General features: G+C 41.0%; 7 protein-coding genes across 12 annotated transcripts; 1 reads left to right on the top strand and 6 right to left on the bottom strand.

The window, feature by feature from the left end:
* Positions 1-1,769: 1,769 nt before the first annotated feature.
* LOC311037365 (galectin-3-binding protein A-like) lies at positions 1,770-10,945 on the bottom strand (the record flags this gene model as incomplete). The annotated part of the gene is made up of 5 exons (XM_084046491.1): positions 1,770-2,874; positions 3,615-3,909; positions 5,348-5,479; positions 6,463-6,672; positions 10,771-10,945. 5 exons carry the CDS (start codon positions 10,943-10,945, stop codon positions 1,770-1,772), a joined length of 1,917 nt encoding a protein of 638 aa, XP_083902617.1.
* A 5,885-nt stretch (positions 10,946-16,830) lies between these two features.
* LOC311038166 (galectin-3-binding protein B-like) lies at positions 16,831-26,253 on the bottom strand. 2 transcript variants are annotated; one of them, XM_084047535.1, is made up of 9 exons: positions 26,181-26,249; positions 23,647-23,732; positions 23,233-23,424; positions 22,987-23,121; positions 21,447-21,482; positions 20,544-20,735; positions 19,513-19,644; positions 19,059-19,338; positions 16,831-18,659 (listed from the first exon to the last, which is right to left on the bottom strand). In XM_084047535.1, exons 2-9 carry the CDS (start codon positions 23,705-23,707, stop codon positions 17,639-17,641), a joined length of 2,049 nt encoding a protein of 682 aa, XP_083903661.1. In that variant the 5' UTR covers positions 23,708-23,732; positions 26,181-26,249; the 3' UTR covers positions 16,831-17,638. The 2 variants fall into 2 exon arrangements, with proteins under 2 accessions (XP_083903661.1, XP_083903662.1); XM_084047536.1 differs by lacking the exons at positions 19,513-19,644; positions 20,544-20,735; positions 21,447-21,482 and having other exon boundaries at positions 26,181-26,253.
* Positions 26,254-32,300: 6,047 nt separating this feature from the next.
* On the bottom strand, positions 32,301-35,852 carry LOC311038174 (E3 ubiquitin-protein ligase TRIM35-like; the record flags this gene model as incomplete). Its single annotated transcript, XM_084047551.1, has 6 exons — positions 35,196-35,852; positions 33,775-33,870; positions 33,231-33,461; positions 33,112-33,134; positions 32,904-33,028; positions 32,301-32,779 (listed from the first exon to the last, which is right to left on the bottom strand). Exons 1-6 carry the CDS (start codon positions 35,589-35,591, stop codon positions 32,301-32,303), a joined length of 1,350 nt encoding a protein of 449 aa, XP_083903677.1. The 5' UTR covers positions 35,592-35,852.
* A 1,053-nt stretch (positions 35,853-36,905) lies between these two features.
* LOC311038173 (E3 ubiquitin-protein ligase TRIM35-like) lies at positions 36,906-45,063 on the bottom strand. 4 transcript variants are annotated; one of them, XM_084047549.1, is made up of 6 exons: positions 44,653-45,063; positions 39,504-39,599; positions 38,737-38,967; positions 38,599-38,621; positions 37,879-38,003; positions 36,906-37,754 (listed from the first exon to the last, which is right to left on the bottom strand). In XM_084047549.1, the coding sequence occupies exons 1-6, from the start codon at positions 45,055-45,057 to the stop codon at positions 37,282-37,284; spliced, it is 1,353 nt and encodes a 450-aa protein (XP_083903675.1). In that variant the 5' UTR covers positions 45,058-45,063; the 3' UTR covers positions 36,906-37,281. The 4 variants fall into 4 exon arrangements, with proteins under 4 accessions (XP_083903675.1, XP_083903673.1, XP_083903676.1 ...); XM_084047547.1 differs by lacking the exons at positions 36,906-37,754; positions 37,879-38,003; positions 38,599-38,621; positions 38,737-38,967; positions 39,504-39,599 and adding exons at positions 41,957-42,937; positions 43,451-43,575; positions 43,664-43,686; positions 43,799-44,029; positions 44,469-44,564; XM_084047550.1 differs by lacking the exons at positions 36,906-37,754; positions 37,879-38,003; positions 38,599-38,621; positions 38,737-38,967; positions 39,504-39,599 and adding exons at positions 41,957-42,937; positions 43,451-43,575; positions 43,664-43,686; positions 43,799-44,029; positions 44,469-44,564 and having other exon boundaries at positions 44,725-45,063.
* A 28,081-nt stretch (positions 45,064-73,144) lies between these two features.
* On the bottom strand, positions 73,145-105,374 carry mfhas1 (multifunctional ROCO family signaling regulator 1). The gene is made up of 3 exons (XM_084047522.1): positions 101,957-105,374; positions 76,148-76,602; positions 73,145-75,338 (listed from the first exon to the last, which is right to left on the bottom strand). Exons 1-2 carry the CDS (start codon positions 104,928-104,930, stop codon positions 76,472-76,474), a joined length of 3,105 nt encoding a protein of 1,034 aa, XP_083903648.1. The 5' UTR covers positions 104,931-105,374; the 3' UTR covers positions 73,145-75,338; positions 76,148-76,471.
* A 6,066-nt stretch (positions 105,375-111,440) lies between these two features.
* On the bottom strand, positions 111,441-121,986 carry hdhd2 (haloacid dehalogenase-like hydrolase domain containing 2). Of its 2 annotated transcripts, none has more exons than XM_084047575.1 (9): positions 121,946-121,986; positions 119,814-119,922; positions 119,377-119,479; positions 118,282-118,387; positions 116,442-116,526; positions 115,521-115,686; positions 114,370-114,420; positions 113,899-113,962; positions 111,441-112,869 (listed from the first exon to the last, which is right to left on the bottom strand). In XM_084047575.1, exons 2-9 carry the CDS (start codon positions 119,912-119,914, stop codon positions 112,766-112,768), a joined length of 780 nt encoding a protein of 259 aa, XP_083903701.1. In that variant the 5' UTR covers positions 119,915-119,922; positions 121,946-121,986; the 3' UTR covers positions 111,441-112,765. The 2 variants fall into 2 exon arrangements, with proteins under 2 accessions (XP_083903701.1, XP_083903702.1); XM_084047576.1 differs by having other exon boundaries at positions 111,441-111,974.
* Positions 121,987-128,004: 6,018 nt separating this feature from the next.
* On the top strand, positions 128,005-130,697 carry LOC311037364 (uncharacterized protein; the record flags this gene model as incomplete). Its single annotated transcript, XM_084046490.1, has 5 exons — positions 128,005-128,196; positions 128,562-128,876; positions 129,630-129,662; positions 130,025-130,124; positions 130,490-130,697. Exons 1-5 carry the CDS (start codon positions 128,118-128,120, stop codon positions 130,695-130,697), a joined length of 735 nt encoding a protein of 244 aa, XP_083902616.1. The 5' UTR covers positions 128,005-128,117.
* Between the last annotated feature and the right edge of the window lie 13,482 nt (positions 130,698-144,179).

The following is a 144,179-nucleotide window of genomic DNA, read 5'->3' as shown; positions in this document are numbered from 1 at the left end:
GCTCAAGTAATGTTATGGAGCAGCACCATCTTGTGGACAACCTTTGTTCTGCATCCAGCTCAGTGCCGTTTTAAGGGTCAAATGTAGTATGGGGACATGATCTGTCCTGGAACTGTTACAGTTAATAGGCTATAGTAACTTGTATAATCCAAAAGGGTCTAAAACTAACTATGGTTGATTTCTGTCTGTTCTTCTGTAAAGGAATATACAATTAATTATTGTTCTTTATTTAAAACATGTTGGCCTGTCTGTCCCCAGCCAAATTGGACCTATGTATTTCTCCGTTTTGTCCTGCTAAAAACTGTTATTTAGGAAAGAAATACTATGGATCACAAGAGACTTTCATAAATATATTTGACAAATAAATTGTATTTTAAAACTGTCCTGTCACATGCACATAAAACACTCCTCCAAAAGTCTGCAATGTGCCTTTAAAGCTGTGACTTAGAGGAAGTGACATCATTTGACCAAGATGACACTACAGGACACTGATCAAAGGTCAGTTCTGTCATTATATTCATTAAAAGCTTGTTTTTGCTTTTCTTTTCTTATTTCCGGAGGACAAGCTAAAGTGTCAGGTCCCGTTCAAGCCAAAATATCCCAGAAAAGGATGAAATTATTGCAAATCCAAAATGTGTCAAAAAAGGTTACTGACATTCCTTGCTAACAGGTTTAGTCATGTGCTCAACCACGAGGTAAACAATGCAGTTAAAATGGCCGACCGTCAGGCCATGTCACTATAGTGATGGCAGTCTGACACTGAATCTTCGGTAGGCCTACACGCTTAAAACTCAAAACTACATTTGCATAGAACCACTGCTTCGATGCTGCGGAACAAATCACGTGACGAATGACGTCCGAAGCAGCAACTGGTTCATTTCCTCAAACTGGTTTGAGTTGCCACGGATCGGCTGCTGCAAAGATAATAGTGACCACAGAACTGAAGCACTGCAACTGAAGCGTCAAGTAATTGACCTATTTTTGAAACAATATTGGTTAGTTCAGTGGTTCATAAAAGCTTCATTTGCCCATCACTACCTGTCACACCAGGACCCTCTCTCTCCCTGTGACAGGGATGTCAGGCCCTGTCCCAGGGATGTCAGACCCGGTCACAGGGCCTTACAAATGAATGGCATTGTTCCTTTTTATTACCTTTATTTTGATATAATGCCATACATGCCAGAGTAAACATTATTTAGATTAAATGAGGTAAAATGCCTATAAAAGTCCTTTAATTTAAACATATAGTCATTAAATGGTAGCGAATATAATTTGCCGTCCCAGCTCCCACATCAAGTTTATTGTGAGTTCAAGACAGTCTTTGAGATGATAAAACTCATATGCATGAGAGGTCTATTGAGAGATTGCAAGGGGCCTGATGTGACAGGGCCTAAATATGGCATATGCATTGAATGTAACAAAAACAAAAATCTGTAAGCATGTTCTACATTTTCTACATTTTTATTCAGTATGCATGCATGATATGATGACGATACAACAGCTGATTAGAACATTGCTGGCCCACAATAACCTACCTGGCCTGGTACTCCGAGGAGCACCTTTTCTATTTTTTTTCTGAAATCATTTTTATTTCGAAAATGTCTGAAAAATATTGATATATATATAATATTTAAATGTAGGAATTGTAAGGAAAAATAATTACATTTACTTGCGACCAATACAAATGTGTCCCGACCCATTTTTGGGTCGGGACCATAGTTGGGTTCAGTTGCTCTATAATAGCCAACTGAACGGTCGTTCAAATAACTTCATTCTTCATCCTCAAACAGTCCAGTCTCCGCCTGCCCCTCGACTGGCTCCTCAGTGAAGGCGGGATAGGGATCCTCCTCAGGGAAGGGACCCACCTCAGTGACGGAATCCTCCTCAGTGACGTTGACCCCTGCTGTGTACTTGGGCCGAACAACCACCTGGTAGACGAGTGATCCGGAGTTACATGGGTAAGAGGAGCTCCTGGTATCTGGGATGACGGCCATATCTTTGTTGTTGAAATCCTGAACGTGGAACACATACCGCCCTGCGCAACGTAGCACCAACTTGTTCTCAAAAACAACTCCCCGGGACAAGTTACAATCGCTTCTTTTTGATAGCCCTGCTGCCAGGCAAGAAACACATTCCTTACTTTGAAAGACCAACCCTGTGGACCAGCTCACGTCTCCGTACATGGGCGTACTGAAGGAGCCGTCGAGCCTTTCGTGGCGCGTGTGATTCCGAAAGAAGAACTTACGTCTCCTATAGTCCTGGGCTTCCTGGGAGTCGAACGTGAAGCTCCACGGCTTGCCGGTGTAGATTCTGGGCGTGTACGCTATCCCCTGGTCTACGAGCCCACTGCGCAGTTGCCCAAAACGCAGGGCGCTGAATTGAAAACCCAGCAACCTTCCAGCCTCGTAGCGGGGATTCCGGAGGACGTACAGATCTTCGGCGGAGATCATAGGGAAGCGGACGTGTTTCAAAAGGCCAAACGGATCCCCGGTGACGTTTCCGCTCACACGGCCGGCCTCCCAGCTCTCCACACTGCGAAGAACGTAAGACTCACTGGGAACCACGAGATCCGAGCGGGACAGCAAAGCCTCGACGGTTTCCAGGGGAACGCTGGTCCAGGTCGGGGATTTGACGAGCTCCTCAAAGTTCCAAGCCAAGTAGCGGAGACAGGCGCGCTGCATTTCCACGTTAACTGTGCGGACAGAGTATTCATACAGAGATACCTGGGTCTGGAAAGTGGGGTCTTGAGGAAGGACCGAGGAGTAACGTTTTTCTGTCTCCTCCTGAAGCCCCCCGAGTCCCCAGTCAGACGCCATGTTGTGAATGCACTGGAGAGACGACGAGGTGAAGTTGATCTGCCGTGTGTACAGGTACCTGCAACACACAGTACAATCAGCTATGGTTTATATACAGCAAGCAAGGGATACTCAATGGGGAGCAGGTCATTATTGAGAAATAAACCCAGACACGGTGATATAGACTTTATAGACTATAGGTCTTTGTCACCCTGAAGGGGTTTATTTCTCAATAATGCCCTGCTCCCCATTGATTATTACACAAACTACTAAATATAGAAATGTATACATTGACCCAAACGTAGCAACAAAGCGAAGGATTTCATTGCTTACGGTAATAAAAGTATTCCATTACTTCATACCAGGTGCGTACAGTGCAACTCGTTGCCTCGGAAAACAACGGGAAGTGTCGATAAAAAAGTGTTGGTTACTGTTATTGTCTATTTCTCGCTTCAAATGTTTTCCAGAATATTCTTGAGAGCAATGTTTAGCTGTAAATGACATGATGTGCGTTTGTTTACATGGCTGCCATGTTGGATGAATTAATGAATTACTAATTGATTTATTTAAGTGAATTGTTATTATTTTTAACAATTATTTATTTGATAATATTTATACATTTATTATTTTTTAACGAATTATTATTATAATTAATAATTGATATATTTAAATTTGATTTAATTCAATGAATTAATAATTGATTAAAATCTTAGTGTTTTGCCAATTATCAGGGGGTCCACTTGCAATATCTCCACACCCCACCAGTGGGCGCCGACCCACAGGTTGGGAATGGCTGTTGTAGCTAGTGTGCCTTTGTACCTGACAAAGCTGGTGACATAGTGGCTGCAGTTAGACGTGACATTGATCCTGAGGTCAGTCAGTGAGCCGTTCAGGAAGGATACCTCCGGGTCCAGCGTGAGAATCAGCTTATGGACACAAATGCTCTCCGCCGGGTCGCCGTCCACTTGCATGCTGATGTTGAGGTCACAGTCACGGCCGCTGTCAAACAGCGCCCCCAGGAGTTCAAGAACGTCGGTGCCGCGGTTCACCGCATGCATGGTACTCTCGCTGTTCACGTTTTCTGGATCTTCTTCTGGATTTTCATGAAGGGGAACTGGGAACACATTGGTGGCAGATAAAAGGATTACAGCTTAGGCATTGGCACTGGGTGAAAAATGGGTTACAAAATCGTGGGATTAAAAAAAAAGAAAAGCAAGACGGTCCATCTCCGCTTTACTTCAAGTATCTGTGTGACGTGGGCAGGTGCCCCCGCCTCTTTAGGAGACTAGAAATAAATCATTAGTCTATTAATTCCAATGGGAGAAGTGAACGTGAACAGGTTCTGAACCATTCTTTATCCCAATGGTCACTGAACTAAATATTGGACCCATTCTTCACAAGCCACACAATCTTCACAACTAACACTAAAATGGCTTTTTTTCAGAGAGACAAATCAGGAGAAAATCTTCCTTGTTATTGATCTTTCTCTGTCCTACTAACACAGTGATTCACAAACCTTTTAGCTCGAGACCCAAAAGAGAAATTTGACGTTTGCCCGGGACCCAAACTAGTCAAAATGGCTGATCTACAAGCCATCTGCTATTTCAGTCAGACAACTCTTGGATTGGATTAGAATATATATATATATTTATTGAGCAAGCTTGAGCATAGACATAGAAAGCATAAGAAGCATAGTTTGGCGTCAGGGCTCTGAATCCATTCACTCCCTGTAAAATAACATTTTTAATAAATGTTACATGCCAAATAGCATTTACAGGGAATGAATAAAGACCCCCACGGGGATCTAGAAACAGAGCCTGCAGGTGGATGCCGGGGAGGCGGTGGGATGAGACTATTCATGGTTAGCAGTGTACGCAGGCAAGCGAAGGCAGCCGATAGCCTACAGCAGGATCTCGGCAGCGGCGCAGCAGCAGTGACGGCACGTCAGCGCAGCAAGACGGGTGCAATACGTTAGTCCGACAGCGCATTCCTCCGACAGCGCAGTGCTCCGACATTAAACAGTAAACCCGAACCAAACCCGCACCCTAACCCTAACCGCACGCGGATGCCACATAGTCGGAGAAAAGGTCTGTCGGATTAACGCATGCCTCCCCAGCAAGACAGCGCAACCAGAAAGAACAGGTAGGCAGAGCAGTACTTATAACCCACCGACCAGGAGAAAAGTGCATGTGACTAGTCACCTGATCGGTTGGCCCAATCCCTTGAGCCTGGCCTGAACTATAGCTCCGTAAACTGCGCCTCATTTTTACTACTTCTAAAAAAAAACAAAAAACTTTGTTTTGGTAGACGGGGATGTTTTGGGGCAACCAAAACAAACCGTGAATGAATTTGCCAAAGCACAACGAGTGGGCAATGTGTTTCTGCAGGTAAACACCACCACACTGCTCCAGTGGCTGATGACTGCTGGTATAAACGGAAATGATGGGTAAAACATGTATATATTGTTCTTACAGTAAGTAAACATGGGGGAAAGTTACATAAACTATGCCTTTATCATCTTTGTTTAGATATTATCCAGAGACATATCTCACCTGGATTACAGACCACACCAGCATCCTCTGAGTGGCTACAGTCGTTGACCCCCCAGCCACGGGAGTCACACTCGGATAGGTCCCTTTCGTCACCACGGCATTTTAAATCATCCAACCAGATTTGACCAGAACCTTAGCCAGGGAACATCGTCCAATGAGAGTTATTTGAATGATAATCAGCCCATGCATTATATACTGTAGTGGTTCTCAAACCTTGTCATGTACAGGACACAAAACACAAATTAATATTTGTTTTGCCACAGACTCCCATTTGAAAAGGTTTTGTACCAGGGACCCTTAAACAAAATTTGTATAGTTAATTACATTTAAAAAAATTATATATATATATATATATATATATATATATATATATATATATATATATATATATATATATATATTCAAAATGTTTTTTGGAAAAAGCAGATCTAGTAGCTCACAACGCGAGTGAACTTGTAAATTGCTACGTTCACTATTTTGATGCCGATACATTTGTACATTCAATACAGTAACATTTCAAATACATGACCTTTTCTTGGAACAGAGTTGTTTCTTACGTATAAATGACCACTTTTACCCCATTTTCCTCTTCATATAATTGGTCTTCACTAATGGTCATTGGTACCATATGTGTCTACTCACTCTCAGAGGAGGACTGTGGACAGTTCAGGAACCTGCCCTCATCATCATCGGTGGGCAGGTTTGGTCATTTCAAACACGATGCATTGTTTCATTATTTTATTCATGTGAGAACAATGGCTTCTATATTAGCATTCTAACTTTCCAGGAAGAAAGTTATATTTTTTTAAGCCTGCCGTTTCTATTAGCTTGGATTCCCCATTGATGATGTCATTCTCTTCTTAGCTTAAATAAACCTCTGTGGTCCTGGGGCTTGTGAGACACAGATTGAGCAGAAAAAAATTGTACCTTATATTATAATATAATGAGCATTAGTGAGGACCAATTATAGCCTATATGACGATAGGTTGAACATGGGTGAATAGTGCTCCTTTAAGTACAACAAGTCTGACAGTGCTTCTTCCACCACCCACAGTAAAAGGTTACATTTAGTGACAGTAAAAGGTGACTTTTAGTGAAAAACAGAATGAATGTACCTCTACCATACACAGCGTCTGCCAGGTCTGCTGCGTTTCTGACGGCAGACACGGCGCCAGAGAAGTTGAGATATCGACAGACGACGTGTGCTTCGTTAATATCCCATTGATCATCGCACACCGTCCCCCACTTCCCATCATGATAGACCTCCACGCGACCCTCATTAGGAGACGGACCCCCAACCAGCCTCATGTGTCTATCCTGGAACCCTGGAAGAGGCATAAAAACACAACCAAACAGTGATGGACACGTGGTACCTATAAGTACATTTACTTCAGCACTGTACTCAAGAATGCAGAGTAGTAGAATGTAGAGTAGACTGGCTCAAGACAAGAAAAGGGTTTAAATTAGCTCACATTAATATCTGCAGCCTGAGAAATAAAATCAATGATGGATCAGAATTATTACCGCTGGGTATACAGGTATTAGCATTATCAGAAACCCACTTGGATGATACTTTTAATGATGAGGTACTGGGTATTCAGGGGTATAATATTTTTAGAGGGGACAGGAATAGATATGGAGGGGGGGGGGGGTAGCAGTGTATGTACAGAATCATATTCCAGTCAAATTAAGACCTGATCTAATGGCTGTAGATATTGAAGTGATTTGGCTGCAAATGAATTGACCACATGTAAAAACCCCTGCTTATAGGATGTGTATATAGACCACCAAGTGCAAATATGGATTATCTTAATCAACTTTGTTTTATGTTAGATAAAGTATGTGATCTTGGTCATGAAATGTATTTTTTAGGTGGTACAAATATTGACTAGAACTCATCTAACTGCCCACTTAAAGAGAAGCTTCAATCAACTGCTATAACATGTCATTTAATTCAGATAGTGGAAAAACCAACAAGAGTGTGGACAAGGAGAGATGGTGGTAAAAGTGAAACATGAATTGATCATATATTCACAAACTGTAGTTATTTATGCTCTAAAGCATTATCCATACCAGTGGGGTGAACTGATCATAATTTAATTGTAGCTGTAAGAAAAGCAAAGGTGCCCAAATCAGGACCAAAAGTTGTTTATAAGAGATCAATGAAAACATGTAATGAAGATTATTTTTAGATGATTTACAGATGATATCAAAAACATATGTTGGAAGAAAGTATTGGACAAGGAAAATCCAGACGATGCACTTGAAGTCTTTAATACATTATTTTTACAAATTATTGAAAAACATGCTCCTATTAGAAAATTCTCAGTAAGAAATCTGAAAATCACCCTGGTTGGATAATGAATTAAGAGAAGCAATGAGATTGAGAGATGAAGCAAAACAAGCAGCGATCCTATCAAGTTTTGAGTCTGATTGGCAAATCTATAAGAAGCTACAAAATTATGTGACGGCTCAAAACAAAAAAAACAAAAAAAAAGTTTTACGAGAACAAAATAAAAAATGTGAAAAATGATAAAAAAGAAAATGTGGAATGTTGTAACTGACATGATGGGCAGAAAACCTAAATCTTGCCCATCTTATCTTGAAGTGGATGGAAAATATTTGACCAAGCCAGTTGACATTGCAAATTATTTTGATGATTATTCCTATTCTAAGATAAACTGTTTTAGGAGCAACATGCAAGTATAAATCCCTCAACTACATTAATTAAAAACTCGATGAATAATAAGAACTGTAAATTTAAACTAGCAAAAGTAACCGTTAATGAAGTCTGCTTAATAAATGTAAAGATAGACCACCAGGGGTTGACGATTTAGATGTTAAATTTCTTAGTTTGGTTGCTAATTTCATTGCTGTCCCTGTTTGTCATATTGTTAACTTGAGCATTGAGAAATGCATCTGTCCTCAGGCTTGGTGGAAAGATAGCTAAAATCATTCCACTTACAAAAAAATACAGCTGTACCATTTTCTGGTACAAACAGTCGCCCTATAAGCTTGTTACCAGCTTTAGGAAAGGTAATGGAGAGAATTATTTTTCAAGAAATACAACTTTATTTTGATGTAAATGGATTAAATACAGAATATCAGCATGCCTACAGGCCTGGTCACTCTACATGCACGGCCTTGACACAGATGACCGATAAGATTGGCAATGTGAGATTGATAATGGAAGATTGGTGGGGGCTGTTTTACTTGATTTTAGTGCAGCGTTTGATTTGATAGATCATCTGTTGTTACTGGATAAGCTTAAACAATATGGTTTCACTGTCACTGCATTAAATTGGATGAGTTACTTAAGTGACAGAAAGCAGACAGTTTTCTTTAATGGTAGTTTTTCAAAGGTCAGTCAGCTTAATTGTGGAGTCCCTCAGGGACGTTGTTTAGGACCACTATTGTTTTCAATTTTCATAAATGATCTTCCGTTAGTTCTACATAAATCTCAAATTTCAATGTATGCAGATGACTCGACCATATATGCTGCAGGAATGACCACAGATGAGATTAATAATATTTTGGAAAGTGAATTAAAGTTAGTAACAGAATGGGTAATGAGTAATAAACTTGTACTGAATGTTGGTAAGACAAAGTATATATTAATGGGATCAAAGTATCAGATGTTATCTGAACCAAAATTGAATTTGAATATAAACAACATTCCAATTGACCAGGTACAAGAGACAAAACTCTTAGGTATTACTTTCAACAACACTATCATGGTCCCATCATGTTAATAATACTGTGAGCAAAAAGGGAAGGGCTGTTTCAGTTACAAGAAGAATTTCTAAGGGACTGCCACCAGATGTCATTAGACAGGTCTTATACGCTTTAGTTCTGTCACAGCTTGATTGTTGTTTTGTTATTTGGTCTAGTGCCTCAATGATGGATATTAAGAAATTACAAGTTGTTCAAAATAAAGCTGCACGTTGTGCGTTAAATTGTTCCTATAGAACTAATGTAAAAGACATGCATGACAGTCTGAGATGGTTGTCTGTTAGTCAAAGGGCCACTTATTGTTTAGTAAATTTCATCAGAAACACAAAAGTTACACAATCTCCAGAAATATTATATAAAAGGTTATTAAAACATTGTGCTCATCATGAATATCAAACAAGACATGCAATTGAAGGAAGGTTGAATTTTCCCAAAGTTAAAACATCTGTTATACAGAAAACGTATAGAGCTATTGTAAGGTGGAATTCATTGCCGAGTTATATTGTTCAAGCTACTTGAACAATATATGACTTTATTATGGATGGGGGTCGGGATGGATGGGGGATGGGGATCCATAATAAAGTAAAGTAAAGTAAAGTATAGATGGAAATGATGGGTAAAACATGTATATATTGTTCTTACAGTAAGTAAACATGGGGGAAAGTTACATAAACTATGCCTTTACGCATCTTTGTTTAGATATTATCCAGAGACATATCTCACCTGGATTACAGACCACACCAGCATCCTCTGAGTGACTACAGTCTTCGACCCCCCAGCCAGGGGAGTCACACTCTGATAGGTCCCTTTCGTCACCACGGCATCTTAAATTATCCAACCAGATTTGACCAGAACCTTAGCCAGGGAACATCGTCCAATGAGAGTTATTTGAATGATAATCAGCCCATGCATTATATACTGTAGTGGTTCTATCAAACCTAGTCATGTACAGGACACAAAACACAAATTAATATATATATATATATATATATATATATATATATATATATATATATATATATGTATATGTATATGTATATGTATATGTATATATATATATATATATATATGTATATATTCAAAATGTTTTTTGGAAAAAGCAGATCTAGTAGCTCACAATGCAGGTGAGCTTGTAAATTGCTACGTTCACTATTTTGATGCCGATACTTTTGTACATTTAATCCAGTAACATTTCAAATACAGGACTTTTTCTTGTAACAGAGTTATTTCAATTCAGAAACCTGCCATCATCATCATCATCGATAGGCAGGTTTGGTCATTTCAAACACAATGCATTGTTTAATTGTTTTAGTCATGTGAGAACAATGGCTTCTATAGTAGCATTCTAACTTTCCAGGAAGAAAGTTATATATTTTTAAGCCTGCTGTTTCTATTAGCTTGGATTCCCCATTGATGATGTCATTGGAAGGTGGCTTTCTCTTCCTAGCTTAAATAAACCTCTGTGGTCCTGGGGGCTTGTGAGACACAGATCGAGCAGATTTTTTTTCTTTTAACCTGATATTATAATATAATGAGCATTAGTGAGGACCAATTATAGCCTATATGAAGATAGGTTGAAAATGGTTGAATAGTGCTCCTTTAAGTACAACAAGTCTGACAGTGCTTCTTCCACCACCTACCACCTATTTAGTGACAGTAAAAGGTGACTTTTAGTGAAAAACTGAATGTACCTCTACCATACGCAGCGTCTCTGACGGCAGACCCGGCACCAGCGAAGTTGAGATATCGACAGACGACGCGTGCTTCGTTAATATCCCAGTCATCATCGCACACCGTCCCCCACTTCCCATCATGATAGACCTCCACACGACCCTCATGAGAAGACTGACCCCCAACCAGCCTCATGTGTCCATCCTTGAACCCTGGAAGAGGCATAAAAACCCAACCAAACAGTGATGGACACGTGGTACCTACAAGTACATTTACTTCAGCACTGTACTCAAGAATGCAGAGTAGTAGAATGTAGAGTATAGACTGGCTCAAGACACTAGGATCCGCAGGTAAACTCGTGCAGGAATCAGTCTAAAAACAGTAAACTATCAAAACAACACTCTGTAGATTGCATCTGTTTAACATGCTATAAATGACATTAAGCAACATGAAGTCCTACCCACCACCATGAGAGAGGTCGACCAGGAGAAGGACACAGGAAATGAAGAAACACTCTCTTGACATTTTGGCGGCTTAGCAGAGGTTACGTCTGAAAAACACCAGGAAATCAACAGCAGTGGTTCTCAACCTTTTCAGGCCGCGACCCCCCCCCCCCCCCCCCCAAAATAAACGTATTTGAACTGGGGACATCCCCACCCTAACAAGCACTTGGAATGGTTGGAGTTGAGGCATTACATTTTCGGTTCCACTGATAAATATTGTGAAAACAGCAGATCTACAAGCTCTCAACGCCTCGATGTAGATCTGCTATTTTCAAAATGTTTGCCTATTTCTTATATTATTTGACAATTCGGCCAATGTTTGACCAGTTTTCACAATATAGTTTGTTGATTTTGACGCAATAATGGTCTTTTTCTTTTCTTTCTTTTCGAGGTATTAAAAAGGTCTTAAAAGTCCTTAAATTGTCACTGCACTGTCATCTGGGGACCACCCTGGGGGTCCCTGACCCACAGGTTGAAAAACCCCTGCATTACTGTAAGGACATGGTTAACCGTGTGTATTCTTTTCAGTGGTGGAAGAAGTACTAACTAGCTAGTGGTGGAAATCCTGGTGACGCGAGGTTACTAACTAAACTAGTGGTGGCTGGAAGAAGTAATAATGTATTCCTCGAGCCACTCCACTCCCCTCTTTGTCCTACACCATCGGTTCTCAAACATTGTCATATCGAGGACCCACAAATTAATATGTATATACACGTACATACATACACACACACACACACACACACACACACACACACACACACACACACACACACACACACACACACACACACACACACACACACACACACACACACACATGCAAGTCACCTTTATGCAACATAGAATCATGCCACCTATGAAACGGGGGCACACACATGCCCGTGTACACAAACACATATAACACACACACACACACACACACACACACACACACACACACACACACACACACACACACACACACACACACACACACACACACCACTGGACGTTGTACCAGGCCATGCATGTCATAGGGACACGATTACATATGGTCTCACACATACTGTACATGCACATGCATGTAATCTCATGTACTCTCATGCACGGGAACCAGTTACCTTGAACATACAGAACAAACAAGATCCAGGCCTCTCTGTTGGACCCTACAACTCAGAACGCACACACTCGACACACAGCATTCACTGAGGTGCATGTACATAGACACTCACTTTAATGTCCCTATAAAGGCAGAAAGAAGTTAAGAACCAAGCTACCCCTATTTACTATATATTGAGTAAATGGGTCTCAGAAATACATGAAGTGTAAAAGTTAATTTAAGAGTTTACTACAGGAAAGCAATCCCTATGTTAAATGATCTCATTTGCTTTATTCTCCTTCTTTTTCTTTCTACTTTCTTTATTTTTGTATTTGTATTATTATTTTCTTAGTTTGTAGCCTACCGGTATGTTAAAACATTTATACTACATGTATTGTACACAGAGTGTGTGTGTGTGTGTGTGTGTGTGTGTGTGTGTGTGTGTGTGTGTGTGTGTGTGTGTGTGTGTGTGTGTGTGTGTGTGTGTGTGTGTGTGTGTGTGTGTGTGTGTGTGTGTGTGTGTGTGTGTGTGTGTGTGTGTGTGTGTGTGTGCGCGCGTGCGCGTGTGTGTGTGTATATATATATATATATATATATATATATATATCACATTACAGTCATTTAGCAGACGCTTTTATCCAAAGCGACTTACAATAAGTGCATTCAACATAGGTAGGCAAGGAAACCACTAATCACCAGAAGTATTAAGTGCATTCTCTCCTAAAACAAGCAACTAAGAGTACACCTAGCGCTAAGGTAAAAGTGCAATTACTGCAATATATCAGCTACCTACTTTCTTGAACAGATGAGACTAATAGGAAAATCAAATGAGCAAGAACTAAAAAAAAAATGTATCAAATAAACACATTCCAATAAAACAAGAGCTCGTACAAGTAATTGACAACAAGTAGGCAAGGCTAAAGAATATATTAGCCTTGCTCATATATTTAAAAAATGCTATATATGTATAGCATATGTAAGCATAAAACATATATAAAAAGTTCAGCTTAAATTTGACTTTGTCTCAAAGATCACTAACTTGATAAATAATGTCATGTATGTTGTCAATACTCACATATCTCACCTGCAAAACCAAGTCTCTCCCTTTTAAACGAGTCCAGTTCAGATAGAAATCCTTCTGTAAATGTGATGCAGCCTCCTTATAACCGCTACCGACACAATGGACCAACGTACCGTACAAATTAAAGGGATAGTTCACCCCAAAACAGTTTTTCTATCAATTACTCACCCCATGCAGCCTTGAATTCATGGAGATGTTGTTTTTTTTTGTGTGTCACATTCCTGATCCAATATTCCAATATTTCTTTAACTCATTTAGACCTGGAAAGCCTATACGTCAGGCCTTTAAATCCGGGAAAGCATCTGTGTCATTTTACTTGTTACTACACATCGTTGCTGTCGGGCAGAAACCTCTTATATTTTAACATACTACAGTGTCACATGAAAGCATCGAAAGTAGCAGATCTACAACCGCGTTTCGAGCTTGTAGATCTGCTACTTCACATGGGGGGGGCCTACAACTGTGGTGCTTCCAAGTGATCCTTTTAAATACAGTTTGGTTAAGATGAGGTTGATGAAGTTGAGGGTCAAACGTGCCAATAGAAAAACAGCGCTTAATGACACAGTAAAAATATACCCTCCCCCTCATTATCATAACACAACAGGTGTGGGCATGAGGAGGAGGAGGGACCAGGACAGGTGGGTGGTGGTGGAGGAGGTGCTAAGGTGAGAACCAGGTATAATTAATGAACTGGCGGCGTGTCCACATAAAAACATAATTTTAACACTTTCTGTACACTTTTTGGAAAAAAATCTTCCTCCAAGTATAATCATAATACCTGATGATTATGTTTTAGGGGGGAGAAAAAACACTGAAAATAACGGTCTTTAACAGTTTGCAAAAAGGGCAGAAGTACAGTTACACAATAATTTCAATTTCAGTTTAGTTTTGATTAGTTTTTATGGCAGGTCACAACGCGTCTCAGCGCAACACATTATGAGCTTGTAGATCTGCTATATTGCTATGTTTTAAAGATTTTTAACAATGACTAAAACCAAGGACGTTTTCTGCATGATTTTAGTTAGTTTCAGTTGGTTTTATGAATACACAATGCAGTTTCAGTTATAGTTTTTTTTGTATTAACACATCGGGTGCCAGCGTTTTTTCATAACAACTTACCGTGGGTGCCAGCATTCTCCCATTGACTGCGCTTTGCTGTTTGTTGTTTCCACGTGCGTTACAAGCAAATCCACGCAAAAAAAAGCATCGATTCATGTTCTGCCATGAGCCTGGCTACAGGCTGGAACCATAACATTACCCTGCCGAGTTACAACGGGGGGGGAATCGCGCATCGCGCATGACCGTTTTTCCCCACAGGAAACAGATTCGGAGATATAGGCGTTTCAAAGTAGGAAATAGACAGGAACCGGATGGGGGGAAAAAAAGTGTTTCCGGTGAGCGATCTGGCACTTCCTTCGCAGGATTACAATGGGTGCTCCCAGAGCTGCTCTAGCCCCGCCCGCGCGGAGAAAAACGAAAAAAACAAAAAGACTGAAATCACGGTTCAGACCGTGTTCGGCACCGAAGCTTCGGAACCGCCACTATGTAAACACACGGTTCAGACCGTGTTTGGCACCCGATGTGTTAAAAGCCTTGTTTTTAATTTTTATTTCAGTTTCAGTTTTTTTTATTCTAGAATTCATTAGCTTGTTAACTATTAATAACTCTGCTGCCACTGTGTATAACTCTGTATGCACTGTCAAATACAGGGTGGATACATTACCGCACTGGCCTACATGGCCCAGGTCCAGGGGCCCAAGAGCTCAAGGGGCCCTAAGCCAGAGCCTTTGTGTGAATTGTCGCTGTTATTAACTTTGCATTTCTTGTCAAAAGGCCTTATTAGTAGTCATTCATGTCAATAACAGAGCCCCAACAGTTCTACTGAAAACCTGAAGGAATAGTCTAAATTAAAACATTCACCTTGTAAAGAAAGAAACCATCATCATACCTTTTTTGTGCATGTTTCTCAGAGTGTTGAACTATAGGCCTGACCACCTCCTGTCACCAGGCTGGCCTTGGACTTTTTCCCTTCCCTGTGTTTTTGTCTCCACCAGGCCGAAGGCATGGCGAGAGAGTATGTTTTACCCTCTGTCCGTCCGTGTGTGTGTCTGTGTGTTACCAGCTAATCTCTGGCACCGTTGGCCCGGTCGCTGCGAAACTGCGCACACACACTCCCTGGATGGCAATTCAGAACCTCTGCCTCAAATTTTTCACATGGGCCTGTTATAGCGCCACCTGGAGGCCGATTAGTGCAAAACCCATTTTTTAACATTACTCCAACAGATCTTATCCAAACGTCATGCAAATCGGTACACAGTATCTCTATAGTCATGTGATCAACACGGATCTGTCCGATTTCCCATATTCCATCCTGATTGGCTAAGGTTCGCTTCAAAAATTTGCAGGATTGGTCTGTTTTGAACAAAATGCCTCAAATCATGAACACCGCTTGGGATTTCCGTGAAATTTCACAAACACATTCCCACTTGGCCAAGGAAGAAATGCCACCCTTTTTCACATTGGCCTGTTATAGCGCCACCAGCAGGTCTAATTTAGCAAAACACATTTTTGGAACAAAATGCCTCAAATCATGAATGCAGTGTCCGATTGCCGTGAACGACCTAAGAATAAATGGCACAATTGGCCTATTATAGTGCCACCAGGAGGCCACAATAACGCATCTTAGGGCAGGATAGCAGTGGCGGCCATTTTCTGGTTCCACCGATCCAGACCCCATTCATTTTTCATGAAGAGATTTCATAGAGAAATATTTATATCAATAATTTTAAGCTTAGAATCAAGCCATCCAGGCTCCTTGTGAATCATGACCATACATTGATTGAAAACCGCTAAACAAAGGGTATTTATTAAATATAGTGTATCATTATAATTATGATTATTATTATGATTATTATTATTATTATTATTACCCTTATTATTTTCACAGAATAAAATGTTGTATGGTCATGATTCACCATGATCCTGGATGGCTTTGACTTTGATTTGTTCTCTCAGTATATAGGTTTGGATCAGGGACCTGCTCAAGTAATGTAATGTAGTATGGGAACATGACAGAGATGTACATGATCTGTCCTGGAACTGTAACTGTTACAGTTAATAGGCTATAGTAATTTATAATCCAAAAATGTCTAAAACTGACTAGATGGTTGATTTCTGTCAGTTCTTCTGTAAAGGAATATACTTAATAATTAATTAGGTTCTCATATATTTTTTTCTTCTTTATTTAAAACATGTTGGCCTGTCCTCAGCCAAATTAGTCTTTGAGATGATAAAACTCATCTGTTTCCTCATATTCATGAGAGGTCTATTGAGAGATTGCTAGGGGCCTGATGTGACAGGGCCTAAAATATTGCAAATGCATTCAATGTAACAAAAACAAAAATCTGTAAGCATGTTCTGACAGGACATTTTTATTCACTATGCATGCATAATATGATAAAGGATACAACAGCTGATTACAGCCAGGAGCTGCAGTGTATGATCACATGAGCCCAAGTAGCATACAACAGTACTGGTAAATGCAATATCACAATAACCATCAAAACCTAACAATGTAGTCTCTAGTTCCTTTCACAGCCACCCTTTATAGTGAACAATAAACTGCAGATATACTATCAAATATATTTGACCAATAACACGTAAACAGTTTATATACTTCATTGATCGAGGATCCATACAGCTTGCGGCTTGTAGATCAGCTATTTTCACTATTTCTTTCACTATATGTTTGTTTTAGTTTTTTTTTACAAAATCGGTACACATCATCCATAATAGTCATGTGATTAAGACTGATCTGTCCGATTTTTCATATTCCATCCTGATTGGCATTTAAAGTTTGCAGGAGTGGTTCGCTTTGACCATAATGCCTCAAATTATGAACGCAGCGAATCCACTCACCTCTATAATGATTGGATGCATTGCTGGCCCACAATAACCTATACCTGGCCTGGCGGAGACCTGTGCTCCGGAGAGCACTTTTTCTAGTTTTGTTTCTGAAATTCTTTTGAAAAATTACAGATTTATTTTGAAAATGTCTGAAAAATATTGATATATAAAAAAACGTTTTGAAATATATATATTTCTAAATGTAGGAATTGTTAGAAAAACTGTAACATTTACTTGCGACCCATAAGTTTGGGTCGGGAACATACTTTGGGTTCAGTTGCTCTATAATAGCCAACTGAACGGTCGTTCTAATAACTTCATTCTTCCTCCTCCTCAGTGAAGTGGATCCCTGCTGTGTACTTGGGCCGAACAACCACCTGGTAGACGAGTGATCCGGAGTTACATGGATAAGCGGAGCTCCTGGTATCTATGACGGCCATATCTTTGTTATTGAAGTCCTGAACGTGGAACACATACCGCCCTGCGCAACGTAGCACCAACTTGTTCTCAAAAACAAGTCGCCTTTTTGTGATTTCTGGGGACTGGTTACAATCGCTGCTTTTTGATAGGCTTGCTGCCAGGCAAGACTTCTTGCATTCCTTACTTTGAAAGACCAACTCTGTGGACCAGCTCACGTCTCCGTACATGGGCGTACTGAAGGAGCCGTCGAGCGTTTCGTGGCGCGTGTGATTCCGAAAGAAGAACTTACGTCTCCTATAGTCCTGGGCTTCCTGGGAGTCGAACGTGAAGCTCCACGGCTTGCCGGTGTAGATCCTGGGCGTGTACGATTTCCGCTGGTCTACGAGCCCACCGCGCAGTTGCCCAAAACGCAGGGCGCTGAACTGAAAACCCAGAAACCTTCCAGCCTCGTAGCGGGGATTCCGGAGGACGTACAGATCTTCGGCGGAGATCATAGGGAAGCGGACGTGTTTCAAAAGGTCAAACGGATCCCCGATGATGGGTCCGCTCACACGGCTGGCCTCCCATCTCTCCGTAGCGTCAACAACGTAAGACTCACTGGGAACCACGAGATCCGAGCGGGACAGCAGAGCCTTGACGATTTCCAGGGGAACGCTCGTCCAGGTCGGGGATTTGACGAGCTCCTCAAAGTTCCAAGCCAAGTAGCGGAGACAGGCGCGCTGCATTGCCACGTTAGCCGTGCGAACAGAGTATTCATACATAGATATCTGGGTCTGGAAAGTGGGGTCTTGAGGAAGGACCCAGGAAAAAAGCTGTCCTGTCTCCTCCTGAAGCCCCTTGATTCCCCAGTCAGACGCCATGTTGTGAATGCACTGGAGAGACGACGAGGTGACGTTGATCTGCCCTGTGTACAGGTACCTGCAACATACAGTACAATCAGCTATGGTTTATATACAGCAAGCAAGGGATAATCAATGGGGAGCAGGTCATTATTGAGAAATAAACCCAGACAAGGTGATATAGACTTTATAGACTATAGGTCTTTGTCACCCTGAAGGGGTTTATTTCTCAATAATGCCCTGCTTGATTGAATAATGCCCATTGATTATTACACAAACTACTTAATATAGAAATGTATACATTGACCCAAACGGATGTGGTTCGGACAGGCTTTCCGAACTATCACTCGGATGGGGGGGCATTTTGGGTGGGCAGTTTCAGAGCATATTTATTTGAATGATCAATCAATCGATAGTGTACCAGTGGGCGCCGACCCACAGGTAGGGAATGGCTGTTGTAGCTAATATTCTTTTGTACCTGACAAAGCTGGTGACATAGTGGCTGCAGTTAGACGTGACACTGATCTTGAGGTCAGTCAGTGAGCCTTTCAGGACAGATTCCTCCGGGTCCACGGTGAGAATCAGCTTATGGACACAAATGCTCTCCGCCGGGTCGCCGTCCACTTCCACGCTGATCTTGACGTCACAGTCACGGCCGCTGTCAAACAGCGCCCCCAGCTGTTCAAGAAGCTCTGTGCCGTGGTTCACTGCATGCGTGGTACTCTCAGTATTCACGTTCTCTGGATCTTCTTCTGGATCTACATGAAGTGGGAACACTTTGGTAGGTCCACCACACAGTGGCAGATAGAAGGAGACCAAACAAAATCCAACTTGCTTTCTTTTTAGATCAATGGTTTCCAACCTTTTCTGCGTCATGTTCATTCATGACGCAGAATGAACATGTTTAGATATGATCCAGAGACATGTCTCACCTGGATTACAGACCACACCAGCATCCTCTCCGTGACCACAGTTCTGGACGCCCCAGCCAGGGGAGTCACAGTGCGACAGGTCGCTTTCGTCACCACGGCAGCTTAAATCATCCAACCAGATTTGACCAGAACCTTAGCCAGGGAACATCGTCCAATGAGAGTTATTTAAATGAAAATCAATCATGCATTATACACTGTAGTGGTTCTATCAAACCTTGTCATGTACAGAACTAGCCGTGAAACATGACTGTTATACCATGACCGTCATGGAACTACTTGTTCCTGGTTTGCAATTTTTTTTACATTTACAACTGCCACATCTACATATACGTTCAGATTTCAAATATAGAATGCTTACCCCCAAGCCACGGATGTAACAAGTTGAAGTGCACCGGTCTAAGTACCCGTAAAAAACATTTTAATCCGATCGACGGCGATTTTCTATTTCGCGTAGTTGAAAGCATCTGAGAAAATGGCCGGCGATCGGATTAAAAAGCTTTTTATTGAACAATACGGAAGATACGGGTACTTAGACCGGTGCACTTTAACTGGTTATATCCGTGGCTTGGGGGTAAGCACTTTATATTTGAAATCTGAACGTTTATGTAGATGTAGCAGTTGTAAATGTAAAAACTTCACAAACCAGGAACAAGTGGTTCCATGACGCTTGTGAAAGACGAGCGTCATGTGAACCATGGCTAGTACAGGACCTCCAAATGAATGTGTTTTGCCATAGACTCCCATTTGAAAAGATTTTGTACCAGGGACCCTTATACAAAATTTGTATAGTTAATTACATAATATATATATTCAAAATGTTTAACGTTTTTTGGAAAAAGCAGATCTAGTAGCTCAAAACGCGAGTGCCTTGTAAATTGCTACTTTCAAATGGCCAATGCATAGGGTTAAAGTGGTTAAACTGATTTTGATACTATATTAACTCAGTTAACCCCTTGGAACCCCCTCAAGGACCCCTTGGGGGAAATAAAATAATAAAAAGTGACTTGTAGTGAAAAACAGAATGAATGTACCTTCACCGTACGCTCCTCCCTCGACAGCAGACACGGCGTCAGAGAAGTTGAGATATTGACAGACGACGAGTGCGTCGCTAATATCCCAGTCATCATCACACACCGTCCCCCACTGCCCAGCATGATAGACCTCCACACGACCCTCATGAGGAGACGGACCCCCAACCAGCCTCATGTGTCCATCCTGGAACCCTGGAAGAGGCATACAATGGACACGTGGTACCTGAGTACATTTACTTCAGCACTGTACTCAAGCACATTTTTGAAGTATTCGTTTTCTTTGCAAGTACTGACATGAATGAATTCTTGCCTTACGGCCAAAGGTTAAAGACCCCTGCAGCTAAAAACAATAGGTAGAAATTCCATTTGTACCTACTTCCATTCGTGCCATCAATAATGGAAGCAGGAGGAGGTAGCTATTAGTAGCTATCTGGATCTTGTGATAATGTCTACGTCTATGTTTGTCTTGTGTATGTATGTTTACTGTGTCTTGGAGTTCTTATTATCTGCTGTAACATAAATTGCCCAGTTTGGGACAAGATAAACTTGAATGAATGAATGAATACATACATAGAATGCACAGAGACAGTGTAGAGTAGACTGCCTCAAGAAACTATAGGATCCGCAGGTAAACCCAAGAACCTATCCACAAGTTTCCTATAGGGCGTTGTGGGCATCACTTCCTGTCAATTTGATCCCTGATACCTGATCAAATCGACAGGAAGTGATTCCCACAACGCCCTAGGAAACGTGTGGATAGCATCAGTCTAAACAACAATATACTATGAAAAATAACAATCTGTACATTGAAACGACAGGATACCAGTTTAAACCAAAGAACCTAGCATCTGTTTAAATAACATGCTATCTAAATGACATTAAGCAACACAAAGTCCTGCCCACCATGAGAGCTGTTGAGATGATCTTGATCAGACGAATCTGCCATTGCAACAAAAAACAAAATTGCATCAGTATACTATCAAAACACAGGTTCGTCACTGAACTAAACATTGGACCCATTCTTCACAAGCCACACAATCTTCCCCAACTAACACTAAATGGCTTTGTTTGTGTGTGTGTGTGTGTGTGTGTGTGTGTGTGTGTGTGTGTGTGTGTGTGTGTGTGTGTGTGTGTGTGTGTGTGTGTGTGTGTGTGTGTGTGCCTGCCGCACTTGAGGTCCGTTAGAACAATGAGGCTGTAGCGATTTCTTTTGTGTTCTAATAAAGTGTCCCATGTGTTTGATTTGCCCTTTTTAATGTGACAAACCTGCCATCTCAATATACAACCCACAATATACTATAATATACTCCATCAGTGTGTCAAACGTTCTAGCATCTGAGATCTAAAGTTTAAGTGGTCGCATTCGTATGTACGATTACGTCACGGACGCATCCCTTTCCTTGAGGTTTTCAATACCCAGATACGTTTGTGTCTCTCATGTATCATTTTAATAGGCTATTCATTTTTTGACAATTATCCAAACAGCATCTTGCAAGACTATTTGTATATTAATACTAACCTGGAGAATTCACTAAGTAGTTGCAAATGTCGGGATATATCACTCCTCCATTTAGTTGGGTTATTTCCCCAACTTACATTCAGGCAAGTTAATACAACAATGGTAAACCCAGACGTTTTAATTTTTTATGTACCGTCGGATCTCCACGGTAGGTAGAAAATTAATGTAAGCCTATGAGATGTTCAAAATATAGACATGAACAAAGTTAGTTGGGATTGGGATGAGAATTCCCCTCTTCAAAGTCGGCGCTCGGTGCTCGAAAAGAGTGATGTCACTGAAATGCGACTACTTGTCTGTCTGCCGTCTCCCCTCTGCTGTGTTAACATTATGGGTAACCCATTCAAGTGGCAAATTAAACGTGAAACTCATCAACTATTGAGAAAACAAGAAGATATGTTGATAAAGACACTCTATACATTTGGAAACATATTTTTATTCAACTCTATATCGTCCCCAGTTCATGTAGGATCATTTAAAAAGTAGGCTACTCTCATATCCTCTCATAGGGATTGCATTGACAGCTGTAGTACATCGTTCTAACGGACCTCGAGTGGGGGGCGCTGTCTCAATTATGGGCGTGAATTTTGTAGTCCCTGTGTGCCATATATTTTTTTTACCAATCATTTTCCTTTATACCAGCAGTTACCAGCCACTGGAGTATTGTGGTGTTTTTACTGTTTGGTTTGGTAGACAGGGACGAGCAACCAAAACAAACAGTGAAAACGCCAAAATACAGCGAGAGGGCAGTTTGTATCTGCAGGTGAACACCACCACACTGCTCCAGTGGCTGATGGCTGCTGGTATAGAGGAAATTATGGGTAAAAACATTCATATTATTGTTGTTATGTAAACACGAGGCACAGTTACATAAACTATGCCTTTAAGCATCTTTGTTTAGATACAGTATCCAGAGACATGTCTCACCTGGATTACAGACCACACCAGCATCCTCTCCGTGACCACAGTTGTTGACGCCCCAGCCAAGACTCCCGTGGCAGTGGGACAGGTCACTTTCGTCACCACGGCAGCTTAAATCGTCCAACCAGATTTTACCAGTACCTTAGCCAGGGAACATGGTCCAATGGGAGTTATTTGACATCGGTAAACAGTAAAAAGTTACATTTAGTGACAGTAAAAGGTGACGTTTAGTGAAAAACAGAATGAATGTACCTGCACCATACGCTGCTCCCGTCTGAGCAGACACGGCCCCAGAGAAGTTGAGATATCGACAGACGACGCGTGCGTCGTTAATATCCCAGTCATCGTCACACACCGTCCCCCACTGACCGTCATGATAGACCTCCACGCGACCCTCATTAGGAGACGGACCGTCAGCCAGCCTCATGTGTCCATCCTGAAACTCTGGAAGAGGCATAAAAACACTTCAGCACTGTACTCAAGAATGTAGAGTAGTAGACTGTAGAGTAGTAGAATGTAGAGTAGACTGGCTCAAGAAACCGCAGGTAAACCCATGCAGGAACCTAGCATCAGTCTAAACAATATACTATCAAAACAACACTCTCTACATTGCATCTGTTTAACATGCTATCTAAATGGCATTAAGCAACATGAAGTCCTACCCACCACCATGAGAGAGGTCGACCAGGAGAAGGACACAGGACATGAAGAAACACTCTCTTGACATTTTGGCGGCTTAGCCGAGGTTACGTCTGAAAAACACCAGGAAATTGACAGTACATTACAGCAGTGGTTCTCAACCTTTTCAGGCCGCGACCCCACCCCCCCCCCAAAATAATCATATTAGAACTGGGGACCCCCCACCCTGACAAGCACTTGGAATGGTAGGAGTTGAGGCATTACATTTTCGGTTCCACAGATAAATATTGTGAAAACAGCAGATCTACAAGCTCTCAACGCCTCGATGTAGATCTGCTATTTTCAAAATGTTTGCCTATATTTCTTATATTATTTGACAGTTCGGCCAATGTTTGACCAGTTTTCACAATATAGTTTGTTGATTACTTTTGACGCAATAATGGTCTTTTTCTTTTCGAGGTATTAAAAAGGTCTTAAAGGTCCTTAAATTGTCACTGCACTGTCATCCGAGGACCACCCTGGGGGTCCCTGACCCACAGGTTGAGAACCCCCTGCATTACTGTAAGTCAGGGGTCTTCGACGTTTTCAGGCCAAGGACCCCCTAGCTGAGAGAGAGATGAAGCAGGCCCCCCCCCCTACTCTATATTGTATAAAATGGTGTTTCAGATTAAATTTTTTTTTTACTTAGTCTGCTCTTTTTTCCCTCTACACCTTAATGTAAAAAAAACTAAATCCTATCACACAAAGATTTGGCGGACCCCCTATAGTAACTCTGAGGACCCCCTAGGGGTCCCGGACCCCCTGTTGAAGACCTCTGCTGTAAGGACATGGCTATACCGTATGTATTCTTATCAGTGGTGGAGGAAGTATAACTGATACAACGTGACCATTGTTTTGTGTTTAAAGAAAAATAATCTGTGTGATGTTTATTACGTTTAGTATTTCAGTCAGGAGCAGACAGGATGTGACCATTGTTTTGTGTTAAAGAAAAACAAATCTGTACTGTTTATTGAAGTTCAATCGATGCTGCTATCCTTGTTGAAACGTGAAAGAATGCATTTATTTGAAGTTGATTCATGCTTTATTTTGTACACTTGCACGTGTACTGAAGGGACTCAGTACTCTTGGAGGGGGGTTGTGTTGCGATGGGCAGTACAGCCCTGTGGCACCAGTATCTGTGAATGTGTGTGACATGAGAATCAGTTACCTAATAGCTTTGAGATACCTCCCTGGTCTGACTGGATGTGCATGTTATTGTCACACTGTCGTTGTTGGCTGTCATTATGTCCTGTGCTAGTTTGATAAGAGACGTCAGCGTTTCCTTGTTCAGTGTTATTAGGGTTTCTCAAGGTTCAACAGCACGGACGGAGTGTCTCGCGTTCTGTGCTAGAACGAGAGGACCCAAGTGATCAAATACTCACCTATAACCAGCGAGCAGTGTTTGTTAATGTTATCATCATCCATCCTGACCAGCATTGTAAAGAAGTGTATTCGCCCAGTAAAGTCTACTAACCTGGATAAACTTTGTTGTGCCTGTCCTTACCCACTCCTCATCACCCAGCAGTCAATACCCACTCCTTTTTCATATCAAGGACCCCCAAATTAATGTGTATTTGTCCGCAGACCCCCATCTGAAAAGATTTTGTGCTAGGGACCCCCCCATACAAGATTTGTGTCGTTAAAAGGTACACAAAATATTCCACATTTTTCCACATCTTTTCAAGATTTTGTTTGAAAATAGCACACATCTACTAGCTCACAACACGTTGCATTATGCAACACCTTGTGAGCTTGTAGATCGGCTGTTCAAAAACAGCAGATAAGACACATAAAGCTCACAGCGCGTCGCTTTCTTTTGACAATCTTTAAAAAATATCAAAAATGTTTGGAAAACTTTACATAAATCTTCTCTTCTGGGGGGTCCCTGGAACAAAACCTTTTCAGTTTGGGGTCTGCAGCCAAATGCATATCATGTTGGGGGTCCTTGACATGAAAATGTTTGAGAACCACAGAAATAGCCAATGTATATGCATGCATAAAGTGGTTTAACTTATTTGGAATAATGTACAAACAGGAATATACAATATACAATATACATTAAAAAAAATAGCCAATTTCCTGTCATACCAAACAAACAATAACCTAGAATTTGAGTGCTTCACTCAACAATTTATAAAATTGTGATCAACCATTTACAAAATTTCGATTATCTCAAGTTTAGCTTAAAAATTACTAAATTACTAATCATTTATGAAATGAGAAACCGTGAAGATTAATTAAAAAATAAACAGGAGTAAATGGGTCTCAGAACTACATGAAGTATAAAAGTTAATTTACAGGAAAGTGCTACAGGAACGTTTTTTGTTTGTATAGCCTACCGGTATGTATTAAAACATTTATAAAAAATTATGCAGTATTAATTAAACAAGAGAAGAAAACTTTGTACAAACCTGCAATAAAGTATATTTTTAAAAAAAAGAGTATCTTAAAGTGGACTTTGTCTCAAAGTTCACTAAGTTGATTCAAATGTCATGTATGTTGTCAATAATCACACATCTCACCTGCAAAACCAAGTCTCTCCCTTTAAACGAGTCCAGTCCAGATAGAAATCCTTCTGTAAATGTGATGCAGCCTCCTTTATAACCCTACCGACACAATGGACCAACGTACCATACAAATTAAAGGGATAGTTCACCCCAAAACTGTTTTTCAATCAATTACTCACCCCATGCAGCCTTGAATTCATGGAGATGTTTTTTTTGTGTGTGTCACATTCATTATTTAACACAATTAGACCCAGAAAGCCCTATATACAGTACGTCATACATTTAAATCCGGGAAAGCATCTGTGTCATTTCAGTGGTTATACATCGTTGCTGTCGGGCAGATATACCTCTTATCTCCATATTTTATACGTTATTTTTTCATAAATTGACGCCCTACTTGATCATACTACAGTGTTACACACAAAAGCATCGAAAGCAGCAGATCTACAACCGCGTTTCGAGCTTGTAGATCTGCTACTTCACCAGTGGTGGCAAAAGTACTAACATGTTTTACTTAAGTAAAAGTATCAATACTGCAATGTAGAAGTACTCCGTTACAAGTAAAAGTCTGGAATTCAAAATTTATTTGAGTAAAAGTACAAAAGTATTGCTATCAAAATGTACTTAAAGCGACGCGTTGTGAGCTTGTAGATCGGCTACTTTCAAATAGCCTAGGTGTAAAATAGGGCTAAAGAGGTCAATGTAAGTTTTATAATGTAATCATTTATATCTGCAAAGTAACTAGTAACTAAAGTTTTCAAATCATTTTAGTGGAGTAAAAGCACAATTTTTGCCTTGAGATGTAGTGGAGTAGAAGTAAAAGTACTGAAAATTGGAAATACGCAATAAAAATACCTCAAAATTGTACTTAAGTACAGTACTTGAGTAAATGCACTTAGTTACTTTACACCACTGGGGGTGAGTAATAGAAAAAATAAAACTGTCTCTTTAACATTGTCTATCGGTCATGAGGTACAGTACACTACGCAGAGTTTTCCTTTCCCTGAGTCTAATGTGACATTTGGGAATCAGCTTTTCCTCCCAAACCTTCAACAACAACATCCTACTTTATGACTGTGAGCCTGTGATACAAGGTTATTATAGTTTAGTTTACAGTGTTTTATTCATTTTTATTCTTGTTTTGTTTTGACTTCATGCTTTTGATTGATTGATCGAATACTTAAAGGTAGGATAAGTGATTTACTTTGGTTAAAATAAGTGTTAAATAGCTCTATATTGTGATAGTACAATATAGTACTTTAACCTTTTTAACAAAACAATAAAAAATGCCAAAAAATATTGCTTACCCTACCTTTAATTAAAAGTTATCAAAAAGTGCAGAAGTACAGTTACACAATAATTTCAATTTCAGTTTAGCTTTGATTATAGTTTTTATAGCAGGTTATAGTTTAGTTTATTTTTTTGTTTATTCTTTATAGTAATATGGATTAGTCCGGGACAATATTCAACAAGGTCGTAAAATTGCAGATCTACAAGCTCACAATGCGTCTCAGCTCAACACATTGTGAGCTTGTATATCTGCTGTATTAGATTTTTAACAATGACTAAAACTAAGGACATTTTCTGCATGATTCTAGTTAGTTTCAGTTGGTTTTATGAATACACAATGCAGCTTCAGTTATAGTTCTTTTTTGCAAAGCCTCGTTTTTATTTTTATTTCAGTTTCAGTTTTTCAATTCTAGTATGCATTAGCTCGTTAATTAATTTTAATAACTCTGCTGAAACTCTGTATGCACTAACTTGCTCACTCACTTGCTGCTCTACATGAGCCTGTCACCAGGCTGGCCTTGGACTTTTCCCCGTGTTTTTTTTCTACCATTGTGTAACTATTATACCAGTGAAAGTTACCTTTTAGTGGCCTATGTGGTTTGACCCTGACATTGCGCTGACACTCTCTGCACCTTAATATCATGTACAACGTGCTGATATAACTTTTTGCGCCTTAATGTCTAATATCATATACAGTATAATACTTGTTGCTAAGTTGATGCACCTTACGTCTAACCTCTAACCTGCAGCGGATGGATATGCTATGTGTATGTAGATCTTTTTTGTTGATTTGTCTTTCCATGTCCCCCCCTCCCTCCTCTTCTCTTCTCCTTCAACAACGATGCAGCTTGCACAAAAAACTATTCCACCCACTTTAAATGTTTATTTTACACCTGTAAACCTGTGATGTGACAAGACGATACAGCTGATTCTGATTATGGTTTATCCTGCCCCATACTGTATCTATAGGACTTTAGAGGGTATAAGGACTGTCTTTAGAAGAATAAAACATCATCGGAATCTCTTAAATCCTGTTGAGATGCAGGTGTGTTAATAGAGCATCAAAGTCTGACGTAATTTACGCATCCTACCTGGGTCGAGGTTTTCCACCCCCATTCTGAATTCCTATAGACGTGTGTAATATCGCGGCAAATAAATTGTTAAAAAAATTAACAAATGACCCTGCCGGTTTTACTCTTATGGATATGAAGCATCAACTGACGGTGAGAAAACGCTAATGTTGCTTCTAACGATTTAGTACAATTTTCGCCAGAAACAGACTGTATCAAATATGAGTGACTGACTATCATAAACGATACAGAGCCTCGTCCCTGACAATATCGCCGAGACAGTTTGTTTATCTTTGGGCCACAATTATTATATGAGACGATTTTAAGATGACCCAATGTTATTAATGACTTTACGAACCAGGGGATGAACGAGTGACGTCAGGACTTCTGTACTCTATATGGTATGGGTCTTCTCTTTAGCCTATATGCATGGGGGCTGTAGAATCTCATGCAGTTGAAAATAGTTATTGTGGTCAGTGTACCTTCCTTGGGGGGGGGGGGGGGTTTACAAGTCTGTGCCAGGGATCCATTGTCTCATAATTGGCCTATGGTCACACATTGTGTTCTCAGTGTCCTCAGCGGACCTCTGCCAAAGTCACTGCCTGGCCACACATCCGTACACAGACACATTCACTTGTTGTTCATTCCTGTCTCCATGTTGTAGAGAAGTGGTTCTCAACCTTTACTGAATGGGGTCCACTTGAAAATCTTGAAAGTGGACTTTGACATAAACAAGTTTGAGAATCAGTACTATGAGACAAATACAAAAACAAAACAAATACAGCAAAATCTGTTAATGAAATAAACTATAAACTGTTAACTTTTGCCATCCCCTATAATTTGTTGAAAATAAAGAAAAGCTATTATGCCATTGTAAAGGTTATTCCATATACCAGCCACTAGTACTTAATAATTAAAACTGTTCTGTATCATGGATACAACTTGGGTGAAGGTACGTGTGGATAATATTCTCTAAATATCTGTCTCAATATGTATTGGACAGTTTCGAATGCTTCAATAAACCGGTGTGATTATACAGCACCTGAGCTGCTGGTCCATAATTGCCAATAAAGTAGGTATCCATCACTCAACTCCCCCAAATTCACTCAGAATGTAAATGACATGCAAGTTAAAATATAAATATAAATCCTGTCCTGCATTATTCCATATTCTCCATTCCAAAGTGTTGTGTTTTTGAATAAAGAAGGCACTGGAGCAACTCGGATGATCGGAGCCTTTTTCTTAAATCGAACAGGTCTATTACATCTTCGTCAGGTCATGACCAGACGAATATGTTCTATTTCTCCAGTGAAGCTTCTTTATTCAGCTACTGTATATGTCTGCTCCTGAGATGCACCGGATCAGCCTGATTTAGGCTTGAGGTGCGGTGGAACTTCCCTTTATGCCTTATGCGTTTTGATTGTGGGTGCTATCTAGTTCAGTGCATGCATGTCATTGAAGTGGGAACTTGTTGTTCAGTCTTTACATCTCTCACAGGACTTGATGCAGTAGCAACTTGACCATAAAAGGCCACATAATGTTACATAATCTTCAGTTGGGATGCTGGTTGGTTTGGCACACTGGTCAGGCATGGTTGTGGGTGTAATCAATTCTGATACAGGTAGAAGGGAGAGTGGGGTAAGATGAATGGTGGACAGTACAAAGTACATTTACTTGTATTGTACTAGTAAATTATGTACTGTACTTTACTTGAGTATTTGTATTTTTATGTTAATGACTTTCACTTGGCAGGAAGAGAAAAAGTTCATTATGAATGAACCACTTCTTAAGCCCCATTACAAATATAGTGAACATAGCAGATCTACAAGCTCACAAGGTGTGGATCTGATATTTTCACTGTTATTAATAGTTGTGTAAGATTTCTGGAAATGTATTTGGAAAATGTCTACATTTTCAATGCATTGATATTAAAAATAAATTGTACTTTGTAATTTATATTTTTAAAAGCCTGTACTCCAGTACTTTGTACTCAAGTACAAATTTGACAGAGCACTTGTAGTTGAATAATATTTGACCATGAGTATCTATACTTTGACTCAAGTACTTGGATTGAGTACTATGGCCACCACTGGTGTATACTGACGGAATCAACAATGCCAGGATGTTAAAAATGAAACGGCATAATGAATAATAAAAAGCCTTTATTAAAACATGACCAAAGCAGACAGTACCAGGATGTTAAAGATAGACAGAAGAATATACACCAGGTGACTTGGCCTGAAGGTTTTTAAGGCCAAGGACCCCTTACCTGAGAGACAGATGAAGCAGGGACCCCCACTACATATTGTATAAAATTGTTAAACTTTTTCATATATGGCTTCATAGACTTGTTTGACAGCACTGTCATCAGTGTATTTTCAGACCTTTAACAACTTAAACCCTCAACACTTAGTAAGTAAACTTGACCTTTGGCTCTGTACTTGGTCTGCTTTTTTTTCCCTCTACACCAAACGTCTTTACCGAAAATAGCCGAACTACTTGTGAGTTTGTAGGGTTCTAGTGTTGAAGTGATTATTTGAAGTGGTTAGTGTAAAAAAAAAGTTCCTATCACACAAAGTTTTAGCGCCCCCCCTGTAGTAAACTCTGAGGACCCCCGCTATACACAATCACCTCTCAATTAATATTCTGGGGGGAACATTAGTAAAAAATACATTAAAAAAAAAACAACAACAATCTATCCGGCTATTTTTGGTGAAAAGATTTGGGTTTTCCAAATCAATATACAATACAATACCAATACAGGTTTCAGAATCAGGACAGTTATGTAAAAACAACATTTGCAACAGATTGAGGAAAGCTGAATCATATAAGAAAATTTTAACTATTTAACACAAGGTGGTCAGAGTGAAACTCCACAGATAATAATCAAAACCTTGTAATCTTCATTAATTCTATGACATTTTGTATAATGTAAAGTAGCCTACACATCAAATCATGGTGACATAAATAATATTACAAAATAAAACTGTCACAGGGCAGCCCGTGCCCTATAGACACTGATAAGCGACATTACATTATGTCACAAATGCACACAACTGCTTCCAATTAATCTCACCCGTCATTGCCAGACTGATCACGTGGGATCACTCACAAGTTGATACCGTGGAGCAACTTATCAACTTGTGAGTGATCCCACTTGATCAGTCTGGCAATGATGACTACAATTAATCACCATCAAGCCGGCTTGGAAGTTTGTTTGGTGTGACTTATCTCATTTTAAGTGTCTTTTGAATATATTGGTGCCCAACATGTGTTGTATCTGTTGTGTTGTACTGTCCAACCTATTTTTTTCTGATTGTTTAGATGACTCCTAAGACATGGGTTGTTTGTAGATGAGCAAATTGATTGCAAATTGTGAATTTGTCCTGTGGTAGGATACACACCCTATAAAAAGGGAGGCTGCAGGTCAACTTTGTCAGTTAGCTTTGGGCAGGCATCTGAAAACAGCCTGTGGGAGAGAGCTGCCATGTGGCCCTATAGCCTATTATAGCCTATTATGCAGTACCTGGGTTGTTTTTCCATTTGCCTTAAGTATTTGTTAGTTTGAAGGTTTTATTTTTGATATTTAAGATTATAAGTTTTCCAGGCCTGCACTGTAGGCTGCCTGCACAGGACTGTTGGAGGTTTTGGGAAAAAAAAGAAAAACATAGAAGTGCATTCGTGGACGTCATCTATTTTTGAAGCCTGAGCGATGGCTCAAAAAAAAGTTGTTTGCTGGTATAGATACCATTTTTTGTTGAATATCATACTCAATTTAAAACTCAACCGGCAGGATTTTCACATTTGCAACAAAATATGGGAAGACAGGCTCAGTGAAAGAGTGTGTGATGGTGTGTAAGTGTGTTTTCCCTTGAAGGTCATAAAATGACAGCTGTCCTTGGTCATACTCTAGCAGCACCATGATTTTGTTGGGGAGATGTTCAGCTACCTGTTTGGTGCAGTCCTTAGGAGTTTTTTCACGCAGCACATCTGTACAAACACATCTGTAAATACCCCACATGTCACCAGTTACAGTGACACCAGCATACCAGTTCCCATCTACCTCTATTTCCCAGCTGTGTGTCCCAGAGGAAATCCCTTTTGATCCACGGACAGACCCATGCAAATAGTGTCCCATCCCCCTCTCTGGGATGTCTGGGACCTGCTGAGCTGTATGAGTCTTTTTCACACTTGATAAATCCTCTGATGTAGTCACATCTTTGTGGGCGGTGTTAGGGTCTAGAATGACAGGACCTGCATGGAGATATTAATTGTTAAATACAAATAATTGTGCCAATACAAATCATAGGCTACCTGAGACTAATTTGACTCAGGTAACAATCATAGAATGTGTTGTATGAGTTGTGTCATTGCTTACGGTATTGGATGATTCCCTTCATCTTGTTCCACACCTGGAACTGAACATTTCCCAGGTGTTTGGTCTCGTTGATCAAAGTTCCTGTTGGAATGTGTGGATCAGGCAACATGGCCTGGCCCTGGGCTCTGGAATGAATATTCACAGTTATTCAATACAGAACTGGAGAAGCTCTGAGTGCAGAAAATGGAATAGAGACCTGCTGACTTACCTCTTAATAGTCATCTTGAAATTCTGTGAAGAGAAAACATGGAAAATGCTCATTGGGTCATTTTGGATTCCAATTTTAGCTTAAGAATAAACATAAAACATGAATAAAACAGTGTTTACAAGCATGAAATGGGCATCTTCAGCTATCAGCTGCTCTTCTATGATTTTGAGAGTGTTTGAGATTGAGGAGATCTCTGAGTTCAAATTGTCGATCTGGATCTGTATGCTGAGACTCTTCTGCCTCTCGTCTGTCCGCAGTGCATCGATCCTAGAGGCTTCCTCTGCTCGCAGGAACCGGTACATGTTCTGAAAGTCCTCTTTGATTCTCTTCTCTGTCTGCTGGGCCTGGAGCTGAAACCATTGAGATGAGGACAACATAACCATCATGACCATCACATAATGTAATGTATATCTCTATTAAATATTCATGAATTCACTAGTAAAGACCAAGCCTTCAAACAATAACATTTTATGTATGAAAAGTTTGCTGTATGTGGAACTCATATGAATACAGTGGAATGGAAAGAGGGGTGGATCAATGTGAGATACAAATTACAAATGACAAAGTTCAGATGTTCCCACAAAAGTTATGATAACTGATGATGTTTTGCTAATCTTCGACACAATATTGGGTTACTGAGCTAAGCTTCAATTCGTCACTTACCTGGATGTGCCTAGCGATTTTATCACAGTCACCTTTTACCCGTTTAAATGTTGCCCCTTTGGTTCTTAAGCGCATCTGTGCTGTTCTGAGTTTAGTCTGCAATGACAGATTGAACTTGCATCATTGATTGATTGAATACTTAATTAACAAGTATGTTAACAGTACAGGTAGTGCAGTCAAAGGTTATGCTAAAAGGATAACACAACTAGAAAAAGTGGTCCTCGGAGCACAGGTCTCCACCAGGTCAGGTAGTTTATTTTGGCCTCCTGGTGGCGCTATAATAGGCCAATGTGAAAAGGGTGCCATTTCTTCTTAGGCCTTGCACGGCAATCGGACACTGTATTCATGATTTGAGGCATTTTGTTCCAAAAATGTGTTTTGCTTAATTAGACCTGCCGGTGGCGCTATAACAGGCGAATGGTAAAAGGGTGGCATTTGTTCCTCAACATTGTGTGAATGTGCGTGAAAGGTTTGACCGCAATCGGACGCTGCGTTCATGATTTGCGGCATTTTGTTCAAAACAAGCAACTACTGCAAACTTTAGATGTGAATCTTAGCCAATCAGGATGGAATATGAAATATCAAACAGACCCGTCTTGATTACATAACTATAGAGATCATGTGCACTGATTTGCGTGAAACTTGGATGAAATGGGAAGCAGTAATATAAAGAAATGTGTTTACATAAGTCGGCCTCTTGGTGGCGCTATAAAAGGCAGATATGAAAAATGTAGGGCATAGGTTTTTCCTTGACCTGTAGGGAGTGTGCATACAAAGTTTTACACAGATCAGTGCAGTTAGGTAAAAACACAAATCGGCCTGTTATAGCGCCACTATGAGGCTGATTTGAAAACTTTCAAGTGGCATTTCTTCCTCTGCCTGGTGGGAATGTGCGTGCAACATTTCATGTATATTGCATGCTGTGTTCATGATTTGAGGCATTTTGTTCAAAGTGGAGCACTCCTGCAAACTTTGGAAGCCATTTTTAGCGAATCAGGATGGAATATGAAACTGAATGACGTATTTTGTTTAATAACTATAGAGATACTGTGTACCGATTTGCGTGATGTTTGTACAAAATCTGTAGGAGTACTGTAAAAAAAAAATGTTTTGCTAAGAGCGTCCTCCTGGTGGCGCTATAACAGGCCCATGTGAAAGATTTGGGGCAGAGGTTCTGAAATGGCATCCAGGGAGTATGTGTGCACAGTTTCACTGCAATCAAGCCAGCGGTGCCGGAGATTAGCTGTCCACAGACAGAATGACACACACACGGACGGACAGACAGGGTGCCTTTCGGCCTGGCGGACACAAAAATTGTTTCAATTATGGTCCATTGTACTTTATATTACAAAGTTACATTAAATGGATTGGTTGAAGATACAAACATGAAAAGGTCTATTTTCAAATCAATTACCGCTCACCTTACGATCCTGTGCAGCTTCACTGATGGGCTCACAGGTATGTATCTTATGTAGTTTTGAATCCCTACAAACCACACAGATGGGCTGTTGATCATCCACACAGAAAAGCTTGAATTTCTCACTGTGAAGCCTGCAGAGATCAGTAGAAGCTTTCTGACTTTTCTCTTGTCGCAAGTTGTCAGAGAGATTTCTCAGTGCCAGATTACGGGGTGGTTGACGCATTACAAACAGTTCCTTACAGACAGGACATGTCTTGGATGAGCTCTGTCTCCACCACTCCTGAAGACAGTCCTTACAGAAACTGTGACCACACAGCAAGAGAACTGGATCCTTAAAGATGTCACAGCACACAGGGCAGGTGCATTCTACCTCAGAAAGAGACGTTCTGGATGCCATTATTTCCTTGTGTGCCTTTTGTCGTTGCTTCTATTCTTCCTTGTACAGTATGACAATGAACTCTCACAGCACCAACTTACTTTCACTTTCAAAGACTGTCTTGCTTGCTTATCTAGAGCTTCTATTCAATACTACAGATTGTCAATAACATGAATAAGCATTAAGCAACCTACTGTATAAACTGTCCTTATTTTCCTTGCCTTGAATTAAACTTACTGTTGTCTGCAACATAACAAAAAGAGACTGTGTCACTATAGTCTGTTTCAGCCTAAATGAAACCTAGCCTTCTGAGGGCAGCAATACGTTTCATTGGTTCTCCCGTCCGCCCATGAGAGCTGGAGGCGGGTTCAAGCAGAGCAGAGCAGACACACACACACGCACACACACACGCACGCACGCACGCACGCACACACACAGCATAGAGGTACTGCCTACCCACTTAAAGGGACATTTCACTTTCAAACATGTGTGGGGTAATTTTAACCTCTACTCTGGCTTTTGTGTTTCACCCCAGACAGTTTTTAAGTTGCTTGAGTCAGTATTTAGATATTTTAACCCTATTTTATATTTGTTTTTTATCAGACACGCCCCTTCCTATTTAAACCCATTGTAACTTCAAACTCCATTTTAACCATATTAGATTAATTGAAAACACACGTCCTTAGTTTTGGTGACTGATATTGTCCTTCTAATACGTTTATTTTATTTTATATTCCCATTTTATTTTCTTCATTTTCCAAATAAATTATCTAGAATTTTATATAGAAATGAAAATAGTAATAAAGAAGATGACAAAGTATGTTTTCTTCATACAGTATTTGTATGGTGTCTTAAATAAAAAAATAAAAAAAAGTTATTGCATCGTGACTACGAGCTGTAAGATTTCCGGAAAATCGTACAATTTATTTGGAAAATGTCTAAATGTTAATTGATATTAAAAAGACTTTGTACTTTTGAATACTTTTTAAAAGCAAGTACTCCCATACTTTAAGTACAAATTTGACAGAGCAACTTTCACTTGTAGTTGAGTAATACAGTATTTGACCAGGAGTATCTATACTTTGACTCAAGTACTGTGTTTGAGTACTTTGTACCCCACTGGTGGTAGCCTATACGACTGAATCAACAAAGCCAAGATAAATGAGGATAGGGGCCCTCAATAATAAAAAGAGGAAAATTACATAATGAATAAAAAGCCTTTACTAAAACAACGCAGAAAATACCAGGTGAAGATTATATACATTGTCATTAATATAATATCAAACTAGTGTACATAAAAACAGGCAGACAGATGCAGTTTGAAATACTGACCAACAATTAATAATTCAGACCTGGGTTCTCTCTTGTACTTTGACATCTGTGACATAATTTTTGTGTAATATACAATACATATCAAACCACTGTGACATAATAATGATGACAAAATAAAACCAGAAAGGTTTATCAAAAAATATAATATACAATTAATATTGAGCCAACAAAGGTTACTGTATATGCACTAAAAAATATAGATGTTAGACCAGAGAGAAATTAGCCAAATTATATGCAATAAAAACAAAAGCTGCCGTGAAACCTTCTGAAATATTCCTTCTGCAATATTCATGTTATTTCCTGAATCCTGATACAGAGAAGGTTGTACAAATAATCCTTTTCATGTTTAATCTAGAACTGAGAAGAAAGGAAAATGTATTTAAAACTCAACCGGCAGGATTTTCACATTTGCCTCAAAACATGGGAAGACCCGCTTGGTGAAAGAGTGTGTGATGGTGTGTAAGTGTGTTTTCCCTTGAAGATCATAAAAGGACAGCTTTCCTTGGTCATAGTCTAGCAGCACCATGATGTTTTGGGGGAGAGGCGGTGAAGCTACCGATTTAGAGTCCTGCCCGGGAGTTATTTCATGGACACAGTCTGTACAACTACAATTGAAAATACCCCACACATCACCAGTTGCGGTAGTGACCCCGGCAGCCCAGTAACCGTCCACCTCTACCTTCCAGCTGTGTGTCCCAGAAGAAAACCCTTCAGATCCACGGACAGACCAATGGAATCCATTCCTCCTCTCTGGGATGTCTGGGACCTGCTGAAATCTATCACTCTGTTTCACACTTGATAAATCCTCTGATATAGTCCTAAATGTGCTGTTAGGGTCTAGAATGACAGGACCTGCATGGAGATATTAATTGTTAAATACAAATAACTGTGCTAACACAAATCATAGGCTACCTGAGACTAATCTGACTCAGGTAACGATCATGGAATGTGTTGTATGAGTTGTGTCATTGCTTACGGTATTCGATGATTCCCTTCATCTTGCTCCACACCTTGAATTGAACATTTCCCAGGTGTTTGGCCTCGTCGATCAAGGTTCCTGTTGGAATGTGTGGATCGTGCAACATGGCCTGGCCCTGGGCTCTGGAATGGATATTCACAGTTACTATTCAACAGAGAACTGGAGAAGCTCTGAGTGCAGCAAATGGAACAGAGACTAATGATAATGTTTATTGTCCCCAAGGGGAAAATTGACTTCACAAGGTCTGTTCGTTAATAACAACAAAAACAACATAACAACAAAAACAACATATCACAAAGACAAAAACATGAGGTCCCCACTGTACACAGAGAACCCTCCTATGGACGGGGCAGTTGGTTTAATGCCACGATGGCTGAGGGGACAAAACTCCTGCTAATTCGAACCTTTTGCCACTTTAAGGTTCTGTATCTCCGACCAGATGGCATGAGGTCAAAGCAGAGATACAGGGGATGATCAGTGTCATTTGTTATTGAAAGTGCTAAGCGTGTGATGGCCTTATTGTTCATATCAGCAAGTGTGGGTGTGGGAAGTCCGATGATTTTGGAGGCAATACGGGTGATACTGTAAAGTTTGTTTCTGTTAGGCATGGACAGTATGGTAAGAAAAAACAGGTTGAATGATGCCTTTGTACAGTAATAGCAGAAGATGAGGGGCAACAGATAATGATCTTAACTTGCACTACACCTGCTGACTTACCTCTTAATGGTCGTCTTGAAATTCTGTGAAGGAGAAAACAAGGTTACAAATGGAAAATGCTCATTGGGTCATTTTGGATTCCAATCTCATTTTAAGAATACATATAAAACATTCATAAAACATAATAAAAGTGTTTACAAGCATGAAATGGGCATCTTCAGCTATCAGCTGCTCTTCTATGATTTTGAGAGTGTTTGAGATCGAGGAGATCTCTGAGTTCAAATTGTCGATCTGGATCTGTATCTTCTGACTCTTCTGCCTCTCGTCCGTCCGCAGTGCATCGATCCTAGAAGCTTCCTCTGCTCGCAGGAACCGGTACATGTTCTGAAAGTCCTCTTTGATTCTCTTCTCTGTCTGCTGGGCCTGGAGCTGAAACCATTGAGATGAGGACAACATAACCATCATGTGAATGAAACTATTCAATACTTAAATAATGTGATGTGATGCGTGTGTGTGTGTGTGTGTGTGTGTGTGTGTGTGTGTGTGTGTGTGTGTGTGTGTGTGTGTGTGTGTGTGTGTGTGTGTGTGTGTGTGTGTGTGTGTGTGAATATATTTATATATAGAGAGAGAAAAAGAGAGATAGATAGGTATTATTTTTTTAAAATGTATTATGTATATTAGACATTCATACATATTAATTTACTAGTTAAGACAATGCCTTCAAACAAAAAAAAGGGATGTGTGAAGAGTTTGCTGTATGTGGAGCTTATATGAATAGAGTGAAAGGAAAGAGGGGTGAAGCAATGTGAGATACAAATGACAGGTAGAGTTCAGATGTTCCCATAAAGTTCCCACAAAAGTAGCTGCTAGACTTAAACTCAAATTCAGATGATGTTTTGCTAATCCACAGATTCAACACAATATTGGGTTACTGAGCTAGACTTCACTTCATTACTCTGACTTACCTTGATGTGCCTTGAGATGTCATCACATTCACCTTTTACCCGTTTAAATGTCGCCTCTTTAGTTCTTAAGTGCATCTGTGCCGTTCTAAGTTTAGTCTGCAATGACAGATTGTAATCTGCGTTAATTGGATTTGTTGAAGATATAAATCTTCAACAAATGTCTATTTTCAAATAAACACCCCTCACCTTATGATCCTGTGCAGCTTCACTGATGGGCTCGCAGTTATGTGCCTTATGTTGTTTTGAATCCCTACAAACCACACAGATGGGCTGTTGATCATCCACACAGAAAAGCTTGAATTTCTCACTGTGAAGACTGCAGAGATCAGCCTCTGTTGAAGCTTGCTGACTTCTCTCTTGCCGCAAGTTGTCAGAGAGATTTCTCAGTGCCAGATTACGTGGTGGTTGGTGGATTTTAAACACTTCCTTACAGAGAGGACATGTTTTGGTTGAGCTCTGTCTCCACCACTCCTGAAGACAGTCATTACAGAAGCTGTGACCACACAGCAAGACAACTGGATCCTTAAAGATGTCACAGCACACAGGACATGTGCATTCTACCTCAGAAAGAGACATTTCGGATGCCATTATTTCCTCGTGTGCCTTTTGTCGTTGCTTCTCTTCTTCTTTCTTGTACAGTATGACTATGAACTCTCACAGCACCAACTTACTTTTACTTTCAAAGACTGTCTTGCTTGCTTATCTAGAGTTTATCTTCAATACTACAGATTGTCAATAACATTATACTGTATACTGGTTAGACTGTATAGCATTAAGCAACCTATACAGTATAACCTGTCCTAGTTTCCCTTGCCTTGAATGAAACTTACTTCTGTCTTCAACAACATAACAGAAATAGACCGTGTCACTTTAGTCTGGAATGCCTTCTGAGGGCAGCATTACATTTCATTGGTTCCCCAGCCCCTCCAATCACTGAGAGCTGGAGGCGGGTTCAAGCAGAGCAGACAAGGCGTGACATTGAAGAAACCTGATTCCGCCAACTGACCCCGCGCGTGCTCGCGCGCGCGCGCACGCACGCACGCACGCACGCACGCACGCACGCACGCACGCACACACACACACACACACACACGCAGAGGATCTGTCTTCAGAGAAGTGTGTTCTCTTTTCTTCCTCATAGCATAGAGAGGTACTGCCTACCCACTTAAAGGGATATTTCACTTTCAAGTGGGGTCTTTTTAACGTCTACTCTGGCTTTTGTGTTTCACCCCAGACAGTTTTTAAATTGCTTCATTCAGTATTTAGATATTCCAAGTCCTAACCCTATTTTATCAGACACGCCCCCTTCCTATATAAACCCAGTGGCGGAGCGTCCGGGGAGGCAAGGGAGGCGGCCGCCTCCCGGCCCGCGACCCTGGAGGGCCCGGCCGGGCCCTCCAGGGTCGCGGCCCCGACCCGGTCGCCGCGACCGGGCCGGGGCCGCGACCTCTCCGCGGCGCCTCTCCGCCTCTCATTTAATTAAAGCATTATTATCATCATTAAAATAATATTGAAATGTTATGTTGCGTGTTGTTGGTTTATTTTCACTCCCTAAAACCGAAATAAAGTGACAAAAAGCCCCCCAAAAGGTGACCCGACCCGACCCAAACCCGCAAAATTTTCCGCGCGCTTCGCGCGCGGGATGTGCACCCACGCGCGCGCTGCGCGCGCGTGCGTGGTGGCACGGGGGGGGCCTGATCACTGTGCTCTGCCTCCCGGCCCGGCTTTCAGTTGTTCCGCCACTGTATAAACCCATAGGCGGAGGTTATGTTTTCATCAACCCTTTCTGTCTGTCTGTCTGTCTGTCTGTCTGTCTGTCTGTCTGTCTGTCTGTCTATAGTGTGAGTGTGGAAGTCGGATCATAATGAACCTTTAATCCTTTGAAGTTGTCGGCGCTTTTCACATGAAGAAACAAGTAATGCGGCCATTAAAATGTCAGCAACTATAATGGAACTGTTATGGAACTGGAAAAAAGTAACTAGTTACGTTACTAGTTACCGCAAAAAGTAGTGGTGTCACAGTATTAGTCCCAACACTGATTATGAATGAACCACTTCTTAAGCCCTATTACAAATATAGTGAAAATAGGAGATCTACAAGCTCACAAGGCGTTGCACTGCGTTGATTGTAGATAGGCTATGTTTGGCACAAAGATTTGAAGACGGATTTGAAGATGGTAGATAATATATTTTTGGCAAAAAGAGCCAACTCAGCTCCAGCTTACAAAGTCCAAGAGGGTTTAAGTGGTTAAAAAGTCAAATAGAAATACATTTATTTTTCTGATTTATGAAAAAATAAATCCTGCACACCGTCTTCACTTACAGCCAAACAGTTTTAATGGAAATACAACATTTCGGTCGCACTGACCTTCATCAGGTTTTCTGATTTATACAAACTGATTTTCAATTGTCTTCATTTGATTCATCATGAAACTTACACCTTTAGTTCAAGGTTTCACTCAACAGGACAGTTATGTAAAAACAACAACATTCACCACGGATTGAGGATAACAAGGAAAGCAGAATCATGTCCAAAAATGATAACCATATAACACAGAGTGGAAGACCACCAATTCATAATTCAGACCTGGGTTCTCTCTAAACCTTAATCTCCATTCATTCTGTGACATCATTTGTGTTTAATATACAATACCTACCAAACCACTGTGACATCAACACATTACAAAATAAAACCAGAAAGGATTATCAAAAATAATAATAAACAATTAATAATGAATATAACATTAACAAAGTAAACAAATAACAGAGTAAAAAAGGTTATATGCACTGAAAAATCTCGAAAAACTAAAGAAAAGAGCGGGAGAAAGTCTGCTGTGAAACCTTCTGAAATATTCCTTGTGCAATATTCATGTTGTTTCTTGATACAGGGAAGGTTATACAAATAATCCTGCAATATCATATAAAATCTAGTACTGAGAAGAAAACAAAAATGAATTTAAAACTCAACCGGCTGGATCTTCACATTTTCCCTGAAGCATGGGAATACAGGCTCAGTGAAAGAGTGTGTGATGGTGTGCATGTGTGTTCTCCCTTCCAGGTCAAAAAAGGACAGCCCTCCTTGGTCGTAATCCAACAGCACCATGATTTTGTTGAGGACGGGCGGTTTAGCTACCAGTTTCCAGTCGTCCTTGGGGGTTATTTCATGGAGCCAGTCTGTGCAGCTGTATTTGTAAATGCCCCACACGTCACCAGTTACGGTAATCACGCCGGCAGCCCAGTACCCGTCCACCTCCACCTCCCAGCTGTGTGTCCCAGAGGAAATGCATTCAGACCCACGGACAGACCAGCGGTCACCGTTCCCCCTCTCTGGGACGTCTGGGACCGGCTCGCCTCCGTTATTCCGTTTCACACTGGATAAATCCTCTGATATAGTCACATATGTGTAGGCCGTGTTTGGGTTTAGAATGACGGGACCTGCATTCAATCCGAGAAAGCATCTGTGTTATTTAAGATGTTGTATAGCACATTGGTTCTCAAAGTGGGGTCCTTTGGCTATTCAAAAATAGCAGATCTACAAGTTCATAGCGTGTCACTTCGTGCCACTTGTACATCTGCATTTTTTTTTAAATCTTGAAAATGTGTGCACATCTTTGAATATATATACTGTATTTTAAAGCAAACATTTTTAACTCAAAGCCTATTTTTGGAGGTCCCTGGAATAAAATATTTTGAGATGGGGGTCCACGGCCAAATACATATCATGTTGGGGGGTCTTTGACATGAAAGCGTTTGAGAACCACTGACATAGCAACATACGTTTTTCAGAAAACAGTTTTAGAAGACATTTTTAGAATCGGCCTCAGCTCTTAATGGATTAATTGCTAAATAAAGATAACAGTGCCAATACAAATCATATAGGCTACCTGAGATGAATCTGACTCAGGTAACAATCATGGAATGTGTTGTATGAGTTGAGTCACTGCTTACGGTATTGGATGATTCCCTTCATCTTGCGTGGAGCCTTGAATTGAACATTTCCCAGGTGTTTGGCCTCGTCGATCAAGGTTCCTGTTGGAATGTGTGGATCAGGCAGCGTGGCCTGGCCCTGGGCTCTGGAATGGATATTCACAGTTACTGTTCTGCACAGAACTGGAGAAGCTCTGGGTGCATAAAAGGGAACAGAGACAAGCCTTACAGTACCTCGTAAAGGTTGTCTTGAAATTCTGTGAAGGAGAAAACAAGGTTACAAATGGACAATTGTTATTGGGCAATTTTGGATTCCAATCTCAGCTTAAGAATAAATAGAAAACATTCATAAAACATAAAAGTGTTTACAAGCATGAAAGGGGCATCTTCAGCTATCAGCTGCTCTTCTATGATTTTGAGAGTGTTTGAGATGGAGGATATCTCTGAGTTCAAATTGTCGATCTGGATCTGTATGCTGAGACTTTTCTGCCTCTCGTCCGTCCGCAGTGCATCGATCCTAGAGGCTTCCTCTGCTCGCAGGAACCGGTACATTTTCTGAAAGTCCTCTTTGATTATCTTCTCTGTCTGCTGGGCCTGGAGCTGAAACCGTTGAGACGAGGACCACGTCACCATGTGAATGAAACTATTCAATAGTTACATTATGTGATGTCTCCATTACATATTCATAAATTGGTTTCAGTTCATTCAACCTCCTCCTGTGTGTTGGCTGGTTGTTGGCAGCGAGACATATAAACTTCATCGCACAATGGTATTGCGCGCTGAGAATAGCTGACATACAAGCTCACAACCGCGTCGCGGATGCGACCGCTGTGAGCTTGGAGGTCTGCTATTCGCGGCACGTTCTCTGCGCACACACATGTCTTAGAGTTCAGACGTTCCCACAAACAATTAACAGTAAATGCTAGACTTAAGCTTAAGCTTAAATTCAGATCCAGAGCAGCCTAACTGATGATGTTTTGCTAATCGACACAGTATTGGGTTACTGAGCTATAGGCTTCACTTTATTACTGTGACTTACCTTGATGTGCCTTGCGATTTTGTCACAATCAGCTTTTACCCGTTCACATGTCGCCTCTTTGGTTCTTAAGTGCTTCTGTGTTGTTCTGAGTTTAGTCTGCAATGACCGATTGTACACTTGCATTAATTGGATTGGTTGAAGATACAAACATGAAAAGGTCTATTTTCAAATAAACACCCCTCACCTTATGGTCCTGTGCAGCTTCACTGAGGGGCTCACAGTTATGTGTCTTATGTTGTTTTGAATCCCTACAAACCACACAGATGGGCTGTTGATCATCCACACAGAAAAGCTTGAGTATTTCACTGTGAAGCCTGCAGAGATCCTCGCGTTCTGTGGAGGCTCTCTGACTTTTCTCTTGCCGCAAGTTGTCAGAGAGGTTTTTCAGTGCCAGATTACGTGGTGGTTGACGCATTACAAACACTTCCTTACAGACAGGACATGTCTTCAATGAGCTCTGTCTCCACCAGTCCTGAAGACAGTCTTTACAGAAGCTGTGACCACACAGCAAGACAACTGGATCCTTAAAGATGTCACAGCACACAGGACATGTGCATTCTACCTCAGAAAGAGACAGACTGGTTGCCATTTTGTTCTCCTGTGCCTTTTGTCGTTGGTTCTCTTCCTGGTCTGTCCCCTTCTTCCTGTATACTGTACAAGGAACTTGTACTTCCTTGTACATACTGTACGACTATGAACCAACTCTCACTGCACCAGTTACTCAAGTCTGATGCAATCTGATGGCCAAAGGGTGTTAGTACAAACTAACGCTTAACTGTGCATGTGCCCCACACACACACACACACACACACACACACACACACACACACACACACACACACACACACACACACACACACACACACACACACAAACACGCACACAGCAGAGGTTATGTTTTCTACTCTCTGTATGTCTGTCTACTGTGTCCTGACGGCTGCAACCCCTGACTAGGTAACCCACCCTGGAGGAGATATGCACTGCGAGTGTGCACCTTACTAGTTTGTTTAATTATTTCTCATTTTGCTGTACTTTTCAACTGGCCGCTAAGGACGGCCACAGTCTCCACTTTGCATTAGGAAGTTTAGTCAGATTATACATTGTAAACTGGAGAGGATTTAGAAGACGTTTTTTTTATTTTTAAGAAGACGTTTTATTTTTATTTTTAAGAAGACGTTTTTTTTATTTTTAAGAAGACGTTTTTAGAATCAGCCTCAGGCCTAAATAGGTTAAATTCTTATGTGGTGTGGGAGATAAGACAGTGAACTTGAAAAATAGAGACTGCAGAAGTATTTTTTTGTAAGTAATTTTTTAGATCGTCACTCTGCGTGTAAACTCCACTCTGTATCTAAATGCTAAGTAATTAGTTGTCTCAAAAGTCATGCACACTTCTGTGGTGCGGAACATTTTGTACCTGGCTCTAATCTTTCACTGAAGAGCACTTCGTATGCTCAATGCCAGTGTGGCTCAAGAGATAAATCTGTTTTTTTTTTAAACTAAAGGTTTGGGGTTCAAACCCCCTGAAGAACATTTTTCACTATCCACCTAAACTCTAAAAGGTGGGATAAGTATTACATTCTCAGTAGTATCTCCAGACCATGCCAGCTTGGTACAAGAGGTAAATCGGCGGTTCATAAACCAAAGGTTTAGGGTTCAAATCAACTGAAGAATGTTTTTCACTCTCCATTTGAAAAGGTTGGTTAAATAGTACATTCTCAATTGCATCCTCCATGTCAGTTTGGCTCAACAGATAAATCAGTAGTTAATAAATTATACTAAAGGTTTAGGGTTCAAAGCTCCAAAAGAATGTTTTTCACTCTCCATCTACATTCTAAAAGGTTGGTTAAGTATTACAATCTAAATTACTTCTTCAATGCCTGTGTGGCTCAACAGATGAATCAGGGGTTGGTAAACCGACGGTCTGGGGATCAAAACCCCTCAAGAACAGTTTTCACTCTTTCACTTCCCATCCCATCTAAATTCTAAAAGGTTGGTTAAGTATTACATTCTCCATTGCATCTCTTATGCCAGCGTGGCTCAACGGATAAGACAGGGGTTTCTAATCCAAAGGTTAGGGGTTAAAAACTCAACTAAAACAAAGCAAAAACTCACACAACCAAAACAGCTACCAAATCAAACTGATGATGAAAAGAAAAATACTGTCACCAGCAATGAAACTGGTGATATGGAATAAAAACACTAACATAAATTAACATATAAACAATTGTCTCAATCAAATTAATATTGTAGGGTCAAAAAGGCAAATGTTAAATAAATAAGAAAATGCTTTACCTAATATCAACATTTCTTAAGCTCCTCCCTCTGGGGGTGGGCTCCCTCCAAGCTCCTCCCTCTCCCACCGGAGCTAAAAGAGTGCGTGAGGGAGGAAGCGGGCTGCTTCCATGCTCCTCGCCCGGAAAATAGCTGATCTATAAGCTTTTTCCCGGCTTTAAGCTCACAGTTAAAAATGGCAAAACATATTAAAAGTGTCATTTCCCCGCATGCTGATGTCATGCTGTTGTCCACACAAGTATAGTCGTGTGTGTGTGTGTGTGTGTGTGTGTGTGTGTGTGTGTGTGTGTGTGTGTGTGTGTGTGTGTGTGTGTGTGTGTGTGTGTGTGTGTGTTGTAGGCGTGGTGAGCAGTGATAATTAGGTATAAATAGAGCTCAGGTGTGAGACAGAGTCCAGGTGTCGGTTTGGTTCAGTTGGAACTCCAGCAGCTCTCCACACTTGCAAGCAGGTAACTAAACATTATTATTAACCACCAACATTTAACAGCTTTGTTTAAAATAATTCAGTTTGGGGAACTAGTCTGTGAATTAATGATTTTGAAATGGACAAAATGAGGCATTATATTTTATAACAGAGTGAAGGAAACGCTTTCAAACTACACTCTGTTTCAATGGCTCATAGTGTCATCTAAACCAATGGTTCTTAAACTTAGCATCAACTCTGACTGTACAACTGGAACCAAATGGACCTGTTAGGGTCGGGTCCATTTGGTTCCTTTTAGACCAGTGTACCAATGCAAGGGTCCATTTGGTTACCATATGTACACTCTCTGAGTTAGACCTGTGATGCCCACTACCTTATAGGGAGTGTCTGGTCTGCTCATGCTGTTCCTTCTAGGTGAACAGGGTGGGGCAGTCTAACAATCTGCTAATGGCTCATTGGAGAGCACCTGGGCCCAGTGCCTCCAGGAGTCATTAGCAAACTGGTAGACTGCCCGACCCTGTTCACCTAGAAGGAACAGCATGAGCAGAGCAGACACTCCCTAGAAGGTAGTGGGCATCACAGACCGGTAAGAGTCCATTTTGTTGCAATTGGGGTAATTAGAAGCAGTGATGGAAAAAGTGCAAAATATACTTGAGTACTAAAAGTAAGTACTCATTATGCACAATATCCCATTTCACTTGTTTCCACATGTATAGAAATCCTTTGAAAATAGCCGATCTACAAGCTCGCGACACGTTGAGTCTGTAGATTGGCTATTTTCAAATGGCCATGGCTTAAGTGGTTAATATATGATTTACCAAGTAACTAAAGTTTTCAAATAATTGTAGTAGAGTAAAAGTACAATATTTGCCTCTGAGATGTAGTGGAGTAAAAGTACTGAAAATTGGAAATACTCCAGTCAAGTAAAAATACTTAAGTACAGTACTTGAGTAAATGTACTTAGTTACATTACACCTCTGATTAGAAGTGTGGGTGGGGCTGACAAAGCTACAGCCACAAGGGACCATAAACGTTTTCCTAAATGTGACCATGGTCATGTAGGCCTACACAACTAACACTTATTCTTTTCTTCTGTGTCTTTTCAGGATATGAAGTGAAAGAAGGAAAGTCACCAGAAGATGTAAGGTAGGAACTCTATGCTGCTGCTGCAGTGAAGAGCTATGCAGTGAAGACTGGTGTTCAAGGTAGGAACTATGCTGTTTGTTCAGTGAAGAGCTGCTTGTATGCAGTGAAGACTGGTGTTCAAGGTAGGAACCATGTTTTTATTCCTTTTGCTGCTGCTAGGGGTTTTGCGTTGCGTCATTCGCGTTGCGATCCGTCGTTTGCCCAAAATAAAACATAAAAAAACACAAAACAAGGCTCAGGCATGGAGCTCCTGGTTTACTGGGACGGGGTTCAATTCCCCGCTGTGCCCTACTCATTGTGTTGGCATTTATATTTGAACTCTCACATTGAATAGTTTCATGTATTATACAGGAATCGGCCTTTAGTATGGATCACAATGTAGAGCTTTAACTTATTATTCTTTATAGATTACTTCAATATGAATGTGTATGAAGACACTGTATCCAGATATATACTTATCAGCTCTGTGCATAATTGGTTATTTGAAAGGTGTTGAGTTATAATATTTGGTTAAAGGTAGGGTAAGTGAGTTACTTTGGTTAATATAAGTGTTAAATAGCACTATTCTGATAGTACTCATTGCTATAGTGTTTTTTTTCAGTAAAAGCTTAGTCTCCAGCTCTTAAACCGAAAATGCATTTTCAATGCCCTCTCCTGATTGGCTTAAATGTTGTCACCTACCTGAAAATGTACTATATTCTGTTTACTAAAGAGCAGGAGAGACCCCTGTGACCGATTAGTACTTTAACCTTTTAACAAAACAAAATCATTTACCCTACCTTTAAATCACCCCCCCCCCCCTTAAGTTAAAGCTCTACATTGTGATTTTCTGATCTTATCATTGCTATGGTCATCTATACCCATATGAGTCATAGGGCTACTGGAAATGTTATCGTAGCATGTTGTTCCCACCGGAGGGCGCAATACACTTTCTATATATATTCAGAAACTGCATCCTGTGCTGTAAATTTCACTTCCAGACCCCTGTGACCGATTAGTACTTTAACCTTTTTAACAAAATAATTTACCCTACCTTTAAATCATCCCCCCCCTTAAGTTAAAGCTCTATATTGTGACCGATTAGTACTTTAACCTTTTTAACAAAACAAAATCATTTACCCTACCTTTAAATCATCCCCCCCTTAAGTTAAAGCTCTATATTGTGATTTTGTGATCTTATCATTGCTATTAGTCAGGGGATATTAAAAACATCTTATTAAAAACATCTACTTAAAACAATTACATTTTGATCCCCCCCCCCCCCCCCCCCCCCCCCACATAAGGTTATGGGTGGTACCCCAACTTTCAGGAGCTTTCAAAAATTCTCCTAGGGAAACTGCATTTCAGTCTTTGTGAGATGTGTTACTAGACACTTTTAAAACACATTGGTGAAGATTTTTTTTGGTAAGGAATTTATTCCAAGATTGGAAATCTTTCTGCTAATATCCCTTGACTATATGGTCATCTATACCCATATGAGTCATAGGGCTATTGGAAATGTTATTGTAGCATGTTGTTCCCACCGGAGGGCGCAATACACTTTCTCTATATATTCAGAAACTGCATCCTGTGCTGTAAATTTCACTTCCAGGTCGTTTTGTTTTGGTTGATGAGAACAAGCTGTGAAGAACAATTACTGGTATGCAAAACACACAGAATTGTCATTTATTGTAGATTATTTCCATAACACATCAGAGCTAATGAGCCATTCTCTTATTGGAGTCCTACTGTGATCCTGAAGCAAAGAGAATTCAGTCAGTTTAGTGTTGTCTATTTGGGCCATAGCCTGATGCTAATGCTACATAGCCTGATGCTAATGCTAACAATGTCATAACATACTTTGTTTGTTTGTTTGAGTCCAGATACTTGATAAAACCAACCAGGGGTTGTGAGAATGTTGTGTTAATGTTTTAAATGTACTTTAGTGCAACACTGTATCGTTGTAGTCCTGTTAATGAAGAAGTTTAATGCTAACTTAGCTAGCTAGCTGCTAGCCTTGGTTAGTGAGGCAGCAGCATGGTGATTCTTTTAGGCTTAAATGAGACATTAAAAACATACAGAGGAAGGCTGAAATGGTCCATTAAGTATACTTTACTGCAGTGGTTCTTAACCTTTTTATACAAAGACTTCTTTGTATTCTTTTCTTCATGTTCTGTTGATCTGTGATGTACAAACTGTATTCACATCAGTGTTGATTTTGACAGCAAATTTTGATTTAGTTTTACTCATAGTCTTCTGAAATGTTTTGTCTAGTTTTAGTAGACTAAGTATAAGATTATTGTCGAATAAATCTACACTTGATTTAGTCGACTAAAATATATTTCGGCGGTGCCTTGTTAGTGTCGTAATGGCTGATTTTACACCTGGTTGCATGCTGAAAATAGCCGGTCTACAAGCTCACAACGCATTGCACTGCGACGCGTTGTGAGCTTGTAGATCGGCTATTTTCAGAGGCAACACCCGAGCGCAACTAAACATAAAATGACTTGTTTTTTACTGGATCAACACTGATTCACATGCAGGTAAGGACATGGTGTCAAAAAGCAAAAGGCGCTGGTAGTATGGTACTCCTGCTTTAGCGGGACGGGGTTCAATTCTCTGGGGTGCCCTGCTGACCTTTTTCACCTTTGTCCTCATTTCTGTTGTATGTTTACCAGAAATGTTGGGTAGAACCGTGTGTGTGTGCGCGCGCGCGCGCGTGTGTTCACTTGTAACTTCAGTTGATTGTGACCTGAAACTCAATTACTCTCCAGGTAATTATGGTGTGTGTGTGTGTGTGTGTGTGTGTGTATAATCCAGACACAGGAACAGTAGAGGAGGCCCAAAGACATGGAGGAGAGGAGTCTGGGAGGTCAGGAGGTCAGGTCCAAACACATGGAGCTCCACAAGCCCGCAAGTACTGATTATAATTTTTTGATTATAATTTTTTTGTAAAAATAAAAAAATATTTATTTTATATATCAATCATTTGATTAACCACTAATAAGAGACATTAATCCTCAGTGGATATCCATTATGTTTTTTTTTAATAATAATGTATAGCCACTCACCATACTAAACTCTTGACCAAAGCTCTTAATCTAAACCATTTCCATGTAGATCATTCCCTCTTTTCTTGTGCGGTTCATTGATGTCGAACGACTTCTTATTAACTCTTTCACTGCCAGACTTATTTCTGGCTGCGTCTACATTTTAATGAAAGCAAACAGAGGTCATGGTGTTCATACCCAGCACAGCCCTGTGACACCTCCTCTCTGGATCTGGGATCCCGAGAGGTTTATAGTGTTGCTCTTAGTATATATTTTTGTTACTGAGTGTACAGCACCTTGGTTCAAGGCTGTTGTTTTAAATGTGCTTTATAAATATAGTGGATTGGATTGGTGTAAACTGGCACACTGCACTACACTGTGTTCCAAAAATGGCAATTGATCACTTATTTGTTATTCCAGGTCTACACTACACAGAGCCTACAGCGGTGAGCTTGACCCTACTCCTGCCTATGCTGGCTTCTACTCCTGCCTATGCTGGCTTCAAACCAGGCTCCACTCCACTAATCTGCACTTATCATATCATATCATTAAACCACTTGTAGACTCCATCTTTGGTAAAGTACAGGCTGGTAGCATCCTCCTACGTCAGAGGGTTGTGTCATCAACCATGAGGAAATACCTTTAGAGGGATACCAGCTAGATCCAACAGAGTGTACATGAGATCTCTGTCTGTGACCGTGTCTCAGTCACACAAGATTGAAGAGGTAACAAGATGCCAAAGTGCAGCGCCTGAGTGGCATTCGCTCAGGAAAGAGAGGGTGACGGCTTCAACATTTAGAGAGGTAAGCCACGTTAAGAGGGCAGAGTTCAGCAGAAACCTGGCTGAGAGGATCATCCGAGGAACACGTCAAACCACACTCATGAAGCGAGTCCGATCTGGAGACACGGGTGCAACCCAGAAAAAACATTAACTTAAGGAGATGCGATGCACCGTGGCTTGGGCCTCACCTGATGGGCTGGTCTATGACCCACTTGAGAGACCATCATTTGGGTTAGTTGAAATTAAATGCCCAAATGCACAAAGCTATATTGAATGCAAGTACCTCAGAGTTGACCACACACAGATTGAAAGAGAGCCATGCATATTATTGGGCAATTGCTGATTACGGATATGATATGGAATGGTGTGCTTCTGTTGTTTGTGCCCTTGATGACATGTTTACAAACATAGCAGTAACTGAAAAGCCACAATACTGCAGAAATTGAAAAATATATTCATTACATCGTTCTACTCCATGGTACTTAATCTAAATGAAAGAGTTTCTAAATTCAACATTGTTTTCTTATTTCAGCTTAAAACACTGAGTGCAATTGTAGCTCTTCTGACCGTTATGGCTCCCAATGGAAGAATTGGTTGTTTTTTAATAATGGTTTGCTCAGTTCATTGGTGCTATTACATTTAAGCTTGGGCTTTTTGTATAGAATTTGGTCACTGACTATACTTTAAGTTTACTACTCGTTCCGAGTATACTTACATACTTAAAGTGTACTTAAAGTTCTCTCTCTCTAAACTATGATACTATATACTTAAAGTATACTTAAAGTTTACTACTCGATCCGAGTATACTTAAAGTGTACTAACTGTGGTGGGATCTATGGATAACATGAACTGCACAGTGCTATGTTTATAACCAATTGAGCAGCTTTAATGTCTGTGCAATGTGTTTATCATTGCATTTCATAGTTACAAAAACAAACAGTCAAGTTCATATGATATAGTGAGTCACAAACATGTCAACATGTTTATCAGCCAACAATGTTTTTAAAAGTACACATGATTGCACAAATAGTGAACAAACAACATTGGCTTGTCATCACTTTTTTTTAAGGTTGTGAACTTCTTGACAAACATTTTCATGGTAATATTGCCCAGCCCTGTGGTTTTGAGATCACATCTCTTTTACCCAGCCTTTGACTAAGGGTCCATTTTGATAGAAACCAAGAGGCAGGCTACTGTGTAAAGTTGATTGATGCTACCTGAGTGAGTGAAAGAGGAATTACTATATGAAATATTTTGTGCTCCTTCCTTCGAATGAGGCGTTCTACATGGATTCTCAGCCTAACCCCTAGTGCAGACAATTGTGCTCTCTTGAACAGGAAGGCAGGTATGTACATTGTACACCTTATAGGGCACACAGTCCTCAACAAGGAAACCCTTGTCTACCATGATGGCCATTGTTGGTTTGAGGAGAGGCACGATGCCGCTATAATAAAAGACTGTCTTGCTAATAAAGCGTCATGTCTCTCATTTTCTACAATGTATTTGATATTACCTTTATATTATTTAATAAATTATGCATTTCACTCTATATATTGTCCCCCTGGTATCAGGATTTTGTCTGAAAGATTATATAAAGGTAAAAGCCCCAGGTAAAAGTTAGAAAGATGTCCTTGCGAGATTTGAACTCAGGACCTTCAGTGTGTAAGGCCTGAATCTTAACCACTGCTCCATCATGGTACATACTTTCTATGGTGTCTTACACGCTCTTCAGTGAAAGATCAGATAAAGGTGCAAGAGTCAGGTATTTGTTGGAGACCTGTCCTGGTTGGATTTGAACCGGTAACCTTCTGGTTGCAGGTCCTGTATCTAAACCACTGCACCACAGAGGTTCTGACTTGTTCTGTTAACTTAGCCTTGAAAACTTTGTACCCTTTTCCCTTTAAATATCCATTGCCATTGACAATGCATTAGGCGCTTAAAGTTAAATATTTCAAAAACTACAAATCATTTCAAAGTAAAACATCTCAAGAATGCATGTCCACAGAAGGGGGAATTTTTGAACTGTGAATGGAGTTTCTAGGTGAAAGTGTTTTTTTGAGGTCCCAAAACCTTCCATCCGCCTCCATTCTAAATCTCTGAACTTTTAAAGGAGTACAATTCTAAAACTATGCAACATTTCAAAGATTCCTTTTCAGGCAAACATGTCCAGAGTAAGACGAACATTTTAAAGTATGAATGAGGTTACTAGGCGTAAGTATGTAGTTGTAAGCCTGCCTTTAAATGTCCATTGCCGCATCGACAATGAATGGGGCGCTTAAAGTTAAATATCTCCAAAACTACAAATGATTTCAAAAGAAAAAATCTCAAGCATGCATGTCCACAGTAAGGTGGAATTTTTGAACTGTGAATGGAGTTTCTAGGTGAAAGTGTTTTTTTGAGGTCCCAAATTCGCCCATCGACCTCCATTCTAAATCTCTGAACTTTTAAAGGAGTACAATTCTAAAACTATTAAACATTTCAAAGATTCCCTTTCAGGCAAACATGTCCACAGTAAGATGAACATTTTCAAGTTTGAATGGGGTTTCTATTCTATATATGACATTTTGAATCATTACAGTCAGTTCACCTTCTTTTGGGTCTTGAGTCGAACCAATTACTCCCGCGGAGACATCAAATTTCTCTTTTGGGCCTTGAGTCTTGGGACTCATGGCCCAAAAGAGAAATTTGATGTCTCCGCGGGAGTAATTGGTTCGACTCAAGACTCTTTAGGGTCTTGAGTCTTGGGAAAGAAAAAAAAGTGTGCCAGTTGGATTTGAACCAGGAATCTTCTGGTTGCAAGTCCTGTATCTAAACCACTGCACCACAGAGGTCCTTACATGTTCTGTTGACTTGCGTGGAATTTGTCTGAAAGATTATATAAAGGTAAAAGCCCCAGGTAAAAGTTAGAAAGATGTCCTTGCGAGATTTGAACTCAGGACCTTCAGTGTGTAAGGCCTGAATCTTAACCACTGCTCCATCATGGTACATACTTTCTATGGTGTCTTACACGCTCTTCAGTGAAAGATCAGATAAAGGTGCAAGAGTCAGGTATTTGTTGGAGACCTGTCCTGGTTGGATTTGAACCGGTAACCTTCTGGTTGCAGGTCCTGTATCTAAACCACTGCACCACAGAGGTTCTGACTTGTTCTGTTAACTTAGCCTTGAAAACTTTGTACCCTTTTCCCTTTAAATATCCATTGCCATTGACAATGCATTAGGCGCTTAAAGTTAAATATTTCAAAAACTACAAATCATTTCAAAGTAAAACATCTCAAGGATGCATGTCCACAGAAGGGGGAATTTTTGAACTGTGAATGGAGTTTCTAGGTGAAAGTGTTTTTTTGAGGTCCCAAAACCTTCCATCCGCCTCCATTCTAAATCTCTGAACTTTTAAAGGAGTACAATTCTAAAACTATGCAACATTTCAAAGATTCCTTTTCAGGCAAACATGTCCAGAGTAAGACGAACATTTTAAAGTATGAATGAGGTTACTAGGCGTAAGTATGTAGTTGTAAGCCTGCCTTTAAATGTCCATTGCCGCATCGACAATGAATGGGGCGCTTAAAGTTAAATATCTCCAAAACTACAAATGATTTCAAAAGAAAAAATCTCAAGCATGCATGTCCACAGTAAGGTGGATTTTTTGAACTGTGAATGGAGTTTCTAGGTGAACGTGTTTTTTTGAGGTCCCTATACCCTAACCCTAACCTTCCATCCGCCTCCATTCTAAATCTCTGAACTTTTAAAGGAGTACAATTCTAAAACTATGCAACATTTCAAAGATTCCTTTTCAGGCAAACATGTCCAGAGTAAGACGAACATTTTAAAGTATGAATGAGGTTACTAGGCGTAAGTATGTAGTTGTAAGCCTGCCTTTAAATGTCCATTGCCGCATCGACAATGAATGGGGCGCTTAAAGTTAAATATCTCCAAAACTACAAATGATTTCAAAAGAAAAAATCTCAAGCATGCATGTCCACAGTAAGGTGGAATTTTTGAACTGTGAATGGAGTTTCTAGGTGAACGTGTTTTTTTGAGGTCCCTATACCCTAACCCTAACCTTCCATCCGCCTCCATTCTAAATCTCTGAACTTTTAAAGGAGTACAATTCTAAAACTATGCAACATTTCAAAGATTCCTTTTCAGGCAAACATGTCCAGAGTAAGACGAACATTTTAAAGTATGAATGAGGTTACTAGGCGTAAGTATGTAGTTGTAAGCCTGCCTTTAAATGTCCATTGCCGCATCGACAATGAATGGGGCGCTTAAAGTTAAATATCTCCAAAACTACAAATGATTTCAAAAGAAAAAATCTCAAGCATGCATGTCCACAGTAAGGTGGAATTTTTGAACTGTGAATGGAGTTTCTAGGTGAACGTGTTTTTTTGAGGTCCCTATACCCTAACCCTAACCTTCCATCCGCCTCCATTCTAAATCTCTGAACTTTTAAAGGAGTACAATTCTAAAACTATGCAACATTTCAAAGATTCCTTTTCAGGCAAACATGTCCAGAGTAAGACGAACATTTTAAAGTATGAATGAGGTTACTAGGGTAAGTATGTAGTTGTAAGCCTGCCTTTAAATGTCCATTGCCGCATCGACAATGAATGGGGCGCTTAAAGTTAAATATCTCCAAAACTACAAATGATTTCAAAAGAAAAAATCTCAAGCATGCATGTCCACAGTAAGGTGGAATTTTTGAACTGTGAATGGAGTTTCTAGGTGAAAGTGTTTTTTTGAGGTCCCAAATTCGTCCATCGACCTCCATTCTAAATCTCTGAACTTTTAAAGGAGTACAATTCTAAAACTATGCAACATTTCAAAGATTCCTTTTCAGGCAAACATGTCCAGAGTAAGATGAACATTTTAAAGTATGAATGAGGTTACTAGGCGTAAGTATGTACTTGGGGCAACGGATAAATTGACTGATATCCGTAGAATAACTTGTAGGAGTGTCCTGGTTCAAATCCAGTCACCACCTTAGTAACTGAAACCGAATCTGGCCAATTCGGTCTCTTCGGACAGACGCTCTACCAGTTTAGCTATGCTGTTGGCTGAGAGTTACAGGTTTCCTGGTGGAACTTTTAAAGGAGTACAATTCTAAAACTATGCAACATTTCAAAGATTCCTTTTCAGGCAAACATGTCCAGAGTAAGACGAACATTTTAAAGTATGAATGAGGTTACTAGGCGTAAGTATGTAGTTGTAAGCCTGCCTTTAAATGTCCATTGCCGCATCGACAATGAATGGGGCGCTTAAAGTTAAATATCTCCAAAACTACAAATGATTTCAAAAGAAAAAATCTCAAGCATGCATGTCCACAGTAAGGTGGAATTTTTGAACTGTGAATGGAGTTTCTAGGTGAACGTGTTTTTTTGAGGTCCCTATAGCCTAACCCTAACCTTCCATCCGCCTCCATTCTAAATCTCTGAACTTTTAAAGGAGTACAATTCTAAAACTATGCAACATTTCAAAGATTCCTTTTCAGGCAAACATGTCCAGAGTAAGACGAACATTTTAAAGTATGAATGAGGTTACTAGGCGTAAGTATGTAGTTGTAAGCCTGCCTTTAAATGTCCATTGCCGCATCGACAATGAATGGGGCGCTTAAAGTTAAATATCTCCAAAACTACAAATGATTTCAAAAGAAAAAATCTCAAGCATAAATGTCCACAGTAAGGTGGAATTTTTGAACTGTGAATGGAGTTTCTAGGTGAACGTGTTTTTTTGAGGTCCCTATACCCTAACCCTAACCTTCCATCCGCCTCCATTCTAAATCTCTGAACTTTTAAAGGAGTACAATTCTAAAACTATGCAACATTTCAAAGATTCCTTTTCAGGCAAACATGTCCAGAGTAAGACGAACATTTTAAAGTATGAATGAGGTTACTAGGCGTAAGTATGTAGTTGTAAGCCTGCCTTTAAATGTCCATTGCCGCATCGACAATGAATGGGGCGCTTAAAGTTAAATATCTCCAAAACTACAAATGATTTCAAAAGAAAAAATCTCAAGCATGCATGTCCACAGTAAGGTGGAACTTTTGAACTGTGAATGGAGTTTCTAGGTGAAAGTGTTTTTTTGAGGTCCCAAATTCGTCCATCGACCTCCATTCTAAATCTCTGAACTTTTAAAGGAGTACAATTCTAAAACTATTAAACATTTCAAAGATTCCCTTTCAGGCAAACATGTCCACAGTAAGATGAACATTTTCAAGTTTGAATGGGGTTTCTATTCTATATATGACATTTTGAATCATTACAGTCAGTTCACCTTCTTTTGGGTCTTGAGTCGAACCAATTACTCCCGCGGAGACATCAAATTTCTCTTTTGGGCCTTGAGTCTTGGGACTCATGGCCCAAAAGAGAAATTTGATGTCTCCGCGGGAGTAATTGGTTCGACTCAAGACTCTTTAGGGTCTTGAGTCTTGGGAAAGAAAAAAAAGTGTGCCAGTTGGATTTGAACCAGGAATCTTCTGGTTGCAAGTCCTGTATCTAAACCACTGCACCACAGAGGTCCTTACATGTTCTGTTGACTTGCGTGGAATTTGTCTGAAAGATTATATAAAGGTAAAAGCCCCAGGTAAAAGTTAGAAAGATGTCCTTGCGAGATTTGAACTCAGGACCTTCAGTGTGTAAGGCCTGAATCTTAACCACTGCTCCATCATGGTACATACTTTCTATGGTGTCTTACACGCTCTTCAGTGAAAGATCAGATAAAGGTGCAAGAGTCAGGTATTTGTTGGAGACCTGTCCTGGTTGGATTTGAACCGGTAACCTTCTGGTTGCAGGTCCTGTATCTAAACCACTGCACCACAGAGGTTCTGACTTGTTCTGTTAACTTAGCCTTGAAAACTTTGTACCCTTTTCCCTTTAAATATCCATTGCCATTGACAATGCATTAGGCGCTTAAAGTTAAATATTTCAAAAACTACAAATCATTTCAAAGTAAAACATCTCAAGGATGCATGTCCACAGAAGGGGGAATTTTTGAACTGTGAATGGAGTTTCTAGGTGAAAGTGTTTTTTTGAGGTCCCAAAACCTTCCATCCGCCTCCATTCTAAATCTCTGAACTTTTAAAGGAGTACAATTCTAAAACTATGCAACATTTCAAAGATTCCTTTTCAGGCAAACATGTCCAGAGTAAGACGAACATTTTAAAGTATGAATGAGGTTACTAGGCGTAAGTATGTAGTTGTAAGCCTGCCTTTAAATGTCCATTGCCGCATCGACAATGAATGGGGCGCTTAAAGTTAAATATCTCCAAAACTACAAATGATTTCAAAAGAAAAAATCTCAAGCATGCATGTCCACAGTAAGGTGGAATTTTTGAACTGTGAATGGAGTTTCTAGGTGAACGTGTTTTTTTGAGGTCCCTATACCCTAACCCTAACCTTCCATCCGCCTCCATTCTAAATCTCTGAACTTTTAAAGGAGTACAATTCTAAAACTATGCAACATTTCAAAGATTCCTTTTCAGGCAAACATGTCCAGAGTAAGACGAACATTTTAAAGTATGAATGAGGTTACTAGGGTAAGTATGTAGTTGTAAGCCTGCCTTTAAATGTCCATTGCCGCATCGACAATGAATGGGGCGCTTAAAGTTAAATATCTCCAAAACTACAAATGATTTCAAAAGAAAAAATCTCAAGCATGCATGTCCACAGTAAGGTGGAATTTTTGAACTGTGAATGGAGTTTCTAGGTGAAAGTGTTTTTTTGAGGTCCCAAATTCGTCCATCGACCTCCATTCTAAATCTCTGAACTTTTAAAGGAGTACAATTCTAAAACTATGCAACATTTCAAAGATTCCTTTTCAGGCAAACATGTCCAGAGTAAGATGAACATTTTAAAGTATGAATGAGGTTACTAGGCGTAAGTATGTACTTGGGGCAACGGATAAATTGACTGATATCCGTAGAATAACTTGTAGGAGTGTCCTGGTTCAAATCCAGTCACCACCTTAGTAACTGAAACCGAATCTGGCCAATTCGGTCTCTTCGGACAGACGCTCTACCAGTTTAGCTATGCTGTTGGCTGAGAGTTACAGGTTTCCTGGTGGAACTTTTAAAGGAGTACAATTCTAAAACTATGCAACATTTCAAAGATTCCTTTTCAGGCAAACATGTCCAGAGTAAGACGAACATTTTAAAGTATGAATGAGGTTACTAGGCGTAAGTATGTAGTTGTAAGCCTGCCTTTAAATGTCCATTGCCGCATCGACAATGAATGGGGCGCTTAAAGTTAAATATCTCCAAAACTACAAATGATTTCAAAAGAAAAAATCTCAAGCATGCATGTCCACAGTAAGGTGGAATTTTTGAACTGTGAATGGAGTTTCTAGGTGAACGTGTTTTTTTGAGGTCCCTATACCCTAACCCTAACCTTCCATCCGCCTCCATTCTAAATCTCTGAACTTTTAAAGGAGTACAATTCTAAAACTATGCAACATTTCAAAGATTCCTTTTCAGGCAAACATGTCCAGAGTAAGACGAACATTTTAAAGTATGAATGAGGTTACTAGGCGTAAGTATGTAGTTGTAAGCCTGCCTTTAAATGTCCATTGCCGCATCGACAATGAATGGGGCGCTTAAAGTTAAATATCTCCAAAACTACAAATGATTTCAAAAGAAAAAATCTCAAGCATGCATGTCCACAGTAAGGTGGAATTTTTGAACTGTGAATGGAGTTTCTAGGTGAACGTGTTTTTTTGAGGTCCCTATACCCTAACCCTAACCTTCCATCCGCCTCCATTCTAAATCTCTGAACTTTTAAAGGAGTACAATTCTAAAACTATGCAACATTTCAAAGATTCCTTTTCAGGCAAACATGTCCAGAGTAAGACGAACATTTTAAAGTATGAATGAGGTTACTAGGCGTAAGTATGTAGTTGTAAGCCTGCCTTTAAATGTCCATTGCCGCATCGACAATGAATGGGGCGCTTAAAGTTAAATATATCCAAAACTACAAATGATTTCAAAAGAAAAAATCTCAAGCATGCATGTCCACAGTAAGGTGGAATTTTTGAACTGTGAATGGAGTTTCTAGGTGAAAGTGTTTTTTTGAGGTCCCAAATTCGTCCATCGACCTCCATTCTAAATCTCTGAACTTTTAAAGGAGTACAATTCTAAAACTATTAAACATTTCAAAGATTCCCTTTCAGGCAAACATGTCCACAGTAAGATGAACATTTTCAAGTTTGAATGGGGTTTCTATTCTATATATGACATTTTGAATCATTACAGTCAGTTCACCTTCTTTTGGGTCTTGAGTCGAACCAATTACTCCCGCGGAGACATCAAATTTCTCTTTTGGGCCTTGAGTCTTGGGACTCATGGCCCAAAAGAGAAATTTGATGTCTCCGCGGGAGTAATTGGTTCGACTCAAGACTCTTTAGGGTCTTGAGTCTTGGGAAAGAAAAAAAAGTGTGCCAGTTGGATTTGAACCAGGAATCTTCTGGTTGCAAGTCCTGTATCTAAACCACTGCACCACAGAGGTCCTTACATGTTCTGTTGACTTGCGTGGAATTTGTCTGAAAGATTATATAAAGGTAAAAGCCCCAGGTAAAAGTTAGAAAGATGTCCTTGCGAGATTTGAACTCAGGACCTTCAGTGTGTAAGGCCTGAATCTTAACCACTGCTCCATCATGGTACATACTTTCTATGGTGTCTTACACGCTCTTCAGTGAAAGATCAGATAAAGGTGCAAGAGTCAGGTATTTGTTGGAGACCTGTCCTGGTTGGATTTGAACCGGTAACCTTCTGGTTGCAGGTCCTGTATCTAAACCACTGCACCACAGAGGTTCTGACTTGTTCTGTTAACTTAGCCTTGAAAACTTTGTACCCTTTTCCCTTTAAATATCCATTGCCATTGACAATGCATTAGGCGCTTAAAGTTAAATATTTCAAAAACTACAAATCATTTCAAAGTAAAACATCTCAAGGATGCATGTCCACAGAAGGGGGAATTTTTGAACTGTGAATGGAGTTTCTAGGTGAAAGTGTTTTTTTGAGGTCCCAAAACCTTCCATCCGCCTCCATTCTAAATCTCTGAACTTTTAAAGGAGTACAATTCTAAAACTATGCAACATTTTAAAGATTCCTTTTCAGGCAAACATGTCCAGAGTAAGACGAACATTTTAAAGTATGAATGAGGTTACTAGGCGTAAGTATGTAGTTGTAAGCCTGCCTTTAAATGTCCATTGCCGCATCGACAATGAATGGGGCGCTTAAAGTTAAATATCTCCAAAACTACAAATGATTTCAAAAGAAAAAATCTCAAGCATGCATGTCCACAGTAAGGTGGATTTTTTGAACTGTGAATGGAGTTTCTAGGTGAACGTGTTTTTTTGAGGTCCCTATACCCTAACCCTAACCTTCCATCCGCCTCCATTCTAAATCTCTGAACTTTTAAAGGAGTACAATTCTAAAACTATGCAACATTTCAAAGATTCCTTTTCAGGCAAACATGTCCAGAGTAAGACGAACATTTTAAAGTATGAATGAGGTTACTAGGCGTAAGTATGTAGTTGTAAGCCTGCCTTTAAATGTCCATTGCCGCATCGACAATGAATGGGGCGCTTAAAGTTAAATATCTCCAAAACTACAAATGATTTCAAAAGAAAAAATCTCAAGCATGCATGTCCACAGTAAGGTGGAATTTTTGAACTGTGAATGGAGTTTCTAGGTGAACGTGTTTTTTTGAGGTCCCTATACCCTAACCCTAACCTTCCATCCGCCTCCATTCTAAATCTCTGAACTTTTAAAGGAGTACAATTCTAAAACTATGCAACATTTCAAAGATTCCTTTTCAGGCAAACATGTCCAGAGTAAGACGAACATTTTAAAGTATGAATGAGGTTACTAGGCGTAAGTATGTAGTTGTAAGCCTGCCTTTAAATGTCCATTGCCGCATCGACAATGAATGGGGCGCTTAAAGTTAAATATATCCAAAACTACAAATGATTTCAAAAGAAAAAATCTCAAGCATGCATGTCCACAGTAAGGTGGAATTTTTGAACTGTGAATGGAGTTTCTAGGTGAAAGTGTTTTTTTGAGGTCCCAAATTCGTCCATCGACCTCCATTCTAAATCTCTGAACTTTTAAAGGAGTACAATTCTAAAACTATTAAACATTTCAAAGATTCCCTTTCAGGCAAACATGTCCACAGTAAGATGAACATTTTAAAGTTTGAATGGGGTTTCTATTCTATATATGACATTTTGAATCATTACAGTCAGTTCACCTTCTTTTGGGTCTTGAGTCGAACCAATTACTCCCGCGGAGACATCAAATTTCTCTTTTGGGCCTTGAGTCTTGGGACTCATGGCCCAAAAGAGAAATTTGATGTCTCCGCGGGAGTAATTGGTTCGACTCAAGACTCTTTAGGGTCTTGAGTCTTGGGAAAGAAAAAAAAGTGTGCCAGTTGGATTTGAACCAGGAATCTTCTGGTTGCAAGTCCTGTATCTAAACCACTGCACCACAGAGGTCCTTACATGTTCTGTTGACTTGCGTGGAATTTGTCTGAAAGATTATATAAAGGTAAAAGCCCCAGGTAAAAGTTAGAAAGATGTCCTTGCGAGATTTGAACTCAGGACCTTCAGTGTGTAAGGCCTGAATCTTAACCACTGCTCCATCATGGTACATACTTTCTATGGTGTCTTACACGCTCTTCAGTGAAAGATCAGATAAAGGTGCAAGAGTCAGGTATTTGTTGGAGACCTGTCCTGGTTGGATTTGAACCGGTAACCTTCTGGTTGCAGGTCCTGTATCTAAACCACTGCACCACAGAGGTTCTGACTTGTTCTGTTAACTTAGCCTTGAAAACTTTGTACCCTTTTCCCTTTAAATATCCATTGCCATTGACAATGCATTAGGCGCTTAAAGTTAAATATTTCAAAAACTACAAATCATTTCAAAGTAAAACATCTCAAGGATGCATGTCCACAGAAGGGGGAATTTTTGAACTGTGAATGGAGTTTCTAGGTGAAAGTGTTTTTTTGAGGTCCCAAAACCTTCCATCCGCCTCCATTCTAAATCTCTGAACTTTTAAAGGAGTACAATTCTAAAACTATGCAACATTTCAAAGATTCCTTTTCAGGCAAACATGTCCAGAGTAAGACGAACATTTTAAAGTATGAATGAGGTTACTAGGCGTAAGTATGTAGTTGTAAGCCTGCCTTTAAATGTCCATTGCCGCATCGACAATGAATGGGGCGCTTAAAGTTAAATATCTCCAAAACTACAAATGATTTCAAAAGAAAAAATCTCAAGCATGCATGTCCACAGTAAGGTGGAATTTTTGAACTGTGAATGGAGTTTCTAGGTGAACGTGTTTTTTTGAGGTCCCTATAGCCTAACCCTAACCTTCCATCCGCCTCCATTCTAAATCTCTGAACTTTTAAAGGAGTACAATTCTAAAACTATGCAACATTTCAAAGATTCCTTTTCAGGCAAACATGTCCAGAGTAAGACGAACATTTTAAAGTATGAATGAGGTTACTAGGCGTAAGTATGTAGTTGTAAGCCTGCCTTTAAATGTCCATTGCCGCATCGACAATGAATGGGGCGCTTAAAGTTAAATATCTCCAAAACTACAAATGATTTCAAAAGAAAAAATCTCAAGCATGCATGTCCACAGTAAGGTGGAATTTTTGAACTGTGAATGGAGTTTCTAGGTGAACGTGTTTTTTTGAGGTCCCTATACCCTAACCCTAACCTTCCATCCGCCTCCATTCTAAATCTCTGAACTTTTAAAGGAGTACAATTCTAAAACTATGCAACATTTCAAAGATTCCTTTTCAGGCAAACATGTCCAGAGTAAGACGAACATTTTAAAGTATGAATGAGGTTACTAGGGTAAGTATGTAGTTGTAAGCCTGCCTTTAAATGTCCATTGCCGCATCGACAATGAATGGGGCGCTTAAAGTTAAATATCTCCAAAACTACAAATGATTTCAAAAGAAAAAATCTCAAGCATGCATGTCCACAGTAAGGTGGAATTTTTGAACTGTGAATGGAGTTTCTAGGTGAAAGTGTTTTTTTGAGGTCCCAAATTCGTCCATCGACCTCCATTCTAAATCTCTGAACTTTTAAAGGAGTACAATTCTAAAACTATTAAACATTTCAAAGATTCCCTTTCAGGCAAACATGTCCACAGTAAGATGAACATTTTAAAGTTTGAATGGGGTTTCTATTCTATATATGACATTTTGAATCATTACAGTCAGTTCACCTTCTTTTGGGTCTTGAGTCGAACCAATTACTCCCGCGGAGACATCAAATTTCTCTTTTGGGCCTTGAGTCTTGGGACTCATGGCCCAAAAGAGAAATTTGATGTCTCCGCGGGAGTAATTGGTTCGACTCAAGACTCTTTAGGGTCTTGAGTCTTGGGAAAGAAAAAAAAGTGTGCCAGTTGGATTTGAACCAGGAATCTTCTGGTTGCAAGTCCTGTATCTAAACCACTGCACCACAGAGGTCCTTACATGTTCTGTTGACATGCGTGGAATTTGTCTGAAAGATTATATAAAGGTAAAAGCCCCAGGTAAAAGTTAGAAAGATGTCCTTGCGAGATTTGAACTCAGGACCTTCAGTGTGTAAGGCCTGAATCTTAACCACTGCTCCATCATGGTACATACTTTCTATGGTGTCTTACACGCTGTTCAGTGAAAGATCAGATAAAGGTGCAAGAGTCAGGTATTTGTTGGAGACCTGTCCTGGTTGGATTTGAACCGGTAACCTTCTGGTTGCAGGTCCTGTATCTAAACCACTGCACCACAGAGGTTCTGACTTATTCTGTTAACTTAGCCTTGAAAACTTTGTACCCTTTTCCCTTTAAATATCCATTGCCATTGACAATGCATTAGGCGCTTAAAGTTAAATATTTCAAAAACTACAAATCATTTCAAAGTAAAACATCTCAAGGATGCATGTCCACAGAAGGGTGAATTTTTGAACTGTGAATGGAGTTTCTAGGTGAAAGTGTTTTTTTGAGGTCCCAAAACCTTCCATCCGCCAACATTCAAAAACTCTGAACTTTTAAAGGAGTACAATTCTAAAAATATGCAACATTTCAAAGATTCCTTTTCAGGCAAACATGTCCAGAGTAAGATGAACATTTTAAAGTATGAATGAGGTTACTAGGCGTAAGTATGTAGTTGTAAGCCTGCCTTTAAATGTCCATTGCCGCATCGACAATGAATGAAACCAGGTTTCCTGGTGGAACTTTTAAAGGAGTACAATTCTAAAACTATGCAACATTTCAAAGATTCCTTTTCAGGCAAACATGTCCAGAGTAAGATGAACATTTTAAAGTATGAATGAGGTTACTAGGCGTAAGTATGTACTTGGGGCAACGGATAAATTGACTGATATCCGTAGAATAACTTGTAGGAGTGTCCTGGTTCAAATCCAGTCACCACCTTAGTAACTGAAACCGAATCTGGCCAATTCGGTCTCTTCGGACAGACGCTCTACCAGTTTAGCTATGCTGTTGGCTGAGAGTTACAGGTTTCCTGGTGGAACTTTTAAAGGAGTACAATTCTAAAACTATGCAACATTTCAAAGATTCCTTTTCAGGCAAGCATGTCCAGAGTAAGATGAACATTTTAAAGTATGAATGAGGTTACTAGGCGTAAGTATGTAGTTGTAAGCCTGCCTTTAAATGTCCATTGCCGCATCGACAATGAATGGGGCGCTTAAAGTTAAATATCTTCAAAACTACAAATGATTTCAAAAGAAAAAATCTCAAGCATGCATGTCCACAGTAAGGTGGAATTTTTGAACTGTGAATGGAGTTTCTAGGTGAACGTGTTTTTTTGAGGTCCCTATACCCTAACCCTAACCTTCCATCCGCCTCCATTCTAAATCTCTGAACTTTTAAAGGAGTACAATTCTAAAACTATGCAACATTTCAAAGATTCCTTTTCAGGCAAACATGTCCAGAGTAAGATGAATATTTTAAAGTATGAATGAGGTTACTAGGCGTAAGTATGTAGTTGTAAGCCTGCCTTTAAATGTCCATTGCCGCATCGACAATGAATGGGGCGCTTAAAGTTAAATATCTCCAAAACTACAAATGATTTCAAAAGAAAAAATCTCAAGCATGCATGTCCACAGTAAGGTGGAATTTTTGAACTGTGAATGGAGTTTCTAGGTGAAAGTGTTTTTTTGAGGTCCCAAATTCGTCCATCGACCTCCATTCTATGTGGAGGTCAGCACTTTATATTTGACATCTGAACGTTTATGTAGATGTAAAATAAATCGCAAACCAGGAACAAGTGGTTCCATGACTGTCATGGTATGACAGTCATGTTTGTTTCGGGGCTACTTTGGATTATACTTTCGTTTCTGGAGTGGATTCATTACATTTTCTTTTGGATTAACTTTTTTCGTGCTGTTTTGGGAGCGTTTGGGTGGGAGACGCGCACGGAACTATACAGAACAATAGGAGCGTGCGTGCGGGACGCAGGCTTTACCGTCGGCTGCTTTATGATCTGTGTATTTGGACAATGCATGTATTATTTTTGCCACATTAAGTTAAGTAGATATAAGGGGTTAAAACTTGACCACAACTTCTGAGCCTTCATTTATTCCTGTCTGTGTTTGTTTGCTTTGTATTCATTGAAGTTAATTACATTCAGTATCCTATAATCAATTTTATCTGTAAAGAGATCATTCACAACCCGTGATTTAATAGTAGTAGTCAATATTGAATATCTGACCGTTACAAGTGTAAGTAGCTTAAGCTAAGTGTACCCATACAGCATATACAACATGAACAGCAGCATACATTCTCCAAACATAATCACTGAATCATTACTAGGGTGTCTATCCACTTGAACCCCCGCATTCCTATTCTGGGGGGGACATTCATTAAAAATAGATTGGCTCATTTTGGCTAAAGAGATTTGGTGTAAGAAGGGGCGTGTCTGATTGAATATTAAAGGTAGGGTAAGTGATATTTTTTGGTTAAAACAAAAAGTATTTTGTTAAAAGGTTAAAATACTATATTCTGATAGTAATCATTGCTATAGAGTGTTTTTTCAGTAACAGATGTCTCCTTGTCTCTCTCTCTTTAATAAACAGAAAATACATTTTTCGGTAGGTGTTTAATCTGTATCCTGATTGAGTTCTCTGTCCTGGTTGGATACAATTGGAAATGAAACTGAAACGAAAATGCATTTTCTGTTTAATAAAGTGGTGGAGAGACAAGGTGACTCCTGAATACTGAACAAACACTCTATAGCAATATAGCCTACTATCAGAATATAGAGCTATTTAACACTTATTTTAACCAAAGCAAATCACTTACCCTACCTTTAAATATCTAGATACTGAATCAAGCAACTTAAAAACTGTCTGAGGTGAAACTGAAACTCAAAAGCCAAAGGAGACATTAAAATGACCCCAAACATGTTTGAAAGTGAAATATCCCTTTAAGTGGTTAAATACTGAACTACCGACCATGTGCCACAACAGGAGAAACAAACAAACAAACAAACAAACCAACCATCACAGGTTGATTTCTGAGCTCAGTCTCACCACATGTTCTCAACCAACCTATAAATACCACTACTTCTTGAATTGCATTAAATTGCTGCCTCCCACAGGTCAGTTGTAGAATGCAGTTTATGAACTGAAGGACCGCTTTCTTCTCAGTCCTTGGCTGGTTGTCAGTGGATTCATTCATCCAGGAGGCTCTTCAGTGTTACAATACTGAACTTGTGGGCTCACTAGACACTGCTGCATGCATCCTCTGTCTCTCTGCTGTGGAACGGCTGCTCTCCATGAGGACACGAGGGCTCACAGATGGCTCTTTATTGCATGTGTCACAGTCTGACAGAGGGTGGAAAAAGTACTACATTTGTTATACTTAAGTAAAAGCATCAATACTGCAATGTAGAAGTACTCTATTCAAGCCCGCTATTAAAAATGTACTTGAGCAAAAGTACAAACGTATCGGCATCAAAATATACTTGGAAGTACCAAAAGTAAAAGTACTCATCATTATGCAGAATGTCTCATTACACAAGTTCGAAATGTATTAAAAGATCTTTCGAAAATAGCTCATCTACAAGCTCACAATGCGTCGCATCGTAGCACACTGTGAGCTTGTAGATTGGCTATTTTCAAATGGCCAAAATATATATATAGGGCTGAAGGTGTGTGTGTGTGTGTGTGTGTGTGTGTGTGTTAAATCAAGTACATTTGCATATCAATCAAATCAATTATCATGTCAGTATCACGTCTGATACTATCGTGTCTTATTCCTGTACTTTCAACCCCCCCCCAACCCCCCCCACCACCCACAGTCCCCACATTGCATCACAACGTTTTGTCAGATTTTCACGGCGACATCTTAAATATGACCCAGGTTCAAAATAGGCAACTTTAATATACAGTATATATCGCTGTATGAAAAACGCAGACAATGCAGAAATTAATAAAACAATTTATTGAATTCATTTTGTATCTAGTGTTTCATGTTTCGCAACGTTTTGCTCACCAGCTACATTATAAAACCTGTGCGTTCCCACTTCGCGTTAAGTGAGTCATGCACAACATTGCACTGTACATAATATTATAGCTGTAGTAATGACATCCTGTGTCAACATACAAAAATAAATATATTATATACAAATGAAAAAACAATAACAATAGTTTTCTGTAAATATTTTTTGCCATGTTTGCAGCATTTTCTTTCAACACCAGTCAAAAAGGATCGTTCAAACAAATTACACTATCTAAACCAGTGGTTCTGAAAGTGTGGTCCGGGGGGGTGGGGACCCTCTCAGGGTTTCCTTGAGGGGGGTTCCAAATGCAGACCCTTGCAGGTCTGTAGCTCTGAGAGTGCACAAATGGTCACGATTTTTCAAAAATAGCCAAAGTATAAAGGGTTAAAGTGGTTAAAGATGCTATGTTATTAACACATTTTGCTAGGGGACCCCCTGGAACCCCACTCAAGGACCACTGGTGGTCCCCGGACCTCTGGCTGAGAACCGCTGATCTAAATAATACCACAGACCTGACCTTGGAGGAAGTCTTCTCTCTGTGTACACTGAAGATCTGTCCTTTATTATAAATGTGTTTTATTTTAATACAGTCTGGCTGCAGACAGGCCACTGTCATACTGCTGGAAATGATGTGATGACTTTAGCCCTCTAGCTTAGTTTTTAATACAGGAAGTAAGGTAAAAAAAGAAAAAGGATTTTTGGATAGCATTTTTGTTTTGTAAATTGGGCCACTTTGGAAGGATTAAACAAACGTTCCATCTGCATTAGTTCGTTTTTGTCTCATCAACTGATTGATGAAACTAAAGGACTGATTTGGTGCTGTATAATACGCACACTAACATTAGGATGAGTCAGCCACATTGCAGTTTTTAGGATGGCTTTACACAGAGAAACAATGATCGCTCTTTTAAGCGTGTTTTCAGTGTTTTAAGGTTGTGTTTTTTTCTAATGACATATTGACAAGTAAGAACTGATACTGTCTTAATATCCATTACGGCTATGATGAAACAAAGTAGCCAGTGCTAGAAGAAAATATACCGTGGTATATGACACATTACAGTATATCATCCAGAGAGAAAATAATATCATGAAATCACACATAGAAACAGATGTAGCTACAGTGACCTGTCCCAGATAATATTATGTTCATTGGATTTCTTTTTTCACAATACGTACATGTACTGAGCATAATTATGGTGATCATTCTGTAGCTAAATTAGACGACACAGATTAGATCTTTAATTTGATCAAAAGTTACCGACAACAGCTTTCCAAAATCAACTATTTATGGTTATTATTACCTAAACTTAACCATTCATCTCGTACCGTATTTCCAGTTTGAAAGCAGAGCACGAGGGCAAAGTATAGGCTTAACTCTGCAGAATATGTTCTGTATGACAATGGCGGTTGCGCTTACAGTGGAGGTCTGCAGCCAAGGAGCCTCTTTTGGGCAATTTCAAGATAATCTTGAGCACTTAAAGCGGCACTATGTAACTTAAAAAAAATAAAGAATAACCTGTAATTTTGTCCAATCTGTATGCTAGAGTATGTTAATACAATTGAACTTATGCAACTGGTGGTGGTTGTATTTGGTCTCCCTGCTCTTCTATTGAGACATTTAGATCGTGTCAAAGGTAATTTCTCAGCTAGACACAGGATCTGACACCAATTTATACCTGATGGTCAAGATTTAATTTATCCCCTGAGCAAGCAGGCAGGCTCTATATTATCTCAATGGTAGAAAAAAAAGAGGACAGTTACATCGTGCAGCTTCAACGAGGCTGAAATGACATATTACTCAGTAAGGGTCATCCACACCGAGCACTATAACTAGAACTATAAAGATATAAGTTTAGAAAATTGCTCTAAGTCAAGTGGAGTGAAAGATAAATTATGAGTTATGGTGCTTGGTGTGGACGGAAATTTAACCCATTAAGACCGGGAACGCATCTATCATTTTAAGATTTTCTTTGGCTATTCAAAAATAGCCGGCACTCGGTCATAGCTATGAGCTTGTAGATCTGCTATTTTTTAATAGCCAAAGAAATCTCAAAATGACAGAGATGCATTCCGGGATGGAATGGGTTGACATGGTTTGGTACGAGACCAAGATAGATGGATTTCTGTACAAGTACAACTGATGTTTAATATTCTTTTAGGGAACTATCTAGTCCACTGATCTTAAGACAAAGTATGTAATTACAACTCTAAACCTTCCTCCCTTATGCATGTAGACCAGTGCATGCCAAAGTCCTGGACCATCTAAATGTATGTACAATGGAGAGTTTTATCGGAGTGGGTTGCTAAAGTGATAACTGTATATTACAGAATAATGTTTGTGTGTGTCTATGTTCACATAGTAAACGCCATGTCTCTTGCGTGTCGAAGCTTAATGTTGATATGGACAGAAATATTTACATAGACCTGCGTAGGTCACAGGTTCTCTAAACGTGGGGTCTGGGGACCCCCAGGGGTCCCCCTTGAGGGGGTTCCAGGGGGTTCACCAGCTAAAAGATTGATGGTTTACAGCGTAGACTTGGGGTCGCAGAGATAACAAATCGTTATTAAATGGGGGGTCTGTGGTAATGATAATGGTTGAGAAGCAGCGCTGTTAGGTGACGGTTGTAAGCAACCTGTTGAACAGATGCACCATGAGGGCTCATGTGTTTTCACTGTGAACCTTTATTGTCTCGCCCCCACCTAGGGGCCGGAGACTAACCGACAGTGCTTGTCGCCTGTGTCCAGGTTAAGGTTTTTTTTAACCAATCACGTCGCTTATACAAGGTCACGTGAGGGAGTTGGCCTTATAGCTTTTCAAAGTTGCCGTGTTCCGCTCCGCCCATGGCGATTGCGATTGGATGCGTCACCAAATTACGTGGCCACGTCGCTAGTTGAATCCTAGGATAAAGATACCAAGTGATGAGTGAGTGACGTCGGTTATGCGGCACCATACGCTCAAAGCTGCTTATAAGATACCAAGGATGCGTCAGTGACGTCACTGTCATGCGACAATTGTGGACGTTGCGTCGCGTTGTTTGAAATCATGCCGTTATGTTGGCTGCTGTTCCAAAGACTGTCCGCGCGCAGTCCTCTCACTGCTTTGGTTGTGTATTGTTTCTCCGTTATTATTATAACTCAAGTAAACGTCAGGCACACAGTTGAACTTTATCATTCGCTCTAAACTCTGACAAGTGACTCTTCGTCGGTCACATGACATTCTCTATCTCCCAAAGCCCCATAGTCCACAGCGCTCCCTTGAGGCACCCAAGTACCATTACAGTTGAAGTGTACTTGGGTACCAAACAACATCACTAACCCATTAAGACCTGGAACGCATCTGTGCCACTTTAGATTACTTTGGCTATTCAAAAATAGCAGATCTACAAGCTCATAGCGCGGCACCGAGTGCCGCGCTATGAGCTTGTAGATCTGCTATTTTTGAATAATCGTGAAAAATATTTTTTTGCATTTTTTTCCGAAAAATTGTTAGGATTTAGATTTTTTTAGACGCGGCCTCAGGTCTTAATGGGCTAATGTGAATGCTGGCCGGCGGGGGGGGGGGCGGGCAAACGTATTCGTAAATTATTTGGCGACCCCTCTGTGAAGTCGGCCCACTGTTGGGGGTGTGTGGGGGAGGCATAAAAGGCGTTAGCTCTTGTATTTACGTAGCATTAAGGGACACACAATATAAAGTACAGCCATTACGTCAGTCAGTGTTCTTTCACATTTGGTTTCATAAATGTAATGAATTATTGTTAAAACGCAGATAGGCATCGACCCTCTTAAGCTATACAGTATGCTTCATTAACTGGGATCCCCCAGAGGTATATCCTTGGCACACTCCTTTTTCCCTCTACACCAAATCTCTTCACTAGAAACAGCCGATCTACAAGCTCACAACTTTTGCATGACACGATTTTGACCCTTTTTTCTCTCTACACCAAATCACAATGCCGGAAATAGTCGATTGTGAGCTTGTGGATCTGCTATTCTCCCCAAACGTTCTCCTATTATGAGACATGCGCATAAAAGGGACGCTATGGGTTCACGTGGTTAACACTTGTAGGCGTGTTCTCCTTAAGGTGTGTTTGATTAAACATGTTTAGGATGCATCAGTCATGTGTTGGGTTGTAGCCTATACAGTATACTAGTCTCACATGGCCAGACCAACTATTCCACAATCTTTCGAATGCTAGAACTACACATCCTGAAAGCCGAGAATGGAAGCCGCCATCTGTTCCGCCATTTCCGTTCACAAAACATATTTTTAGATATCTTTTACTTTTTTTTTTCAAATTTCCATTTCTGCTAAGCAGCAAGCTATATATGGTTTCCTATTATTTTGATTTATATTAGGACACATTTGCGCGACTGTAAAGACGAAAACGGAAGAGGGGAGGAGACATTATCCCCCGGATAATTTTCCGAGTTTCCAGTTGCTCCCAGTGTTGATTTTGACATCACATTTTTATTTAGTTTTAGTCATAGTTTTTTTAATACAATTTAATTTAGTTTTAGTCATATTTTAGTCATCTGAAATGTTGTACTGTTACTCTAGTTTTAGTGTGACTAAATATCAGATTATAGTCGACTAAATGTACAGTTGATTTAGTTGACTAAAATGTATGTTGGCGGTGCCTTGATGGCGTCGTAATGGCTGATTTTACACTTGGTTGCATGCTGAAAATAGCCGATCTACAAGCTCACAATGTGTCGCGCTGCGACGCGTTGTGAGCTTGTAGATCTGCTATTTTCAGAGCGCAACACCCGAGCGCAACCAAACATAAAATGACCTGTCTTTTAGTTTTAGTTTACTACTGGATCTCTTCTCCACTCTAGTCCCTCACTAACAATTTAGTCTATTTTTTATTTGTTGACGAAATTGTCAATATATTTAGTCTTTAGTTTTCGTCAGTGAAAAAAAGATAAGTCTACGAAATGTTTTCGTCATAGTTTTAGTCGATAAAATCAACACTGGTTGCTCCAGACTGTATGACAGAAGCATTTGAACATTGTGAGAGGCAACAGTCTGGCCATGTGAGACTAAGTTGTACACCAACCTGTGCCAGTGCACAGTATTTGCTAACTTTGACAAGTTGACAAAGAACAACGTTGTTAAGTGCTTGTTCCTGCAAACAATTCATGATAACTACTGATACATGATTAGTACTGAGATGTACATTAGGCCAGTGGTTCTCAAAGTGCGGTCTGGGGACCCACAGGGGTCCTTGGGAGGGCTCCAGGGGGTCCCCATTTGTATATAGCATAAAAAGCAGTTTAACTACTTTAAGCCTATATTACGTTTGCTATTTGAAAACAGACGCTATTTGAAAAAAGCTCACACGTTTTGAGTGTGTAAATCTGCTATTTTCAATAAAAAAATAATTCTGAATATTTTAACAAAACTAATCTTGAATGGGGGTCCCTGGCACAAAATCTTTTCAGATGGGGGTCCACAGCCAAATTACATATTAATCTCAGCTTGACATAAAAAAGGTTTGAGAACCACTGCTCTAGTCCACTTTCAAGGCATAACTCTGAGAGGCTTCATTCCCAAAATGAGTCAGATTGATTGAAAAGACACAGATGACTTGCTATGGTACAAACTATATGGATGAACCCAGCCTGACGCTCATCCAAGGTCCCGTCATTCTGTCAGGATTAACAGCTGAGGCAGCCAACACACATCCTGGAATGGAAAGAGAGAAATGGAAATGTATAAAGACTCATTTTATGATACCAGTGGAAAAAAAGTAAACAATGTCTATGACATAAGGTAAAAAACCTCAAGGTACGCAGGTGTGTTCATAGTGAAAACAGCAGATTTACAAGCTCACAACTCGTAGCTCTAAGGACATAAAAGACACCGGTGTCTGTGTTCTTTCACATTTGATTCAGTAGATGTAATCTGTTCAAAAAGTGTGAAGGACAAATTAAAAAGGAAGAAAATAATTGACTTTGATATTCTTGCAACTTCTGCCTATAATGACATGGCAAATATAGGGATGCTAGATTGAAAGAGCTTAAACTGTACTTTTTTAGGGTGTAGAATTGCCATCTGTATTGGGAATTGAATGAAATTGCACACAATACTGTATTGTTGTGCACTTCTGCTGAGAACTACAGAGATAAGGAATACTACAGCAGGGGTCTTAAATGTTTTCAGGCCAAGGACCCCCTAGCTGAGAGAGAGATGAAGCAGGGACCCCCTACTCTATATTGTATAAAATTGTGTTTCAGATTAACACAGTTTTTTTTTTACTTAATCTGCTCTTTTTTCCCTCTACACCTTTGGCCTCTTTGCCAAAAATAGCCGATCTACAAGCTCTCAACGTAATGTTCCCCTCAGAAAAGGAATTCTAGGGTTCAAGTGGTTAATGTAAAAAAAATAAATCCTATCACACAAAGATTTGGCGGACCCCCTATAGTAGCTCTGAGGACCCCCTAGGGGTCCCGGACCCCTGTTGAAGACCCCTGTACTACAGTACACTTAATTACCTATCTCAAGTTGATCCACTGGGTCGAGGTTGTGATCCAGTGTAAAGCCGGCTGGACTGTGTGTGTGTGTTGTGTGTTGTGTGTGTGTGTGCGTGTGTGTGTGTGTGTGTGTGTGTGTGTGTGTGTGTGTGTGTGTGTGTGTGTGTGTGTGTCCATCCAGCCAGGCTTCAGAAGGAAAGGAAAGGAGGAACCAGAATGCAGCAGCAGCGTGTTCATAATAAAGATGTGTCAGTCAGCGTGGTGGGGGTGGGGGGACAGAGAGGACCCTGGGAGGAGGGACACAGTCAGTCAGGTTGACCCCAGGCAGGAGGCCCCAGGCAGAGGTCACTTGAAACAGGGACTGGCCACGGTGGGGGTGGGGGGGTAGACCAGGGCCACGCTCACACGCTCGGCACAGTTCTTTGGACAGATGATCTCCGTCAGTCCCTCTGGACGAGTCTGGTTGAGCAGCTCACCTGACAGACAGAAAACACAACGAGAGAGATGGAGACGATGGGTTAATGACGTGATTCTCAAGTCGCTTCAATCAGGACCCTGAGTTTGATATGTATTAGACCACGGACCCCCATTTAATACCAGTTTTCTTTTGTTTCTTTTTTTAATCTCTGGGACCCCTTCTATTATAGGACAGGTAAAATCCTCAAATTCCATTTCGTACACGCTCAGAAATCCCAGAAATAACACTCAGAAATCCCAGATATAACACAACGAGAGGAGACAATGCATTCATGAAGTTATTCTCAACCTTTCTAAATGTCAAGGATATCATTTTGCCTTGTCATTCTCATGAACAATAACTCTGAATGTTCCAACGTCAGAGTGGAAGAACCCTGGTAGAGTCATCAAGCTCAATATGAACAAAGGCTTCCAGAGTACTGCCGGTATAGCAGGGTTTGAATTATAGGCCAATATTATATCAAAGTAAATTCAATAAAGTATGTACAACTAGCAACTTTCCTATATCACGTCAGTTCTAAATTATATAATTTATTTAAAAAAAGCAACTGATATTGTGCTATGGACTAGTAAGTAAATACGGGAAGTTTACCCTTATCTATTGTCCTACCTGTAATGAATATTCAATAACTATAAAGTTCATGTTGTTACAGACAGCAAGGTTTGGCTTTCCAAGACAGCTATTCTCTATTTGACCACTAGATGGCAGTGGTACACTGTGCAGCACATAAGAAGGAACAAACTGTTGATACCAGTGAAGGGCTTCAGTTACTATGAGACAACATAGTAAATGTATGAGTGATTAAATGTATGTGCTATTCATAGACATGTTAATATGGGTTATTTCTCGCTCTGCTGGTTGACTGACTAGTCTTATGCAGAGGTTAAAATGTAATTTAGATGTTATTTAGGCATATCATTTGTTTTGCTTGCATCCTATAGTTTCAGGACAGACTATTATTTTGCCCTGCCCAGGAGGTAGAACCTTCAAATTATTTATTTTTATTATCAAAAATATCTGCAAGTTTGTGCTTTTTTATTAGTTTTTATTAAAACATTTTATGACATATCTCCCCCTTCAAGGGTGGTTCTGGTTATAATGGGAATAAATAAATACAAATTAAGATCACAAAACTTTATGGAGGTTAAAAAGAGCAGTTCAACCAACTTATTAGTTGGTTGAACTGATGCTCCTAACTGCTTCATACTGTAGGTCAGGTCTTCTCAAACCTCCTGAATGACATTGTTACTTTATAACACCTAACGTGTATGTCATATCACGGTACGGAAATATGTAACTCTTTCCCCCTGAGATACAGTATGTCTGTCACGAGGAAAACCTTTTCCATTATACTGTAGGACAGGTTGAAAATAACTACTTGACATTTAAGCACTTGAACGCCAGCATCCCTGTTCTAGGTGGAGCGTTCGCCAATAGCAGATTGCGATGCTTTGTGAGCTTGCAGATCTGCTATTTTTGGCAAACAGATTTTATGTAGATAGAAAAACAATGCACCAAGTACAGAGCAACTGAGGTACGTTTTACAAACTATAGAGGGTCTAAAAAACACACACACACACGCACGCACACACACACACACACACACACACACACACACACACACACACACACACACACACACACACACACACACACACACACACACACACACACACACACACACACACACACACACACACACACACACACACACACACACACACAGAATGCTTAGTTGCACTGGACACATTTTTGGGTGACGGACGGTGGCCTAAAATGGGTTCAATCTCTTGAATAGCCATAGCTTATACAATGTGCCTGCTATCCTAGGTTACTTATTATGTCTGCACTTCCTTGTGGACTATTTGGACAGAGGCCTGGTATGTAGCTTATCTGTTGTCATAGTTACCTTGTAGCATAGTCCTTGTTCTCCTATCACTCTTAACCACTTTCAACCTGGCGTCCCCATCATTATAGGCAAAACAACGTACAAGAAATTTCTCAAAAAAGCCTTTGAAAATACCAAATCTTGCAAATCAAGCTTGCGATGCGGCCCGCTGTGAGCTTGTACATCAGCTATTTCCATTATTTGTCGTACGACGACGTATACAGGTCTTAAAGGAGTATTTCACCCACTATTTTCAAAAGTACTATTTTGGCACAGGAATGTGACAAAAACAAACATGCAGTACAAATGTTCGCTTTCAAAATATATATATACTATTTTTTTAGGTATTAAAAAGGTCTTAAAAGTCCTCAAATTGTCACTTTACTGTCATCTGCCCCCCCCCCCCCCCCCACACACACACACACACACACACACACAAAATCATGTGGGGACACATGCAGCAGTGCAGCTGCAGTCACACAGCTGGAGTTCAACCTCTCCGTCTATACGGAGAGCATCAAACCAGCAACCTGTGAGTCATTAGATTAGGGCCTCCTCGACCTCAACCCTGCTACTGTCTGCTTCAACAAACATCTGCTTCATCTCTGTATCATAAGACCAGATATTATTACTTCAGAAAATCTCATGATTCATGATATTAACCCATTAAGACCGGGAACGCATCTGTGTCATTTTAAGATTTCTTTGGGCTATTAAAAAATAGCAGATCTACAAGCTCATAACATGATCCATGTGCCATGCTATGAGCTTGAAGATCTGCTAATTTTTTGTTAACGTGAAAATTTGTATAAATATTGTATATTTATATAACAATTGTAACTCAAATCTTTGCTTCTAGAGGTCCCTGGAACAACATATTTTACAAATGTTTGCTTTAAAAAATATGTATTCAAAGATTTGCACACATTTTCAAACATTTTCAAAAATAGCAGATATGCAAGCTCAGTGCGGCACTCTGTGCCGTGCTATAAGCTTGCAGATCTGCTATTTTTGAATACCCCAAAAGAAATCTTAAAATGACACAGATGCGTTCCCGGTCTCAATGGGTTAATATATCATGAATCATGAGATTTTCTGAAGTAATAATACATGGTCTTATGATCCAGAGATGAAGCAGCTGTTTGTTGCAGCAGACAGTAGCAGGGTTGAGGGTCGAGGAGGGCCATCACAATATTCAGGGACAGAGAGCCCTGCTGGCCTTCTATTCCCTCTACTTCATACGTGGGCAACTGGCGGCCCGGGGGCCCCCACCTTCACTTAATGCGGCCCACAGGTTAATACCGGAATACTGATATATTATTGATTTCAGCGGTTACAATTCCAAACATGAGCCGCTTTAATTACTTCAGTCTATGTTAGTAGCTTAATGACTAGTATAACAATTCTATTGTCTGTTTTATGTCCAATGTATTTGTATTTGTATTTAAGTTCAAATGCATTTGAAATTAAATAAAAATGATACTAATCAGGATTCCAATTCAAAAATAGCAAAAATAGCAGATCTACAAGCTCAAAACGCGTCGCGCTGCGACGCGTTTTGAGCACTTTTGTGTGAATTAGAATGGTAAACGGTACGGCATTAATTTACGAAAAAAGTTAAAATACGGAGATAAGATGAATGCAATGTGGCCCTCTGGAGTGAGAGTGGAAATATAGTGGCCCTCTCCATCATCACAGTTGCATCACCCCTGCTCTACTTGTTGTCAGTATTCTTCTTCCGTCTCCCTCTATAAACCTGGTTCTCAAACTTTTAAATTTCGAGGACCCCCACTACTATGGTATGCATTAAGGACCACGGACCCCAAGGGGATCCCCCCATGGAACCCACTCAGGGACCCCACTCTGAGAACCATTGCTCTTATGTCATGTTAAAGATTAGGCTTGTATGGTGTTTTGTTTTTCTCATTATTTATCCCGGGGCATGTACTGTATGATGAGAGCTTAGAGCTCTTGTTCAGCAACACCCTGCTTCACGATCACATGCGCATTCACGCACGCACGCGTTTGAATTATTTATTTATGTACACAATCCACATAAACAAAAGTACAAAAAGAATGCCTTGTTCAAAAGGACATAAACACTGCCAGTGCAGTCAGACAATAGGAACACAGCCAGTAAGTGGTGGTCATCCACTTCCCCAGCCACATCTTTTCCTGCCGGTCGGGGCAGGAATCGGGGGAATCTAACTGGGAACCTTTGGGTCACAAACGTTCCCCTCTAACCTTCAGAAGCCTTCTTTCAAAACGTCAGTCAAACTATTCACGTTCAAGCCTGTCTCTCTCTGTCTCTCTCTCTCTATATATATACATGTATTTCCACAGACTGTCTCAGGCATTCATCTGTCCATCAATGTCTTATTCCATGTGGACCACCTGTTAGCTAAACAGTGGGAGGGATTTACCAGAAGCATGATGAATTATTTAGCCCGTTTGTCTGTGTGTGTGTGTGTGTGTGTGTGTGTGTGTGTGTGTGTGTGTGTGTGTGTGTGTGTGTGTGTGTGTGTGTGTGTGTGTGTGTGTGTGTGTGTCCTCACAAAGGTTAAACCCTCCATTACGCACACCATTCTAGCAGTCATAATGGTAATTATTAAAGGATAATATACAAGGGTATAAACTTACTCTCTAAGTCAAAAGCCAACGATATAAGGGATCTTATTCCTTTGCATCAAGGAAGTGGAATTTCCCCATATTCCCACTTACATCATCATAATCATCAGCTGATATTTAACCACTATGAACCCTAGCGTTGCTCCTCTGGTCGTGTAGGCAAAACATTCTGCAAAACAAAGCCACCCCACATGCGTAGATCATCTATGTTCTCAGAGGAGATTTGGTGTAGGGGGGGGGGGGGGCCTGATATAGACCCCTGAGGGACACCGCCGGTCAAAGAATATAGGGTTTAACCCATTCAATCCGTGGAACGTGTCTGTGTCATTTTACGATTTCTTTGGCTATTCAAAAATAGCAGAAATAGATCTGCTATTTGAAAAATCTTTAACAATTGTGCAAAATCTTTGAATATATATATATATTTTTAAGCGAACATTTGTAACTCAAATCTTTGTTTCTGGGGGTCCCTGGAACAAAACATTTTGAGATGGGGGTCTGTGGCCAAATACATATCTAAAAATGTTTTTTTTCTAAACAGTATGTTGCTATATCAGTGAGTGCTCCAACCTTTACATGTCAAGGATCACCCAAAATGATATGTATTTGGCTGCGACCCCCAGCTCTACAGTGTAGCTTCACTGTGTTACTATAGTGTTGCTACATGGATGTAGAGGGACAGCTGTGAGTGTTGGGTCCTATTTGCAGCTCAGTCTATTAGTGTAATGCACAGGCTCCTGTTTACACCATTGGTTCTCAAAGTGGGGTCCGGGGACCCCCAGGGGTACTTGAGGGGGTTCCAGGGGGTACCCAGCAAAATGTGTTAATATAGCATCACAATAATTATGACCTTTTATACTTTGGGCTATTCAAAAATAGCAGATCTACAAGCTCATAGCGCGGCACCGAGTGCCGCGCTATGAGCTTGTAGATCTGCTATTTTTGAAAAATCTTGAAAATTTGTGCAAATCTTTGAATATTATATTTTTTAAAGCGAACATTTGTAACTCAAATCTTTGCTTCTGGGGGTCCCTGGAACAAAATATTTTTAGATGGGGTCCGCGGCCAAATACATATCATTTTGGGGGTCTTTGACATGAAAAAGTTTGAGAACCACTGGTTTACACATCGTCTCTGTCATATCCTACACTTTCGTGTGAGGCTGTAGTGTGATCAAGTAGGACGTTAATTTACGAAAAACACAAAGTTAAAATACGGAGATAAGAGGTTTCTGCCTGACGATATATAATATTACCATGCCAGCGCGGTCCTATTTGCAGCTCAGTCTATTAGTGTTGTTAACATATACATTATCACCATGTAAGGGCGACTTACTGACGCAAGAATAGCAGCCCTCCCTCTGTGTGTAGGGAAGTGCTTCTCAACGTGAGGTCCGGGGGCCTTGAGTGGGTTCCAGGGGGTCCCCACTGCCCAGCAAAATGTGTTAAACTAGCATCAAAATCAGTTTAACCCCTACTGTATATTTATATCGGCTATTTGAAAATAGCCTATCTCATAAACACGTCACATCGCGACACCTTGTAGATGCGGATTAAAACATTAAAAACACAACACAAATCTTGTATTGGAGTTCCTCCCTGCACAGAATATTTTCAGATGGGGGTCCAGGACCCCTGAAAACGTTTGAGAACCACTTGGGGTTTTAGGGACAAATATAAGAAGTCTTTTACAACACTGGTCAGCTGGGTTTGTTGCCTCAAGCGTGTTCATTCTGAACAGCAACATTCACAACATAACATGATCCTTGTAGTAACTTGTTGCCACTAAAGGAATGCTCTGGTTTAAGGTGCTTTTGAGTAAGATGTTTTCTTGTCATCTAGACTAGACTCTAGTTCAGGGGTCTTCAACGTTTTTCAGTCCAAGGACCCCCTAGCTGAGAGAGAGAGATGAAGCAGGGACCCCCAACTGCATTTCATACAATTGTGTTGCAGATTCAACTTTTTCATAGATAGCTTCATTGACTATCATCAGTGTTGTGGTTCTCAAACTTTTTCATGTTGAGGACCCCCAAAATGTATTTGGCCGCGGACCCCATCTGAAAATATTTTGTGTCAGGAACCACCATACAAGATTTATGTTGTTGAAACGTTTCGAAAATTCTTCACATTTCTTTCTGGATTTAATTTTTTTTAAAGCCTTGTGAGCTTATAGAGCTGCTATTTTCAAATAGCCGATGTACTCATTTAGCTAGAGACCCCCTGGAACCCCCTCAAGCACCCCTAGTAGGGGGTCCCCGGACCCCACTTTGAGAACTACATTACATCATCTACTGTATGTATGACATACAGTACAACTCCATATTTCGGCAAAAAACAAAAATACAACTAAATAAAATAAAAAATGCCAAGGTTCCTCCTTGTACCTTGAAGATACCTCTTTGGCCTACTACTGGCACAAGAAATGGTTGTGATCTATCCAGTCAGTGGTGTTGAAATATCCTCCCAGCCCCCAGTTTGGGAATCGCTGACCATAGACACTAATATTTGGATATTTCTTTGCATGCAGCAAATAATCGTTTCTACCAAACAGCATGTCACGTGTGTGTGTGTGTGTGTGTGTGTGTGTGTGTGTGTGTGTGTGTGTGTGTGTGTGTGTGTGTGTGTACACGTGCGTCTGCCTGCCTGCCTGCCTACCTGTGTGTGTGTGTGTGTGTGTGTGTGCGTGAGTGCGTGCATGAGCATAGAAGATGTGCAAACGGGCAGAACAGAGAATAATCACGTGAACGTACAACAGGAGCCCGTCTCTGAAGCAGGCCAGGGGGACAAAAGGCTGCCATGGCCGTTGGCAGCAGTGCAGTATGCCAGGGTCTTGTTGTCTACAGGCTGGCACAGCCTCGGTGCTGTGCCAGGGCCTTGTCTGCAGGCTGGCACAGCCCCCGGTGCTGCTGGGGGAAGCTGGTGACAACGGCTCCCATAGTCCTGCACTTCCTAGAATAGTTAATACTGATACAATACTGATGTCCAAATTGTGGAAACAGTGGCAGCCTTCTTTATAGGCTTTGTTCAGAGTGCGAGCAAATGTGATTCGGTTTCTCAAAAACAACCTTTAGGACCAACTGTCCGTGTCACACTGTTATTAACCCATTAAGACCTGGGACGCATCTGTGTGTCATTTTTAGATTTGAGCTAAAAAGCATTATTTTACACTTTGGCTATTCAAAAATAGCAGATCTACAAGCTCATAGCGTGGCACCGAGTGCCACGCTACGAGCTTGTAGATCTGCTATTTTTTCAAAAAACGTGAAAATGTGTGCAAATCTTTTAATATATACTGTTTTAAAGCAAACATGTTCAACTCAAATCTTTGCTTCTGGGGGGTCCCTGGAACAAAATATTTGAGATGGGGGTCGGCGGCCAAATACATATCATTTTGGGGGTCCTTGACATGAAAAGGTTTGAGCACCACTGATATAGAAACATACGTTTTTTTCAGAATACTGTTGGGATTTAGAATCGGCTTCAGGTCTTAATGGGTTAAGTGATCAGATTTGAGTACGTATTCAGATGTTGTCGTCCACTGGTTGCCGTGGTAATGACATAGGCATGAGCGATAAATAAGTAACTGTTTCTGTAGCGTGAGGCATGCTTGATGTACAAATACACCCCCTGTTACAGTTGATGTATGTGTTTACCTTGCTTAATGTAAGTTGCTCTGGTTTAGAGCATCTGCTAAATGCCTGCATTGTAGATTGTTATGTGATGTGCAATGCAGGCCTTCAGACACACCTGGATAGAAGTTAATACAAATTAATACTTGGTAGGGTTTCTTGCTGAATCGGTAGAGAGGCCACCTGGGAAACAGAAGGTCCCAGGTTCGATTCCTAGCCCCGGCAATGTGTCGAGGTGTCCCTGAGCAAGACACTTGACCCCTAACCACTGGCCTAATACATATCAAACTGGGTGTAAGAGGCCTATGATTGCTGTTGTGTTTTTGCTCCTTTGATGATGTCACTGCAGGGTATGGTCAAGGCAGTGCCATCTATTAGAGAGTTACGCCAACTCCGTTCACTTCTTCGGGCCAGGTCTTCTACATACACATACATTGGCGAATAGTGACAAATCCCTAAACCGGAAGTTCATGGAATGCATTAAAGTCGACGGCTCCTTGTCACTATTTCCTGCTACATGAACCACGTGACCGACGCTGTTTCTGACCCCTCATTGGCGCAACTCTCTAATAGAAGGCTCTGGGTCAAGGCCAAGGTTGGGTAATTAACAAGGTCCCTAATCAGACGCAGGTGTCGCTGATTGGCAGAGGCAAACAGTTTTCTTGACTTTTTTTTACTGTGTTCTTAAGGGCTGCTGGTCTGTATGCTGGGCCATGCTCCTACAGAGAATAAATATAATTTGTTATCAACTCAACGGACATGTTTGGATGTCGGTTTTATTGAGCACATGTCTACAACATCATTCTCGGCCGTCGGCAACCAGTAGTGCCAAAGTATAGGACTTTGACACTACACCGGGGGTCCTTGAAATGATGAGAATCAGTACCTAACATACAATAGAGCAGAGCAGATGCTAGTGGATTTCATACTGTAAAGCCACTAGCAGCATTTAGAGAAGGGGGGGACAGCTAGATGAAGCTCTCTGTAATGTGACCAGTCCTCTTTAAACATAATTAATGTGACTCATGCCCTACAGGCAGAAATACTGACCCAGTCCCTGAACAATGTCAGTCTGGCCTGCAAGACACGGACCAACATAACAATGTCACTGTCGGAGCAGAAACCTTGTATCTCTATATTTCTGTCTTTTCCCCCCTCTTTTTTCCCATCTTTTTTTCTTTTTGAATAAATGAATGTCGTATTTTATACTGTCGCACCAAAGTAGCGAAAATGATCAATTTACAAGCTCAATACACGTTGCATTAGTGAAGCATTGTGAGCTAAGCTTGTAAATTGCCTGTACTTTTGAAAGATTTTGAATATGTTTGTGACGTGCCCAACGTTGAAAGTGGTTAAGTGTGTCTGTCTGTGGGTTTTAGTAAAAGTATTAACAAGAGCTTGTGACTAAATGATAATGATAATATTAATACCCTGAAGAAGACAAACTTTATTGAAACGTTGGTGTCTTAAATAATAAAAAAAAAGTTATTGCATCGTGACTGCGAGCTGTGCGACCTCCTTTCTTTGAAACAACGATAACAATAGTAACAATACATTTAAAATATTAATAATAATAAATGATAATAACGACATTGGATCAATCGGAACACAGGTTCTTTTTTCCATATCACTGTCCGCCTGCCGACAGTGATATTTAACTCACTCAAACAGGCAGTCTTAGAAATACAACAGGCTTACATACTGTACATACTGTACATAATACTGCCAGTGAATGCATATCCCTGTGGGATGTGGAGACTAGAGGTCACATGTGACGTGAAGATACTGTGACACCCTGCCAGACAGGAGGGTTAATTATATACAGTAAGCATCAGTTTGACCCAGATACATGCATGTATCATATACAGTAGAGCAGGGGTCCTCAAGGCTTTTCCAGCCCAAGGACCCCTTAGCTGAGAGAGAGAGATGAACTCCTCGCCCCAAAACCCGACCACTCCAAGCCTCCGCTCTTCCAACACCAACCTTCTCCTTGTCCCCAACACCAAGCTCCGCACCATGGGCATCAGTGGGCTGTGGTACTCTCAGGTGTTCCACATTGTGGAACACCTGAGAGTACCACACAGTCCACTGATGCATTTAAAAACTAAAAACCTACCTTTTCAACAAAGCGTTTTCTTCCTTTTTCTTGGGCCTTTTCTTTTAATTTGACCCTTTCGTTTAGCCTAGTTGGGTCCCATGTAATTGTTTGGTTGCCTATGCTGTTTTTGTGCCATGCTTTCAAACCCTTTAGCACTCGCAATAATGTAAAGTGTTTTATAAATAAAATACATTATTATTCTTATTATTATTATAGATGAAGCAGGGACCCCCACTACATATTGTACACAATTGTGTTGCAGATTAAACTTTTTCATAGATTTCATTGATAGACTTCATAGACATTTAACTACTTACACCTTCTTCAACAGGGGGTCCGTGACCCCTAGGGGGTCCTCAGAGTGACTATAGGGGGTCCCGCCAGATCTTTGTGCGATGGGGAACGTTAGCCGAAAATAGCAGATCTACAAGCTCACAACGCCTCGCAGCGCAAAACGTTGTGAGCTTGTAGATCTGCTATTTTCCGGAGAGTTGGTGTGTAGAGGGAAAAAGAGCAGACCAAGTACAGAGCCCAACGGTCAAGTTGACTAAATATTGACGGTTTAAAGCATTGGTTCTCAAAGTGGGGTCCGGGGACCCCCAGGGGTCCTTGGGGGGAGAGCTACCTTTAGAGACAAGCCACATAACACAGGTTGTAGAGAATCTGAACGCTCTACAATCACACGAACCCTTGCCTTATTTACCATAAAGTGCACATATAAAAACATGTTTAACTTCATACATGAGTAACATGACCTAATCATGAAGCACAGACAGGCTGTATATGACATCATGCAGTATTACTGCCATCATGACAGAAGAAACAATAACCAACATCTGCTGTCACTTCATGTCACTCTGTTTCTCGTCACTGAGACGTGCACACGCACACGCACACACACGCACACGGACACGCGCACGCGCACAACAAAGCAATAAACTACAAGCTGGCCGGAGCCGAGCTCCGGTACCTCGCTGCTGCGCTCCGGCAAATCTAGGAGGTGCACATACAATCGGACCCCCATCGGAAGATATTTTGTGCCAGCAGGGACCCCCAGATGATAAGATTTGGGGTTAAAATTCTAAAATTATTCAAAAATGTCCCAAACATTTTCGATAAGCTGCGAGCTTGTAGATCTGCTATTTTTGAATAGCCGACGTATACATGGATGAAGTGGTTAGGATGATTGTAATGCTATGTTAACTGCTTTTGCTGGGGACCCCCTGGAACCCTCCTAAGGACCCCTGGGGGTCCCCGGACCCCACTTTGAGAACCACGGGGCTACAATACATTTTTATTTTAGGCTATTTATTATGAATTATTTCTTATTTTCACCTCAATGTCCCTTCCTTTCCAGCAATGGAAAAGGACCGTGAATGAAATGAAACCGAGTTACGTCGTTCGTAAAATCGCCACAATTTAAACACTTCATTCTTCGCCCGTTAGAAAAAATGGTGGCGCCCGTAAGCCGGGGTTGAGCCGGTTTGAACTCTTGTCAGCGCTCCGATGACTCAGCGAAGCATCAATCTATCTGTCACTATGTTTTTGTTTCATCATCATTTCCACTTTCCTGGTGGAATTAGTACTCAGTCAGATATCAGCAATACCACAATATAAAAATACAAGTAAAAGGCCTGTGTTCAAAATGTTACTCGAGTAAAAGTACAAAAGTATTGGCATCAAAATATACTTAAAGTACCAAAAGTAAAAGAACTAAGATGTTTGAAAGTAGCAGATCTACAAGCTCACAACGCGTCGCATCGCGACGCGTTGTGAGCTTGTAGATCGGCTATTTTCAAATAGATATATCATTTATATATGTATAAAATAGATAAATCATTTATATCCGCAAAGTAACTAGTTACTAAAGTTTTTTGTTTTGTCCAAATTGTAGTGGAGTAAAAGTACAATATTTGCCTTTGAGATGTAGTGGAGTAGAAGTAAAAGAATGGAAAATTGGAAATACTTAGTGAAGTGAAGTAAAAGTACCAAATGTATCAATCAATTAACATTGATTTTACAATATAAATCGGGGTCCCAGAGATTAGAAATGCCATTAAAAGGTGGTCCGTAGCCTAGTGCATGACAAACTGGGGCTCCTTGAAATTAAAATGGTTGAGAATCACCGCTAAAGAGCCGTAAAAATCTTCTCTTATGGGGGTCCCTGCCTGGCATATCTTTTCAAATGGTGGTCCGCAGGCTAACACGTGTCAATCTGGGGGTCCATGGCATGAAAAGGTTTGAGAACCACTGCGGCAGCTGACCACACTTGGGTAATTTTTCAGCTTGTGCTGCCCGCTAGTGTGAATGCACGCGGCGTCAGTGTTCTAATACTGCATTCATAAATTCACTGTTTTCTTTATTATTAAGTCCAGCACAATGCTCCGTAAATCCCTAAAAAATGCTTGCACTGGCTCTGAGAGGCCATGGAGCGGATGTTTGTTCTGGAGCATTCCCGGGCAGAACGCCAATTAAAGTCAATGAGGAGCCAGGCGGTCGGCACAGCATGTGTTCGTTCCCTCAGAGAAAGTGGAACTTTTTTTTGAGGCGATGCGGAGCCGTCAGCCACAGCGTATGTGTTCTGTCAGGGAAGTGGAACTTTTTTTTTTAAGGGCATGCAGGGTAGGAACGGGACTCCCGCTGTTTTTGTCTGCCGAATGTTATTTGAATGTGGGCCTTGTGAAGGCTATGCTGCTGCACCAACACAGCTGATTACGTTAGAGGACACATCCTTTGTTTATCAAAGGGCTGGCAGCACATCATTAATTATCATGACAATGATGATGATGTGCAGGTTTATAAGTCACAGGTGGAGAGGCTTGTTAAAGGCTTTTGTACGCTACAATAACCTGTGGTACTGCTTTGTGGAGCCTACGCACACAGAAAAAAACCTGCTGATCTACAAGCTCACAAAGCATCGCATTGCGACACGTTGTCAGCTTGTAGATCTGCTATTTTTTGGGCCGTGCTGTACTACTGCAAAACCAAGTATACTGTAAATGAAGCACTAGGTGTCTAGCAGTAGTGTTGTACAACAGATGGAAAAGGACACATCTCAGATTAGACATAACGGGTATGGATGGCTTTATTTAGGCTGCTGATTTCAGGTTTAGGATTATACTAATCTATATGTTTAATTAGCATTTAATACTTTGTCAGGTGTGTCCAGCGTTCAGCCTGCAGTGTCCAAGCATCCAGTGCATCGTGCACTGATCGTACACTCTAGGACGTCGGACTGAGTGTGTGTGCATGATAAGGTTTATCAAACGTCTTAATAGAGCTACAAATGTTTAACAGTTTGTTTGTTTAATGAGGTTCGCCTCTACTCTAATTGAGTTTGCACAAGGCATAGAGCAGCACACAACACACACACACACACACGCACCCGCGCGCGAACACACAAACAAACAAACGAACGACACAGATCGAGGCAGATGGCCGCCCAGCCTATAACCTGGTTCTTCTCAAGGTTACTTCTCTTTTAAAGAGGAGGGTTATTTTATTTTTTTGCCACTGTCGCCAAATGCTTGATCGGGGGGGGGGGGGGGGGGGGGGGGGGGGGGGGGACATGTGGCTCTCTGTTCTACATGTAAAGTGTCTTGAGATAACTTTTTGTGATTCGGCACTACAATTAGTTTGAATTGAAAAACATACGATCATCGATTCAAGTTGGAACTGAATCAGAGGCGGTTCACTGTGTTACCAGTGTTTAACCCTAACATCTAATAATTGTCATGGCTGTTTCCTCTCTGTTTCTCTCTCTGTGCTGTGAGTGTGAAAGCTGGCGTCACGTCCCCCCTGTCCCTCGCTCAAAGAAAACAAACGTCCCCCACTCTCTCTCTCCTTTCTGTTCCTCTCTCTGTTGACTTGTCAAGGATGTCGCCCGACGCTGGCTATATACAAAAATAGCAGATATACAAAGCTCATAGGGTGGCATCGAGTGCTGCGCTATGAGCTTGTAGATCTGCTAATTGTATTTTAATCGTGGGCAAATCTTTAAATATGCATGTTTTTTAAAGCGAACATTTTTAACTCAAATCTTTGCTTCTGGGGATTCTACAAATGTCTTCTAAATCCTAACAGTTACAAAAAATGTATGTTGCTATATATATCAGTGGTTCTCAAACTATTTCTTTCCTTAAAAATAGCAGATCTACAAGCTCATAGCGCGGCACAGAGTGCCGCGCTATGAGCTTGTAGATCTGCTATTTTTGAATAGCCAAAGAAATCTAAAATGACACAGTATGTTCCCGGATTAGAAATGTAGTGGAGTCAAAAGTAAAGATTTTCCATTTTTAAATGAAAGTCAGCAGCTTGCAAAACAAACAACAACAGTACTTAGTTACTGTCCAGCACTGGCTGGCGGTGAGCTCATTTACCACGCAGCACCAGACACTTCTGCATCGCCACAGTATATAATCACTGCATGGAGGAGGATGAAAAATGTGACCTAATAAAAGTGTGTGACAGTATTATGCAAAAGTTGCTGAACAGCAGTGAAACGTACAGGTAGCACCATTAATCACACATAACAGGGATATGCACGGTGGGAGAGAGAGAGAGAGAGAGAACATCTGTCTTCTTCTTCCACACCAGCACACCTGCACTAGTGCTGCAGTTCAGTGCACGTCCACTAGGTCTGTGAATCTTCTGCTATCTCACCATTCCATTCCGATTTCTTCTCATTTCATCCATTGAGACAGGGAATGCATCTGTGTCACTTTTCGATGTCTTTGGCTATTCAAATATGGCAGATATAGAAGCTCATGAGCTTGTAGATCTGCTTTTTTTTTTTTTTTTTTAATAGTGAAGATTTGTGCAAATCTTTGAATATATATAATTTTCTTTTAACGGCAACATTTTTAACTCCAATATTTGCTTCTGGGGGTCCCTGGAACAAAATATTTTGAGATGGGGGTCCGCAGCCAAATATATATAATTATTGGTGGTCATTGACATGAAAAAGTTGGAGCACCACTGATATAGCAACGTCCTGTTAGGATTTAGAAACCATTTTTAGATAATGTATTTGGCCGTGGACCCCCATCCCCCATCGCACCATATCGACAGGCGCTGTGAGCTTGTACATCAGCTATGAAATAGATCTTAAGTAGTTAGACCAGGGGTCTTCAACGTTTTCAGGCCAAGGACCCCCTAGCTGAGAGAGAGATGAAGCAGGGACCCCCTACTCTATATTGTATAAAATTGGGTTTCAGATTAAAGTTTTTTTTTACTTAGTCTGCTATTTTTTCCCTCTACACCTATAGCCTCTTTGCCATAAATAGCCGATCTACAAGCTCTCAACGCCTCGCAGCGCGAGGCGTTGAGAGCTTGTAGATCTGCTATTTTCGGCTAATGTTCCCCTCAGAAAATGAATTCTAGGGTTCAAGTGGTTAATGTAAAAAAAAAAAAATCCTATCACACAAAGATTTGGCGGACCCCCTATAGTAGCTCTGAGGACCCCCTAGGGGTCCCGGAGCCCCTGTTGAAGACCCCTGAGTCAGACGGTTCCTCGTTTAATCCAGTGTCCGAGTTCTCCAAACACAGAGGGAAGCACACAGTCAGTGGAATATCACCACTGTTGCGTGGAAACCTTGTATGTCCAAGATGGATACTTTTCAGGAAAGGAAAAAAAACTACCAGTTTTCCATATTTATAAAACCCACAGACACATTTAACCACTTTAAATGTGTTTTAAAGGCAGATCTACAAGCTGTGGCTATTTTGGCTACTATTGGGTGTGACCCTGTAGTATGACGAAGTAGATACATTTACAAAGGAAAAAAACTGCTGAAATATGGAGATGGATACAAGGTTTCAGCTCGACACTGACGATATCACTAACAGCCCACATCAGGAACACACACACACACACACACACACACACACACACACACACACACACACACACACACACACACACACACACACACACACACACACACACACACACACACACACACACACACACACACACACACACACACACACACACACACACACACACAGAGAGAGCTGTAGGATCACATTACTGGGTCTAGTCTCTGCACTGGAGGCAGGTTTCATTAGAGGCAGTAGGAACAATGTGCAGGGTATCAGCTGAGTGCATATATTCATTACCTGGGCATGGCATAATAGGTGAAAACAGGATGAATATAAATAGTATTCATATTATTACATATTTGTATTTTTAGTATTTGCATTATTAATTAATGCTGCTACGATGTCTGAGGAAGCAGAACAAAATAATGTTACACACAAAAAAAACAAGATGTAACAATAACAATAAAGGAACCTTGAAATAGCAGCTCTACAAGGTTTAAGTGGATATTTATTTGTTTAAAAAGCAAGCATAAGCTCTATATTCTGACAGTACTCATTGCTATAGAGTGTTTGTTCAGTAACAGGGGTCTCCCCGTCTCTCCAGCTCTTTAGTAAACGGAAAATACATTTTCGGGTCAGGATACCAATTCTATCCAACCAGGAGAGAGAACCCCACAATGTCTCATTTATCAGCTTAAATTTAACATATATAGGGTAACATAACATACATGTGTGTTCCAGTTCCAAATCTGTCTGCCCATTCATTTTAGTTTCATCACTTCCAAATGTCACGTATATCCTGTATCCTGTATGAGTTCTCTCTCCTGATTGGATTGCATCCTGAATGCGTTCTCTCCCCTGATTGGATAAAAAATGGCATCCCTCCCGACCTAAACATGTATTTTCTGTCTCTGTATACATCCTTAACTCGGACTAATCCTCAAAGCTTCTCTAACCGGATTAAGCAGGGCTTGTCCAGCGGGGGTGAGCGTCCTGCTGGGAAAAACAATCTATACACAGCAATAACATCCCAGTGCAGGGCCGGGCCCAGTGCAGGGCCCAGTGCAGGGCCCAGAACAGGGCCCAGTACAGGGCTTATTGAGGCACTACACTGTCTCTCTGCATCTGATGCGTGTGTTTACCTTGCTTATTTGTAAGTGGCTCTGGATAAAGAGCATCCGCTAAATGCCTAAAGTGTAAATTGTAATCTAATTATATTGTTATCCACACTCTTGAGGAAGCCTGGACCTGAGAGAAAAGGAAAAAAAGAGAACTTCTCTTCCTCACGGAGGCAGGAAGCAGAAACAGAGATGTGAATGTAATCTACAGCCATCTTTTCTTGGCTCAAGGTGTTGGCTGCCATCCAGGCTTCCTAGTTGTATTGTATAATTATTACTATTATTATAACCCATTTAGGCCTGAGGCTGATTCTAAAAACACCTTCCAAATCCTAACCTAAGTTTTCTGAAAAACGTGTATATTTGATTCAAATTATCAGATTTAAAATAGTGAAAATAGCTGATCTACAAGTGCACAACGCCATCGCATCGGTTGGTGTTTTCCGCTTGTAGATCGGCTATAGATCGGTGTGAGTGTTGCTTTTGACAAACGGGGAAACATAAATGTTGGCAGCCAAGATATATCTATATAAATATAAACTGGCATATCTGTCAAGGACTCTGTATAAAAGTTGCTTATCATCATGGATGGTGGTTAAAGAAATCTGACCTCATGTAACTCAGCAGTTAGTGAGAAAAGGTTCAAGGGTTGTATTAAGGCTGGGCAATTAAAGCCTCACTATCAGAGCATGTGAGCGGAGCGGAGCGCTGAGCGGAGCGACGCGATTTTGACGTGAGCGCGGAGCGGGTTATAAAAAGGTTGGAGCGCTACTCAGAGCGAGGACCGCCTCCCGCTCCAGGCCGCCCTCGCGGGGGCCGCGCACCGAATGTTTGAGCATGCCCGGTCGCACGGACTCAGAGACACACAGACATGTGCAGTGCACAGCGCACCGAGATGTCATTAGAATTTCTACTTTCTTTTTCTTTTCTTTTTTTTTACTGTTGAGCGACCCGGTTTGAGCGGAGCGTGGAGCGAGATTTGCGCAAATCAACGTGAGCGAGGAGCGACGGGGAGCGGAGCGCGGGGGGGTTTAACATGAGCGAATAGCGAGCGGCATTTCAGCCCCCTGGAGCGCGGAGCGGCATTTTCACCCGCTCCGCTCCGCTCACATGCTCTGCTCCGCTCACATGCTCTGCTCACTATGTAACTTTTTTTTTAATGAATAAAATGACATTTTGCCCAATCTGTATGGTAGAGTATGTTAATATAATATAACGTATACAATTGGGGTGGTTGTATTTTGATAATAACTTCCTTTTGATAATAACAATCCTTTTAAGAAAACTATATAGTGGAAATAGCAGATCTGCAAGCTCACAACAAGTCATATCGCAATGCATTGGGAGCTTGTAGATCTGCGATTTCCACAATTTTTGAAAGAAATATACAAAATTTGTCAACATGGAAAACGATTATGCAAAGATGTTTGCGATTATCTCAAATAATTGCGATTAGGCGATTATGTAATAAATTGTGACATGAAATCAAATTTCTATGAAATCCAAATGACTGAAATCAGTCGTGACTGAGAACTGTAATCCATGAGAACACATGTTCATGTTCTTATCATATTATCTGCAGTGTCATCAGCGTATTGGGGTCATCATCACATTAACCACTTTAATGCCCTATTTCATGCTTTGTCATACAGCGGTCGCGCCGCGTTTCAAGCTTGTTGATCTGCTATTTTTGATGCTTTTGCGTGACGCTGTAGTTATGATCAAGTAGGGCATCCGTGTTATTTTTTTATTTCTTTGGCTATTCAAAAATAGCAGATATACAAGCTCATAGCGCGGCACTGAGATTGTAGATCTGCTTTTTTTTTTATCGTGGACAATTTGTGCAAATCTTTGAATATATATATTTTTAAAGCAAACATTTGTAAAATATTTTGTTCCAGGGACCCCCAGAAGCAAATATTTGAGTTACAAATGTTCGCTTCAAAATATATATATTCCAAAATTTGCACACATTTTCACGGTTTAACAAAAATAGCATATCTACAAGCTCGGTGCCGCACTCGGTGCCGCTCTACGAGCTTGTAGATCTGCTATTTTTTGAATAGCAACGATATACAACATTGGTGATTAATAACCATTTTGGGGGAACCTGAACATTGTTCTTCATAGCCAGATAGCAAGAAAGAAAAACATGGAAAGTGAAGGCTTCCCCTCTGGAAACACACGTGTGTTACTGTGTTCTCCAGTTCAGTGTGTTCTGTTTTGGTGTGTTTTGTTTTGTGTGCTGATGAGAGGAGAGAGAGAGAGAGAGAGAGAGAGAGAGAGAGAGAGAGAGGAGCTCCAACTCTCTGCAGCCAGAAATATCACCACCATATTAGGTCAGATGAAATACAGCACAGAGCAGAGTGCACACTGTACTGGCCATTTACTGAGACCAAATCTGGAGTTAGCTACACTGATATGGGACAAATCATAATGAAACTACTAATAATAATAATAATAATAATAACAACAACAACAACAACAGGCAAGTAAGGAACTGTGTATACCGATGGTTACGTAGGTAACCACGGTTATGTGAGCGATTGGATCACTCCAATATGATTGGATATATCATATTGATGGAGTGATCCAATATAGCGTTACATAACTTATTTAGCTGCAATCTACGACTACCTCTAAAGTCTAGAAGCTTTCTAAAAGAAAGTAGGTCTGTCTGTCTGTCTGTCTAGAAACCGTTGGACTGCTTTTTCTTCCCCCCATAAATGTGTCATACTTTTTAAATATTCAACGTTCATTTTCATAATGGAAGTCAAGGAATGGAGGTTGTGATCTGTCTGAAACCTTGACCCACATTTGGGAGTCATCATACATCATAGATGAGTCATAGACCACTGACATCATCAAGGATGAGTGACATCATCACAGGCTGCATGGTGACATGCGGTCTGAGATCCACGATTCCACATTGGAGCCACACCGCTCCCCTGTGGATCCCCAGATCCCCAAGATTCAATATTTAAAATGTTCCCCGGCCTGTTGTTTTTCAATAACACAGAAGAACAGTAAAGCTGCCTTTTGCTGCTGTGCATTGATAGTATACTACTATTATTAACCCATTAAAGGGCAATACCACTCATTTTCAACATTGAACCAGGTCATAATATGCCTGTTGTGTGGAAATAAGAAAAAAAGCCCCAGTGACATACGGAAGGTGAACTCTTTGGCCCGCCCTCTAGGCTGCCTCATTCACTAGAATGGGGAATCTCACTTCCAGCTGAAACAGTGAGACTTGTAGTAGTTTATAATGGCATATGGTTATATATCACATTTACTAAGACATAGTATTTGTAGATAATAGAAATCAATTGGCTGAAAATGCTTTAACGAGTCTTAACTTTATATTCAAGTCGCACTGTTTCAGCTGGAAGTGAAATTCACCATTCTAGTGAATGAGGCAGCCTAAGGTATATTATGACATGGTTCAATGTTGAAAATTAGTGGTATTCTCCTTTAAAACCTGAGGCCGATTCTACAAATGCCTTCTAAGTCAGTAGTTTTCATACTTTCACGATTTTTCGAAAATGTTCAAAAATAACAGATGTACAAGTAGATCTGCTATTTTTTTTATATCCAACGCAAAAATCTAAAATGCCACAGATGCTTTTTAATGGGTTAATATATTGTTAAGCTTCAACCTTTATGTTGCGTTGCTGCTTTCTGCACGGTTGGCAGTTGGGTTTTGGCCAGTTTTCTCTTTACCTTTCTTTAACAAACAGCCTACAGCTGTGTAATAGGCTATTACAAATATGACAAAGGCTCAGTCAAATAGAAATACAGTAAAACTAGAACTTAGTTAGCCTACCTAAACAAAGGCTACGCATGACGAAGAGAAGGTGCTACAACAAGTTAGGTGAAAAAAGCAGATCTACAAGCTCACAATACACCCTGATTCAATGCGTTGTGAACTTGTAGATCGTTTATTTTCGTGCACTGACACACATCTAAAGTATAAATCAGGCGTACAGTAAGTACGCTTGGATTGCTTCCATATTTATACGTAGGGTGAGATGTATTTGTGGTTAAAACTAAATAATCTTTGTTAAAACGTAAAATCTCTGTACTCTAGTAATCACTGCCATTGACAGTCTGTTCAGTAACAGGTTTTGTTGTGATTACAGTTGACCAACCACGTGGTCACTTAGAGTCTCCCTCTATAACTACATGCCGAACCGCACCAACGCAACTGTCGCAACTCCTTGCAACAAAACAGTTTTAAGGTTGACCGCACCAATGCAACTCCTTGCAAGTGCCATTGGGAATGGTTGCAAGTAGCTGCATGTTGCAAGGAGTTGCGTGGAGAATCCTTGGTGTGGAGTGGCTTTAGGGTGGTGAGTGAGGCTTCAGCTGAGTGACGTGCACGCAGAACACCATGACAGCAGGCAGTATCACACAAAGTTCTGAAGTGTAATACACACTTAGAGAATACATACAGTATTGCAGTGGTTCTCAAAGTGGGGTCAGGGGACCCCCAGGGGTCCTTGAGGGAGTTCCAGGGGGTCCCCAGCTAAATGATAGATAGCTAGGAACCAAATGGACCCTTATGGGTCTGTAACTCTGAGATTGTACACATGGAACCAAATTGACCCGTATTGATTTTACAATATAAATCGGGGTCCCAGAGATAGAAACGCCATTAAATGGGGGTCCGTAGCCTAATGCATGTCAAACTGGGGGTCCATGAAATTAGAGCTGTACAAATCTTCTCTTACGGGGGTCCCTGGCATATCTTTTCAAATGGGGGTCCACGGGCTTATGAGTGTCAATTTAGGGGTCCTTGACATGAAAAAGTTTGAGAACCACTGCAGTATTGGACACATAACGTGACCAAAAGATATGAGACAAGGACAAGAACAGAATGGATAGAATAGAACACACATCTCGTATCAATGTGCACAGATGTCAGTCTCTCTGATAAAGTAGCCGATGGTCATCGTATCACAAATATCAATATGCTTACTTAGACGAGTGATTGTGTGATTGAGTGTACTGGGTCAAGCAGATAAAGGTCATAAATCATGACAGGTTTGTTGCCAATTTGGAGTCAGGAGAGAGTTACCCATTTATCAGCTGAAAATTTTCATTTCTTTGTGTCATCACTTCCAAATTGACTGAAAATGTATTTTCTGTTGTTTACTTAAGAGCTGGACAGACGGGGAGACTCAGACTCCTGTTACTGAACAAACACCCTGTAGCAATGACACCAAAAAAAATACCACTTACCCTACCTTTAACTACATCTGTAGCATAATAACGTGCAAAGAATAACCTACACTAGCCCCATTCAAGGTGCGGTGAGTTCCCTGAAGAAGAAGAAACACACGGTGTAACTGTCAAGGCAATGTCCCAGCAGTTAGCCCCATTCCTAACATTCCTAACATCTCCACTACAGTACCAACAGACACAACAGTTGTCTCAACATTCCTCATCCATCAAAGCCTCTTTTCTCTCTCTCCATCACATTCTCTTCAATATGTGCTAGGTTTGCTCTTTTGTGAGTGTTATGTTGACGTTAATGAGAGACAGCTGCTGAATCATGCAATGGAAGCAAAGCTAAATGATTGTGACAGCGTCGCAATTATAAGCTCTCAATTATGATGATGATGACCATTTTTTTAATTTATGGGTGAACTATTATGTTCAGTGTTTATATTAAGATTATACATTCAAGCAGGGCTTGACATTAACTGTTTAAGGCACTCGTCCTTCGGACAAGTAGATCTCCCACTTGACTTGTCCGGGCACAAAAGGTCACTTGTGTTTGTGTTCATACAACATATAAGCAGAGTAGCAGACACGAACAGTTGACACTCAATGTGTCCCAATTCCCTAGACAAAACTGAGGGCCTGTATCTTTTTCAGTATCCACACTGTTACATCAATAGATGTTACCATGTGCCAACAAACCAACACCCTACACCTACACTACATACACAGTCCACCCGTGCACGATTCTGCACATACTCATTAATTGGGTGCACTTGACCCATAAACCATACGTGAAGTGAAAGGTATGTGAGTTGAATTAAATGTAATGTCTCACAAAAAAAGTGCCTTGTGCTAAAAAGAGAAGAGATGCCTTATCAACATGCAATGGCAGGACTTTTAAAATATAATTTAGAGCTCCGCCAATCGAATATTTTCCTGGTTAACGATTATTATATTGATTACTTTTTAGATTAATTGAATAATCTTGAAGCGTGTTTTTTTTAATATACAATATATATCGAGTCAACGCAAAATAATTCCACGATTTCTTTTTTTCTATAATCGAATGTATTAGTCTAACTAACCACTTAAGCCCTAGCTATGTTATACTTTGTTGTATTTGTTGTAAATTATTTGATTAACTGTTGTATCCCAAATCTTAACCTTTGTTTCTCTGCTCAACTGTCTCAGAGCTTTCCAGTTTAAACCAGGCCAGCAACCTCTTTGGCAGGACAGTCCAAGCTTCGTTGACCAAGAAGAAAGATTGTTTTTGTGGACTCTGTCACATTGTTCATTATCAGTGTGGCAATCAGCCAACCACAGTCTTATTATTGCTATTATTAGCCTATATATATATATTATATTTTATATTCTCAAAAGTTTGGCACGCTACTCGTACGGTTATGTTAGGTTTCATGTCAAATAGACCAGCTTCATCGGGTATCATGTAATCGTATTTGGTCTGCAGTCAGTGCAGTGTGGCCTGTTTGAGTGATTAGATACATGTCAGGCCTTCCTGAAGCTGTGGCAGGCCAGTAGAAAAGCTCTTAAGACACTGTCTGCCTTGTATCTAATTATTCACACAAGCAGCAGCACTGCAGACATGAAGAGATCCACAAAGACTGTCGACGCCCTGCCAAGTTTTAGTCTGTGGCAAATGGAACAAAGTCAGCATATAGCATATACTGTACTAGTACTGTACAGAGCCATGAGCTAGCAGAACATTATCAAGCACAAATTTGCGTGAAGCAAAGAAATAAGGAATATTGCGAGGCGCTGTGAGCTTGTAGATCGTCTATTTTCGGTTAAAGTTGTGAAAGGTTAAGTTTAGTATTGACGTTTTTTAATTTTTTTTAACATGAATCCAACATATGCTGATGATAATGCTGTCAAACAAGTCTATGAAGGTACGGTATCTATGAAATAGTTTAATCTGCAACACATTTTTTTATAATATGTAGTTGAGGGTCCCTGCTTCATCTCTCTCTCGGATAGGGGGTCCTTGGCCTGAAAAACGTGCAGGTTCGACTCCCCCATTTCCTGTCAGCCTACTGTCCTATCAATAATAAAAGGCATAAAAGCCCAAAAACACATATTTTTGAAGTTTAGAATAAATATGTTTGAAACATTTTAACAACACAAATCTTGTATGGGGACCCTGCCACAAACAATTTTCAGATGGTGGTCCAAATTCATATTCATTTGGGGGTCCCTGACACGAAAAAGGTTTGTGAACCACTGCTGTAGCTATTTAGCCTATATAAAGCCACTTCATAGCCTTGGTGCATGCATGCATCACCCACCTACTGACTGATGAATCTAATCTATGTCATCTGGATGCTTTGCGAAGAATGCCACCCTCTATTTCTGCACTGGTATAAAATATTACCAATCCACTGAATATACTTTTTTTTTTTTAAATAATGATAATACACACATTGACATAAATAGTCAGAAGCCAACACACTTATAACCCACTTATTTACTGTAATTTGTTGTACGACTAATAGCGAAGATTAGCCGGTGGCCTTCAAGCTCACAATGCGCCACGAGGTGAGGCGATGCAGGCCGGTATGCCAGCTATTTCCCACTAGTTTTGAAATAAGTGGGAATTTCTTTTTGGGAGATGGAGAGAGAGAGAGAGAGAGAGACTTAGAAAATGTTCACCTGTATAACGACATGCCCAAAATAGGCATGCCAAGTTGAAAGTGGTTAAGAGGGTGAGAGAGGGAGTGTGAGTGTGTGCGTGTCCGTCTGTCTGACTGAGACGTTCATGCTTGAGTGTGTGTGTGTGTGTGTGTGTGTGTGTGTGTGTGTGTGTGTGTGTGTGTGTGTGTGTGTGTGTGTGTGTGTGTGTGTGTGTGTGTGTGTGTGTGTGTGTGTGTGTGTGTGTGTGTGTGTCTGTGCATGCCTGTGCGTGGTCATAGAGACAGTAATTACCTGGAAAGGCATGTGGGTTGGATGCTCCTCTCTTGAGGCACTTGGAACACAGGACGTGTACAGAGTAGTGGAGCGCAGGCCACTCCCTCAGCAGCACATTCAGCTCGTCTAACAGCGGGGTGATGGCCTGCCAGGCCGTCCAGATGTTGGGGAGCGAGGCGTGGCTGGCGACGGACAGGGTCTCCGAGCGCGCTCTCCCCTTGGCCGGCTGGTGGCTGATCATCACGGGGACCTTGCCGCGGTAGGCGAAGATCTGGTGCCTCCCGTCCGACCGCTGCACCACGTGGCCGTTGATCTGCGCGCTGAAACGCGCAAACAGCCCGGGAGGGAAGACGAACGGGAAGCTGTAGTCCACCTGCAGCTGCTCCACCGAGAAGAAGTGACACATGGCCAGAGAGCTGCCGCTCGGCCAGTCGTCCGCCGCGTGGGGCTCGTCGCTGCTCACGTAGCTGGGGAACTTGTACCACACCGTGGCTCCGTTCAGCGGCTTGGTGCGGGGTTTGTTGATGCAGTAGCAGATGCCCATCTTCTCCAGCAGCTCCATGATGAGGTGAAGGTCCTGCTGCGTCTGAATGAGAGGCTTCAGAAGCAGGCGGATGACGTTTGAGGACAGAACGCCCTGTCGGACGAAGTCCTCCACGTGGTGCCGGAGATGAGAGACCCTGTGGTTCTCTCCCTTCTCGTCCTCTATCACCAGGCTCACCCTGGCCGTGTCCTCCCGCTTGCCCTCGGACAAGAGCCGCTCCAAAAGCGACGTCTCGTCCTTCTGAAAGAAAACGTTGAGGATCGCGATGAAGCGCGGCAGATTGTGAAAGACGTACTCCTTGAGAGAGAGGCTGTCCTCAAAGTAGAGCAGCTTCCCGCTCTCATGCAAGTACGATAAGGCGCTCTGCAGGCGGTCCTCCGTCAGCCCCGCCTGGAGGCCCAGGCGGGCCGAGTCCCACCACGACAGCCACAGGTCCTGGGGTTTAAAGTGCAGCTCCTCCAGCGTCTGCCAGGACCTGGGCAGCACGCGGTGGAGGTTGGGGAAGATCTCTCTTTGGTCCGCCACCGACATGAGCTTCTCCCTGAGCCTCTGGATGTTCCTCTGGCTCTCCGTGCAGCTGACGCACAGGACAGGGGAGAGGATCTGCAGCCTGTGGTTGAGCATGTATTGCAGCTGGGCCCTCTTCCGCCGCAGGTTCTTGTCGGTCACGCCGTAGAAGACGATGTGGGGGCTGGAGGTGCGCACGTTGTAGCCCTGCTCCAGGGCCTGGTCCACCTGCCGGGAAAGGCTCCTCAGGCACTGGGTGTCTCCCTTCTCCTGCAAGGCAATCTGTCTGTGGATGTCCAGACTCTTCTCCTCCAACTCCATGTCTCCACACAGGTCCCTGTGTGTGCCCACCATGCACACCACCGCATGGGGCACTTTGGCACCGAGCAGGTGGAGGAAGTACCCGACGTGGGCATAAAAGTTCTTGGACGAATACGCTTTGAGATTCACAACGAGAATGTACAGAGCGCCGGGGGAAAGAAAGAAGGGTTTGATGAGGTCATAGTTTTGCTTCCCTGACAAATCGTACACTAGAAATGTAAGACTGCGCTCGACGTCCGCGACCCAGTTGGTAACTTCAATTCCCTTGTTTCCCTCGTTACCTTTAGCATCGTGCGGTTTACGAACGACACTCCGCCTGAGCAGTGTTTTGCCTGCGTCCTTTGTCCCCATCAGGACTAATTTTAGCCTGGGCTTCACAGCGTGCTGAGAATGTCTGAGCTCATTTTGATAGGCCGCGATGTAAGGAATCCCTTTCATGCACACTTCATAAGGAGGCTGAATGAGGGGGTTGTCCTTCACCTTCCAAATATTCACTTTAGAAAGCTTTCCAAAGTTGTCTGGAAGTATGGCTATTTGGTTACCCTGTACGACAAGCTCCTCCAGTTTCTCCAGCTCCACAATGGAGTCCGGCAGGTAGGTAATGTTGTTATTGTCTAACCACAGGTTCGCCAACTTGACCATCTGCCCGATTTCCTTGGGCACAAAAGACAGTCTATTCCTGCTTAGGTAAAGTTCCTCTAATCCCGCGATATTTAAAACGGCCAGGGGAAAGTTCTCGAAATAATTCGACGACAGATTTAACATTTTCAGTCTCTGGAGATTGGCAAAGCTTGGAGGCAACGCGTTGAGATGGTTACTGTCCAGCATTAGACTCTCCAGACTTTGCAAGTGGCAGAAGGTGTCAGGCAGCGTGGACATGTGAAGGCTGCTCAGCCAAAAGATCTTGATGGACCGCAACTTCATGATGTCCACCGGCAGCGCCTCAAACTTGTTCCCGGAGCAGTCCAGCTCCTCCAGGTCAACCAGGGCCAGGATCTCCGGGGGGAACTGGTTCAGCTTGTTGTGGTCCGTGTCCAGCGTGCGCAGCTTCTTCAGCTGCGAGAACGACCTGGGAAAATCGATGAGCTCATTGAAACTAATGTCGAGCTCTTCCAAAACCTGCAGCGCTCCCATCTGCGACGGCAGGTGCTCAATTTTGTTGTGACTGATGCAGAGCTTCTTCAGCCCCTTCAGCGTGCCCACGTCCTCGGAGAAGCTCCTCAGGCAGTTGTGGCTCATGTCGAGCTCCACCAGCTGCCCGAGCTCGAACACCACGCCGGGCACGGCCGCGAACTTGTTCCGCCGGAGGACGAGGACACGCAGGTTGCCCAGGGTGGCGCCCAGGCCCTCGGGCAGCGCCCGCAGCGAGTTGTTGCCCAGGTTGAGCGCCTCGATCTCGCCTATGTCCTCGGGAAACGTGATCTCCTCCTGGCTGTTCTTGGCGCACAGGGTGAGGTGGCGCAGGTTGCTCCGCAGCTTCCTCGAGCGCAGGGCGGCGTCCCGCCACAGCCGCACCGTCTTGAGGTTGTTCTCATCCTTGTTGTTGTCCTCCATGACCATGACGTCCCCCGCGGTGGTGGTGTTGGAGCCCTCCGTGTTGTTTTCATTTAGAGTTTTCATCGGTTACCTTTCCGCAGAAAACGGCGTCCCATGGGCGCACCTGGCAACGCGGCCGTCATCACACGTACATTCCATAGGGACCAGACTTAGAGAACAGTCAGTAAATAGTAATAATAATAGTAATATCGCTATGAAGGCGTTCAGTCGCATCAAAACGTCTGGATGATGATGTGGTGCAGCAGCGGTAGCGGTGCTCCACACATCCTCTTCCTGCGACACACACACAGTAACACAATAACAACAAGAAACCCCTACCGCAAAATACGTCCCAAAATGTGTGTTGTTGTCGTTGTCCCCTGGCGACGACAGTGTGTTTGTTGTTTCCCCTTCAGGAACGTCCATTTGGTTGTCATTTTAATAAAAAACTAATGTTCCTCCTCCTTCCCCGTGAATCAAATAGATGAGGTCCTTATTGTTGTATGAACGTTTGTTTCCCTTGTTCCTGCTGCTCTACTGCAGTCGGAAATGGACTGGAGTGGAGAGAGAGAGCTAGAGAGAGAGAGCTAGAGAGAGAGAGAGAGAGAGAGAGAGAGAGATAGAGAGAGTAAAGGCTAGCGTTGCCACACTGTGGGAGAGAGATAAGAAAACCAGGTCTATGAAAATAAGCCCAAAAGAAGCGACTACTATAAATAAAATAGGGCAGTGGTTCCCAACCTCTGGCTCGGGACCCCCAGGGGGTGTCCCCACATGATTTAGAGGGGGTCCCCAGATGACAGTGAAGTGACAATTTAAGGACTATTTTTTTCTTTTTAAGAAAGAAATAAAAGAAACATTCATGAAATATTTTAACAGCACAAATCTTAGGGGTCCCTGGCAAAACATATTTTCAGATGGGGTTCCGCAGACAAATACATTTGGGGATCCTTGACATGATGTTTGAGAACCACTGGTTTTTAAACAATATTTATGAAACAAGCCCAAATAAACAACTACACTTTAGAAACAATAAACAAACAACTACACTTTAGAAGCAAGCCCAAAAATAAACACAAACACTTTAGAAACAATGACCAAATAAACACAACTACACTTTAGAAACGCCCAAAATAAGCAACTACACTTTAGAAACAAACCCAAAATAAGCAACTACACTTTAGAAACAAGACCAAATAAACACAACTACACTTTAGAAACAAGACCAAATAAACACAACTACACTTTAGAAACAAGACCAAACAAACACAACTACACTTTAGAAACAACAAACAAACAAGCCCAAATAAGCAACTAGAAACAAGCCCCCCACGCAATCCGCAACTACCAAGAAGTCGCTGATAATAAGCAGACATGGCAACGCCGGTCAACGCCCGTCCAACACTGCGTCATCATCCTGGACCCGCCTTCTTCCGAGAATAGCAGATCTACAGGCTCACAAGGCTTCGCGTCCACCGCTGTGAGCTTGTAGATCGGCTATTTTTTTTCAGCACGACACAGTCGTGTGAAGAAGTATAAATCTGACCAGAAAGTGGTTTTAAGTCTGTTTTTCATTTTTGGCGTTACAGTTTTGCACATCCGGACTAGAGCGGATACGGAAACGATGTGTGTGTTTACATGTTATGTGTATGTGGAATTCCACCGGAGACAGTAGGGCGGGCTCTAGACTGGATATGAGCACTGGACAGTAAATAGAAACCTGGCCTTCCACAGCAGGTAGACTACAGCAGAAAGACTGTGGAGACGCGAGGTTATTTTATTTAATTTCATATATTTTGTTATACATTGGTAAAGTGTTTCTGGTACAAATTACATGAATGTTATAAATAAAATACAAAACGCATTTCAAGAAACCATTTCACAAGTAAGTCAAATGAGCCAAAGCTTAGCTGACCACAGACCAATCAGAAATAAACAATTTTTGGCTTTAAATTACATCTGCTCACAGTCTGGTCAATATTCTGTCTCTGCTGACTGCCCTGCTCCAAATCATGTGACCTGGAGCCCCCTACTGCCCATACCCCGTAACTACAGCCCCTGAATTGTTTTGTTATGATCTATCTATCTATCTATCTATCTATCTATCTATCTATCTATTACACTCGGGTTGGGATCTATCGATATATAGATAGATAGATAGATAGATAGATAGATAGATAGATAGATAGATAGATAGCTATTTTGGAAAGTGCTTGAATATGTATGAATATTTTTCAACATGGAAACGATTGGTAGGGTATTCCACATTTCGGTGGCATAACAGTAGAATGAATTCATCCCCATGTTTGTGCCGAATCAGGGGGGAATGAGATCAGTGTAGTAGCTCCCTCTGGTGTTGTGCCCGTGGGGCACTGGTCCCTTGAATATCTTGAAGACCAGTCCCATTGCAAGTCGCTGCTGATGATGATGATAATAAATATAATATTATTTCAAGCCTCTGAAGTGAACTCAGACCACTATTATTTAATTTAATTTTTTGCACCTAAGTGAACACTCCCCCATCTCCCCCGGCTCGCTTCTCGTCTGCATTGTGACTCGCTAAACCTGTGCATTGTAAACACACAAAGCACTCTAGGTTCACTTCATCCTTTGCCATTGTATGTTAGCCCCTCTTGGCTAACATACATTGTCATATAGACAAATCGCCTTCCGTGCCAAACCTAACAAATGAACTATAGTGTGAACAGACAGAAGACTGAGGCCCCATCAGAGCTGAAGTTCACCAGAAACACAACCAAGTCCACTATCAAATGAACTGACAATGTGAACGTAAAAAGATGTTTAAAAAGGACTATATTGTGGAGAACACACGGTAACTTTCAGCTCCAGAAACGTTTCAAGATTACACCTCCTTATACTGTGTATGTACATCTGGCAAATGTGTACATAAATGCAGTTAGCCTAACTAGAAGTTTACTGTACCTCAAATTATGGAAGCTAACTTTTGGTTGCACGGCATAGCGGTCAGGTTGAGTCAGACCCACATCCTGGGGCTGCATGGGTAAAGATCCTCCCCACCACCCTAGAGAGCAGCTCAGTGGCCTTGTGGCTAGAGTGTACGCCCTGACGTTGGGAGGTCAGGGTTCAATACCTGGCCGGGTCATATCAAAGATCATGAAAGTGCCTCTCTGCTGGACATTCAGCATCAAGGGTAGGATTCGGTGAAATACCCGGGGAAATTCTAGCGTCATGTCCATGGGATCTACCTGTATTGGTACACCAAGCCGCCACATGCTACAGAAACCCTATATAGGCCACATAGCTCAAGGAATGTTGGCCCCCAGGGCTACAGAAACCCTATGGACCAGGGGTCTTCAACGTTTTCAGGCCAAGGACCCCTTGGTTGAGAGAGAGATAAAGCAGGGACCCCCATTATATATTGTATACAATATATTCTTTCTTCATAGATTTCATAGGCAGCTTCATAGACTTGTTTCACAGCACTATCATGTTGGATTCATGTTAATGTGTATTTCCAGACATTTAACCACGCTCTTAAACAATACTTAGTAAACCTGACCTTTCACTCTGTACTTAGTCTGCTCTTTTCCCCCTATACCAAACCACTTTGCCGAAAATAGCAGACCTACAAGCGAACAAATAGAAGACCTACAAGCACACTGTGTGCTTGTAGATCTAACCAAAGTGGTCCCTTACAGGTCTACAACTCCGAGTTAAATCAACACAGATGATTTCAGTGTAGATTGGGGTCCTAGAGATAAAAATGGTTCTTAAATGGGGGTCCGTGGTCTAATGCTTATCAAACTGGGGGTCCTTGAAATTAAAAAGGTTTGAGAATCGCTGGACTACACCCCCCCCCCCACAGACCAAACAGTGGATGTCAGTTGTTAAAGGGACTATGCACACGGCGGGTTGGAATCACTAAGGTGGGAGAAACAATTAAATTAAAAAAGATGTTAAGAAAATGTGTATTTGTGAGCACACTTTGTCAGCTCTGCTCAGAAACTGCTTTCAACTGATTTGGCCACATAATACTCAATAAAAAAACATGACCAAAAAACAACAAAGAAAACGAGAATAAAAAATGGGTCGTCATAAGAAAACATAATAAAAAAGCCCTGGGTCTGTGCTGGGGTAAAAAAAAAAGAAAAAACAATAACAATATAAAAATCCAGAAATTCCGAAGGTGTTTAGCTATTTCATTACCCTCTTCGAGCGCTTCAGGATATTGTACTTTCTCAGATTATTCTTCCAATCTTCAAAGATGGCCGTGCTTGTGTCTTTGGTGATGTCGGAGTACTGTCTTGCGTAGGTCAGCCTGGGGTCGTTGGGGTCGATCAGATTATGGGGTAGGGACATGAAGCCTATCTCCTGGCTCTCCGTCTCTGTGGGGGCATACTGGTCAAACGCATATCCTCTCTTTGGTTCGTAGGAAAGTTGTTGTTCTGCTTTATTCCTCTGTTTCTGCATCGTCTCCTGTCTCCTGTCTCCAATGTCCATGTGGCCTCCTGAACCAAACTTCTTCATCAATCCAGGCTTCTTGTTGCCGTAAACAACTCTTTCCGTCAAGTCTGGGTCAATCTTTTCGAACAATTCTTCTTTCTTCAGGCGTCGACCTCGTTCCTTCTCCCTCTGTGCGGCGAACAGTTTCTCAAAGACGCCCTGCTGTATCCTCCCCGCCTCTCTGGCGTTCTGTTCCTCGAGTTGCTTCCATAACTTCTCGATTTCCTGAGAAGTCGGGTGATGTTTCTTTTGCTCCTCTTTGCTCCTCTTTTGCTCCTCTTTCTTCAGATCTTCTTTCTCCAGTTGTTCCTTTGCATACGCCGCCGCTCTCACCATAGTGTCTCTCCTGTTGGTGGGGAGGTCGGGCGGAGGCCTCAGGTTCTGTCTCTTCTGCTGTTTCGCTTGTTCCTTCATGGCTTGCTCCCAAAGATGATGCTCCCATAGTCGTTCGATTTCCTCCGCCACTTTAGTGTCCTCTAGTTTCTTCCTCCTCAGCAGCCGTTGCTTCAGATCAATCTGTGCCTCCCTCTGCTTCTCCACCTCCGACAGCAGGAGGGCACTGTGTAATCTCCGGACACGTTCGGTTTGGGCAAATTGCTGGGCCTTGGCCCTTATGAGAGTGCCGGTGGGCCTCTCTGCCAGCTGAGGCATATCTGAAACGGTGTGTTATTCCTTACACTTCCTGGTGCCGTGGTCAGTCAGTGTGATGGAAAGCAGCGAGCGACTGCGTCTATTTACAGCGTTGGTACGGCGGCATGGTGACGTCACCGGTATGGAGCTTGTGACGTCATCAGCACGGGGCATGTGACCGTCCACCAGGGCAGGAATGTCATGCCCATGAAGGCCCACGGCCACCGTATACCCGGGGTTTGGAGGGGGTACGGTACGGCACAATGCCTGGCGTTGTGAGCTTGTGCTATTTCCATATTCCATATTCCAATTCTTGCGTCTTTCTTATATTATTTGACAATTTGGCCAATGTTTGAGCATCTTTTGTATAGTTTGTTGATTACTTTTGTTGCAGTAATGGTCTTTTTCGGTATTAAAAAGGTCTTAAAAGTCCTTAAATTGTCACTTCACTGTCATCTGGGGACACCCCCAAAATCTGACCCACCATTGGGATAGACCAGTGATTCTCAAAGCGGGCTCTACGGACCCCCAGTGGTCCTTGAGGGGTTTCCACAAGGTCCCCGGCAAATATTAGTTAACATAGCATCAAGATCAGTTTAACCACTGTAACCCTATACAGTAAATATCGGCCATTTAACAATAGCGATCATCTATAAGCTCACAACATGTTGTAGATCGGCTATTTTCAAAGAATCGTTAAGTTCGTTATGAGGTTCCCTGACATAAAATATTTTCAGAAGGGGGTCAGCGGCCAACTACATATTAATTTGAGGGTCATTGACATGAAAAAGTGTGAGAGCCACTGGCTTTATCGTTCCCACAAGGGAAATTGAGCCACCATGGCAATTATAGCGGTATCATAATAAAAACACAAAGGATAGAAAATACTGTAGCTAGCCAGGTAAAAAAAGATCTTGGCATTTCATATTCCACACAGGAGACGCAGGCTCGCAGCTAGAGCGAAGTTCAAGCTGCATAATCAGTTTACATTATTATTATGTTAATTCTAATGTCATCAAACATAAACAGTGTTCTTGTCCTTTAATAATTAAATAAACCGGGCCGATGCCCATTGGGAACGCATGACACTTCGGATATGCAATAACAGTTGTTGGGGTATCCGTACCCATTGTACTTAGTATACAGTACCCATCGTCATTGGACTTGGAGGCCAGTCTATGATGTCAGTACTATGAGGTTATATTGATGACATCATGGATACATGGGCATTAAAAGGACACAGACAGACAGACAGAGACACACACGCACACGCACGCGCGCGCACACACGCACACACACACACACACACACACACACACACACACACACACACACACACACACACACACACACACACACACACACACACACACACACACACACACACACACACACACACACACACACACACACACACACACACACACACACACACACACACACACACTTGTGTTACTTACAAAATACTTTATTAAGGGCCAGACACAGCAGTGCTTTGTGAAATACTTTCAAGCATTGAACAATCACTGGCATATATTTCATACTGTATGTTTCTGCTCAGATTTAACAACAATCTCATCATTATACTGCAAAATCCTGAATGTTAACTCAACACTAAGAGCTCAGGTCCATTTGTTTTGGCACTCTCACTTTAATTACCAGGTTGAGCTACAGTATTAGTACTGTACATGTAATGTTGCAATGACAGGCTGTGGTTATAACTAGGGATGCACAATATTGACATTTTGGCCGATATCCGATTACCTGTGTGTTTGATTGATTGATTGAAATTTTTATTAGGCAAAAGAATGTAAAACAACACAGTTACATTTATAATACTTTTGTCTAAAAGGTCAGACCAAAAATAATTGTTAAAGAATTGGTTTAAAAACACTATACTGTTGGTCTATAAAGCTTTGGATAGTTTAGGTGGCAAAATACTTTTCTGATCTTGTGCTGATATCATGAACCATCCAGATCTCTCAGGTCATCTTGGAAAGGTTCTGCTTTCTGTTCCTAGAACCAAACATAAAGGTGGGGAAGCAGCATTTAGTTGTTATGCTCTACATATCAAACTCACAGAAAACTGCAGGTCTGCTGCCACTCTATATTTCTTTTAAAACACAACTAAAGACCTGTCTGTTTTCCGCTGCCTTTGATTGAGTTACTTTTTTCTTTCTCTTCTGCACCTACAGTATATGTCATTGTATAATTGCGTTTCCTTTGCTTGATGTTCTGTGTGAAGCACATTGAATTCCCTTGTTGTTGAAATGTGCTATATAGAAATAAAATCACCTCGTCTGGCCTTGCCTTACCAATTATGTGCATGGTCAAATCGACCGATAGCGATATTGCAAAGCTAGTTTCCAGTAGGGTTTACAATACACCTACTGTATTATACAGTAACTGTGATTCAGGGTGCAGAAGCAGAATTCTAACACTCAGTGCATTCTTATTACCCGATGTATTAGGCCTACTGATGCACCTATTGGTTCAAACTATGTAGGCGTTGTAGGCTATTTTTATTTAAAATCTTTCCAACGTGTTGACCCTTTTGAAAGCTTCCCCAGAAAACACTGATTGAATCTGCCGCCGCCATCATCTCAAACTGCTTTCTCAACTTCACATTCAAACCTAAATATTACAGAATAAAATGTCATCTAAAACCGATATGTATTTTGATGTCGGTTCCATAACGATATTGATATTGCCCTTTTTAAGGCTGATATCGATACCGATATGATGACTGGTGGTTAATCGTGCGTCCCTAGTTATAACAGGTTTATAACAGGTTTAAAGCATGCTTATTATAGCAGGTTGTTCAGGATGTGATCCACAGCGTCAGGGAAGCTGTCACAGGTCAGGTAAGGGGAGGGTGTGATTTTACTCTCATCTCCTGCTCTGTATTTACCTGTGGGAATAAAAACAACAACAGCATTCTAATCAGTCATGTCAGTAGTTAGCCTGGTAAACCCTCCCTCCGGAAATCTCATTTCCATTTGATTTCAGGAGAGAGTCTGGCCTGAACCGCCTTTCTGCAATAATCGCTGTGGGCTGGAGTTGGGCGGGAGTAATACCGTTGACTGACAACCCCTTCAACCAATGATCGTTTTTCCCCTTCAGCCAATCAGCAGTTCATGTTGACGAGCTCCAGACTATGTGACGCAACGGGACTTTTGGGACGGCCATGCCGAAAATAGGTTGCCTTATTGGGATACATGCGTGTCACTCCCCGCCCCTGCCGGTTCTCTAAATTTATATTTTTAAATAGGCTCTGTCATGATTAATTGACCACATATATGAAGTTAAACAACTAAATTCTATCCAAACGATATCTTAATAGTAAATTCCGTGCCTCAAAAAAGAAGTTTGAGACCGTTTTAAAAACTAAAGTAAACAGTGAAGGCACTCGGACAACAACAATGGCTGCCGTTCGTCTTTTGTCGGCCCCAGTCAGGCTGCACTCGGTTTCATTCGGGCTCACTCGAACTCGCCACCTGATTGGCCAACTGTCGCTGTCAATCACAGAACGACGCTGATAGGCTCGTCGGTTCGGAGAACAGAGCGATTATTGCAGAAAGGCGGTTCAGCCCAGACTCTCTCCTGAAATCAAATGGAAATGAGATTTCCGGAGGGAGGGTTTACCAGGCTAGTCAGTAGTAGTAGAAGTAGCAGAATTAGCAGTAGTAGTCATAGCAGTAGTACATGTAGTGTTAGTAGTAGTAATAGTAATAACATTAGTAGTAGTAGTATCAGTACTGCTTCTCTCTCACTTTCACTCTCACATTCACTCTCTCCCTCTCTCTCCCCCCTCCCGACACAGTCGAGGCAGACTCAAGAGAGCCTAATAGTGGTATTGAGACGGGAAGAATAATGAATGGGAGGTGAAATATTAAATGTTTTAACAGGACAGAAGATTTTTTTTGTTTACTAAACTTACCGGTTTTAACTAAAATACCCAGCATTCCTGTAAGCTGAGCCCCTCCCACATCATCTCTGACGTCCTATGAGGAGACAAAAGATCACAACAACACATGTTGCTAGGAGACAAGCCAAGAATGAAAAAAAAAAAAGCATAGGCCAGCGGTTGGCCAGTGGTTCTCAAACTTTTCTGGATCAGGGCGTGTTGAGTGTTCAGATTAGTTGTTTTTTTTAATTATGTTTTTTTAATTAATGTTATACTATCAATATATTTGGGGGCCCACTTGCAATATCGCTGGTGGAAATCGCTGGCATAGGCTAACATCTTTACTGGGTGTTACCTCCCCATTTGTTTACAAGAGAGGGAGTGAGACACGAGAGAGACGGGGAGTGAGAGGGAGAGAGAGAGAGAGAGTGAGAGAGCCTATATTTCACCCATGCAATAACCTGATAACTGATAACATGGCACAAAGCACCACTACATACTTACATCTCCTATCATGGCAGCCTCTTCAGGGCTGCATCCTAGCTCAGACAGTGCCTGTGTAGTGGAAGAGAACAAAACACATCAAATGGGAACACGGCCCCTCTCCACACCATTCAAATTAACTCCAACAGTAGTGAGCTTCTCTGCGTTTAGAAAATGTGTGGTAGTGCATGACAGACATGTGCAACAATATAAGACCATATTAGACAGTAGAGCTACATCTAAACAGGATCATTCATCAGTTTAACGCCAGTTCATATCAAAGAGGCTCGACTAAATGAAACCAATAGCAAAGTATACATTTTGTTTCTAGTGCCTGGAGTAGAAGACAATCTCATCTCTTCAAATAGGTTCTTGTCCGGTCCTCTGTTAAGATGTGAGGTAACAGGCCCAATGTTGTATTTTAAGTTGTATTTATGTAATCTGCCATGTGCATGAAGCTTGAGTGTTTTAGTTTGTTATTTGTTTGTTTATTGTTTTTGAATTATTATGTCGGTTCATCGTTTGTCAAATGAAATGCTAGTGTCCTGTAAGTCCATATGGGCTGGGCTTCCTTTGGAAGCATGACACTTTAATAAAGAAAAAATCAATCAATCAAATCAATCATATACTGTATTGATCCTTGGCATTTAAGCCCCTATTTTTGGCCATGTCGGTGTCGTTTAAGGTGAACATTTTCAAAAACTTGTTTCAGAAATAGCCAATATGTCAGTTGCGAGCTTGTAGATATGCTATTTATGCTGGCCGACACCATCGTATGAGGAAGTGTTTATTCGAGCAGCCACCTTTGTTCATATGTGTTCAAAGTACTTTCCTTTGTGGATCTATCATGTGGATTGTACCTTTGGAGTTTGCCTTATACGGACAACCTTCCTACTGTACATACACCTGCCGATGTTTGCTGCTACTTTTTGCATCTTATGTCTGTACATATTTACATTTCTTTCCTATGTTTTCAACATGTGCCTTCTCTCTTTACTTTTGTCCCTCTATACCAAATCTGTTGCTGATCTGGGTCACCTAGTTTCACCTAATGTTTGTCCCCAGAATAGGGGCTCTAGGTTTCATGTGGTTAAAACGGTAGACAAAGTTGTCACAGCTGTAGATTCTAACCTGTGTGAAGAAGGCTTGTTCAGGTTCTCATTCATTCTAACCTGTGTGAAGAAGGCTTGTTGAGGTTTCCCCACCACGGTGGCCTGGCAGTCTGCAGCGTACTCCAGAGCGGTGACGAAGGGCCCCGGCCCCAGAGCCAGGCCATCCTCACGTTTGTAATATCGAGCTTTATGGATGGCGATGAGAGGAGCGCCGTCCATCACCAACCTGAACACATCACACTGTAGTTATAACAGTGACTCATTATTATGCTAGTAATAATACTGATATTCTGATTTCCTACTGTCTGTCTCTCTTACACCGTCTCCCCCTCAGCTTTCCTACTGTTTGTCTCTCCTACGCTGTCTTCCTCTCAGCTTTCCTACTGTCTGTCTCTCCTACGCCGTCTCCCTCTCAGCTTTCCTACTGTCTGTCTCTCCTACGCCGTCTCCCTCTCAGCTTTCCTACTGTCTGTCTCTCTTACACTGTCTCTCTCTCACCTTTCCTACTGTCTGTCTCTCCTGCACTGTCTCCCTCTCAGCTGTCCTACTGTCTGTCTCTCCTACACTGTCTGTCTCTCAGCTGTCCTACTGTCTGTCTCTCCTAGACTGTCTCTCTCTCAGCTTTCCTACTGTCTGTGTCTCCTACACCGTCTCCCTCTCAGCTGTCCTACTGTCTGTCTCTCCTACGCTGTCTTCCTCTCAGCTTTGCTACTGTCTGTCTCTGCTGCACTGTCTGTATCTCAGGTTTCCGCATAATAATATGTGGTTGTCTGCACCACTCAATGCTGACAGCAGGCCAGCAGGTGGTTTACATGAATGCATGTGTATGTAGACAATATTTTAGTCCAATCAAAAAATGATATACTAAATGGCATGCCAAACTATAATGAATAGTACGTATGTCCTGCACTTATCAATTACTGTAGATTATGTGCTCTGTGTTAATGAATGACACGTGTTCATGTTAACAGTGTTATCAACCTGAACGCTGTGTTGAGGGTTTGGTAGTTGAAGTGTTCAGGAGCCAGTCCAATCACTACAGCATTGGGCTCTGATGTGTCAATACCTGCAGGCGCACACACACACACACACACACACACACACACACACACACACACACACACACACACACACACACACACACACACACACACACACACACACACACACACACACACACACACACACACACACACACACACACACACACAGAGAGTTTTGTCACATCGCAGCACAATGTGAGCTTGTAGATCTATGTAGTCTATTTTCACTCTAAGTCAGGTGTTTTCAGTGGTCCAGGGACCACCAGTGGTCCTTGAGGGAGTAACAGGGGGTCCCCAGCGAAATGAGTTAACATAGGCGTCACAATCATTTTAACCGCTTAGCTTAGGCTATTCAAAAATAGCAGATATACAACCTCATAGCGCGGCACCGAGTGCCGCGCTATGAGCTTGTAGATCTGCTATTTTTGAAAAACCTTGAAAAAGTGTGCATATCTTTGAATATTTATATATTTTTAAAGCAAACATCAACTGATATTTTTGCTTTTGGCGGTCCCTGGCACAAAACATTTTCAAGTGGTGGTCCGCAGCCAAATGTATAACAATTTAGGGGTCCTTGGCATGAAAAAGGTTGAAAACCACTGCTCTAAGTGAATAGTTGAAATGTTTAAGTATGTGTATGTGGGTTTTATAAACATTGAACCAATGAAAAGCACTTAACGTTTCTTTTTAGATACATTTGGTTTCTACCCGACAACTGCGACAAACATATGTAAAGCTACAGTATGGTCCAGGCTTACACGCCTGCCCGACCACTTCGGTCGGCCGCCTCGGGGCGACTGATTGCCTCGTCACTCAAGGGTCCTTTAGGCCTACACGGTCACAGCTTTTTTTCTGTTCTGGCCCCACAGTGGTGGAATGAACTTCCCACTGATGTCAGGACAGCAGAGTCACTGATGTCAGGACAGCAGAGTCACTGCCCATCTGGAATGCCCATCACTGCCCATGTGGAATGCCCTACCAAAAGGAGTAAAGGAGTGTAAAACCCTACTCACTTTCAAAACTGCCTTAAAGATACACCTTCAGGAGGCAATTGAAAAATGGCCCCTGTCCAAGTCTTAACCTACCCCCCCCCCCCCTCTCTCTTTCTTCTCTTGTACGTATTTTTCACTTTTCATACCAGTAACCTGTAAGCTGATTGCATGACGTTCTGTATAGTAGTGTGTATATCTGTCTGTCTCTTATATGTCATCATGATTTGTGTGCGTGGGGATCTCATCTTAAACAAGCTCAGTGCTTAATGAGTCTTCCAGTTTAGTAGACCTTGTATTGTGAATTTGTACTTCCATGTACTGTTGTTCTCATGTCTTACTAAATAAAGACAAGTACATCAATCAATCAATCTTTGACCACAGGCTGAAAACCCACCTCTTCAGGAAACACTACCCTTCATCTTAGCCTGGCCTACTTGTTGTTAACTAGTTGTACAAGCTCTTGTTTTATTGTTTTATTGGATCTTGTTCATTCGATACACTTTGTGTAGCTCTTGCTCATTTGATTTCCCTATTTGTCTCATCTGTTTAAGAAAGTAGGTAGCTGATATATTGCACTTTTACTTTAGCGCTAGGTATACTCTTAGTTGCTTGTTTTAGAAAAGAATGCACTTATTACTTCTGGAGATAGTAGTTAGTACTCTACTCTCTACTCTCTACTGGAGATAGTAGAGAGTAGTTTCCTTCCTCACCTATGTTGAATGCACTTATTGTAAGTCGCTTTGGATAAAAGCCTCTGCTAAATGACTGTAATGTAAAATGCAGTACCAGTGAAGTCCTCCAGGGCGCGCTGTTCCAGCAGCAGTAGAGGTCTGTGTTGTTGCTGCTCCACCAGCCTCCTGGCTGCAGTCAGAGACGTGAAGATCTCATGCTCCTGCAAGGTCAAAGGTCACCAGACCACCACAATTCAGTGATTCTCTCAACCTCATTCATATCAAGGACCCCCCAAAATTAATTGTGTATTTGGCCACGGACCCCCATCTGAAAGTACTGTTTATGCAAGGGACCCCACCATACAAGATTTGTGTTTCAAAAAAGATTCCACAAGCTAGATCCACAAGCTATTTTCAAAAAGCTGATGTATATGGGTGTTAAAGTGGTTAAACTGATTTTGAAGTTACATTAACACATTTTGCTGGGGACCCCCTGGAACCCCATCAAGGACCCAGTGAGAACCACTATATTAGTCCCACAGACCCCTATTTGATATCATGTTTTTCCCCCTCTGGGACCCCAATCTATATACACTGTAAGATCCTCTGTGTTAATTTAACTCAGAGTGTTACCCATGTAACCAAATAGACCCATAAGGGACCATTTGGTTCCATCTGTACACTCTCTCAAGAGCGTAAAGAAGGTCCATTTGGTTCTTATTTCCTAACAATTACGGATGTTAACAGTTAATCTATAATCGATTAATTGCCATTAAGAACTTACTTGTTTAAATTTAGCAATTTTCAATTAATTGTTTAGATTTTTTTAGATTTTTTGGGCTACTGAAAGTTACAGGTATGGTGTGTGATATCAAATGTGAGTTTACCATAATCACAGTAATCCTTAATAATTTTCCATCATATTCAAGGGCTTTTGGAGATAAATGACAGACTTCATAGAGCACTGCAGAGGGGAGGTGCGTGTGTCTGTGTCCAGCTGATACTCGTTGACACTTGTTAATGTTATATAAATCACGGCAATTATGTTTCTGCTGATTTTCGGTTTCGACAAGAATTTTCCTTTTGATTTAAAAAAAAAAACGCCGCTTATCAATGAATAGATTAATCGATCGTTAAGGTTATCAACTATCAATTAATGAATTAATCGATCATTTGCATCCCTACGAAAAATGGTGTCATTGCCTTTCACCTGGAGGTCAAAGTTGAGCCGTGTCAGTCTTTCCAGAAGGTTCCTCTTACATTCCTTGGTCGTGTTGGTCACAAACTTCACTGCTACGGACGCCTTTCGTAACCTGGCAACAACAAGAACAACCCATTCAATCCGGGAAACCCATCTGTGTCATTTTAAGATTTAATTGGCTATGCAAAAATAGCAGATATACAAGCTCATAGCATGGCATCGAGGGCGGCTCTCTGGCTATTGAAACAGATTTCTTTGGCTATTGGCCAAAAATAGCAGATATACAAGCTCATGATATAGAGCTTGAGGATCTGCTATTTTTGGGGGGGGGTCCCTGGAACAACATATTTTGAGATGGGGGTCCGTGGCCAAATACATATAATTTTGGGGGTCCTTGACATGAAGAAGTGTGAGAACCACTGCTCTAGTCTAGGGTGACTTGATACCTGTTGAGGGCGTCCTGTGCGCCGGGCACAGCTGTGTCCTCTATGTGCAGAGTCCCACTCAGGTCAATGAGGACGGCCTTCAGTGTGCGTCTGCCTGCCATCCTGACACCTGCAGGACAACAGCAAACACTACAGTTTATTATTTATTTGGGGAGACAATGTATACATTTGCCTCAACCACGTAAATGGTAAATGATAAATGGTGCATCTATATAGCGCTTTTATCCAAAGCGCTTTACATAGATTGAGCATTACATTCAACCATTCATACACACATTCACACACCGACGGCGGAGAAAACCATGCAAGGCACCAACCTGCTCACCGGGAGCAATTAGGGGGTTCAATGTCTTGCTCAAGGACACTTCGACACTAACTCTGGGGGAGCGCCCCAGCCCGGGATCGAACTGGGAACCTTGCGGTTTTCAGTTCACTCTACCCGGCCACTCTACCCCTGAGCCACTGCCCGCCCCGTAAACTTAAACTAAAGACTTAGTACACTGGAACTGAGTTGGCTCTGTACTTGGACCGCTTTCTGGCTCTGTACTTGGACCGCTTTCTTCCATCTACACTAGTCGTTTTCAACCCTTTCATATCAAGGTCCATTATTTATTCGGCCTTTGAGCCACGGACCACCGTCTGATGGGATTTAGACTCTCAGACCCAAAACAATATTTTCGTTTTGTCCACAATTCCATGCTGTATTGATGTTGGTACCATAGGAGAGATCAAAATAACAATTCTTCTACATTCTCTAATTGTGTAGACTTCTTGTATATTAAGTAATGCAGATGTTTAACAATAATTTAACTCTTGAGAGAGTAAAATGAAACCAAATGGACCCGTAAGGGTCCATTTGGTTTCATTTTACGCTCTCAAGAGTTAAAGATCTCAGGGTCCAGTTGTTTACCAACTTTCTGTCATTTAGCTGGGGACCACCTGGAACCCCCTCAAGGACCACTGGTGGTCCCCAGACCACTGGTTGAGAACCACTGATCTACACCAAATCTCTTCACCAAAAATTAGCCGATCTACACTTGTAAGCAAGCGTGCCATTTTGGGCTGAAGTTCCCCTCAGAATATGGATGGTGGGGTTAAGAAACGGACATGATACTGTGAGGCACATGATCATTTACTGATCCACTAAGTTGTGTTGTTTTGTATTCGTAGCGTAGAATCTGGGGTGTGCCGATTCAACTTGAAAGGTTTCCCCTGCATTTTGTTGTTAGGTTAGCTCATAGCTCACAGTGATATTATAAGCTTTATACCCTGTATATATAACATGTGTATATAACGACGCAATGTGACATATCCCTGTTTAACACAATGCTGTACCCCCTCCAACTGTACATATTTATCCCCTTTTTCAACTGTTTTTATTATATTTTGACACTTGCTTTGGCAATGTAAACGTATGTTTTATCTTGTCAATAAAGCTCCTTTGAATTGATATGTTTTAGTTAAAACAATTAAGTTAAAACTAAAAGTCTGGTAATCAAAATTTACTTGAGTAAAAGTACAAAAGTATTGGAATCAAAATGTACTTAAAGTACCAAAAGTAGAAAGTATTCATTATGCACAATGTCCCATTTCACAAGGTATCATATGTATAATCTTTTGAAAATGGCAGATAGTCAAGCTCAAGCTTGTAGATCTGCTATTTTCAAATAGCCAAAGTTTATATAGGGCTGAAGTGGTTAATGTATGTTTTGTAATAATAATCAAAATCTACAAAGTTAAGTAACTAGTAACTAAAGTTTTCAAATAATAAATAAAAAGTATAATATTTGCCTCTTGAGATGCAGTAGTGGAGTAGAAGTAAAAGTACTGAAAATTGGAAATACTCAAGTAAAGTAAAAGTACCTCAAAATTGTACTTAAGTACAGTACTTGAGTTGAGTACATGTACTTAGTTACTTTACTCCACTGGTTGTGATCATGAAAAGAGATCCCTCACATGTCCTCATTATAGTGAACGCACTATCATCCAGTAAACTGCTCCTAGAAACACAATACTACTCTCTGTACATCTACATGTTACACAGCAATTCATCACATATTCATACAGCATTATATTCATTCATTACACATTCATAAAATATGATATTAAGAGGATATTAACATGATATTAACCTTTACTTCCATCTGCAACTGACTGCTTCTGCTGCTGTTTACGTTTGTCTTCTTCTCTGGTGGAAAAATCCAAGCTTTGCTGCGATGAGACTCAATGCTGCTCCCCAGAGGTTGAAGGGGAGAACATACATTTTAGATAGAAAGAAAGAAAGAAAGAATATTGAGAGAAAAGAAGAATAAAAGGAGGAATCTATAACCTAATCCATAAATACAGTGATGTTTTAACTATCAACTATGGTGGAAAACCAAGATTTCTCTGTATGCTTTACTGATGTGTAGATTTTAAGAGAGTTATTCATAGCAAAAAAAAAACACATTTTAAATATATTTGATATTTATATATCAAGGCTAAAATAGATAAATACATAAACTTGAGGCGAGGATGAGGATAGTGGAGGGCAGTGACCCACTGCTTTCATAGCCTATCTATCATCATATATCATATATCATACATCGAACATCTGGAGTGAACTGAGCTTCTGACTTCTGGGGTTAGTGAGTATAGCATTTTTCTTATCTAGCAAGTTGCTAGCAGTAGTACTTTAAGTGATTTGCTACTAGTGCTGTGTTATTAGCTTGTGTTAGTCTGTAGTTTGTATTTGTGCTTTAAGCAGTAGGCCATTGATACTCTGTGTCTGTCTCACAGAGCACTTGAAGTAGTTTGAGGTAGAATAGGCCAATTGATTTCCCTGTGCTAAGTGTCTGGGAGGGCCAGCACTCCCCGGCAGACAATCAGCAATCAGTTGAAGTGGTTTTAAACCACCTGCTCTGAAAGCGGTAGCTTTCAAGCGGCCAGCCGAACAGGCTAGGATTGAAGTAGTCTGACAGGGACATGGGTATAACTGTTTTCTCGTGTATCTTGATGACCAGTCCAGGCCCAATGCAAGTTGCTTTACTCTGTCCTCTCTACCCTGAGCCATCCCAACCATAATGAGCATGGGTTAGGTGAGTTCTGGGTGTGAGGCCAAGTAGTAACCTGACCTGTTTGTTTTGAGAGGTCTGCAGCTTTGTTTTTAATGCCTATGTGGTGCTAAAGTACCATGAGGTGCACGCATAGTGAAAATTACATTGGATGAGAATGAGTGCTCCAGCTAGTGTCCTCAGTGTGTTTCTACTGACCACCTAGGAGGGGTGCATTTCTCCTTTCCGACATGTCGCCTTTCCGACGTTGACGAACCCTATACCTAACCCTAACCCTAACCGCACGCGGAAGCCACTAGTCGGAGTGGTGAGATGTCGGAATGGAGAGTGAACACCACCGAGGAGATACTGAGTAGAAAACTTTGCTTGACCTTTCTGATTACTTTTGTTGCCATTTTTTTCACTTGAGACGTTGTCCTAACTAAGACACAAATGTAGTAATTTCATCTTTCCTTGTGATGACATTGTCGCCCACTTTGACCGTGAAGTCTTTGGCCTTGCAGAGGTTTATTCTGGACCCAAAAAGAATGGATTCAGTTTTACCCAGGTGTAATGATAGTTTGTTATCAATGAGCCAAATGCAGAATTCTACCGAGTTCAGAGCTAGGAGAGCCGAGTCATACGTGAACAAGACAAGTTTCAGTCACATGCTGATGGCATGTCATACACGAGGAACAGTAAAGGCCCTTGTATCGTCACCTTGCTAAACTAATGGCCTATGTCATTTTTCTACGTTTTTCAGGAAAAATAAAAAAACTGATCCAAAACAAAACTATATGATATTTCTTAATCATTTCACCCAAAACGTTTATAACAAATTATGACTATTAAAATAAAAATAACACTGTCTGTCAGTGAGCCACAGCTCACTGGGAGGGGGGAGGACAGGGCTCCGTTCACCTCCACCCCCTGTTCTCTCCCCTCCAGATAGGATCTCATCCAGTCCACTGATGTGCTATCAATGGTGAAGATGAACTGTCAGTCATTTAGCTCGGGACCCACTGGAACCCACACAAGGACCAGGGAGGGACCCCAAACCTCATGTTGAGAACCACTGCTTTAAGTCGTGCTCATAGAAAATCTTAACTGCCTACTCTACAGGAAAAACATTTTTTTGCTTTTTTCCATGGGGGGTGGGGGTGTCTTAAAGTGAAGGACACCTGTAAGTTTAACCATTTATCATTCAGTGGCGACTTCATGAGTGTACAAATTACTATATGAATATTGTTTATTTTTTAATAGATAACTATTTACAGATTTACTCTTGAATACATTTTAGAATGGCACCTTTGCCCCATAAGTCTGTTTTATTTACTACAGCTATGAAGGAGATCTACTCTGATAAGCTCTCTGCCGGTTACGAACAGCTAGCTGCTCACCACTGAAACCAAACCACATCACCCACCCTCACACACACTCTCACTTCCATCTAGTCACATACTGATGTGTGGTCAGCTCACTGGGAACACCTTTAGCGTCTCTTTTCAACGTTCAGGGTAATCCGTGTCAGGTCATGCATAATGCAGACCATGTAGACTCAACTTTGAAAACCTAATGAAACACATTCAAAACGAAAACTTAAAACAAAGGCCGGCACGGCCGGCTGTCATCAGTGTGGTTTTCATGTCTCTGTGGTCTCATGTTGTCTGTCCTGAGGCCGATTCTACAAATTTCTTCTAAATCCTAACAGTTTTCAGAAAATAATTATGATGCTATAATATCAGTGGTGCTCAAACTTTTTCATGTCAAGGACCACCAAAATTGTATTTGGCCGCCGACCCCCGTCTCAAAATATTTTGTTCCAGGGACCCCCAGAAGCAAAGATTAAGTTAAAATGTTTTGCTTTAAAAAATGTATCTATTCAAAGATTTGCAAGCTCATAGCGCGGCACGAATGAGCTTGTATCTGCTATTTTTGAAAGGTCGTGCCACACACTCATATAGCTAAAATCTAAAATGACACAGATGCTTTACCGGTTTTAATGGGTTAATGTAGCTACAGATTTGGATGGAAAAAGAGGGTTACATTGAAAATGTCAGGATTAAAACAGACTTCTCCTTTCATACAATATGTTGACATCAGCTTCCTGTCAGAATGTCAGTTAGAGAATTATGTGAAGTTCCAGAGAAACCACATCCTGACCGAGAAAGACATTTATATTTAAACCTGTTATCTTAAAGATCTTCAAACTGTATTCTGAGTAAGTCACATCAGGGCGTGTTGTGAGCTTGTTGAACTGTGCTTTTTTTCCACCATGAAAAATAACATTTGAAAATGTTTGGAGCTTGTTGTCATGACATGCCCAAAATAGGGGCCGCCAAGTTGAAAGTGCTTAAAGCAACACCAGTTTTCAGCTTCACCCAGCTGAGAGCTGAACCACATGAGGGGGAGCAGCTAGGGGTTAGGTGTCTTGCTCAGGGACACTTTGACACATTGCTGAGAGCTAGAATCGTACCTGTGACCTCCGGGACCTCTGGAGTCCTCGCCCGGAGACCCAGGCGGGCTCCCTAACCATTCAGCGATGTATTAAATCAATTTAAATATTACTTTCAATGCAACATTTTACACATTTGTTTCTCGTCAAGGTAAAAAACAACATTTACTGTAATGATATTGCATTGTATTCAGTGGAGTGGCTCTACTCCTGTGATACTTTACTACACATGCTACCTGTTAGTTCAATCATGTATCATTCAGTGGAGACTTCATGAGAGTGCACACATTACTATTATATTACTATTCTATTTTTGAATAGATTAACTAACTATTTACAGATTTACTCTTGTAAACATTTTAGAATGGCACCTTTGCCCCATAAGTCTGTTATATTTACTACAGCTATGATATGCAGGAGATCTACTCTGATAAGCTCTCTGCCTGTTCCTAACAGCTATAGCTGCTCACCACTGAAACCAACCCACGTCACCCACCCTCAAACACACTCTTCCTGCACACCCATCCACCCCGCTCATTTCATCTGAACACAGATCCTGACCTGTGTTCTTACATAGAATGCAAATATATTTCCATTGAAGATGAAGTGGTAAGAATGAAACTCGCTGAAACTCATCCCGTTTAGACAATGGATGCTGCAACAGTTGCAACAGCATCCTCCATTGCATCACCTCCAAAGCCCCTCAATACACTCCAATATGTTCAAAACTCAGCTGCCTGTCTGTACCGGAGAACACATCACACCAGTCCTCCACGGCCTCCACTGGCTGCCTGTCAAACAAAGATTCCACTTCAAAATACCCCTCATCACTCACCTATAAGACACTCCACAACCTGGCTCCCCCCTACCTCTCTGACCTCCTCGAGCCACATGTCCCGTCCCGTTCCCTCAGGTCCAGTGATGCCGGCCTCCTGGAGGTCCCCAAGACCAGGCTCCTGGAGGCCCCCAAGACCAGGCTCCGTACCTGCGGCTACAGGGCCTTCTCTGTGGCTGCCCCCCCTCCCTCTGGAACACACTCCCCAAACATATCAGAGACACCCCCTCTCTGAAAACCACACTGAAAACCCACCTGTTCAGAATCGCCTTTCGTAGTTGACTTTGATTTCAACTTATTTTTTATGTTTTATTGCTTTTAATTATTCAAGCGTCTTTGTGTACTTAGAAAAGCGCTATATAAATTCCAGATATTACTATTATTATAATATTTGACAATTTGGCCAATGTTTTTTGGCCAAATTGTCTTTGCCCTGTATCTGTAACTCTCAATGCTGTGCTGTCTTGGGCGCCTGTGTTTCCCCCATGCAATGAATCGATGGATGGACGGACGGACAGACGGACAGAAAAAAGCAACATATACAAAAACTCCTGTATATCATGAAATTAAGTTGCTGAATTTGCACTGCACTTCATGCAAAATAGTACAGACGGTCAATAACCATCCTTCTGCCTGTCCTCTACATATCCTGAGAACCGACCGACTTCAACCTCGACGTGCGTATCGCTGAGGACCAGACGGAGAGATGCCAAACAGGACAATGTGGTATTGCAGGTGAAAGTGCTTTATAAGCCAGAGAAGTTAGTTGGAATGAGTATATCTGAGGCTTGATTTAGGCTCAAACCTTTCGAAAAACGTTTGAGGGACATAATCAATATGATATTAAATATATTTTTTTTTAATTCATGGTGTAGATCCTTTAAGATGGCAATCTTAGCTAATCAGGATGAAATATGAAACATCTGACATCTCACATCAGTGTTGATCACCTGACTATAGAGATCCTGTATAGAGATCCTGCGTATCTGTTATAGCGCCACCCACCATGAGGCTTATTTGAAAATGTTTAGGGCATTTCTTCCTCGGTCTAGTGGGAATTGTATGCTGCGTTCATGATTTGAGCCATTTTGTTCAAAACGGACTAATCCTGCAAACTTTAGAAGCCAATGTTAACCAATTAGGATGGAATATGAAAGATCTGACAGATCCGCCTAGATCACATGACTATAGAGATACTGTGTACCGATTTGTGTGATGTTTGGACAAAATCTGTAGGAGTAATATAAAAATAAATTGTTGCAAAAATCAGCCTCCTGGTGGCGCTATAACAGGCTGATATTAAACATTTGGTGCAGAGGTTCTGCTCTGGCATTCGGGGGGGGGGTGTGTGCACAGTTTTGCTTCGATCGGGTCAACAGTGCCGGAGATTAACTGCTAGCAGACAGACGGACACACACACATAAACGGACGGACGGACGAACAGACTGGGTGCAAAACCATGATGCAACGTTTATATTTAAACCTGTATTTTAATAGTAGCAGATTAGTAATGGATGCAATCTAGACACTGGGTGTTTCAAAATGGATAAGATTTGATAATCCATTCTCAGTCCATTCTCAGTCTTGCTTAATTTGACATTTCTGTCAAAATGAAGATTTGAGCTGACTTTACTCTTATGAGGGAATACACATAAAACTATTGTACTTATATTTACTAAACTATCAACTATGAAAATAGATTTCAATATGTACGTTTATGGTGGTTTATTTGATTACCTGGGAGTTATTTTTTCCATCTAATAATAAATTGTAACAACTTGCCCTACACACTGTATGGGAGGAGTTACATGTGAAAAGTGTCATATTAGTTGGTTGTAACTTCCACCCCTTCAGTTTACATCTGGAACAGGAGAGCTGACGTCTAATAAGACAGATATAACATCAACATTAAGCACTTTTAATATAGTTTACTGGGTGTCCGATTGTATTATTTTAAGATTGTTAGAAACGTTGTTAAAAACATGAAGGCGAGCCTCAGGGCTCTGTGGTTGGTGGTGTGGCTGTTGGCAGTGTCTGGAATCAACACGGCATCAGGTTATGGTAGGTGATGACTTCAACTTAAACAAGAATGTGTAAAAACTCAAACTAAATACATACAGTAGGTGGGTCAATGAATACAGAAATATGTGTGTGTGTGTGTGTGTGTGTGTGTGTGTGTGTGTGTGTGTGTGTGTGTGTGTGTGTGTGTGTGTGTGTGTGTGTGTGTGTGTGTGTGTGTGTGTGTGTGTGTGTGTGTGTGTGTGTGTGTGTGTGTGTGTGTGTGTGTGTATATAAAAACATTTAGCATGCATGGTGTACAGTCTAAGTGTCATGTCAATTCATTATTATGAGGACACTCCTACATGTAGGTAAGCTTTCTTTCAGGCTGATCATTGTCATGTTTTAATGTTTCTCTTCTCATTCAGGTTATTATCCAGTGAGGCTGGTCGGTGGTTCAGACTCCTGTTCAGGCAGAGTGGAGGTGTACTACCATTACAGCTGGGGGACGGTGTGTGATGATGAGTGGGATCTGGATGATGCCCAGGTTGTGTGTAGAGAGTTAGGCTGTGGAACAGTTCTGACAGCACCAGGGAAAGCCTACTTCAGACAGGGTGATGGAAACATCTGGTTGGATGATGTCAGGTGTTCAGGCAGTGAGTCACAGCTTTCACAGTGTAAGCATAGGGGGATTGGTAACCACGACTGTTCACACAGTGAAGATGCTGGTGTTGTTTGTGCAGGTAAATATGACTTTTATTGCAATTAATAATGATGTCTGACATAACGCTCATGTCACCATGACACCATAACCATATAAGGAGTTCCCAATGCAGCTACGCCCAATGTTGAGCTCTTAGGACTAGATGGTACAATCCCTTAGATTAATCAGCACTTGGTATTGAGTGGGGTAGGGGTAAACTGTGGGCACCCTCCTTCATTGGTGTTTCGTTGATAGGCCCACGACACCTCCGCAGGGCTCAACGGCGACACCTGGCGTCCCAGGTTTTTATCTTCATCAGCCAGTATTTAAGTTCTATAGGCTGCTGGAATCAGAGAGTCAATGTGTCTTTTTGTTTGGCTTCAGTTCAAATGTGGTCACTGCCTCTCCACCATAGCTACAAGCCTCTTGGCATAATAGGATGAATGCATATTATTCAGTCCATTGACGATTTTCAGTGTCCACCTTTCTTTTACTGACGAACATGCTATTTTCATTCACATTGGGAATCTAGGCTTCTACTGTTGCTAAAACTGCTGCAAAAATACTGCGATATGCAGAACCGAAATTACATTTTTGTGATGGGTACCCGGTACCCGCCATTTAGTTCCTACTTGGCTACCGAATTTCGGTAGCCAACCCTACTAGGCTTTGCATATCACAATATTGTGATATGTCTTTCTCTGGTGTTAACCACTTAAGCCCTATTTTACACTTTAAAAAATAGGAAAGAAATATTGCTGAATAACCTACCAGTCATTCTGTGTTTTTACAGGCAAGACGAACGGGCAGAATACGGACATCACAAGTAAGTTGAAATGTACACACAGTGTTACTGCTGAGTTCTGTGCAGGTAAGGGTTGTATAAACCATATATATGGTTATATTATAACCATATACAGTATATGTTTTAACCATTAAAATAACTGGAAGTAAGCCTCAATTTATAGCTTGGGGTATCTTTCACAGCCGGAACCACTTCATCTCAATTTAGCCATAACAAGCTATACTTATGAAGCTGAGACAGGTAGTTTAACACATAACAGTACAAAAACATAATGGTGTCAGCAACACAAATGGCTTCACGCCAACTAAATTACATACTGTACATACTGTAGGCCTGGTTGGCATAACGGCAAGTTATATGTTTGTTATTGTGTTTCTCCAAAGCTGATGTAGCATCTGGAAACATAGGAGTAGGAGTTGGAATAGGAGTTGGAGCTTCAGTGTTTCTGCTGATTTTTATTTGCTGCATTTGCTTCATTTGCAGGTGAGTTAGAGTGTTTGTGTGTGTGTGTGTGTGTGTGTGTGTGTGTGTGTGTGTGTGTGTGTGTGTGTGTGTGTGTGTGTGTGTGCGTGCGTGCGTGCGTGCGTGTGTGTGGTCTATTGCACAGTTCTGTGTGTTGTACACAATACATTAGTCAAAAAATAGACCACATAGTTTATAAATCTTGATTACATTTACACCTACACGATTAAAACTTAATAATCAATATTGTGTCAATCTATTAATCTCTCAAGTGCGACACACACCCGTTAAGCGCATCTACCGTTCCGCCACATGCGTCAAGCGTTGAGCGGAGAACATTTCTTTGAACATTATATGATGTAATAATAAGTATTTTGATTTGACAGCAACAAAAACACAAACTCTCCAACCTCTGACGGTGAGGCTGAGGTCCATGATGCCACGGTCCAGCACCCCCCTCCCTACACTCCTCATCCTCCTCCAGAACAGATCATGCTTTACTCCATGTTGAACGTGGACCATCAGCCTGGTCTGGACCACCCTGGATCAGAGAATTGTGACTTTGGCGGCTATGGGGGGGGTGGCTGTTTTTAGGGCAGGGAGGGGCTAACGAATTTTGGCAACAAACAATACTGAACAATACTAACACGAAAAACGAGATTCAATGATCCTAGTTTAATAGGCCACATAATGTAAATACACATTACAAAATGTTTAGTGTTATACACATAGATGGGAAAAGTACTCACATTCTTTACTTTTGTAAAAATGACTTTGGTAAGAGTATACTCATTCAACTAATTACTCAAGTAAAAGTAAACAAGTACAGGCTCAGAAATGTACTTGAAGGTAAAAGTAAAAAGTATTTTTTTTACCAGATGTGTCTGTGCAAAGCCAACTGTAACATATATTTTGAAGGCTATTAAACTTAAAAGATCCACCACACACGTCTGAAAACTGTCCCAGGATTGATTTCCAAAACTGTGATGTGACGAATCATACAATATTTTTTATAACACTCTAAGTTATAAAAAAACATCTCTTTAATTGATTGAGATGACAATTTAATGACAATAATGATTTAACACGACAGCTCAACCTTGCATTGAAATGAGTGTAATTTAGAAAATGTTTCCTGAGCATTTCATTCAAAACTGCAAATGTACTGCAGTGTTTCCAGGTGTTGTCATGTAAATAAATATCTAGTAATGATAGAAGAACAGATCGTAGCCTCAAAGAAGGACTTGAGCGACGTAAGGAGAGCCTCAGTGAGGTGCTAACTGAACCCAGTGTCTGCAACAGGTGGTACGATGAGGGACACTGACCAACTGTATGCTGTACTGTATCTGTTTATTGTCCTCTCACATGGTATCATATTAAACTTGATACATTCTAGTACTGTAGATCCCTGTTCATCCAAACCTGATTCTTTGATTTCAAGTCCATTTACTGGTCCACCCGGTTTGACAGACAGGTCTGATGATTCTCTATGCATGTGCATGTGTTGCAGTTGCAGCTTGTGCACGGCCTTATCTCACTCCATCTCTTGGCTGCATGAGTAAAGGCTGTTCAGCTTCACACTCCGTCACTCCCTCTGGGTTCTATAGAACTGTGTGGCTGCAGCTGATGAGGTCACACTGATCAGTTCACGTCAACACTCTGTGGAAACATAGAAACTCTCACCATAGAGGCAGAACATGGCAGGAAACACTCTGGGAAAATGTCAACATGCAACACCCACCACAACCACAAACTAATATACATATCAACTGTAATACAAACACAACACACTTGTTGCCATAACACTTTTAGTTCGGCCATTTAGGACAGAGATCTTAATCACTTTCAACCTGGCAGCATTCAAAAACTTAAAATAAATATATCATTATTATAATAATTATTATTTTAAACTGTGAAAATAATCTACAAGCTCACAACGCGTCAGGTTGTAGGCTAGATCAGCTATTTTCATGCAACACGTCATACATCTACATAAGTATAAAATAGGGCTAAAGGTTATATTCACGCTAAGTGTCTCTTATAATGGAAAAACGGTGCTTTTTTCTGCGGAAGAAAAATAAGAAAAACATTTGAAGAATGGGCGATAGTGAATGATAGTGGTAGCTCCATTGTCATACTGTAGCGTCTGTCTATACAAAAATACCACTCAAAAGGTACAGTACTAAGCAACAAGTTGTCATAAATGGTATAAAAAATGAAATAAAAAATACATTAATAAATACATTTCCGGTGCCTGAGTCATTTTGTTTCGGAGGAAGACACTATCGATCGCAACTAAAAGAGTAAAACAAGTTTTAAAAAAACATTTTTTGTGAAAAGTAAGTGAAAAGTGATTTTAAGAAAATACAACCCCACGATGAATATAGCAAATACGATGTAATTATATTAGGTGATAATAGGTGTAATACTATTTTAGTGGTATTCAAGGGTGGGTGTCCAACAGTGGGGCACGGGACCATCAGCTTGATGAGCAGCTCTGCATTTGTGTACAGCTGTGATTGGACAGCTGACAAAAAGTGGTCCACATCATAAGTGCATTTCACAAAAAGTTTAACTATTCTCAACTTTTGAAAGTACTTCGCTCAGCCATAAAAAAAAACTCTGTCCAGGCAGCACCATTTAAGTGGTTAAAGTGGCTTCAAGGGGAAAAGGTTGAAAACTGCTTCTGCTACCAGAGGGAGTTTCTGCCTTCCTTCATGGCCTCAGGCCACGCTGGTAGAAGTACTGCTGCTGTGCTGCTCACAGCTACCAATTACAATGTTGCCAGATTATGTGAGAGACATAAGCAACCAGGTCTATGAAAACAAGCCCAAAATAATCGACTATAGGCCACATGAGCACTTTCAATCTATGTCCATAGGCTATTTGAAAATAGCCGATCTACAAGCTCACACCGTGTTGTGATGCGACACGTTGCGAGCTTGTAGAGCGGCTATTTTTTTTTTAAATGTGGGAAAAAAGTGAAGAATTTGAAATATCTTTTAAACATTTTAACAATAGAAATCTGGCACGGGGTTCCCTGGCACACAATGTTTTCAGTTGGGGATACGCGGACAAATACATATTAATTTGGGGGTCCTTCACATGAAAATGTTTGAGAACCATTGGTTTAAACAACATTAAGAAAACAAGCTTTAGAAACAAGCCCCAAAAAACTACCAATATTTACAAGTAACTTAACAGAAAAAAAAGCCTTAAGTCGCTTATAATAAGCAGACACTGTCATTGTCCTGGTGGGCCTCACCCCCACTAGGACAAGGAACTGTGTAACCTTGACGAGGTGTGGCGGCTTAACCCTACCTGGTGCCTGCCTGGGCTCGGTGCACGGTGGGCCTGTAACCCCAGGGGGTCTGGTACAAGGATGGCACTAATTAACAGTTCCGCCCCCGAATCCCTCGCTTTACGCGGGGGTTTTCGCAGCCTGTCAGCATGCTGCAAGGTGGCAGCCCCACCAGCTGACTAGCCATCGCAGGGCCAACTACCCAGCATGGTGAAAATAAAACAGTTACGAATCCAATTGGCTCTACGCGCCTTAGATGACAGCCCCGCTGCCCCATCTATAAGAAGAGGACTAAGTGGAAAGTGACCTGCACTACTTGTTTAACACAGTTCTCAGACATTTTCATATCAAGAACCCCCAAATTGATACTATTAAGCTGCGGACCCCCATCTGAAAATATTGTGCCCCAGGGGCCCCCTGAGGAGATACAGTATGTCAAGACTGTTCAACAGTTTTCAAAAATGGCAGATCAACAAGCTCACAGTGTGTCATGAGTCACGACACACTGTGAGCTTGTAGATTCCTGATAGTGTAAATAAAACTGATATTGTTCTACTCCAGCCTTGTGTGAATGAGGAATAACATATTGCAACTTTTACGACCAAGACACTGATATTCCACACTAAGTGTACACTGTGTAGCTGCTATGAATTACTATGGACCCCTGCACCGAGATGCTATTAACCCATTAAGACCGGGAAAGCATATACGTTCTTATACCCTTCAATCTGGGAAAGCATCCGTGTGATGTTTTTTGTCAAGGACCCCCACATTTATCTATTGGCCACGAACCCCATCTGAAAATGTTTTGTTCCAGGGACCCCGGAAGAGAAAATGTAGGCCTATGTAAAAAAAAAATCCAACCATTTCCAACAGATTGTTCTGAAAATATATAGCAGATGTACAAGCTCACAGCGCGGCACAAAGTGACGCTGTGAGCTTTTACCTCTGCTGTTTTTGAAGAGCCAACATATACGTTTTTGGAATATAAATATCAAGTTTTTCAGAAAACTTAGGTTAGGATTTATAAGGCTTTTTTTTTAATAAATGCCCTAGGTCTAAAATGTGGTGTTACATTAAATAGACATTGCTATGGGATTTTTTTGTGAGATTTTCTTTTTTCACTGTGTTTATCTATTCAGCAGCACCACCTAGTGTTTGCACATGCACACTTGCAGGTGCCTGCTCTCACACACCATTCCATGTCAGAGTTGACATGCATGGTTCAAGCACATTTGAGGCACAATTAAGAACATGATAGTAATCATCCCTGAAGATAAATGAAGAATAGCAGAAGATAGAGCTATGTTGACCAGCTGTTATGCTAGAGAGACATTAACCACACTGCATCTAACAACAAATTAAGACACCCAATATAAATTTATATTATCTAGATTAGAAGCAGACCTACCATGAATTCAGATTGGTGGATACCAACCTGGATACCTGGATAATCAGGTATAATCAGGCTTTTTTTTAAAAAATTACTGCGATCATGTTATTTGTAAATTCTATATATTCATGTTTTGTTGTTTACAAATCATGTTCTATTAATATTTGCATTGTGTTTTACATTGGCAGAGGCCTCCTATAAGCCCTTTGGGCTGCTTGCCTCCTCCTGGCACTTTCCTTTTTTATATTTTGTGTGCTGTTTTTTGTATTGTTTTTACATTTTGTGCAAAAACAAAACAAAAATCAGATATTCCCTAGACTTGCAGTGGCTCTTTAAATCCTTGGTTTCCCGCCCCTCCTTCACCCCTGTCCCGCCCCCCCCCCCCCCCCCCACACACACACACCTGCACGAGACACTGTTTGATACAAACAAACTCCTTTGTATTTGTAACTGAAACGGTGACATAAACAACTTATAAATAATGTAACGTTACACAACATGGAAGAAGTTGTCAGTCAGGGAGTTGAAATTACCAAACATGTGTGACAAGTTGGAAGAGAAGTTAATCATTTTCACAACAGAATGTGTTGGTCGTTTTCTTTCCAAATGAGTGGATTATTAATTATCATCCAGGTGAGTTAGCTGCTATGCTGCTTAGCATGAACATGTGTAGGCTACAGGCAGGAGCTGATTTGTGCGTCATTTCACTTTATTATTTTACTCTGAGAAATGTCGGTAAAGCTAAAACTAGTCGGGATGCAATATTTAGCTGTGTGTTATGTGAATAGACTCTATATGCACAGCAGCCATATTGGAAAGAAATTGGGCCTCTTCCTTACTTCCTTCACAGGTTTTACCAATGATACTAATGAAGGCTAGTCTGTTTCATTTCATGTAGCACAGTGGTTCTCAAAACTTTTAATTTCAAGGACCCCCATAACTCTGAGAGTGTACAAATGGAACCAAATGGACCCTTACGGGTCCATTTGGTTCCATTTGTACACTCTCAGAGTTACACACCTTTTTTAAGGTGACATTAAGAACCCCCCCCCCCGAGGAACCATGAGGGTCCCTGGACCACACTTTGAGACCCACTGGTGTAGCAGAGGGTTTCCAGTGGGCCAACATGCTCAATATCAGCACCCTGACTCTGTTTGACCAGAATGGAACAGAGCCTTCATTAGTATCATTGGTAACACCTGTGAAGGAAGTAAAGAAGAGGCCCAATTTCTTTCAATACTTTGTGCAAAAAAAAAGTCTGCTGTGCACAGAGCCTATTGAATATATTGTAATTGTGTGTGTGTGTGTGTGTGTGTGTGTGTGTGTGTGTGTGTGTGTGTGTGTGTGTGTGTGTGTGTGTGTGTGTGTGTGTGTGTGTGTGAAGATGTTCCAAAACTAGCCACTCTACAAGCACCAGTGAGCTGGGAGCACAAATGGGACCCAACACATGGGCGTTGATCACGAGGACGGCCAACACCTCTACCTTCCTACATGGACTAAAGAAAGATGCAGGGGAGGAAAGTTCTGGCCAGCCAGCTATAACCTAGTCCATGACCAAAGTTTGACCCTGGCCATCACTTTACACAACTGATGAAGCCAAGAAGAAGACATCTCAGGGTAGGAACCTGGTTTTCTCTTTTCTTTTCTTTGCTGCTGCTGTTGCTGATTGTGTTGTAAGTTGTGTATGTGATTCAAGCTGTTGTTCTATTGCTGTCTTATTAGGACCCAATGACTGGGTGGCAATGAAACATGTTCAGTGTCTGTTCCTGGCTCTGGCATTGAATGTTGGTGTGAATCTACAGTGTGTCTGTTGTGTTGTGGCTGTTGTTGTGACAGGGTGCAGTATAACTAGGCTGTGTTTGTTGTGTTGTTGACGGTAGTGGGTTGTGACAGGGCACAGTATACGTATACTAGGTAGTGAGTTGTGACAGGGTATAGTATACGTATACTAGGTAGTGAGTTGTGACAGGGTATAGTATACGTATACTAGGTAGTGAGTTGTGACAGGGTATAGTATACGTATACTAGGTAGTGAGTTGTGACAGGGTATAGTATAATACATGTATGTGATCTTGGTCACTTCAATCAGCCTCTGTGTGAGTTTACTATTTTCTTTAAAGTTGAAGCTAGAGGTTTTGGCCTCTGACCTGTGTATTTCTCTCCGGGGGGATTTACCAAAAATACAAATCATCAAACATGTACTAAGGTATGGCAAAATATGCACAAACAAACAAGTACAAGTATAGACAACATTTAGCCACTAGATGTCGCTCTACACCTTCCCTCTCCACACTACTGTGTGATCTGTGAGCTCTGATATTTTGTGCACACAAGAGCTCTCTTCATACTCAGATGTGACGTGTTGTGAGCTTGTAGATCTGCTATTTGTGAATAGTCATAGTATATCTGTGGTTGTCAATATTAAAACAGACTCCTTGATGCTCCTATACAATGTCGCTGGTCAAACATATCTACACTTCTTGTATGTAAACATTACTTTAATCTGACAAAAGATCATTTTTTTACTCAACCACAGTGACTTTAATTTGAGCTGCAATTATCTATGCTGTTTTTCACAATATTCCACGATTCAAAATGTACAGGTTCACCCCCGTTTAAATATGATTATTTTGGGGGGTCCCCAGATCAAATAGGATTATTTGGGGGTAAACTTATTCCTAAACTTAATCTCAGTAAAACAGTGCCAAAACTTAAACTTATTCCTAAACTTAATCTCAGTAAAACTATGCCTAACCCTAAATGTATTTCCAACCTTATCCTCAGTACAAGAATACAAGAACCGCTGGTCCGTGAAAAAAGGGGGGCGAGCGTATTTTGGGTCGAGTCTTCCGGTTACCTTATGGAATACATTCATTACCATAAGCAAGGAAATACTTTGTTTTGTTGTTACTTTGGCTCAATTTATTAATTTATTTATTGTCTCCGCCAGGCCGAAAGGCATGGCGAGAGAGTATGTTTTACCCTCCGTCCGTCCTTCCGTCCGTGTGTGTGTGTGTGTGTGTGTCCTGTCTGTGTGTTACCAGCTAATCTCCGGCACCGTTGGCCCGGTCGCTGCGAAACTGTGCACACCCACTCCCTGGATGCCAATTCAGAACCTCTGCCCCACATTTTTCACATGGGCCTGTTATAGCGCCACCAGGAGGCCGATTTGTGCAAAACCCATTTTTTCCCATTACACCTACAGCTTTTAACCAAACGTCATGCAAATCGGTACACAGTATCTCTATAGTCATGTGATCAACCCGGATCTGTCCGATTTCCCATATTGCATCCTCATTGGCTAAGGTTGGCTTCCAAAGTTTGCAGGATTGGTCCGTTTTGAACAAACTGCCTCCAATCATGAACGCAGCTTACCATTTCCATAAAATTGCACACGCACATTCCCACTAGGCCGAGGAAGAAATGCCACTTGAACATTTTCAAATCAGCCTCATGGTGGCGCTATAACTGGCCAATTTGCATTTTTAACTATATCTGCACCGATCTGCGTGAAACTTTGCACGCACACTCCCTAGAGGCCAAGGAAAAACATTGGATTGCATTTTTCACATCTGCTTTTTACAGCGCCACCAGGAGGCCGACTTATGTAAAATACATTTATGGAGATTATTCCTTCAGATTCTGTCCAAAAAACATGCAAATTGGTACACTGCATCTCCATAGTCATGTGATTCTGATGGATCTGTCCGATATTTCATATTCCATCCTATTTGGCTTACAGTGGCTTCCAAAGTTAGCAGGATTGGTCAGTTTTAAACAAAATGCCTCAAAACATGAATGCAGTGTGCAATTTCTGTGAAAGTTTGCATGCAGATTCCCACTAGGCCGAGGAAGAAATGCCCCCCTTTTCACATTCACATTGGCCTTTATAGCGCCACCAGCAGGTCTAATTTAGCAAAACACATTTTTGGAACAAAATGCCTCAAATCATGAATGCAGTGTCCCATTGAAAGGCCTAAGAAGAAATGCCACCCTTTTCACATTGGCCTATTATAGCGCCACCAGGAGGCCACAATAACCTACCTGACCTGGCGGAGACCTGTGCTCCGAGGAGCACTTTTTCTAGTTAAGTATGTAATAAGAGGGATAATTGTTAGCTCGCTGGTCGTTGTTTAAAAATAACCCCTTCAGGATAAACACACCTCTGTGTTTAATCATCCTGTCGGGGGTTATTTTTCAACAAAGACCAAAAAATCATGAATAATAGCCTAATGCAGGTGTAAGACCATTGTGTTTGTATTGTGTTATAGGTGTAATGCATAGTTTTCGGGGGTTTTGGGGGGTTTCACCCCCCAAAATAAATTTGGCGTGCCCAGGATAGGTGTCCCTTATTTTTTATCTCTGGGAGTTGCCAACCCTAACCTTGCCATACCTTAGCTTTTGCTGAACTGACGCCACTGTCTTTGGTATGACCCAGCCGAGGAATAAAACCCCTACCTCCTGTCTCAAGGCTACTGAGCTGGTTAAACAATGAACCCCTAATAAAGATGTTTTTATCTGTTGCTTTCTCCTGTCCCCCATGTAAAGCCTCTTTGGGTTCTCAGAAAAGCACTATATAAATTTGAGATATTATTATTATTAACCTAAAGCATCTGTTTAAATAACATGCTATCTACGGCAAATTACTTTCTTAATATTCTGGTCAAGAACAACAAGCAATATGTTACAAAAACATGAGAACAAATGACCAAAGGCATGTCTGTAAGGTCGTCATATCTTGTTCACCAGCATCAATGGAGCAGAAGGTGGCAGGAAGTACGTGGTTCAGGCCAGGGAGAGTGAAGTGCTAAGGAGAGATATATAGTCTTCATCTGCAAGAATTATAAGTCACAATTTATTTAATATGTGAAATAAATTGATCAACTCAAAATAGTAAGGACACAGCACAGACAGACTGGATATGGACAATATGAATGTAGACATAATTTACAGTCTTGACTTGCAAGGACATTTTATCGTACGGATAGAAAATCTGACCGGAAATGGTTTCAAACAGATGTTAGCAACAACACAATCCCCAAATATGTACAATGTAGCATACTGCAGTGGTTCTCAAAGTGGGGTCCGGGGACCCCCAGGGGTCCTTGAGGGGGTTCCAGGGGGTCCCCAGCAAAATTAGTTAAAATAACATAAACATCAGTTTAACCACTTTAACCATATGCATGCTATTTTCTAAGCAGAAGGGACATTAAAATGGGGGGCAACCAAAGAACTGTGATTGTAAAAAGGTTGTGCAAAATAAAATGTTCTTAACATTTTCCTTAAGTTTATTGAATTATTACATGATTTGATTCCTTTCCAAAATTTCCATAACCAATTGTTAGCAAAGCAATATACGGTACATAGGCTACTTTATATCAATACTATAAATGTCATTTTATAATAAAACATTTATTTAGTCAAAACCAAAACAAAAGAGGAGCCAATGAACATATTGTGATCTCATCCCAGAAACAGCATGTGATTCTCTGGGAGGATTTCCCTCTCTGTTCTATAAATCCAGCTTTTGGCTCTTTAATTTCATCTCTGGTGGGCAATAAATGACATCCTAAAAACAACCCAACCTCTTTGTCTCCACAAATTACACTGTTTAGAAACACAACATACTTAAATATTCTAGATTTGGTCATTTAAATATGAATTTATAAAATACAATGTTTATACTGTAACTTTCTCACATTTAAATGCATTGTTCTGTTCATATTCAAGCAGATATATTGATGGTAGACATTATGTTGGATAGGGGCCTATATTTGACGAAGTTCTGCCTCTTATACGCTAGAGCAGAATATAATCTAAGAATAAGTTCAACATGTGTGATTTGTTCCTTGCCTTGTTGTGTCATTGATGTAACTGAGACAGAATAAGGAAGATAAATAGAGACTCTAAACCAGCGGTGTCAAACTCGCGGCCCGCGGGCGTTTTGCGGCCCAGGAAAAGGTTCATGGCGGCCCAGGAAATACTTTTAAAAATAGTAAATTGATACTACATCTAACAGACATAGATTCGGAGTTTACATTGCCTTGCTCTCCCCCACTCGCTGCTACTTGCGGCTACTCGCGGCTCCAGCAAGTACCTTTGATGGCCCGCTTTGTCTCTCCCCAGCTGTGGAATGTTGTGGCTGATTGGCTCGTTAAGAGTCTATTCAACTACTAGTCGAGTAGTAATGGCTATACTCTTTGATCCTCACACCGGAGTCAGACTCTCTGACTCTCTCTCTCTCTCTCTCTCTCTCTCTCTCTCTCTCTCTCTCTCTCTCTCTCTCTCTCTCTCTCTCTCTCTAACCCTAACCCTAGTGTTAAAAATAAATCTATCAAAGCTGCTTCTTTTATTTCTCAGGAGCTTGCCCAGTGAAATCCTCAGTGTTAATTGAACTCGGAGTGGATTTAACAATCTATCTGGGGAAAGCATCTGTGTCATTTTAAGATTTATTTGGCTATTCAAAAATAGCAGATATAAAGTAGATCTGCTATTGTGGATCTGCTTGTAGATCTGCTATTTTTTTTAAATCATGGAAATCTTTACAAATCTTTACAAATCTTTACAAATGTCTCCTAAATCCTAAATGCTAACACACTTATGTTGCTATAATGTGGTTCTCTAACTTTTTTATGTCTATATTATATATATATATATATATATATATATATATAATAGGTAGTTAGAAGCATTAATCATATATGTGTTAACAAATAAATGTATCAAAGCTGCTTCTTTTATTTCTCAGGAGCTTGCCCAGTGAAATCCTCAGTGTTATTTGAACTCAGAGTGTATTTAACATTCTATCTGGGGAAAGCATCTCTGTAATTTTAAGATTTATTTGGCTATTCAAAAATAGCAGATATAAAGTAATCTGCTATTGTGGATCTGCTTGTGGATCTGCTATTTTTGAAAAATCATGGAAATCTTTACAAATGTCTCCTAAATGCTAACAGTTTTCTGAAACACTTATGTTGCTATAATGTGGTTCTCTAACTTTTTTATGTCTATATATTATATATATATATATGAGACATGAGAACGCTCCCCCCTCCCCACTTGCTGCAGTGAAACTCCTTCTGTAAAGAACAATAGGCAAGCAATTGAAGCCATAGCCATGTAAATTAACATAAGGTGTCCTCTTCTACGTCGTCAAATACCGCATAAAAAGAGCCACAGGTAACCGCACACATTACCTCACACATTACCAGGTATTGAATTGAATCGTTCTATTTCAAATGGATGGGCTCCTTACAAATTGCATTGTTTGATTTTAATGTAAGTAATTAAAGTAGCTAATCTTCATAAAACATTTTTTTAAATGATATACTGTAGTTATAGCAGTGACTGAGATGTAGTGGAGTAGAAGTAAAAGTTCTGGAAATTGGAAATACTCGAATAAAGTAAAACTACTTCAAATCTTTACTTAGGTACAGTACTTGAGTAAATGTAATTAGTTACTTTACACCACTGTTCTATAAATGTAATTATTTAACAACCCACACAAATTACCAGGTATTGTTTAACTTCAAATTGAATTATTCTACTTAAAATGGTTTATATAATAATAATTATAATTATTATAATTATTATTATTGTTACAAATTGCATTGTTTGTTTTCTGAGACAAGTTCAGACAACAGATTGAAAAACAATGCTGTATAACTGAATGCGTGAGCGCGCATGTGTGTCCGCAACTGGTTCCTGCCCACCTCAAGTCACAATTTGACCAATCTTGCCCGGACATCAAATTGAGTTTGACACCCCTGCTCTAAACATTGAGAGACTGGGACGAAACACTTCAGCCTCAAAATGTGCTTCCTGTGAACACATGCACATATTTTTCTATAGACCTGACAAGGTTTTACATTGCTTTACAGTGGAATAGATTGCAGAGATGTCTTCATTTCTTGCTTCACTGACACTGTGACCACCACAACCACCACCACATGACCTGAGAACAACAACACAATACATGTAGCATGTGTTTATTATAAAACAGGTTCACAAAAGAATTGTCATCATAATAAAAACAATTTCTGTATAACTTAGGGCAGTGGTTCTCAAACGTTTTCATGTCAAGGACCCCCAAATTGACACTTATTAGCCCGCGGACCCCCATTTCAAAAGATATGCCAGGGACCCCCATAAGAGAAGATTTTTTTAAAGCTCTAGCAGTGAATCTCAATCGTTTTAATTTCAAGGACCCCCAGTTTGACATGCATTAGGGCTACAGACCCCCATTTAATGGCATTTCTATCACTAGGACCGCAATTTATATTGTAAAATCTATGTCAATTTAACTCTGAGAGTGTACAAATGGAACCAAATGGACCCTAACGGGTCCATTTGGTTCCATTTGTACACTCTCAGAGTTACAGACCCATAAGGGTCCATTTGGTGCCTAATCTATCATTTAGCTGGGGACCCCCTGGAACTCCCTCAAGGACCCCTGGGGGTCCCCGGACCCCACTTTGAGAACCAATGACTTAGGGTGTGTGTCACAGGGTCCAAGAGACCAAGTGGAAGCGGTGCAAGCAAGGCCAGGAGTATCAAAGAGGTTTCAAACTGTTTTACCTTGGGGTGGACGTGAGAAGAAATGGGGTAAATGTAATCCTAAAGGAAGAGTGTGCCAACAGCGTTTTGGAGGTGAAGAGAAGGTAAAGACAGAGTGAAGAGTATGAAGCTGGACATAGAAGGGGTCAGTGCATATGCCCCGCAAGTTGGGTGTGCAATGGAAGACGAAGAAGAGTACTGAGAGTGTTAAAGGGTTATTTCACTTTAAGAAACTTCTGGGGTCATTTTAAGGTCTTCTCGCTTTTGTAATGCACCCCAGACCGTTATTAAGTAGCTTGATTCAAATATTGATATTAAATATACATTAGATCAGACCTCCCTCCTATATAAACCCATGACTGTGCTCGCTGCCCAGTGAGCCCAATAATAATCAACATGAGCAACAAATGACAAAAGTGTAATCAGTAATGTAATGTAATACAATGGAATGCTTTGAATACTTTGTCTCCAATGTCTGTGTAGAATACAGTTAGACAATCAGCGTATTAACTTATCATATTTTTGAATAACTAACAGGTGATCATATTGCTACTAACTGTCATTGTGAAGAGAAGAGAATAGACATAGCAGTTTGTATCACGGTTGAGACAGAAGATTTTAATGTCCCCTTCTCTTTTCTCACACTGTGTGAGTAGGCCACTGACTCACACTCAGGCACACGTTTTTATGAATGAACTAATTAAACATTTTCCTAGTGCGTTTCTTAGGTAAAGGATTGAAATGTAGATCAAAGACCATGTGACATACTGTACCTGTACATTGTGGTCCGGAATAGGCTGATGGGGCATGTTCACCCTGACCTGTC

The sequence above is a fragment of the Gymnoscopelus microlampas genome (assembly GCF_963454915.1).
Source record: "Gymnoscopelus microlampas genome assembly, chromosome: 21".
Classification (NCBI taxonomy): domain Eukaryota; kingdom Metazoa; phylum Chordata; class Actinopteri; order Myctophiformes; family Myctophidae; genus Gymnoscopelus; species Gymnoscopelus microlampas.
Note: the sequence above shows the minus strand (reverse complement) of the source record. Positions and strands in the feature narration are given on the sequence as shown.

Bases quoted from the DNA above. Each gene is read 5' to 3' on its own strand.
- LOC311038166 (XM_084047535.1), bottom strand. From the start codon at position 23,707: ATGTCAAGAGAGTGTTTCTTCATGTCCTGTGTCCTTCTCCTGGTCGAC. The intron at 23,122-23,232 runs GTACATTCATTC...TCCCTGGCTAAG, and splicing joins GGGAGCAGCGTATGGTGCAG to GTACTGGTAAAATCTGGTTG. The intron at 20,736-21,446 runs GTGGGCAGGACT...TGCCTCTTCCAG, and splicing joins TCATCTCAACAGCTCTCATG to GGTTCCAGGATGGACACATG.
- LOC311038173 (XM_084047548.1), bottom strand. From the start codon at position 45,057: ATGGCAACCAGTCTGTCTCTTTCTGAGGTAGAATGCACATGTCCTGTG. The intron at 44,030-44,468 runs GTAAGTCACAGT...CAACGGTTTCAG, and splicing joins AAATCGCAAGGCACATCAAG to CTCCAGGCCCAGCAGACAGA. The intron at 43,574-43,773 runs GTTTTCTATTTA...TCCATTCCAGAG, and splicing joins CACTTTTATGTTTTATGAAT to CCCAGGGCCAGGCCACGCTG.
- mfhas1 (XM_084047522.1), bottom strand. From the start codon at position 104,930: ATGAAAACTCTAAATGAAAACAACACGGAGGGCTCCAACACCACCACC. The intron at 76,603-101,956 runs GTAATTACTGTC...TCTGTCTGTCAG, and splicing joins CAACCCACATGCCTTTCCAG to GTGAGCTGCTCAACCAGACT.
- hdhd2 (XM_084047575.1), bottom strand. From the start codon at position 119,914: ATGGCAGGCAGACGCACACTGAAGGCCGTCCTCATTGACCTGAGTGGG. The intron at 119,480-119,813 runs GTATCAAGTCAC...TGTTGTTGCCAG, and splicing joins GCACAGGACGCCCTCAACAG to GTTACGAAAGGCGTCCGTAG. The intron at 112,870-113,898 runs GTAAGTTTAGTA...TTATTCCCACAG, and splicing joins GGGTATTTTAGTTAAAACCG to GTAAATACAGAGCAGGAGAT.